General features: G+C 51.2%; 1 protein-coding gene across 1 annotated transcript; it reads right to left on the reverse strand.

Annotated features, from left to right (window-relative positions):
- Window positions 1–16,107: 16,107 nt before the first annotated feature.
- On the reverse strand, window positions 16,108–98,770 carry THBS1 (thrombospondin 1). The gene is made up of 22 exons (XM_069638398.1): window positions 98,497–98,770; window positions 85,719–85,804; window positions 83,170–83,747; window positions 74,294–74,369; window positions 73,245–73,441; window positions 72,243–72,368; window positions 71,415–71,508; window positions 64,338–64,511; window positions 62,685–62,861; window positions 59,039–59,212; window positions 57,182–57,309; window positions 55,351–55,503; window positions 54,833–55,051; window positions 54,098–54,205; window positions 49,672–49,831; window positions 48,405–48,523; window positions 27,811–28,045; window positions 27,256–27,483; window positions 23,647–23,918; window positions 22,866–22,963; window positions 21,900–22,039; window positions 16,108–17,159 (listed from the first exon to the last, which is right to left on the reverse strand). Exons 2-22 carry the CDS (start codon window positions 85,783–85,785, stop codon window positions 17,152–17,154), a joined length of 3,531 nt encoding a protein of 1,176 aa, XP_069494499.1. The 5' UTR covers window positions 85,786–85,804; window positions 98,497–98,770; the 3' UTR covers window positions 16,108–17,151.
- Window positions 98,771–144,179: the final 45,409 nt, after the last annotated feature.

A 144,179-nucleotide genomic window follows, 5' to 3' on the forward strand; every position in this document is an offset into this window, starting at 1 on the left:
CGGTAAAGTAATTAGTCGCAATAGTTCAAGGATACTTGGCTTCAGCACAAAGGGAGCAATGGGTCATAAAATGTCACTAGGGGCCTTCAGAGAAGGACCATGGGGACAGGACCACACTGTACCTTGTGTTTGTAGAAGTTCTTGGTGTTCGACAGGGTCGAGTCAGTTTCAGGGTGCGTTGCAGCTTCTGCAATGGAGTTCAAGACAGGAGACAGCTGCGGGTATCAGCAGCAGGCATTTCAGCGAGCGAGGCTGGACGGACGGCTGCAGACTGTTCTACACATCGGCTCAGGGTCAGGTATCATTGTCTCGGTGCAGGTTGGTGGGGCTGAAGCACTGGTCGAGGTATCTCGGATGACGTTAGCGACTGCGGCATGACAACAGCCAGGTGTCCAGTCCATTGCAGCTCGAGGGGCTCAACTGGCTTGAAAATGTCCTTTAAGGTGGACGCTGGTTGATGCTTGTCGATTCACTCCTCCTAAAATCTTCACTGGGCTTGTGTCATCCTTTAAGGCGGACCTCCCAAAGCTGAGGAGAGTGTTGCAGGCACCGGCCTTGGTATGGTTCAGAGACTTTCTGGTACTTTCCATCTAGCAAGCTTGCTTGCAGAGCCTAGCAGGGCACACTGTGTGCTGGCTGGGTACCAGTTCTGGAGCTGTTTGAAGGGTCTTCTAGGTTTTGTATTTCCCTCTGTTCCTTGTGAGATGCTTAGGGGAGGGATGTTGGTTCCATGTTGGAAATCCTGGCTTTCCTTCACTGGCGAAAGCTGTAAGGCATCCGCGATGTGTCTTACAGCCCCAAACTTATGTTGAATTAGCATTAGACAGTGAACACAAGCACTACGGGACTCACAGTCATAAGGTACACCACAATCCTGTTTTCCTTTGAATCTTTTCCTATTTGCATTAAGTACTTAGTGGGTCTTATTACTAATAAATGTGCCTCATATGTTTTTCTCCCCCCCTTTTTTCTTTGCAAACACCTGAATGTCCCGCCCATATGTTTATGGTACGTATTGGAATTATTTGCACTATGTATTGTGTTGTGTATAAACTGTACGTAAATGATTGTGTCAAACTTTGGCCAATATTTGTCACCTATTGAATATATCAATTGTTAAGGCCCTGAAGAAGGAATTATATTCCGAAATGCGTAGGCCAATACTGCTGACTGTGTTAGGTTCCAGGAAATTCTTCCGAGTATAACTATGCAGGAGATTGTTATACTTAAGGTTACCTATTAAAGAAAATGTTCTATGGCAAACAGAACTCAGTTCTAATTTCTTAATGTGAAGTATAAAACCTAACTATATAGAATTTTAAAAGAATTTGCATAAATCTACAGCTCAGTTTTGAGCATACATGAGAGCACCAGACTTAGCTGGGTTAGGTTATCCAGCTTCTACTTGGAGGTTTGCAGCATGGAGGTCCTGTGTCATAGGACCATCACACAGCCTGGTAGCTCCATTAAAGACTGGCCATACTGTTTTACTTATTAACATTTGAACCTAAAAACTAGGGAAGTGCCCACCTCTTTTTGTAAGTTCAGTCTGTTTTTCATTCGACACCACTGAGGTGTAGGCACTCCTACTCGAGAGAATACATAAGAAACCAGGAATTTAGCTTTAAAATCCACCATTAGATTTGCTCTAATAATTGTTTTGAAGATATCGAAGCACTTACCACAAAGAGAGCTGAAACATTAGGTTTTTCCACAGAGGAAGCTAACACAATCCTGGGATTAATTAGTGACAGTGGATTCAATAAGGACACTACAGGAAGTCAAGATCCAGCCAAAAAAATTAAACAACTGGAGTACCTCATCAGAAAGGAGATACATCGTAAACTCCACACCAAAACACTAGGGAGGTATTATAAAAACCAAAGAATTCCTAGAGGCCTCAGGATCTAACTTCGACCAACACTTTGCAAAGAAAGCAAAGAATTTGTCATTAAATGGGAAGCAATTCTAAATATTTCTCACTTGATCTGATACTACTGACCATTCAGGAACTGACCGCTAACCTACAACAAATTGATACAGAAATCAAGGAGATCCAGAAAGAATTGGCAACAACACACAAATTTAAGAAAGAAGAGATAGAGGAAATACTCACAGATATCAACACTAAGTTAGCAGACTACAAATCAGAGTTGGAAAACAAAGGAATTTGAAAATTAAATTTAAAAGGGATTCCTACGATTACATTAATGACGAAGTTTACACTTGGATGGAGAAATATGGTCCACCACTGAGGAAACCTATATATACCAATTCAAGCAAGACATCAATTTCTAAATTGGAAGCTACAGGTGAATCGACAACCGTCAAAGAACCACAACCAGTAGGATCATCTAAACCCATACCTGCCAGAGCTGGCACATCAGGAGTCTCTTTTTCAGAACGAGGGCTATAATCCACCATTCAAGCCAATTGTGGCCAGGATCAATAGCGTACTGCCACAAATAGGAAAATATATGGACAACTTTTTACAACCTCTGATCCAACAAACACCTATGTACATCAAGGACACAACTCACTTCCTACAAAGTTTAAGTACAACAACATACTCCCCAACTTATATACTGTTTACCATCAATGTCAAAAATGTATATACATCTATTCCGCACGATTTGGGAATTCAGGCTGTTGAATGGCGGTTATTGAATACTGGTGAGATCAAAGCAAAGAATTTATAATCATACTACTACATTTCATATCAAAGAACTCATATTTTCAGTACAATAAACAATTCTACCTGCAAATCACTGAAACATCCATAGGGGCCATTATGGCACCAGTTTATGCAAATACATTCATGTGCAAATTCGAAACGGATCATATTCTCAACAACTCCCACATGGCAACCACATCTGGCCATATGGATACGTTACATTGATGGCATTTTCGGTATATGGACAAGCACAAAAGAAAAATTGGAGGAATTTTTTAGATACCTCAATACCATCGACCAGAGGATTCAATTTACATATGAATATTCTACAACTAACATACATTTTCTTGTTGTAAATATCCAATCGACAGGAAATGGTTACAAAACTAATATTACATAGATTGTTTTCAGCAGCTTAGTCTGATACGTAATTTACCTTACAGCCAGATGCTTAGAGTGAAATGCATCATTAGTGACCCTACAGATTATACCACTGAACTTACAAAAATGAGAGAGAAATTCAGTAAAAGGGGATACAAAGAAAAAGAGATAATGGCAGCGAAGGCTAAAGTAGATCTCCAGGATCGAGAAGAGTTAATGATAGCACCAAGGAAATTGAAACCTGAGCCCCCACTGGTGTTTGTATCTAGATATTCTGCACAAAGTAATTGTATTACAACCACAATCAAAAAATATTGGCAGGTGTTGACATGTGACCCCAAGATTGAACATTTGTTTAGAGATCTACCCACCTTTGCTTATGAACGCAGCAGAAACTTAAGAGACTGCTTGGTACAGACACACCCAAAGAACAAAAGAGTGGAAACAAAACGTATAGGAACATTCCCCTGGTTGCAATGTAGCAATTGCAGCTACGTGCAAAAAGGACACAGTATCACCCATCCTCACACAGATGAAAAAATAGCACTAAAGCATTTTGCAACATGCAAAACCTCAAACATAATATATGGTATAAAGTGTCCATGTGGACTATATTATGTAGGCCAATCGAGAAGAAAAGCTAAAGTCCGTTGGAATGAGCACCGGTCATGTATACGCAATAAGAATACCAACTCTGCAGTAGCCAGACATTGGACAAGTGAGAGACATAATCTGGCTCAGATCCGGTTTTTCATATTGGAAGTGGTTTATAAGAATGAACCCCATGAGAATTTACAAAAACGCATGGATAGAAGAGAATGCTTTTGGATTCAGCGGTTAGGAACCCTTTGTTACGTCTCCTACACCTAACAACCCCTCCGCGGTTGCCACGCCCCCATCCTCGGCCTCTTGCCGTCCCACTCGCTCACATACACACCCGATTGCACGCATATTCAGGCGCCCGTTCAGTCATCATACCCGGGGGTTTTCCCATACACCTGGCACTTACCTTCCCTCCCGCTCCTGGCAGCTACACTGGAGGCTTCTATGTCACCAGGGTGCCCTGAATGGACCTCGGAGGATCCGCGCGTCGCGCGTCACGTGACTCTCCATTTCCATTGCAGCAATACTTCCGTATCACGTGATCTCTGTCACCCCATCACGTGATACGCCTCCCTTGGATAAAAGTGTCCGGAAGTCAATGAGCGTTGCTTCACAGCTGTTTCCACCTGGTTTCCGTGACGCTCGTTTCATTGTTGACTCTACGGATTTTTCTCGACCACGTTTTCTGTACCACGGATTGCCTTTGCCTTGCCCAAGTATTGACTTTGGATCACCAGTTGCCGGACTACCTTACTACATTGGATTCCTAGTGCCTTTGCCCCTTGTTACCTCATTTTGGAACTGTTGGTTTTCTCGCTGCCTGACCCTTGGACTGTCCCTGGTTTGCCTCACGGATTTGTTTCTTGTCCTGGATTCTTGGCCTCTGGCCTTCACGCTGGGCGCTTGCCTGTCTGCATACCCACCATCTGCCCTCAATTACTTGGGGAATTCCCAACGCCTCCCTGCTGTTATTGGACATCTTTACCAACACATTAGGTAAGCCATTTAGGATCATTACCCTGGGGTTCTACTCTTGCCAACTGCTTTGTGCTTATCCTATAACCTATTGCCTTACAGCGTTCGAGGGGTCCTTTTCCGGCGGTTCCCGAGTCCAGGCCTACGAACCACTTCACCTGTGGCCTCAAAGACCACACAGGCAGTATTTCTGGTGTTCTCTGTGCGGTACTTGGGGACGGAGGTATCCTTACTCTGCACGACCATCAAGTCTGTAACACCCTTACCCCCAAAGGTCTTAACGAAGAAATTGATTGGTCATGTTACTTATGAAGATGAGTGTATATCTCCTTTTTTGAACATTAATCATGTCATTAGTAAGCAATACTTACTGTTTGAACAATTAGGTACTCTAACTTCCAAGGGACCACATATGTAAATCAACTGCACCATTTATATGTTAAATACGATTGTTTACCTTCATTCCGATTGGAACCCAGTCTTTGTATGCATTACGTGATTTTGTAGGTTTACATTTTCCATTCAGTCCCATTATCTTCTGTAGACAACATTTTTTTTCAGACAACATACAGGTCAATACACCTTATCCCTATAGTTGGGCACTATGAATCCCTATAACATCTCTTTTACACTATATCTGCTCTTCCGTATATTCAGACCATTTATTCCAAACCACAACATGTGATGACCACCTCCTTCTTTTACTTTTATCTTTCCTGTTTCTTGGGTTGCTTTGTTGTTATTGCATATTTTTGTGCATTAACTCTCACTAATAAAGTTTTTACTTTTTTCTTCAATTCTCAGTACGACACGGGTGTATACATACCCGTTTGGTTACTCATCGCGTTTGGGTCCATTTTTAATATTGTGCCACGCACAATGTTTCCTTTATTTACTATCTTTAAACACATTTAAATTGACATGCACATGGCGCTTTCCTTATACAAACGCCACACACACGCATTTTTACTATACGTGCCAAACATGCTCCCTTTGAACAATACCTTCAGTTCTTTTAGTGGCAGTATATTTACAACATTGCTTAGCGTGCATTTTTACATGTTCATGTGGATCCGCTTCTCCCATATCCCCGTCTCCATGGGGATGCGGGACACGAGGCGCTGGAGCGTGGGCATGTACGCTGACGCTCTGTGAAGCCTCGCGGGATCTCCCAAGCAACCATCCAAACATTGGCTTTCCACACAGCCGCGTCTTCAGCCGCGGCTCGCAGCACTTCTTTTTTTTTTTATTTGTTTTTATTAGATTTTAACACATAACAATTCTCTCAATGAGAAAGAAGAAAAGGTTACATATACGTCCATACTCGTTACACAGTTGAAAAATGCTTTTTCAAATAGCTTAATAACATCAGTGTATATTACTTAAGTCCGTTTCTGTACACACACCAGTATAACAATAAAATTCACTAACATACTTCTCTCGTTCTCTTTATTCGTTTTCACCTTCCCCCCTCCCCCCACCCTCCAAGGACTAGGGAATCGTGTTACCAAGGAGCTGTGGTTTCATGGTCATGCGCTCATTGTCACGGGCTGAAACATTTCGATATGGCATCTCCGGGGACTCGCCTTACGGAGGGCGTTTCGCATGACTCTACTGGTGCCTGAGAGGTATTGTGGAAGCGGCCTCAGAACAGACAGAGGGGGATTAGGTCACAAGAGGAGAAGGACCTAGTCGGGCCCTATACACAATGGACATTACTACCATTTGGGGTTTGATGTCTATTTGATGTGTGTTTGCTTAGGAAATCTGACCACAAGACTTCACACTGTGTTGCCCTGCCGTGGAGTGATGCAGTAATTTTCTCCATGGTACATATGTTAATTGCAACATTGATCCATTCATTCTCGGTCGGGGTCGTGATTGATTTCCATTTGGTGGCCAGTAGAGCCTGAGCAGCGAGCAACAGATGGGGGGCTAAGCCTTGGGCTCTCTTCCACTCATCCTCTATTTTCTCGAGACCGAACAGGGGAGATGGGGGTCCGCCGTTCTTTGAATCCCATCCAGTTGCCTAATCCACCCCAAGACTTCATCCCAATAAACCTTAATTCGAGGACATCCCCACCACATATGGCAATAGGCTGCGACTTGTCCACATTCACGCCAACAGAAAGGGGAAGATGATTGGTACATTTTTGATAATTTACAGGGGTCGTACTGCCAGCGGTGCAAGAGTTTAATGGAATGGAGTTTGTATTGGCATGATATAGAGGTGCGTGTTGCCATACGACACATTTTATCCCACGTGTCTTCATCGATTTCCGTCCCCATGTCATTCCCCCATCGTGCTCTGAGGTTATGTGTGTTCCCTCTACCCGCCTCTACTAGTATTTTGTGCATGGCGGAAATCAGGCCCTTCCTGTCGGTCCTAAGAGTCTAACAGTTTTTCAAAGGGGTTGAGCTCCCTACTCAGTTTTTCTCTCCATGCTGCTTTCGTCAAGACTCCTTTGATCTGTAAATAGTGGAAAGTGGACAGAAGGCCTATATTTAGGGCCTCTGTTAGCTCTGGGAGTGTGATAAAGGAATTGCTTCGGAGAAGCTGGCTCACCCTTTCTAGCCCTGCTTCATACCACGCCTGAAATCTTTCAACATTGGGGATGTGGTTATTTATGCCCAGGGACCATAGATGGCTCAGTGAAGACGGCCATGTTGTGATTTCTCTCATCTCTGGACCCTCCCTCCATATTTCCCATATGGCAGCAAAGAGCAGATGCTCCTTTGTCTTCCTCAATATTCTCTGTCGTGGGGCCCAAAGCCACTCCGAGAGTGTTGCTGGGTCTAAGTAGTGATTATCCATTGCTATCCACTGTGGTTCTTTTTGATTGCGCATTTGAGGGACGAGTACCCGTAATTGGGCAGCAGTATAGTACTTCTTGAGGTCTGGGAGACCTACCTTTCCTTTATCTTTGGGCAACGTCAATGTGTTGTAGGCGATCCTGGCTTCTTTCCCGCGCCACAGGAATTTTAGGGTCGCTTTTTTAACTTCTTTGAAGTATTGCTCCGGTATTTTAATGGGAAGCATCTGAAAGGGATACAGAAACCTCGAGAGACAGGTCATTTTTATGGCGTTAAGCCGGCCAAGCCACAAGATTGTCAATTTGTCCCACCTGGCCAGGTCCGCGTGGAATTTGGCAAGGAGTTTTGGAAAGTTTGCTTCATATAGAGTGTCTATTTGTTTTGTAATTCGTATCCCTAAGTATTGCATGGTGTCATGCTCAAGCGTCAGTCCAAGGAACAAATATTTTGTTTCATTTGCCTCTGCTGCTCCCTGAAGGGGAAACAATATGGATTTGGACCGATTGACCTTAAATCCTGATAACTGACCATATTCTTCAAGGAGGGATATGGCTCGGGAATGGATCTTTCGGGATTGACCACATGTAGGAGTATGTCGTCGGCATACAATGCTAACTTGTACTCTTTGTATCCTAGGTGCATTCCCTCTATTCCAGTGTCCGTTCTTATATTGTGTGCTAATGGTTCGAGAGATAAAGCAAACAAGATGGCCGATAGGGGGCATCCCTGTCTGGTACCCCGCTTCAATTGAAACCACCTAGAATATTCCCCGTTTACAAATACCGAGGCTGTGGGCGTCGTGTAGACTGCCTGGATTCCCTTTCTAAGCTTGGGGCCCATTCCAATTTTGCGAAGAACTCCCATTAGAAAGTCCCAATTTACCCTATCAAATGCCTTTTCTGCATCGATGGAGAATAGTGAGGGGTCAGTGTTCAGGTTGTGGGAGGCGTGTACCAAATGCAGGGTCTTGCGCATGGTGACGGCCCAGTATAAAGCCCACTTGGTCAGGATGGATGAGGCGGGGCATAAATGATTCAATTCTCGCTGCCAAGACCCTTGTGTACATTTTTGCGTCTATGTTGAGCAGTGAGATGGGACGATATGATCCACATCTTTTGGTATCTCTCCCCTCTTTTGGGATGACCGTTATGAGTGCTCTGACAAAAGAATCTGGAGCTTTCCCTGTCTCTAGGATCTCATTAAATAGTTCCGCTAGAAAGGGTGTGAGCTGTGTGGCAAATGTCTTGTAAAAACCTGCAGTATACCCATCTTCACCTGGGGATTTACGTAGAGTGAGTCGTTTTATGGCCTCCTGAATCTCCTCCTCAGTTATGGGAGCGTCCAGGTTCCCTGACTCTATACATGTCAATTTGGGCATATTGATGTCGGCTACATAGGATTGAATGCTAGACGGGTCTGGGTCCGTCTCTGCGGTGTACAAGGCTTCATAGAAGTCTGCAAAGGCTTCGGGGATGGTGGTCCTACTTATTTCTGTGTTGGGTCCTCCATCAACTATTTCCTGCACTCTGCGCTCTGCTTGCTGTGCTCGTAGCATCCGCTTTATCTCCTTTCTCATAAAATTTTTGTTTTAGGAGGAGAAGTTTGCAAACTATTTGGTCATGTTCTAGAAGGTGGAGAACCTCCCTCTTTTTTCATTATCTAGTTGGGTGATTTCTCTGCGGAGCTTGTTTTCAATCAGAGTTCTCTCTCTTTTTTTATTGGCTCCCTCCCTCATAAGGATTCCCCTCCAGGTCGCTTTGCCCGCATCCCAGACCCCCTGTTTAGAGACCTCCCCGGTATCGTTCAATCGAAAGTAATCAATAATCTCAGTTTCCATCTCTGACTTAAAAATAGGGTCTTTCCATAGGGTCTCATTGCACCTCCACTGTCCACCTCTAACTGGTAGCGATTCCCATAGTATGTCGGCGGTCACCATGTCATGATCAGACCATGTGACCGGTGTGATTTCTGTGTGTGAGGCTGCATCGCATAGGTCTCCGGAGAAATAGAGGTGGTCAATGCGAGTGAGTGTATTGTGTGGGGCTGAAAAAAAGGTGTAAGCTTTCTCCATAGGATGCATTCGTCTCCACATATCAGTCAGTCCATACAGTTCCATCATTACCCTGAATTGGGCGTGATCTCCTCCGAGTTTGTCACCTGTTTCTGGATTACCAGGTTTCCAATCTAACGTGGGATCAGCCCACATATTAAAATCTCTTCCAAGGATGACATGACCTGTTGACTCTAACATGATTTTGGGGATTGTTTTGGAGTAGAATCTGACTTGCCCTACGTTGGGGGAGTAAATCGTGGCAATCGTAGTGGACACATTCCCAATGGTCCCCGAAACAAGTAAGGCTCGGCCTTCTTCATCTGGCCAAGTCTTTGTAGTTTTGAAGTCTATCCCTTTTCTAATGAGTATTCCCACTCCCTCCCTCCTCAATGGTCCTGAACCCCAGAACTCCAACCCGGATCGCCTCCCCAGGACCACCCACTCATCACCCTTCATATATTTAGTTTCCTGCAATAAAAGAATATCAATTTTTGATCTCCGGAATTCTCTAAACACAAGTGACCTCTTAGTCTGTGAATTAAAACCTTTGACGTTCAGCATTCCCACCCTTATGGCACCCCTGCTATATGCTTCAACGGCCATCATAACAACGGAATCTGAGGCCATACATATTCTCTTACCATTTCAACCCGCTTCTTCGGTGCAGAGTCAACCACGCAACCATATAAATTTTCGTAGATCCTAAATTTACCCTTGACTTGACACGTGCCCCTGTCCCTCCTTCCCACCCCCCTCCCTCCCCCCTCCCTGAGTTCGGTGGTGTCAGATCGAGCCTAGTTAAACACACTAGCCCGGAATCGAACCACCAGTGGAGACCGTTACCTCACGGTCCCCTTGGAAAATAATCATCAACATAACTAATGAGCCTCCGGTAACCTCCCCCCCGGAGTTAGCACATTTCTGCAAAATAAGTGGAGGTCTCAGTCACGTTTCCACCATAAACACCCGGGTCTTCCCCTTATCAAATGTCAATTCAAGCAGGCAAGCAAGCAAGATGTACCATACTTGTCGAGGGTCAACTACCCCCCTCCGGAGAGCCATTTCCTCTGTGATATTTTCTCGAGCCTCTCACCTTCTTCCTCTTCGGGCCCTGTGTCTGCCATTCCCTCCCATCTTTGGGGGCATCATCTCGGGATTCCTCCCGATCCTGCGGGCCTAGTAGATTGGATATGCATGCTTTGATTTGTTGCTCAGAGCTCAACCTGATCTTCGTGCCTTCATGTTCGAAAGAAAGAGAAAAGGGGTATCCCCATCTATAGCGCGTGTCACGGGTTTTGAGCCATGTCGTAAGTGGTTTACACATTTTCCTCAGGGCTAAGGTCAGGGAGGAGAGGTCCTGATATATCGTTATTTGGGATCCACTTAGGGTGATGGTGCCTCCACTCCTCGCCTTTTCCAACACTCTCATCCTATCCTGATATTGGTGAAATCGTGCCAGAACTGATCTCGGGCCTCCAGGTGGGCCTCCCACTCTGTGAATGCGCTCTGTTTTGGGTTCATCAATGTTGTCGTCGGCGACTAGGAGCTTGATGATGTCATGGAGTGTCGTTTTTAGGTCCTCTTCTGTTTCCCCTTCTTTCTCAGGGATCCCAAAAAAGCGTAAATTGTTTCTCCTTTCCCGGTTTGCCAAATCATCCATCTTGAGTTTGAACTCTTGCTCTCTCTGTTCTAGTTCAGTTATTCTATGGGCCAGCTGTGTTTCCAAGACGTCAATTGAGGCCTGATTGTTCTCGACACCTTCGACCCTATCCTCTATGTTGTCAAGGCGCTGTGCGAGTCTGTCAATTTTCCCTCCTATATTGGCTCCCATATTCCTTATTTCCGCCAGTAAATCCGCTATGTCTCCTTTTGTGGCAGCGGTTTCTGTATCTGTGGTTGGCGATGGGGCCATCTAGGGGCCGACGTCGTGTCTGGGTGTCGGGCCGTATGCGTAGATGGCAAGTTTATGTTGGTCGTTCATGCGGCTAATACCTTACTTTCAACGTGTCGGACAGTGCAGATTCCGGAATGCCTGTTACCACAGAGGAGGCACACGCCCCTTTTTCCCCTTATTTCCTCCTTTTACTTTCCATCTGAGACAGACCGTTATAGATTTATCTCCGGGGGCCTTTCCCTCTGTGAGGCAGGTGTGTCTGTAATTACAGTCCGGATAGGGTCCTCAACCCGTGTAAAAGGTTGTGGATGGGGTTGTTGGTAACTCTGCAGTGTCTTGTGTTCACCTCCCTGTGGGGGTCCGCGGTTCAGGTGCGTCTGTGGTGGGCAGGTTGGCGTGAGGTTATGACTCTCGAAGGGTGGCCTACTTTGGGTAGTGCGCAAACCCCTCTCCTACCCTCTGTCGCCACCAGCGGGGCAACAAAGCTCTGTATTCTGTGGGGTTGATATCACAAGGCATGTGCAGCTAAGCAGGTATCGTCATCCATATGCCTCACCTTCGCCGTAATGTGTCCTTCCCTCTTGAGGGATCCTACCCCTTCCTAAATGGGGATGGCACAGGAAATTATGTTGTGTCCCTTATTTATTTCCCTGTAGGATGCATCCAAGGGCTGTGGTCAGGGATGTACAGGAGAATTAGCCCACGGCTGTGCCGTTCGTGCGCACTACAGAGTGTCCCTCATGATACGCGACTGGGTGTGAGTCAGCGTATTGCCGTTGTTCTGGCCATACGGTTTGCAGGGTCCTGCTCCGGGGCTTAAGGTGTGGGCAAGGCCGTGACTGGCGCTACTGTGGTCTCGAGGTGAGGCAGTTGTATGGTGCGGGTGAACGGGGGGAGATCATCGGTGGTCACTTACTTCTTGTGCTCCGCAGGGAGCACCAGCGCCTCGTCGCGTGCGTCCCAGGCCGCTACTCGGTCCAGCGGAGTCACCGCTTCGTTTGATCTGTCAGGGGGAGGCGATTTGGGCCCGCAGCGAAAGTTTTGTTTCAGCGGAAAAGGAAGCACGGGGCCCGTATCTCCATTTTCATCCTGGGGTGCTCAGCGTCACAGCGCTTCCGAAGTTCTCACCGCTCCTTTCTCTGCTATTGTGGTTCACCGCCTGTTCCGCTGGATCTTCGGATCTGAGAGTAGCGTTGGGTGGACATGGGTGCACAGCCTCCAGCGCGCGTTCCACTGAGTGTTGGCGCAGCGGTCGCTCCCGACAGTCTACGAGTTCAGACCAGAGTCGGGCTGATTCTAGTTTCATTTTTGCCTCACAGTTCCACGACGATATATGCAGGAAGCCGGTGCTGATTTCACCCGAATTTTCTTCCATACGTGGCGACAACCTTCACACACCTCTGTCTCGAGTTTCTACCCCGGGGGGTCTAAAAACGGGGGCTCATTCCGTTTTTCGCGACCTCAGGACGGGAGCTCACGCAGGAGAGGATCTCATCCACGCGCCCCCTGGTGGCCACCCTTCGCAGCACCTCTAATGCTATATTTATTGCCACACACTTCTTAATGTGTTCACATACCATAAGGCACGAGTTCCGTTCAAACATTTTTTAACGCATCCACGATGTGTCTTACAGCCCTGAACTTATGTTGAATTAGCATTAGACAGTGAACACAAGCACTAGGGGACTCACAGTTATAAGGTACACCACAATCCTGTTTTCCTTTGAATCTTTTCATATTTGCATTATGTACTTAGTGGGTCATATTACTAACAAATGTGCCTCATATGTTTTTCTCCCCCATCCCCTTTTCTCTTTGCAAACACCTGAATGTCCCGCCCATACGTTTATGTCCTACTTTGGCCACTATTTATGTCACTTATTCAATATATCAATTGTTAAGGCCCTGAAGAAGGAATTATATTCCGAAATGCATAGGCTAATACTGCTGACTGTGTTATGTTCCAGGAAATGCTTCCGAGTATAACTATGCAGGAGATTGTTATACTTAAGGTCACCTATTAAAGAAAATGTACTATGGCAAACAAAACTCAGTTCTAATTTCTTACTGTGAAGTATAAAACCTAACTATATAGAGTTTTAAAAGAATTTGCATAAATCTACAGCTCAGTTTTGAGCATACATGAGAGCGCCAGACTTAGCTGGGTAAGGTTATCCAGATTCTACTTGGAGGTTGAAAGCTGTAAGGCAGACTGTACCTTCAGCCAGGTTCCAAATGAGTTATTTGTCTTACTCCTTGCAAAGTCTTCAGAAGATCTGCCAAAAGAGGGGTTCAACCCTCTTTTAAAGCCCGATGGGCCCCAGTAGTTGGTGGAGGCTAAGCCTACCTTAATGAACCAATCATGGGTCCCCGCGAACAATCTTCTGTTATGCGTGAGGTCATAACCAGAGTGCTTTGCAACAGGAAACGTAAAGGGGTGTAAATATGTACTACTAAGTCCAGTGGAGTAACTTTGCTGAAAATGTTGGGGGGGGGACATGACATCTGAACAAAAGGTGCCCCAGCCAAATGAATGGGGACAAAATGGTGTGCCATGAAAGTTGGGGGGGGACAAACACCCCTGTCCCACCCCTAAAATTACACCCATGACTAAGTCCCACCCATCTTCCTGTCTGTTGTGGATCAAAGGGTCTATCTGGTTAATTGTGCTCTCTGTGGTTCCTGATTAAAGGCAGGTCTTCCTTGAAATTGTGTTGAAAACAGACTTTTTGTTTCCATCAAATCACATACTCATACCCTCTGAATTGGTTCCCCCTGCAAGGTTGCTTACTGTTAACACATGTACCAAACATGACAGCTCACTGTCATTGATACTACGAGGTGGGAGCTGGGTTCAAGTTGATACAGTGCATATCAAAAGGGTTGGGGTTTCCTGTCTTTTGTTAGCCCCGCAACCAGGCCTCTCGTGAGCCTGCTTAAATTGGCTCTCATTAGTATGCGTCACTGCCACCAGCAGGGCCAACAAAGGATAGGGCGGATCGTGGAGCCTTTGTTATTTAATTAGATTGCCCATGGCAGGAGGAAGGTTTTGCCCTCCCCCTTTTGAGATGCCTTGATGTACTCTTGGGTGTCACGTTTCAACTGTGACAGGGAGCACTACACCTGTAAACTGTGTCCACCCAGAGTACACAGGTCTATGTGTTTGTTGTGCGGTGAGCATAGGAAAATGTGTGCAGATTAGCCCCACAGATTTTCCGAAGGTTGAACTACCATCATTCAATTTCATTTAAAATGTCAAAACAGCCCAGGTGAGTACACCCCCACTGTGCGGATGGTGGAATTCCTCACAATGACCCTACACATGGCGCCTTCAGCTGGTTCTGGAACTCAGAACCCCCTGGGTACACAGCTGCAGGAGTAATGTTCGTTACTATTGTCAAGTTCACAAAGGAATTACTTTAAAAACCAGAGACCACATAAAATGTCCATCTTGGTTTATTGTTGATTTTTGTACTTAATCTTCACTGTACAATTTACATCACTGTAAAAAATGAAATGGTTAAAATTGTATGCATAGAAAAAAGGCACATTTCTCTTGTTTTCTCATAGAAAAGTTTATGCTAACAAAAATGGGGCAAAAGTCAAAATAACTTTTGGTGTGCAAACATTTTATACAAACAGAAATGCTCTCTATGGCAGCATCTCCGGATAAATTATTTAAATAGTGACATTTACTCCAGTCTGAGCGGACCTAAGGCAGGAAGGAGAAAGAAAAACACAAACATTTATGCAAAATAAAAAATAATTGTGTTTATAGGATGACCAAGAAAGAAAGTATGGAAACATCTTTGTATGCAGCAAGGCTTCTTTCCAGAGCTGCGTCTTTGCTACGAGTCGAGTCGCGACTCCGGTTACGTACAGTGCCACGCCACGACAGTCGCTTTCGGAGATCTCGTTTCTACGCTTTCTTTTGTTCTCAGTCACACCAAAATGAGGTAATATTTGTACATTAAAGTCTCACCTTTGTCCTGCTCTCTTCTCTCTCTTGGTAGGGGGATGGGCACAGGCTGCGCAGGAAGGAAGGACGCTACCCATTGGGCTGCCACCATTTTACAGAAGGAGCACAGGTGGGCTCTGTCTACTCACCCTCACCACTTCCTGTACACAACCGATTGAGTGACCTCTGACCCACTGGCCATTAGCATTATAATCGTGTGGCCACATTGACTGACTTTAGCATCTAAATGGTGTATTTGCAGAAGGTCAGAGGACTAGGCTCCCATTTGCCAGACCGAAGCCTTACTTGAGAAGCCCACACACAGAGGTGCTCGGGGCTTTCCGCTTGATGTCATGTGCACAGACTGGTTGCTTCACTGTCGCGTTGTCCTGCTATGTCTGGTACACAGTTGTCGCTCCAGCTTTTGCCACCTACCCTGCACCGTACCATTCGTTTTAGTCTCCCCTCCCTTCATCCTCTGGTCCAAATCACCCACAACTTCCTGTATGCAGAGTCTACCAACCGTCTTCCTGTCCCTGCCTCTGCTCTGGCAGACTGTGCCATAACGCCCCCCCCCCCTTCCGCTTCCTGCCTGACCACGTGGCCTCCAATGCATAGACAGAGCCCACCTGACATTGGACCCGCCACCTCCTCCCTACACAGCAAGGCCCGCCACTCAAACATAACCATCTCAACCAGTTGACCGAAGAAAAGAAAAATGCTACTTTTTACGAAATCTCGTTTCCAGATAAAAGCAAGTTAATAAATAATGGTTTATTTACAATCTTCCAAAGTCCTGGATCAGAATCAAGTTCCCTCTGTATGACATGTATTGGGGGACTCTACTGGAGTCGGGCTGCCTGCAGGGGCATGGGCGACGTCACTGCCTGCTAGTACTCCGATTCCAGTTGCATGGTTCTAGAGCAGGCGGCCGGACGCGAGCAGTATGGCCAGATTAAAATGCTTTCTTTCAAGCTTTCATCATTCGTAGCAAAGCAATTGGTTGACAAGTGCTACATGAGAAGGCGTGGCGCGCACCCCCTCTCCTTCCTGCTGCGTCGTGGAGAGCGCAAACCTTGGACCTCATTCGGGTGTAGCTGTACCTAGACACAGGTTCTAGGTACCCCTACAGCCAGAGCCATGTAAACATCTGTACTCATGCATTCAAAACGGAAACAATGGTCCCGGCGCAACCACATGGAAAGGACGTACAGTGTGACACACTTTAAAAAGGAAATAAATCTTAATCGTCGTCTGGCTATCAAGAAACACCAGCGTACACAGCATTACATCAAGCAACGAGAAGGAACTGCCAGGAGCTAGGCCTTGGGACCGGGGAGGAGGGTCCTCCAGGCTTCTCTCAAACGTCTGATTCTCACTTCCATTCAGATCTCCCACTTTGTATAAGTTCATGTGTCAGTGGGGTCTCTGGGAGTCCATGTTCCAGCACAAGCTTTTCTCAAAAGGCGGAGCTCTGCAGGACAGCCGTGTGGAGGCAGACGCCAGTGCCGCCATCTTCTTTCCTGCCGCTGCAAGGCATTCTGGGCTTCCCCCATTCCAGGAGCTCCCGTGCATAAACATAGAATAGAAAAAGGACACCTGTTTCAGCTGAGGTACAAAGACTGCTTAAGCTTCATCCCATCCATTCAAAGCATTCCCTTGAGGCGGATCCTCTTGAATAAGCTCTGCCGACGGAAGAGAAGAGGGAAAGAACGGTCCCAAGTTGGTAAAAAACAAGAAAACATTTCCAAAGGTGCAAAATCAGCTTGACAACCAGTTCTGCATCACCAGCTCTCAGATTATGTATCTGTTAAAAAAAAGGAAGAGCTTTGTTAGAGAAGACTGGATTGTTTGCACACTGTTATTCAGTACTGCTCGCCTACCCCATCAAAGCTTCACCACCCCCCCAAGCTGATGCTAAAATACCTATTTCATCACAGCCTCACTTTCCCCCTCTAGCTGGTGTATGAACTACTACACCATCACAGCCTCATTTCCCCCCTCTAGCTGGTGTATGAACTACTACACCATCACAGCCTCATTTCCCCCCTCTAGCTGGTGTATGAACTACTACACCATCGCAGCCTCACTTTCCCCCTCTAGCTGGTACTACTACACCATCACAGCCTCATTTCCCCCCTCTAGCTGGTGTATGAACTACTACACCATCGCAGCCTCACTTTCCCCCTCTAGCTGGTACTACTACACCATCGCAGCCTCATTTCCCCCCTCTAGCTGGTGTATGAACTACTACACCATAACAGCCTCATTTCCCCCCTCTAGCTGGTACTACTACACCATCGCAGCCTCACTTTCCCCCTCTAGCTGGTGTATGAACTACTACACCATAACAGCCTCACTTTCCCCCTCTAGCTGGTACTACTACACCATCGCAGCCTCACTTTCCCCCTCTAGCTGGTACTACTACACCATTGCAGCCTCACTTTCCCCCTCTAGCTGGTACTACTACACCATCACAGCCTCATTTCCCCCCTCTAGCTGGTGTATGAACTACTACACCATCGCAGCCTCACTTTCCCCCTCTAGCTGGTGTGTGAACTACTACACCATCGCAGCCTCACTTTCCCCCTCTAGCTGGTACTACTACACCATCACAGCCTCATTTCCCCCTCTAGCTGGTACTACTACACCATCACAGCCTCACTTTCCCCGTCTAGCTGGTGTATGAACTACTACACCATCGCAGCCTCACTTTCCCCCTCTAGCTGGTGTGTGAACTACTACACCATCGCAGCCTCACTTTCCCCCTCTAGCTGGTACTACTACACCATCGCAGCCTCACTTTCCCCCTCTAGCTGGTGTATGAACTACTAAACCATTGCAGCCTCATTTCCCCCCTCTAGCTGGTGTATGAGCTACTAAACCATTGCAGCCTCACTTTCCCCCTTTAGCTGGTACTACTACACCATCGCAGCCTCACTTTCCCCCTCTAGCTGGTACTACTACACCATCACAGCCTCACTTTCCCCGTCTAGCTGGTGTATGAACTACTACACCATCGCAGCCTCACTTTCCCCCTCTAGCTGGTGTGTGAACTACTACACCATCGCAGCCTCACTTTCCCCCTCTAGATGGTACTACTACACCATCGCAGCCTCACTTTCCCCCTCTAGCTGGTGTATGAACTACTACACCATCACAGCCTCATTTCCCCCCTCTAGCTGGTGTATGAACTACTACACCATCACAGCCTCATTTCCCCCCTCTAGCTGGTGTATGAACTACTACACCATCGCAGCCTCACTTTCCCCCTCTAGCTGGTACTACTACACCATCACAGCCTCACTTTCCCCGTCTAGCTGGTGTATGAACTACTACACCATTGCAGCCTCACTTTCCCCCTCTAGCTGGTACTACTACACCATCGCAGCCTCACTTTCCCCCTCTAGCTGGTACTACTACACCATCACAGCCTCACTTTCCCCGTCTAGCTGGTGTATGAACTACTACACCATCGCAGCCTCACTTTCCCCCTCTAGCTGGTACTACTACACCATCACAGCCTCACTTTCCCCGTCTAGCTGGTGTATGAACTACTACACCATTGCAGCCTCACTTTCCCCCTCTAGCTGGTACTACTACACCATCACAGCCACACTTTCCCCCTCTAGCTCGTGTATAAACTACTACACCATTGCAGCCTCACTTTCCCCCTTTAGCTGGTACTACTACACCATCACAGCCTCATTTCCCCCCTCTATCTGGTGTATGAACTACTACACCATTGCAGCCTCACTTTCCCCCTTTAGCTGGTACTACTACACCATCACAGCCTCACTTTCCCCCTCTAGCTGGTGTATGAACTACTACACCATTGCAGCCTCACTTTCCCCCTCTAGCTGGTGTATGAACTACTACACCATCACAGCCTCATTTCCCCCCTCTAGCTGGTGTATGAACTACTACACCATCGCAGCCTCACTTTCCCCCTCTAGCTGGTACTACTACACCATCACAGCCTCACTTTCCCCGTCTAGCTGGTGTATGAACTACTACACCATCGCAGCCTCACTTTCCCCCTCTAGCTGGTGTATGAACTACTACACCATCGCAGCCTCACTTTCCCCCTCTACCTGGTGTATGAACTACTACACCATTGCAGCTTCACTTTCCCCTCTAGCTGGTGTATAAACTGCTACACCATCACAGCCACACTTTCCTCCTCTAGTTGAAGGAAAAACACCTACTCCAATACACCCTCAATTCCCTCTCAAGCTCATGTACAAGCAACTACTCCATCACACCCTCACTTTCCTCCTCTAGTTGTTGTATACAAAAAATACTCCTTTAACAGTCTGACTTTTCTCCCCAAGTGGATGGAAAAACACCTACTCCATCACAGCTTCACTCTTCCCCTGAAGCTGATGTGTAAAGAAATACTCCATTACAGCCTCACTTTCCTCCTCAAGCTAATGGAAAATGAACGACACCACCCAAGCCTCATCCAGTATCTGCTGTATATATCACTACTCCATCGAAGCCCCACTCTCTGAATGAGGTAATTACAAGTACTGCATCGGTGTCATCCTCCACCTCCCTGCTCCATAACAGTCCCTCTCTTTCCTTCCTACCTGGTATGTCCATACTCTATTGCAAACTCGCTCCTACTCTGCCCGATGTAGACATCCTTACACCTTCATCACCTTTCTTGCCCCATGCCTGATATGTAGTCCAGTTCTTCAATGAAGTCTCACTCTTAGCCTCTACCTGCTATATAACTTATGTCTTCACTGCAGCCTCACTCTCACCCGCTGCCTGATATAGAGCCCACTTCTTCATTGCAGCCTAACTCTCTGTCTGATATAGAGACCACTTCTTTATTGCAGCCTGACTTTCACTCTCTGCCAGATACAAAGCCCACTTTTTCATTGCAGCCTGACTATCACTCTCTGCTTGATATAAAGCCCACTTCTTCATTGCAGCCTGACTCTCACCCTCTGCCTGATATAGAGCCCACTTCTTCATTGCAGCTGACTCTCACCCTCTGCCTGATACAGAGCCCACTTCTTCATTGCAGCCTGACTCTCGCCCTCTGCCTGATATAGAGCCCAATTCTTCATTGCAGCCTGACTCTCGCTCTCTCCCTGATATAAAGCCCACTTCTTCATTGCAGCCTGACTCTCACCCTCTGCCTGATATAGAGCCCACTTCTTCATTGCAGCCTAACTCTCTGCCTGATATAGAGCCCACTTCTTCATTGCAGCCTGACTCTCACCCTCTGCCTGATATAGAGCCCACTTCTTCATTGCAGCCTAACTCTCTGCCTGATATAGAGCCCACTTCTTCATTGCAGCCTGACTCTCGCCCTCTGCCTGATATAGAGCCCAATTCTTCATTGCAGCCTGACTCTCGCTCTCTCCCTGATATAAAGCCCACTTCTTCATTGCAGCCTGACTCTCACCCTCTGCCTGATATAGAGCCCACTTCTTCATTGCAGCCTAACTCTCTGCCTGATATAGAGCCCACTTCTTCATTGCAGCCTGACTCTCACCCTCTGCCTGATATAGAGCCCACTTCTTCATTGCAGCCTAACTCTCTGCCTGATATAGAGCCCACTTCTTCATTGCAGCCTGACTCTCGCCCTCTGCCTGATATAGAGCCCACTTCTTCATTGCAGCCTGTCTCTCACCCTCTGCCTGATATAGAGCCCACTTCTTCACTGCAGTCTGACTCACTCTCTGCCTGATATATAGAGACCACTTTTTCATTGCAGCCTGACTCACTCTCTGCCTGATATATAGAGCCCACTTCTTCATTGCAGCCTGACTCATGCTCTGCCTGATATATAGAGCCCACCTCTTCATTGCAGCCTGACTCTCGACCTCTTCCTGATATAGAGCCCACTTCTTCATTGCAGCCTAACTCTCTGCCTGATATAGAGCCCACTTCTTCATTGCAGCCTGACTCTCGCCCTCTTCCTGATATAGAGCCCACTTATTCATTGCAGCCTGACTCTCACCCTCTGCCTGATATAGAGCCCACTTCTTCATTGCAGCCTGACTCACTCTCTGCCTGATATATAGAGCCCACTTCTTCATTGCAGCCTGACTCACTCTCTGCCTGATACATAGAGCCCACTTCTTCACTGCAGTCTGATTCACTCTCTGCCTGATATATAGAGCCCACTTCTTCACTGCAGCCTGACTCACTCTGTGCCTGATATATAGAGCCCACTTCTTCATTGCAGCCTGACTGCCTCTCTGCCTGATATAGAGAGCCCACTTCTTCATTGCAGCCTGACTGCCTCTCTGCCTGATATATAGAGCCCACCTCTTCATTGCAGCCTGACTGCCTCTCTGCCTGATATATAGAGCCCACTTCTTCATTGCAGCCTGACTGCCTCTCTGCCTGATATATAGAGCTCACCTCTTCATTGCAGCCTTGCTTTCGCCTGCTGATTGATATATACTGCAGCCTGAGCCATGGCCTGACGCGCCTCTCACTGCGCCCCCGGCTGGGGCATGTATAGGCTTCACCATCATTGCCACCCTTGTAGGAGTCAGATGTCAGCCATGTGTGCTCTTACCTCTGCACTCATATTTGAGATCCGAGAAGAAGACCATCTCCTGTGAGAAGACGAAGAGCCCCAGGCGGCCTCCCGCGTAGGTTTTATCGTATACGGGTCCAGAGTCTGCCATGATCTTCTTGCCCTCGTGCATCACAACCCTGAAGTGAAGAGCAGCAGAAGTGGTCAGTGCACCTATGGAACACTCCACTGCACAGAAGGCATAGCTCGGATATCCTTCCTGTGAAGAGCTGGCACCCTATGGCACATGCAGCCGGTCGGGGGCGACGAGGAAGAAACCTACAGGGTGTGCGCGCAGTCCCCAAGCTGCGGAACCAGAGGGAGAACTTAGCCCAACCAGGCCGGTGATTCAGAGCATGCACTCAAGGATCAGGCAAGCCTGGAACTGGAGACAAGAGTTTCTGAAAGAATTCTTTACAGCCAATAAACAAGGGCAGTGTGTGGAGCGAGACCTCGGCATCCCCGTCATGGGATATCCGGGCGCTGCTTGGACAATGGGGTGGACATTGACAGTCCGCCATGGTCCATGTCCTTTCTGATGGAATCCTCGTCTAAGATGTGATCTGGAAACCCAGGGTGCCTGGCCCCGGAGCCTGCTGCGATGGAAGCGCTTTGGCTGTCCTCAAGCGTTCAGGGAGAGTTCCGTTTGGGAAACAGTGGCCACTTCTTAAGGCAGACATGCTAAAAGTGGCAAGATCAGTCTTCGCTACTGTGGATAACAACTGCTCGCATATATCACCCATATCCAGGATTTACCTGCGGCCCTGTGATTCCCCGCGCCTGGCTGGTCGCTGGACAGACAATGCACCAAGAAAAGGGGCAGTCTTGGCCACGTTCTGGACTATTGGCTGGATCGCCCCCGTGTGATTTCCCCGCCGCCCACCCCCTGACATGGGTCCCTAGGACTTCCCGAGCAGCTCGAGGCCCCTACCCCCAGGCGAGTTCTCTGTACGTCCCAGTACTTACCGGATGAAGCCGGTCTTTGGCCGGTGGGTGAGGTGCCATCTGTAGGCTGTGAAGTCCTTCCAGCCTGTGTGACGTGGATCGTGCCATAAGGTGCGAACCTGGCAAGGAACACAAGTGTACATGTCAGTCCCTGACAGCTCTGCCTTGCACCCCAGGCCAGGGGTCTTTGCATGGATACATTTGATGTCTGTGTGGACCCACAACCCCTTGGCTCCAGACTGAGGTCTCCTGCAGAGGAAGCGCGTGCACAATGTGTTTGGCCCTTGGCACCTCTACCACGAGTAGCTCATCCCATTTTAGAGAGCAGTTCCATCCCCAGAAGCGCCCTCCAGACTGAGCTCTAAAGGGGGGGTCTGCAGGGCTCTTGTGGATGTGGGAGTGTGCATCTGTGGGATTTCCTTTATAATGGCAGTGTGACCCTCAGGAAGCCTCACGCAGGAGCACACAGGACGCTACACTTGCAGCATAATACTCTCGTGCTTCAGGGTGAGATGAGAACATGAGATGCCAACAGGGGCGCTGGAACGTCTAGACTTCCCCGCTTGGTGCCTCTACTGGGCACAGGCGCCAGAACCCCCAATGCATCACATGCTGGGGAGTCACCGTGTCATGAGGCTTCCCCTGACTGCCCCCCAACTCATCTTCATCCGAGTCTTCCGAGCTCCCGCCAAAACACACCCCTTCATTAGGACCACCCACACCACTCCCCAAAACGACCCGAACCACATCGCCAGATCCACGCCTAGCCACAAAAGACCCAGTAACCCCCACAGATCTTTACCTGGTTGGCGGTATTGCCAGTGTGCCACAGGGCATTGCGCAGGTGCTCGCCGGGGCCCGTGGTGGAGTTCACGACTTTGATGGAGAGCCCCGAGTAGCCCTGAGCCTTTGTTGGAGTGGTGTCCCAGTAGGTCTGTGTGATCTGTTTCCACATGACCACGTAGAACCTGCTGCTGGACTGGTAGCCAAACACGAAGCCGGCGTAGTCATCGTCCCTCTCGGTGTTGATGAAGAAAGTTCCACTGAAGTCGACAGCATTGAACTCATCGAACCCTGAGAATGAAGATCACACAGGTGAGATCTACTCTGCGCATGGAACCCTGAGGATGAAGATCACACGGGTGAGATCTACTCTGCGCATGGAACCCTGAGGATGAAGATCACACGGGTGAGATCTACTCTGCGCATGGAACCCTGAGGATGAAGATGATACGGGTGAGATCTACTTTCCGCATGGAACCCTGAGGATGAAGATGACACGGGTGAGATCTACTCTGCGCATGGAACCCTGAGGATGAAGATGACACGGGTGAGATCTACTCTGCGCATGGAACCCTGAGGATGAAGATGACACGGGTGAGATCTACTCTGCGCATGGAACCCTGAGGATGAAGATGACACGGGTGAGATCTACTCTGCGCATGGAACCCTGAGGATGAAGATGACACGGGTGAGATCTACTCTGCGCATGGAACCCTGAGGATGAAGATGACACGGGTGAGATCTACTCTGCGCATGGAACCCTGAGGATGAAGATGACACGGGTGAGATCTACTCTGCGCATGGAACCCTGAGGATGAAGATGACACGGGTGAGATCTACTCTGCGCATGGAACCCTGAGGATGAAGATGACACGGGTGAGATCTACTCTGCGCATGGAACCCTGAGGATGAAGATGACACGGGTGAGACCTACTCTGCGCATGGAACCCTGAGGATGAAGATGACACGGGTGAGATCTACTCTGCGCATGGAACCCTGAGGATGAAGATGACACGGGTGAGATCTACTCTGCGCATGGAACCCTGAGGATGAAGATGACACGGGTGAGATCTACTCTGCGCATGGAACCCTGAGGATGAAGATGACACGGGTGAGATCTACTCTACGCATGGAACCCTGAGGATGAAGATGACACGGGTGAGATCTACTCTGCGCATGGAACCCTGAGGATGAAGATGACACGGGTGAGATCTACTCTGCGCATGGAACCCTGAGGATGAAGATGACACGGGTGAGATCTACTCTGCGCATGGAACCCTGAGGATGAAGATGACACGGGTGAGATCTACTCTGCGCATGGAACCCTGAGGATGAAGATGACACGGGTGAGATCTACTCTGCGCATGGAACCCTGAGGATGAAGATGACACGGGTGAGATCTACTCTGCGCATGGAACCCTGAGGATGAAGATGACACGGGTGAGATCTACTCTGCGCATGGAACCCTGAGGATGAAGATGACACGGGTGAGATCTACTCTGCGCATGGAACCCTGAGGATGAAGATGACACGGGTGAGATCTACTCTGCGCATGGAACCCTGAGGATGAAGATGACACGGGTGAGATCTACTCTGCGCATGGAACCCTGAGGATGAAGATGACACGGGTGAGATCTACTCTGCGCATGGAATCCTGAGGATGAAGATGACACGGGTGAGATCTACTCTGCGCATGGAACCCTGAGGATGAAGATGACACGGGTGAGATCTACTCTGCGCATGGAACCCTGAGGATGAAGATGACACGGGTGAGATCTAATCTGCGCATGGAACCCTGAGGATGAAGATGACACGGGTGAGATCTACTCTGCGCATGGAACCCTGAGGATGAAGATGACACGGGTGAGATCTACTCTGCGCATGGAACCCTGAGGATGAAGATGACACGGGTGAGACCTACTCTGCGCATGGAACCCTGAGGATGAAGATGACACGGGTGAGACCTACTCTGCGCATGGAACCCTGAGGATGAAGATGACACGGGTGAGATCTACTCTGCGCATGGAACCCTGAGGATGAAGGGAACCCTGAGGATGAAGATGACACGGGTGAGATCTACTCTGCGCATGGAACCCTGAGGATGAAGATGACACGGGTGAGATCTACTCTGCGCATGGAACCCTGAGGATGAAGATCACACGGGTGAGATCTACTCTGCGCATGGAACCCTGAGGATGAAGATCACACGGGTGAGATCTACTCTGCGCATGGAACCCTGAGGATGAAGATGACACGGGTGAGATCTACTCTGCGCATGGAACCCTGAGGATGAAGATGACACGGGTGAGATCTACTCTGCGCATGGAACCCTGAGGATGAAGATGACACGGGTGAGATCTACTCTGCGCATGGAACCCTGAGGATGAAGATGACACGGGTGAGATCTACTCTGCGCATGGAACCCTGAGGATGAAGATGACACGGGTGAGATCTACTCTGCGCATGGAACCCTGAGGATGAAGATGACACGGGTGAGATCTACTCTGCGCATGGAACCCTGAGGATGAAGATCACACAGGTGAGATCTACTCTGCGCATGGAACCCTGAGGATGAAGATCACACGGGTGAGATCTACTCTGCGCATGGAACCCTGAGGATGAAGATGACACGGGTGAGATCTACTCTGCGCATGGAACCCTGAGGATGAAGATCACACGGGTGAGATCTACTCTGCTCATCATTAGCGCGAGGAGATTCACATAACATTTGTTTTTTTTGCTGAAACTAGAATTAAAATGAAACCCAATGAATAATTAGTGCCCACATTCCAAAACTAGGAAAGATGAGTAACCTAAATGGATCTCATTGAAAACAAGGTCTTACACTCCTGAGTGCTTACTGTTAATGATGTTGTCCCCCTTTGACCTCTGCCTCACTCCCCCCCACCCCCACAGCAGCCCTATTGGCCCTGCTGTATGGCTGCAGTTTGGAGTCTACGTTGTAGACACTCACAGGAAGTCTTAATAATCTTTATGGGTGCTCAGAAGCTTGGGACTCTGGACTGGATCCACTGGCTGGAACCAGTTACCTGCCTGCATGTGTTGCATGTCTCCCTGTGCTCTGGGCCAGTGCCGCGCAGTCAGAAGTCCCATCCAGGCCTCATAATATGCAACGCTGCATGACTACATGTACTCTGCACTCTGGCTGCTGCTTCCAGATTGGTGGCTTCTGTAGAGGAACACCCCACGGACAGGACCGTTCCCAACTGGAAGGAAGGAGGTTTTCAGAGCTGAGCAATTCACAGCTGCGCCCTTTCGCATTTCTGGCTGAAAGAGAGCACCTCCCCTTGGCAGTCTCTTAATCTGCTGCCAAGGCCATTTGTGAAACCTATCTCTTCGTTTTGGAGGAGACCAGATTATAGTTTACCAGGGATCTTTTCTTTTTGCCCTGTGCTTGTGTCACATAACTTTACTGAGTTCTTATGCCTTTTAATTCCTTCTGTACATGAAATGATGAATTGATCTTTTATTACACACTTAATGCCAGAGACCAGTCTCTAAGCGCGGGACCTGGATCCAAAGCTATGTTGCTTTGCCCCTGAGCTGTCCTCCCGGGACGCAAGAACTCCCGACATGCCTCTTTCTAAATAGCGGCCCCAATACTCACCAACAGCAATGCCGGGGTCGCAGTTGACAGTTTGCACCAGCTCCTTGCCCTGATGCCGCACCACCCAGTTGGGGTCAATCTGCGATGTCCCTTTTGGATCAAGTGGTACCATCTGGAACTTGCGGAAGTCGGTCTGACTGATTTCATAATTCTCAGGGCACACGTCATCGATATCCAGCACATTATCCTTGTCAAAGTCGTCCTGGCAAATATCACCTCGGCCGTCACCTGAGAAAGAAGAAAGCCAAGAGTGAAGACGTGCGCCCTTGCCCCTGCGACACCCCCACGCGTGAGGGTTAGGTGGTTCTTTCTAAGACCGAAGAGAAATTCTCAACGTAATATTGCCCCGTGCACCCTCTCAGGAGAAAGCCTAGACCTCCTATGGGCCCAAAGCATCGATGAACGGCCCAAGGCCCCTGGCAAAGGGGACACCATAAGAAACCATGTTGGTACTATTAGTAAGGAGTGGAATTCTTCGGACCCCCAGGCTCAGCTTTTGTTTCTCTTCTCGTCATCGGATCCCAGCTCGGCCCCGGCGTGCACCCTGGTTCTCACCGTTGGTGTCCTTCTGATCGGGGTTGAAGACCAGTCGGCAGTTGTCCTTCTCGTCCGGAACGCCATCGTTATCGTCGTCGTGGTCACAGGCGTCACCCTTGCCATCCTTGTCGTGATCTGCCTGGTTGGCGTTGGGCACGTAGGGGCAGTTATCCAGATTATTCTGGTGGCCGTCTTCGTCGATGTCCTCGTTGCTGTCGCATTTATCGCCAATGAGGTCCGAATCTGAATCCGTCTGGGGGTAAAGTATATAAATAAGGGCAATTAAAATTGGAAGCTGATTTTTGCAGGGATAAATTGGGCAAAGGCCAAAGCACACATTCTTTTGAATCGATGGAAAATGGTGATTAGATTGGAGAAGATCCGACTCCCACAGAGGAACGATGACGCTCGTGGGCGGGTCCTTACAGACTATCATTTTCCCTAATCTGAGACCCTGACTCCTGTGTATTGTGGTGACCCATTTTCTCTGGCTTGGTCGGGACCCGGGGTCTGCTATCATGATTGTAAATGTTATGTTATGTTGATTTATACCACGTAGCACTGCCACGCAGGGGCGGTCTCCAGGCGCTCACGTGCCTCTGCCAGAAAGACGACAGGGCTGGTTAGGTTAGTGAGCGTAGGGGGATAGGATACGGCCAGAACCAGGAGAAACTGGCACCTGTGTGTGTTGGGGTGATTGCGTGCACTGGCTTGTTGTAGCCGTAAGGGTGAGGCCCAAGGCCCAAAAGGCTGCAAACCTTCTTCTATGGTCCATTTGTAAAGGTACCCATTGCCATGCCCAGGGCCATTCTAAGCACTTTTGGGGGCCTGGGCACAGACATCTTTGGGGCTCACCTCCACCAAACCAAAGGAATTAAGGGATCAAGAATACTTGTTGCACCCCCACCTGTTGCGCTCACAACCTATATGTTGATATGCTGTCTCACAGAATAATAAGCACGTTTACTCCCTTTCAGTCCCCTTGCCCTCTTCATTCTTGCTCTAATCAGAATGATAAACAAGTAGCATTGAAGACCAACATTAGCAGTCAACGAAGAGGTTCTAGCATAGATACAGGAGACTTTTTATCAATAACAACCAGGAAGCTATGCAGCCTGTAGTATTAATGCAGGACAGTATGTAAACGGTACATGTAAGCCATAATAGACAGAGAACTCACATTAACTGCCTCACAGAATGCAAACGTACTCATGCATGGATAGAGACCCCCAACTGGAAGGAAGGAGAACGCTACACATTCCGTAGCATGGATAGTGGAGGCAGATTAGAAGCTACCAGGAAGGTCTCTTTATCCAGACGGACTGAGATTAGAAGTGGGATATGGTTTTCAAATAGTGTTGCCATTAGATATCAAAGGAACAAATGCCTGTGGTGTGCGGTATAAATATGCTCACTATTAACACAGTGAAACCATGAAAAAGGCTTTTATGAAGATCATACCATGAGAAGGCAATCACTCGCAAGGGCTGACAATTTAAAAAGTTTTAGGGACTGGCAATATTGAGAGGTGTGGCAATACAAGATCAAATGAGGTGCCCAGGATTACACATTGGTTGAGGGGTGAAGGGGTGAAGCTGTGATTTGTTCCAACTCTGCAATTTCTGCATTTGAACGCTTTTTTTCCCCAGTTCTTACCATGAACTAAAATAATCTAATTTTATAAGAACGAACTTGGAAAGTACACAAATCACATTACCAAACATGACCATTTTTAAAAAAAATATTATAGAAGGGTGTTATGCAAAATGGAAATGATTCTAGCTTAATTCTCTCCATCATCAAGGGAAGTATATAAGAGCCAGCATACCAATCGATATGATTAAACACATTTAATCTAGAGTTGTCTTTTGTATTTCAAAGCTTTAAATACTTCCAAAACAATGGCTTGTGACATTTTCATTTATAAACGTGCATAAAAACTTTTGACTTTTACCAAAAAGCAAACTGCTTTTTACATTAAACAAGCAGACCTTGAAATATGCTTGTCTGAGGCCTGCAAAATATGGGCCGCTCTCTTCTGTCTACCAACCCTTCCACCCAAATGGCCTACATAAGAAGAAAGATCAAGTAATGGGCTAAATGATACCAGCAGCATGCAAGAAGGCAAACCTCACAGAAGACAGCACAGTCATGTACGATATATTAGATGATTTGACCAGGATCACTGTATCGCCTGCTGGCAAAGCCAGGATACAAACATGAACGCTGTCATTCCATAGTCTTGAATTTGGATACATATTCAACTCTTGGACTAACAGTTTATGCCATCGTTGGAGGCAATTGCCTAGGGTTTACAACACCCCACCTGAACAAACCAATTTCTAGACCTTCACCATACAGATATATTAGTTTTTATAGCAACCCCTATCTGGTGCAGGCACATTGCTGATAATAGCAGATGTTGTTCTACAAAACCAAGTTTATAAACTTCACACATAGGAAAGGCTCTGCCAGCATTACTGTAATGTGATATTCTAGTTTTGCATATGAACACATATCTCTGCAATGGGTCCTTCACACACTGAGCTAACTTCTGACCCATTGTGGCACACAAGTTATCAATATGCATTTCACCATTGCCTATTGCACATGATCAACATAATTCCAACAGGAAGGAGAGAATACTACAGAGTGTACCATAAGGAGACACAAACTATGTACACCACAGTGAACACAGAAAGCAATACATGATGTGATCAAGGCAGAATGCACTTGCCAAAACAGACAGGCAATGGGCTTAGATCCTCAGCAGCACCCCATAAAATATCCCAATGTGTGCTATTTAAGACAGGTGAACAATGGAATCTTACTTCTTCAGATCAGTGAGCCTTGAGGGGCCCCCCTCCAAGGTGGGGGCCGTGGGCAAGTGCCCCTTTTACCCTCCCATAAAAACGTCTCTGGCTATGCCAAGCTACCCCCAGGACACTGCGATTAGGAGACCCCGGCATGCAAAGCCCTCGGGGCTCACACTCAGAAATGAATAGGTCTGTGCAGTGATTTCATGTTATGTTATTATGCTTTTGCACTGCGCCGAGTCGCCGCTATAGCCGCTTCAAAGCACTGTGCCGAGGGAAAGTGGGAGCTCTTCTACAGCAAGTCATAGCATTGGTTTCTATAGAAACAGTTACATTGAATAGTTTAATAGTAACATGATATCATTGTGACCCAGCTGCATCCCTGTGTACTACTCTCCCTCCCTGTGTATCGCTCTCCCTCCCTGTGTATCGCTCTCCCTCCCTGTGTATCGCTCTCCCTCCCGTTATACCACCCTCCTTCCCTGTGTACCACTCTCCCTCCCTGTGTATCGCTCTCCCTCCCTGTGTATCGCTCTCCCTCCCTGTGTATCGCTCTCCCTCCCGTTATACCGCCCTCTTTCCCTGTGTACCGCTCTCTCTCCTTGTACCGCTCTCTTTTCCGGCTATTCGTCCGCTAAATGCAGTCTCTATTTTTTTCCGAAATTCCATTTTTTCTTATTTATTCTGTTTTGTTTTATTTGAGTTTTTGAATTTCTAGATGTACCAATACATTTTTTTAAACATTTCATCTTTTTAATTGCACATTTTGAGCAATTAAACTGTTAAGAATTTGGCAGAAGGTTTATCTAGATGGGCCCCTCCGATATAAATTCTGTGATCTGGGGGGGGGGCGAGGGGAGGCTCTCTGCAAACGGGCAAACCTTCACCCATTTCAAAGCAAACAAAAAGTCATTGACTCTGCACTTTTAAGGTCGTCTTTGTCTATTTATAAAAAAAGTGAACTTCCCCTTCTCTCAAAATAAATGTTATCTGCTGATCAGTCTGGAGCTTCCAGCTTTCCAGACAAGAGTAGCAGATTGAGCAGCTACCCTCCCCCGCGTCTGGCTAGCCCGATCCCAGACAAGAGTAGCGGAGCCACCAGTTACCCTCCCCCGCCAGCCCGCTGTCTGTACTTCCTGATGGGAACCATCTCCTGCACCAGTTCCCGCCCTGCAGTACTTGCTGCTTTGCTTTCCCTCCCTCCCCGCAGCACCACAGGTCCCAGTCACACCACTAGTTCTGCATCACCTCCTGTCCCTGCCTCACCACCAGTCCTGCCACACCTCCTATCATGCTTCACCTCATATCATGCCCAGCATTTGCCCCCGACAGGGCAGCAGCCCTCCTCCGCCAGCTAAGATCCACGGCAGGGATCCGCATCCACGGCGCCACGAGGCGCACAGGAGCAGCCTGCATCGCTCTGCATTGAGGAGCTCGGCAGGATCCGCCGCACAGAGCTCCTCTCCATTTCAGGCAGCTTCCTACTGCAGCTCTACCGTGCCCCTGGCCCCCGCTGCACAGGCACCCCACCAGAGGATCGTCGAAGCCGCATCCGCGACACGGATGCAAGCCAAAATGGCCGCCGGCCATATTTGTTGATTATGGTTGCCTAGCAACGGCCCCCAACTTCTCTCAGAAGGCTGCCGCCAGGCGGAAGCCGGCCCGCAACAGGAAGGCCCAAGAGAGAAAGGCCCTTTCCTGTTTGCCCCTGTTCGTCTCTGGAGTCATTGAGCCAACACTCTTCCACCAAGGCTCCCCTGGACTCTAGGCCCACGTGAGTAGAACACTCCATCTAAGACTGCCCCGCATTGTCCCCAGAAACTGAATAGTGTTTGACGTTATACAATCATATTTTGTATCCTACGTTATGTACCATTACCTTAGGCCTACGACCTATGCACATTTCACAATGCAATGCCTCTGTATCATATTCATCACTGGAAACGCCTCATTATGCACTTGTAGAAAGTGAATGTTTTATGCATATTTCTATCACCTGCTATCCCACAGGCAGCTAGCGCCACCACCAGAACCACCACTGTTCCATCCCGCTTCCCTGTTTACTCACACCAAGTACTCCAGTATGTCATCAGGGATGCACTACGAAATGAACACACTACTACTCATAGGCACACTCTTCGCCACAGCACTATACGGATGACAGTATATACCATCCTGCCTTCTAAACACCAGCATCATGATGCCGTCTAACTCCAACTCCAAACCTACTCACTCCAGTCCCGACATCACGAATCTTCACACTTATGTACCTAACAGCTGCGTCAGACGGTCCAGGCTGAGGACGCGCACTCTACCCAGAATCCTCTCCTCTCACCACATTCCTACATCACACAGAAACCTCAGACTGGGCTCCCGCACAGCCGTTTCTCACAACTCTACGCCCAGCAATCCTCATGACCTCATCCCGTCTACCAGCATTATGCCCACTCCCAAATCATCCATGCCATCCAACTCCAGGCATAAAAAACAAACAAAACAGCAGCTTCTTAACAGAGTCCAGGCAGCACCACTACTCAAATGCGTAATACTTAACACCCGCTCGCTCAATGCCCATTCCCTAGAAATAAACAAGCTTATCTCCTGTCTCGACTTAGATCTGCTAGCCATCACGGAGACCTGGCTACATGAAGCATCAGGCCCCGCCATCACTTTAGCTCTACCAGAAGGTTACTCCATCCTTAGGCAAGACAGACCAACAAAAATAGGAGGGGGGTTTGCCTTAATGTATAAAGAGATCCATCCTGTCAGACCCACGCCCCACATTTGGGAAGGGAATGCAGACATACTGTCACCCAAACTACCACTCTCTCACAACACCACCATCAACATCCACGTCATCTACCGGCCCCCAGGGCCCCCAGCCGATTTTCAAGGGCAAATCAATCACATTCTCAGCAAAAACTTTAAAAAATCCACCAAAACCATACTCCTAGCTGATCTTAATCTAGGCTATAACGATCCCAAGGACAAAACAGCAATCTCCTTCCTTAAGGACCTCTCCAACCTAGACTTCACACAAAAAATGGTATCGCCCACCCACACTAAAGGCAGAACTCTTGACTGGCTGGCCGACCATAACTGCAGCTCCTCTATCACCTCCAACACATTCCTCCCGTGGACAGATCACAGCTGCATACAATTCTCTATCCCCACGACACCCACCAAAAAAACATTAGTACATAAATCTGCCACCACAGACAGAAGCTCCAAAAAATTAACTGCAGACAACTTACCCCCCCTTCTTAACACTCCATGCCTCGCCCCACCCTTCTCACAAGATCCTAACATTCTAGCAGACATTCTCAAGGATACGCTCACTAATGCAATAACCTCCATTGCTCCTCTAGAAGAAAAAAAGAAAAAAAGTCCTTCCATTCAAACGCATGGTTCACAGAGGACCTCCAAGCATTGCGTACCAACAAGCGCCAGGCGCTCAAAGATTGGCAGGCAAACCCGTGCAATATCACCAAAAACGTATTCAAAGTCATTGCAAAAAAATACAAAGCTGCCATCTTCAATGCCAAATCTGAGTCATACAACCGTCGAATATCAGACTCTAAGTCCCATTCAAGAGAACTCTTTTCCATCTTTAAAGAGCTCACAGTGCCTCCCACTTCCACTGACGAGATCGCTAAGGACGAAGCTTGGTGCAACAGTATCCAAGCTGCCATGCTCAACAAAATAGACCTCCTACAAAACAAAATCTGTGACCACTACAATACCCTACCGAAACAGAGTCTGCACTCACAGTCTCAAACCTCTAGCAAAACCACTAACATCCCTAAATGTGCCTTCAATGAAGTCTCAGAACTAGAAGTCCTGGACATCCTGAAACATCTGAAGCCATCGACCTGCAAAGGCGATACATGCCCTCCTAAGTTAATCAAGGACTGCGCTGAACCACTTGCCCCACTCATTACCGCATTCATTAATGCTTCTTTCAAAACTTGCTCCGTCCCAGACAGCCTCAAAGAAGCTTGGGTGCGCCCACTTCTAAAAAAGCCCACTCTCAACCCCACGCTGCCCAACAACTACAGACCTATAACGACAGTCCCTTTCCTTCTCAAAATTCTAGATAAAGTGGCACACAGCCAAATTCAACTATACCTTGAATCAAACTCCATCCTCGGTACTAGACAGTCAGGCTTCCGTAAAGGCCACGGAACAGAGACTGCTCTGCTGGACCTTAAAAACCAAATAACTAAGATACTGGACACAGGCAAACCCGCCCTTCTCCTTGACCTCTCAGCGGCGTTCGACCTAGTGGACCACAGGACCCTCACCTCACACCTCTCCCACTGTGCACATTTCTCAGACCAAGCCACCTCATGGATAACATCCTTTTTAGAAGGGAGGGCCATGAAAGTCGTTTCAAACACATCCAACGCAACACCATCCATAATTCACTGCAGTGTCCCACAAGGCTCTTGTACAGCACCTACGCTGTACAACCTCTTCACAAAGCCTCTCTTCGATAAACTTGATGCACTTGGGATTGCCTACACCAACTACGCAGACGACACCCAAGTGCTCCTCCCCCTAACTGGCTCATACCACACAGACGCCCTGGCCCTAAAACACATATACGCAACTATTCAAGCCTGGATGGCCACTAACGGCCTATGTCTTAACGGGGATAAGACTGAAATCCTGATCCTTGGCCAAAAGTCTACACTTGCCAGGCTAGATAGCCTCTATGTCAATTTTAACATTGACAACTGCACTATCCCAGTCCTATCTTCTGTGAAAACACTACGGGTCTACATTGATGCAACCTTGTCTATGGACAAACAAGTCAAAGCCATTGTCTCTGCATCCACACTAAGCACCAAATTCATAAACGCCATCAAACCATTCCTCTCCAAAGAAAACTGTCTATCAATAGCAAGAGCTACCATAGGCGCGAAACTTGACTATTGTAACGCACTCCTAGCTAGCACCTCTGAAAAAAACCTAAACTAAACTTCAGGTCACTCAAAATAACGCTCTAAGAGCAGCCTTAAGCATCTCCAAAAGGGACCACATATCACATGCAAGACAATCCGCTCATTGCCTCCCTGTCAAAGAACGGATCACCTTCAAGGTTCTGACCATTACTCACAAATGCATCCATCACACTGCACCATCATGGCTCTCAGACACTATTCACAGACCGGCCTCATCCCGACCTACAAGACTTTGCTACACCAACCAACTCACGGTACCACGCATCAATAAGACTACAGCAGGAGGGCAGGGTTTCCCCTACATAGCTCCCAGACTCTGGAACAATCTCCCCCATGCTCTAAGAGCAGAATGCTCCCTTACAGCTTTTAGAAAAAAAACTCAAAACATCTATCTTCAACTAAACTTCCTCTACCTACAGCCAAACATACCCACATTGCTAATGTTTTTCTGTTGTCGAAACCTGCATGCATACCTGTAACAAATACGAATAAATAAATAAATAAAGAAATAAATCCCACTGCTTCACCAGCTGATAAGCATCTCATCCTATCCTGCTTCACCTCATATCTTCCTGCTACACCTGCATCGCATCCCCTCCTGCTTCACCCCATACCCTCTTGCTACACCTGCTATGCATCACCTCCCATCCTGCTTCACCTCATATCCTTCTGCTTCACCTGGTGATATGCATCACCTCCCATCCTGCTTCACCTCATATCCCTCTGCTTCACCTGTATCACATCCCATCCTGCTTCACCTCATATCTCTCTGCTTCACCTACATCACCTCCCATCCTGCTTCACCTCATATCTTCCTGCTACACCTGCTGATATGCATCACATCCCATCCTGCTTCACCTCATATCTTCCTGCTACACCTGCTGATATGCATCACATCCCATCCTGCTTCACCTCATATCTTCCTGCTACACCTGCTGATATGCATCACATCCCATCCTGCTTCACCTCATATCTTCCTGCTACACCTGCTGATATGCATCCGATCCCATCCTGCTTCACCTCATATCTCTCTGCTTCACCTGCATCACATCTCATCCTGCTTCACCTCATATCCTTCTGCTTCACTGGTGATATCCATCACCTCCTATCCTGCTTCACCTCATAGCCCTCTGCTTCACCTGGTGATATGCATCACATCCCATCCTGCTTCACCTCATAACTCTCTGCTTCACCTGCATCACATCCCCTCCTGCTTCACCCCATACCCTCTTGCTACACCTGCTATGTATCACATCCAATCCTGCTTCACCTTATATCCCTCTGCTTTATCTGCATCACCTCCCATCCTGCTGCACCTCCTATCCTTCTCCTTCACCTGGTGATATGCATCACCTCCCAGCCTGCTTCACCTCATATCCCTCTTCTTCACCTGCATCACATCCCATCCTGCTTCACCTCATATCCTTCTGCTTCACCTGGTGATATGCATCACATCTCATCCTGCTTCACCTCCTATCCTTCTGCTTCACCTGGTGATATCCATCAACTCCTATCCTGCTTCACCTCATAGCCCTCTGCTTCACCTGGTGATATGCATCACCTCCCAGCCTGCTTCACCTCATATCCCTCTGCTTCACCTGCATCACATCCCATCCTGCTTCACCTCATATCCTTCTGCTTCACCTGGTGATATGCATCACCTCCCATCCTGCTTCACCTCATATCATTCTGCTTCACCTGGTGATATCCATCACCTCCTATCCTGCTTCACCTCATAGCCCTCTGCTTCACCTGGTGATATGCATCACATATAATCCTGCTTCACCTCATATCTCTCTGCTTCACCTGCATCACCTCCCATCCTTCTTCACCTCATATCTTCTTGCTACGCCTGCTGATATGGATCACATGCCATCCTGCTTCACCTGCTGATATGCATCCCATCACATCCTGCTTCACCTCATATCTCTCTGCTTCACCTGCATCACCTCCCATCCTTCTTCACCTCATATCTTCTTGCTACGCCTGCTGATATGGATCACATGCCATCCTGCTTCACCTGCTGATATGGATCACATCCCATCCTGCTTCACCTCATATCCCTCTGCTTTACCTGCTGATATGGATCCCGTCCCATCCTGCTTCACCTCATATCCCTCTGCTTTACCTGCTGATATGCATCACATCATATCCTGCTTCACCTCATATCCCTCTCCTTTACCTGCTGATATGGATCCCATCCCATCCTGCTTCACCTCATATCCCTCTGCTTTATCTGTATCACCTCCCATCCTGCTTCACCTCATATCCTTCTCCTTCACCTGGTGATATGCATCACCTCCCAGCCTGCTTCACCTCATATCCCTCTGCTTCACCTGCATCACATACCATCCTGCATCACCTCATATCCTTCTGCTTCACCTGGTGATATGCATCACATCTCATCCTGCTTCGCCTCATATCCTTCTGCTTCACCTGGTGATATCCATCACTTCCTATCCTGCTTCACCTCATAGCCCTCTGCTTCACCTGGTGATATGCATCACATCTCATCCTGCTTCACCTCATATCTCTCTGCTTCAACTGCATCACATCCCCTTCTGCTTCACCCCATACCCTCTTGCTACACCTGCTATGTATCACATCCAATCCTGCTTCACCTTATATCCCTCTGCTTTATCTGCATCACCCCATCCTGCTTCACCTCATATCCTTCTCCTTCACCTGGTTATATGCATCACCTCCCAGCCTGCTTCACCTCATATCCCTCTGCTTCACCTGCATCACATCCCATCCTGCTTCACCTCATATCCTTCTCCTTCACCTGGTGATATGCATCACCTCCCAGCCTGCTTCACCTCATATCCCTCTGCTTCACCTGCATCCCACCCATCCTGCTTCACCTCATATCCTTCTGCTTCACCTGGCGATATGCATCACATATCATCCTGCTTCACCTCATATCTCTCTGCTTCACCTGCATCACCTCCCATCCTGCTTCACCTCATATCCTCTTGCTACGCCTGCTGATATGGATCACATCCAATCCTGCTTCACCTCATATCCCTCTGCTTTACCTGCTGATATGCATCCCATCACATCCTGCTTCACCCCATATCTCTCTGCTTCACCTGGTGATATGCATCACATATCATCCTGCTTCACCTCATATCTCTCTGCTTCAAATGCATCACCTCCCATCCTGCTTCACCTCATATCCTCTTGCTACGCCTGCTGATATGGATCACATCCAATCCTGCTTCACCTCATATCCCTCTGCTTTACCTGCTGATATGCATCCCATCACATCCTGCTTCACCCCATATCTCTCTGCTTCACCTGGTGATATGCATCACATATCATCCTGCTTCACCTCATATCTCTCTGCTTCAAATGCATCACCTCCCATCCTGCTTCACCTCATATCCTCTTGCTACGCCTGCTGATATGGATCACATCCAATCCTGCTTCACCTCATATCCCTCTGCTTTACCTGCTGATATGCATCCCATCACATCCTGCTTCACCCCATATCCCTCTGCTTCACCTGGTGATATGCATCACATATCATCCTGCTTCACCTCATATCTCTCTGCTTCAAATGCATCACCTCCCATCCTGCTTCACCTCATATCCCTCTGCTTTACCTGCTGATATGCATCACATCATATCCTGCTTCACCTCATATCCCTCTGCTTTACCTGCTGATATGGATCCCATCCCATCCTGCTTCACCTCATATCCCTCTGCTTTACCTGCTGATATGCATCCCATCACATCCTGCTTCACCCCATATCCCTCTGCTTCACCTGGTGATATGCATCACATATCATCCTGCTTCACCTCATATCTCTCTGCTTCAAATGCATCACCTCCCATCCTGCTTCACCTCATATCCCTCTGCTTTACCTGCTGATATGCATCACATCATATCCTGCTTCACCCCATATCCCTCTGCTTCACCTGGTGATATGCATCACATATCATCCTGCTTCACCCCTTATCCCTCTGCTTCACCTGGTGATATGCATCACATATCATCCTGCTTCACCCCATATCCCTCTGCTTCACCTGGTGATATGCATCACCTCCCATCCTTCTTCACCTCATATCTTCTTGCTACGCCTGCTGAAATGGATCACATCCCATCCTGCTTCACCTCATATCCCTCTGCTTTACCTGCTAATATGCATTCCATCACATCCTGCTTCACCCCATATCCCTCTGCTTCACCTGGTGATATGCATCACATATCATCCTGATTCACCTCATATCTCTCTGCTTCAAATGCATCACCTCCCATCCTGCTTCACCTCATATCCTCTTGCTACGCCTGCTGATATGGATCACATCCCATCCTGCTTCACCTCATATCCCTCGGCTTTACCTGCTGATATGCATCACATCATATCCTGCTTCCACTCATAGCCCTCTGCTTTACCTGCTGATATGGATCCCGTCCCATCCTGCTTCACCTCATATCCCTCTGCTTTACCTGCTGATATGCATCACATCATATCCTGCTTCACCTCATATCCCTCTGCTTTACCTGCTGATATGGATCCCATCCCATCCTGCTTCACCTCATATCCCTCTGCTTTATCTGCATCACCTCCCATCCTGCTTCACCTCATATCCTTCTCCTTCACCTGGTGATATGCATCACCTCCCAGCCTGCTTCACCTCATATCCCTCTGCTTCACCTGCATCACATCCCATCCTGCTTCACCTCATATCCTTCTGCTTCACCTGGTGATATGCATCACATCTCATCCTGCTTCACCTCATATCCTTCTGCTTCACCTGGTGATATCCATCACTTCCTATCCTGCTTCACCTCATAGCCCTCTGCTTCACCTGGTGATATGCATCACATCTCATCCTGCTTCACCTCATTTCTCTCTGCTTCAAATGCATCACCTCCCATCCTGCTTCACCTCATATCCTCTTGCTACGCCTGCTGATATGGATCACATCCCATCCTGCTTCACCTCATATCCCTCGGCTTTACCTGCTGATATGCATCACATCATATCCTGCTTCACCTCATATCCCTCTGCTTTACCTGCTGATATGGATCCCATCCCATCCTGCTTCACCTCATATCCCTCTGCTTTATCTGCATCACCTCCCATCCTGCTTCACCTCATATCCTTCTCCTTCACCTGGTGATATGCATCACCTCCCAGCCTGCTTCACCTCATATCCCTCTGCTTCACCTGCATCACATCCCATCCTGCTTCACCTCATATCCTTCTGCTTCACCTGGTGATATGCATCACCTCCCATCCTGCTTCACCTCATATCCTTCTCCTTCACCTGGTGATATGCATCACCTCCCAGCCTGCTTCATCTCATATCCCTCTGCTTCACCTGCATCCCACCCATCCTGCTTCACCTCATATCCTTCTGCTTCACCTGGCGATATGCATCACATATCATCCTGCTTCACCTCATATCTCTCTGCTTCACCTGCATCACCTGCCATCCTGCTTCACCTCATATCCTCTTGCTACGCCTGCTGATATGGATCACATCCAATCCTGCTTCACCTCATATCCCTCTGCTTTACCTGCTGATATGCATCCCATCACATCCTGCTTCACCCCATATCCCTCTGCTTCACCTGGTGATATGCATCACATATCATCCTGCTTCACCTCATATCTCTCTGCTTCAAATGCATCACCTCCCATCCTGCTTCACCTCATATCCCTCTGCTTCACCTGGTGATATGCATCACATATCATCCTGCTTCACCTCATATCTCTCTGCTTCAAATGCATCACCTCCCATCCTGTTTCACCTCATATCCCTCTGCTTTACCTGCTGAAATGCATCACACCCCATCCTGCTTCACCCCATATCCCTCTGCTACATATGCTGAGTGGTGGACCATGTGGTGGCTTGTAGGGATGTGCCCTGCAATGGCTCGTAGGCCTATCCAGAGGACTGGGCTCTGTGGTGGCTGGCAGGCCTGTCCTGGGTGGGGGACACTGTGGTGGCTCGCAGGTTTGTCCTGAGGACTGGACCCTGTGGTGGCTGGCAGACCTGTCCTGACTGGTGGACCCTCTGGTGGTTCGCAGGCCTGTCCTGAGGACTGGACCCTATGGTGGCTGGCAGGCCTGTCCTGGGTGGTGGACCCTGTGGTGGCTGGCAGGCCTGTCCTGGGTGGTGGACCCTGTGGTGGCTTGTAGGCCTGTCCTGAGGACTGGACCCTGTGGTGGCTGGCAGGCCTGTCCTGGGTGGTGGACCCTGTGGTGGCTCGCAGGTTTGTCCTGAGGACTGGACCCTGTGGTGGCTGGCAGACCTGTCCTGACTGGTGGACCCTCTGGTGGTTCGCAGGCCTGTCCTGAGGACTGGATCCTGTGGTGGCTGGCAGGCCTGTCCTGGGTGGTGGACCCTGGGGTGGCTCGCAGGCCTGTCCTGAGGACTAGACCCTGTGGTGGCTGGCAGGCCTGTCCTGGGTGGTGGACCCTGTGGTGGCTGGCAGACCTGTCCTGAGGACTGGACCCTGTGGTGGCTGGCAGGCCTGTTCTGGGTGGTGGACCCTGTGGTGGCTGGCAGACCTGTCCTGAGGACTGGACCCTGTGGTGGCTGGCAGGCCTGTCCTGGGTGGTGGACCCTGTGGTGGCTGGCAGGCCTGTCCTGAGGACTGGACCCTGTGGTGGCTGGCAGGCCTGTCCTGGGTGGTGGACCCTGTGGTGGCTCGTAGGCCTGTCCTGAGGACTGGACCCTGTGGTGGCTGGCAGGCTTGTCCTGGGTGGTGGACACTGTGGTGGCTGGCAGGCCTGTCCTGAGGACTGGACCCTGTGGTGGCTGGCAGGCCTGTCCTGGGTGGTGGACCCTGTGGTGGCTGGCAGGCCTGTCCTCAGGACTGGACCCTGTGGTGGCTGGCAGGCCTGTCCGGGTCGGTGGAGCCTTTGACCGGTTGCTCCCTGTCTGTATATTGGAGGGAAGGTGGGAGGTGATGGAATGAAAGTGAGCTGCTCTGCTGCTATCGTGTAACAGCCCCACCGCAGGGGGGGACAGCAGGTGCGTGTGACTCCCTGTCACACAAGAACATTGAGCATTTATTTATTTATAGGGCGCCATCTGTGTAACGCAACCACTTCGTGGCGCCAGCAGAAGGTAGGGAGGTTAGTGACCTGCACACAACCTGGAAGGGTGGGGGTGGGACATCCAGGTGCAGGGGCGCCACATTCTTCTGTTAATGGGTCGGGTGGGGGGCGCACTGATGCTCCCCCCCCCCCCCCCGCAGGCAGTAAGCCAGCACAGGCCTCCCTCCAGCGCCCCCGAACCGGCGAGGGGCACAGCTGGTGGCGCCTCGGGACGCATGTACCTTTCTTTTGTGTAACGTTTGGAAAGTAGGGCTGAAAAAGAACTCTGAGCCTGGGGGTTTCTCTCAAGGCAGATGTGCGTGCAAAGGAGAGCCCGGTCCTGATTCACAAAGGTGTGCACTGGAGCAGCTGCAGGCGAGGGCCTGATTGGAGCTCACCTGGGTACACCTGAAGAGGCTCATGGACGCAGAGTGGAGAGCCTACATGGGCAGGGGGCAGAGCCTACAGGGCAGGGGGCAGAGCGTACACGGGCAGGGGGCAGAGCGCACACGGGCAGGGGGTAGAGCCTACAGGGCAGGGGGCAGAGCGTACACGGGCAGGGGGCAGAGCGGGCAGAGCGCACACGGGCAGGGGGTAGAGCGCACACGGGCAGGGGGCAGAGCGCACACGGGCAGGGGGTAGAGCCTACATGGGCAGGGGGTAGAGCCTACATGGGCAGGGGATAGAGCCTACATGGGCAGGGGGTAGAGCCTACATGGGCAGGGGGCAGAGCGTACACGGGCAGGGGGTAGAGCCTACATGGGCAGGGGGTAGAGCCTACATGGGCAGGGGGTAGAGCCTACATGGGCACGGGGTAGAGCCTACATGGGTAGGGGGCAGAGCGTACACGGGCAGGGGGTAGAGCCTACATGGGCAGGGGGTAGAGCCTACATGGGTAGGGGCAGAGCGTACACGGGCAGGGGGTAGAGCCTACATGGGCAGGGGGTAGAGCCTACATGGGCAGGGGGCAGAGCGTACACGGGCAGGTGGTAGAACCTACATGGGCAGGGGGCAGAGCCTACAAGGCAGGGGGCAGAGCGTACACGGGCAGGGTGCAGAGCGTACACGGGCAGGGGGTAGAACCTACATGGGCAGGGGTAGAGCCTACATGGGCAGGGGATAGAGCCTACATGGGCAGAAGGCTCCAGATTTACTCAATTTCTGGCCCTTGGGAATTCAGTATAAAATGGTGGGGGCAAATCAGAGATACTCGCAGGATTCTCCCCCTTTGCTCCAGTGCAAGACCCCTCCGCCTTCCCCCCCAATCAGAGCAAAAGGAGAAAAGGCGGGTGTTACACATAACGTCTGCCTTTACACGTCTGCCAGTACAATAGGTGCAGGCCTGTGATATCACAGGCCAGTGGGTGCCAAGGCCAGTGCTGGGAGTGAAAAGAAATGAGTAAAATTGCACAAAAGGGACCTTTTGCTCAGAAATGCAAATGTAGGCGGTTCTCTCTCTGAAATATTGTCTTCAGATTAAAATGTCCCCCAGTCTTTTAGATGTGTGACAGAGCACCCATTAATCCCTAGAAATGGGGCAAAGTGTGGCCAGACATGACTGCATGACACAGAGCACTGCAGAGTGAGGGAGAATGAGGGAAGGGCTGCCCCGATGGATGATTCTATAGGTAGGTGCACAAGGGCATAAAGCAGGAAGCCAGAACACCCTGATTCTATGGGTAAGTGCACAAGGGCACAAAGCAGGAAGCCAGAACACCCTGATTCTATGGGTAAGGGCACAAGGGCACAAAGCAGGAAGCCAGAACACCCTGATTCTATGGGTAAGGGCACAAGGGCACACAACGGGAAGCCAGAACACCCTGATTCTATGGGTAAGGGCACAAGGGCACAAAGCAGGAAGCCAGAACACCCTGATTCTATGGGTAAGGGCACAAGGGCACAAAGCAGGAAGCCAGAACACCCTGATTCTATGGGTAAGGGCACAAGGGCACACAACGGGAAGCCAGAACACCCTGATTCTATGGGTAAGGGCACAAGGGCACAAAGCAGGAAGCCAGAACACCCTGATTCTATGGGTAAGGGCACAAGGGCACACAACGGGAAGCCAGAACACCCTGATTCTATGGGTAAGGGCACAAGGGCACAAAGCAGGAAGCCAGAACACCCTGATTCTATGGGTAAGGGCACAAGAGCACAAAACAGGAAGCCAGAACACCCTGATTCTATGGGTAAGGGCACAAGGGCACACAACGGGAAGCCAGAACACCCTGATTCTATGGGTAAGGGCACAAAGCAGGAAGCCAGAACACCCTGATTCTATGGGTAAGGGCACAAGAGCACAAAACAGGAAGCCAGAACACCCTGATTCTATGGGTAAGTGCACAAGGGCACAAAGCAGGAAGCCAGAACACCCTGATTCTATGGGTAAGGGCACAAGGGCACAAAGCAGGAAGCCAGAGCACCCTGATTCTATGGGTAAGTGCACAAGGGCACAAAGCAGGAAGCCAGAACACCCTGATTCTATGGGTAAGGGCACAAGGGCACAAAGCAGGAAGCCAGAACACCCTGATTCTATGGGTAAGTGCACAAGGGCACAAAGCAGGAAGCCAGAACACCCTGATTCTATGGGTAAGGGCACAAAGGCACAAAGCAGGAAGCCAGAACACCCTGATTCTATGGGTAAGGGCACAAGGGCACAAAGCAGGAAGCCAGAACACCCTGATTCTATGGGTAAGGGCACAAGGGCACAAAGCAGGAAGCCAGAGCACCCTGATTCTATGGGTAAGTGCACAAGGGCACAAAGCAGGAAGCCAGAACACCCTGATTCTATGGGTAAGGGCACAAGAGCACAAAACAGGAAGCCAGAACACCCTGATTCTATGGGTAAGGGCACAAGGGCACACAACGGGAAGCCAGAACACCCTGATTCTATGGGTAAGGGCACAAAGCAGGAAGCCAGAACACCCTGATTCTATGGGTAAGGGCACAAGAGCACAAAACAGGAAGCCAGAACACCCTGATTCTATGGGTAAGGGCACAAGGGCACAAAGCAGGAAGCCAGAACACCCTGATTCTATGGGTAAGGGCACAAGGGCACAAAGCAGGAAGCCAGAGCACCCTGATTCTATGGGTAAGTGCACAAGGGCACAAAGCAGGAAGCCAGAACACCCTGATTCTATGGGTAAGGGCACAAGGGCACAAAGCAGGAAGCCAGAACACCCTGATTCTATGGGTAAGTGCACAAGGGCACACAGCAGGAAGCCAGAACACCCTGATTCTATGGGTAAGGGCACAAAGGCACAAAGCAGGAAGCCAGAACACCCTGATTCTATGGGTAAGTGCACAAGGGCACAAAGCAGGAAGCCAGAACACCCTGATTCTATGGGTAAGGGCACAAGGGCACAAAGCAGGAAGCCAGAGCACCCTGATTCTATGGGTAAGTGCACAAGGGCACAAAGCAGGAAGCCAGAACACCCTGATTCTATGGGTAAGGGCACAAGGGCACAAAGCAGGAAGCCAGAACACCCTGATTCTATGGGTAAGTGCACAAGGGCACAAAGCGGGAAGCCAGAACACCCTGATTCTATGGGTAAGGGCACAAGGGCACAAAGCGGGAAGCCAGAACACCCTAATTCTATGGGTAAGGGCACAAGGGCACAAAGCAGGAAGCCAGAACACCCTGATTCTATGGGTAAGGGCACAAGGGCACAAAGCAGGAAGCCAGAACACCCTGATTCTATGGGTAAGGGCACAAGGGCACAAAGCAGGAAGCCAGAACAACCTGATTCTATGGGTAAGGGCACAAGGGCACACAACGGGAAGCCAGAACACCCTGATTCTATGGGTAAGTGCACAAGGGCACAAAGCAGGAAGCCAGAACACCCTGATTCTATGGGTAAGGGCACAAGGGCACAAAGCAGGAAGCCAGAACACCCTGATTCTATGGGTAAGTGCACAAGGGCACAAAGCAGGAAGCCAGAACACCCTGATTCTATGGGTAAGGGCACAAGGGCACAAAGCAGGAAGCCAGAACACCCTGATTCTATGGGTAAGGGCACAAGGGCACACAACGGGAAGCCACAACACCCTGATTCTATGGGTAAGGGCACAAGGGCACAAAGCAGGAAGCCAGAACACCCTGATTCTATGGGTAAGGGCACAAGGGCCCACAACGGGAAGCCAGAACACCCTGATTCTATGGGTAAGGGCACAAGGGCACAAAGCAGGAAGCCAGAACACCCTGATTCTATGGGTAAGGGCACAAGAGCACAAAACAGGAAGCCAGAACACCCTGATTCTATGGGTAAGGGCACAAGGGCACACAACGGGAAGCCAGAACACCCTGATTCTATGGGTAAGGGCACAAAGCAGGAAGCCTGAACACCCTGATTCTATGGGTAAGGGCACAAGAGCACAAAACAGGAAGCCAGAACACCCTGATTCTATGGGTAGGTGCACAAGGGCACTACACGGGAAGCCAGAACACCCTTATTCTATGGGTAAGGGCACAAGGGCACAAAGCAGGAAGCCAGAACACCCTGATTCTATGGGTAAGGGCACAAGGGCACAAAGCAGGAAGCCAGAACACCCTGATTCTATGGGTAAGTGCACAAGGGCACAAAGCAGGAAGCCAGAACACCCTGATTCTATGGGTAAGGGCACAAGGGCACAAAGCAGGAAGCCAGAACACCCTGATTCTATGGGTAAGGGCACAAGGGCACACAACGGGAAGCCAGAACACCATGATTCTATGGGTAAGGGCACAAGGGCACAAAGCAGGAAGCCAGAACACCCTGATTCTATGGGTAAGGGCACAAGGGCACAAAGCAGGAAGCCAGAACACCCTGATTCTATGGGTAAGGGCACAAGGGCACACAACGGAAAGCCAGAACACCCTGATTCTATGGGTAAGGGCACAAGGGCACAAAGCAGGAAGCCAGAACACCCTGATTCTATGGGTAAGGGCACAAGGGCCCACAACGGGAAGCCAGAACACCCTGATTCTATGGGTAAGGGCACAAGGGCACAAAGCAGGAAGCCAGAACACCCTGATTCTATGGGTAAGGGCACAAGAGCACAAAACAGGAAGCCAGAACACCCTGATTCTATGGGTAAGGGCACAAGGGCACACAACGGGAAGCCAGAACACCCTGATTCTATGGGTAAGGGCACAAAGCAGGAAGCCAGAACACCCTGATTCTATGGGTAAGGGCACAAGAGCACAAAACAGGAAGCCAGAACACCCTGATTCTATGGGTAGGTGCACAAGGGCACTACACGGGAAGCCAGAACACCCTGATTCTATGGGTAAGTGCACAAGGGCACTACACGGGAAGCCAGAACACCCTGATTCTATGGGTAGGTGCACAAGGGCAGAAAACAGGAAGCCAGAACACCCTGATTCTATGGGTAAGGGCACAAGGGCACCAAACAGGAAGCCAGAACCCCCTGATTCGATGGTTAAGTGCACAAGGGCACTACACGGGAAGCCAGAACACCCTGATTCTATGTGTAAGGGCACAAGGGCACACTCAAACCTGCTTCTTCCTAAAAGCAGACTCTGGATCTCACTATAGATCAGTCCAAGAAGTAATCCACCCTGTCCCTGCTTTACAAGACCCTTCCCCAGATCAGATCTCCCCATTAGTGCTGCAAGGAATGAAGTGGAGAATTTGAGAATTTGAGAATGCACTGGCAAGCAGTGGAAGCTAGTACATGCATGTGGCATGCCGGTGTGTGCAGAGACAGCCACCTGCCTTGCTTTGTATTTCAACCATAAGAACAGCTGAAGGTGGCGGGAGACTCACCTGCTCAGGGTTGTGCTCCAGGGGGCAGTTGTCACATTGGTCCCCGACCCCATCCCGATCCGTGTCCTTCTGGTCCACGTTGTACACGTAGTCGCAGTTGTCCCTCTCGTTCAGAATACCTGGGAATGAAAGCCGGGTTGAGACCTTTGCTGCATGTTAGGTAACAGGGCTATGCACAACCACTCAGGATGGACCTCCCTGGTGGCAAGACAAAGGATGATTTACCAACAAGCCCTCCCCCGCCTCTCTAAATTCCCCCCCCCATCAAGGCAGATAGTGACACAGTGCAAATGCAATTCATACAGAGCACCACACAGGCAATCGGGTGCAGCTGCACGCAGGCACATCGGAACGCCACATATAACTACTACATGTCTCTAGCACTCACTCCCATCTCCTGACTCCTCTCAGCACCCATCCACATGCCTGACCTCATGGGGTGCTCTCTCCCGGAGCCTGGCCAGCCTCACCAAATGCACACAAGCACCCTAATCCTACTCCGTGGCCTCCAACACTCTGGACTTCGGTGCCTGAGGGCGTTCACACCACCAGCGCATTGAGACAATAATAATGGTAAAAGGTGCTGTATAAATGACATGTGCAATACAATACATGGTTCCTGTGCAGCTGCACACAGGCACATGGGGAAGCTGCACACAGGCACATGGGGAAGCTGCACACAGGCACATAACTACTACACGGTCACAATGCAGCTGTACACAGAGCTACCACACAGGCAGTTAGGTGCAGTTGCACACAGGGAAGCTGCACACAGGCACATAACTACTACATGGTCACAATGTAGTTGCACACAGGTAGTCAGGTGCAGTTGCACACAGGCACACGGGGAAGCTGGACACAGGCACATAACTACTACACGGTCACAATGCAGCTGCACACAGAACAGCCGCACAGGCACATGGGGAAGCTGCACACAGGCACATGGGGAAGCTGCACAAAGGCATATAACGACTACACAGTCACAATGCAGCTGCACACAGAACCGCCACACAGGCAGTCAGGTGCAGCTGTACACAGAAACACGGGCACAAAACTACTTCTACACGCTCAAAGGGAAGCTGCCCTTAACGGTCACACATTGAGAGGGAAGCTGCACGCAGGGATGTACACACCACACCTAGTTCACCTGTGCACAGGTACAACGCTACCAACAGGCATGTGTAAGAACTCGTCACCAGTGCCCCAGTGCGAGGAAGGAGGCATTTGCCCCCCCACCCCCCTGAAGCGAATCGGAGGAGTGACCTACCGTCGCCGTCAATGTCCACCGCACAGGCGTCTCCTTCTCCGTTGTTGTCGGTGTCCATCTGGTCGGGATTGTGGTTGTAGGGGCAGTTGTCGCAGCGGTCACCCACGTCGTCCCGGTCGTAGTCGTACTGCTCCGGGTTGTAGATGAACGGACAGTTATCCTGCAATGGAAAGCAGACACTTGTACCACTCATGGGAGAGTGTGAACACTCAAGACAACCACTTATGCCGCCAATCAGCTGAGAAATACCAGGGGCTTCTGGGCCATACAGATACCATGTGCTTATGTCAGCCACACACAGACTGGCACTGCCTGGCAACATAGGGGCCACAGGGGCTTCTGCTCAACACCTGCATGGCATGGCATGTCAGTGGTGAATGCACATGTGCCCTGCCTTCCAGGACATGCCGTGGGCTATAGTTCTGTACATAGCACAGAACGCGGCCTCTTGGCACTAAGCCCTAAAGCAAATGCCCCTCGCCCCGATAGAAGCCGCTCACTGGTGGGTTTCCATTGGCACTGGATGAGGCCTGTACATCTTTTCATCGGAAGCTGATGGTAGGAATAAATCACGCGTGGCAAATGCGTGGCACTGCCAGCTTTAGACCATCGTCCTAACGAGTCATTCTAATTCCATGGCCAAGGAGAACCTTTGCAAATAACAGGAAGCAATTGCACGCCCGGCCGCTTGGGGGCAGGATCATCCATGCAGGTGAGTTGCCCGGCCTTCCGCCATGTGGGGGGGAGCATCTGTGAATCATGGTCCTGAAGAGGTGGAGGGAGGTGCCAGAGGGGGGCATCCGCTGCTGAGAAGGACCCACCTCCAGCCCTAGTCTTGCATGTAGGGAGGTGGGGACCCTATGAACCATGCCCAGTACATTCAAGTATCGACACTAACTGCACAGGTGCACACGACCAACATGCAGTGATCATGAACACAGACACACATATACAAACTATGTGCATGCAAACAACATGCTTACAGTACTCTGTACACAAAAGCAACATACATGGTTAGCGTGTGCAGAGCCAGCATGTGCATATCCATGCAACCAGAATATGTACACACAGTCTGTATGCACACAACGAAAGTGTGTACTCACACACACACACAAAATCAGCATATACACACTCACACATACATGAAGACAACCATACATACAATAAACATGGGTACACAGAAAGGCAGCGTGTCAACAGGTGCGCACCCATATACTGCCAGTGTGTGCACACAGCCAGCGCGCATGCAGTCAGCATGTGAAACGGCAACATGCACATAGTACATGTATGCACAGGCAGTCAGCATGTACACACACACACACACACACACACACACACACACCACCCACCCCCCGCGGAACCTATGCAGCAGCGCGGCCAGTAGAGCAGGCAGGGGCCACACCGGAGGCAGGGGGTCTCCCGTGCTGCAGAGCCCCGCCACCTAAGTGCCGGAATGCGCCCTCGGCGCTAAGGAAGCCGGCGCTTGCCTGCTTAAGTCATCACCCGCCTGCAATGTGTCTGGGGCTGTTTGCCTGCTCGAGTCATCACCACACCGCGAAGGCCTCTGCACGCTCAGGCCAGAAATGGGCAAACCAGAGGGGGGCTGCGAACAAAGCCCCGCCATAATTACACTCCCCTCGAAGCCATTTCACGGGTCTGCGCTACTCCCTCTAGAGACGCACCCCCGTGCACTCACTGTGCTCTATAAGCCCCACCGGGGCGTGTGCATGTGGAGGTCAACGAGGGGCTGTGTGTGCATGTGTTTGGGGGAGTGGGGGGGGGGTGGTTCTAGGTCCTCAGCTCAAGAAGAGAGTACATTGGGGGTCGCAGACACGATACTGCAGGAGACATCCCTGGGAAGGAGTGTGGGCATGTCTCTGTACAGAGTGCAGTGAAGTGCAGAGCCCTAAAGTGCCGATGTGATGTTCTCAGAAAGTAGAGCCCGAGCCCGAGAGTCGCAAATGAAAGCGTACTCACTCACGGCTGCGTAACGACTGAGGCCCATCACAGATCACACACTGCCCAGACTAGAGGCGAGGACCACTGACACGAGGGCCCTCACTGATTAAACTGAAGACTTCCTGGGGATGTCCCTCATTGGGTGTCCAGGCTAGAGGCCTAGCACTGATTGGTCAGAGTAAAACTGAAGACTTCCTGGGATGTCCCTCATTGGGTGTCCAGGCTAGAAGCCCAGCACTGATTGGTCAGAGTAAAACTGAAGACTTCCTGGGGGATGTCCCTCATTGGGTGTCCAGGCTAGAGGCCCAGCACTGATTGGTCAGAGTAAAACTGAAGACTTCCTGGGGGATGTCCCTCATTGGGTGTCCAGGGTAGGGGCCCATCACTGATTGGTCAGAGTAAAACTGAAGACTTCCTGGGGGATGTCCCTCATTGGGTGGCCAGGCTAGAGGCCCATCACTGATTGGTCAGAGTAAAACTGAAGACTTCCTGGGGGATGTCCCTCATTGGGTGTCCAGGCTAGAGGCCCGGCTAGAGGCCCATCACTGATTGGTCAGAGTAAAACTGAAGACTTCCTGGGGGATGTCCCTCATTGGGTGTCCAGGCTAGAGGCCCATCCACTGAGGTTCACCTTCAGGCTGAGGATCTGGGGACACGAAGGCTCAGGAAGTCAGAGACCAGATTCCCTTCAGACAGTGGCAGGTGAAACCTTCCGCACCACAGAGAGCAGGAGTGTACCGGTGGTGCAGGGTGCAAAGGTGGAGCTCAAGTCAAGGATCAGGGCTTTAGAAACAAACTGTGGGCACCGGTCCCCCGGGGAAGCAGACCAGGAGCAGAGGTTGTCTCCTGGGACAACGGTCAGGGTAAAAGACTGTGGGGCCATGGCCCTCTTACACCACGGGCAGAGGGTAAGGGTAACCGCCATCATGGTAGGATGAGCTGGTGAGGATGTTGGAGTTTGGGAGCTATGGTCCTCTCTACGGAGTGCAGTCTGGGAGCTGCAGTATCAACTGCTCGGAAGAGGCTTGGGCAGCGCTCCTGATTGATCCGGACTGCTGGGATGAGGTTGAGGGGCTGTAGACCTCAAGGCTGGGAAGAGTTTGGGGAGCTGTAGGCCTCAAGGCTGGGAAGAGGTTGAGGAGCTGTAGACCTCAAGGCTGTGATGAGGTTGAGGAGCTGTCGACCTCAAGGCTGGGATGAGGTTGAGCTGTAGACCTCAATACTGTGATGAGGTTGAGGAGCTGTAGACCTCAAGGCTGGAATGAGGTTGAGGAGCTGTAGACCTCAAGGCTGGGAAGAGGGTGGGGAGCTGTAGGCCTCAAGGCTGGGAAGAGGGTGGGGAGCTGTAGGCCTCAAGGCTGGGAAGAGGGTGGGGAGCTGTAGGCCTCAAGGCTGGGAAGAGGTTGAGGAGCTGTAGACCTCAAGGCTGGGACGAGGTTAAGGAGCTGTAGATCTCAAGGCTGGGAAGAGGTTGGGGAGCTGTAGGCCTCAAGGCTGGGAAGAGATTGAGGAGCTGTAGGCCTCAAGGCTGGGAAGAGGTTGTGCATTTGTGGTCCTGTCTGCTATGATGCTGGGGAGCTTTGGAGCACACTGATGGGATGAGGTTGAGGTCTTTTAATTTTGCTGCTGGGATGAGGTTGGGGACCTTTGGTTCTCACTTTTGGGATGATGTTGGAGAGGGGCTATGGCCCTAACAGCTAGGAGAAGGTTAATGAACTCTGGTCCACACTGCTGGGGTGAGGCTGAGGAGCTTTGGTCCTCACTGCTGGGGTGAGGCTGAGGAGCTTTGGTCCTCACTGCTGGGGTGAGGTTGAGGAGCGTTGGTCCTGACTGTTGGGTGAGGTTGAGGAGCTTTGGTCTTGACTGCTGGGGCGAGGTTGAGGACTTGTGGTCCTCACTGCTGGGGTGAGGTTGAGGATCTTTGGTCTTGACTGCTGGAGTGAGGTTGAGGACTTGTGGTCCTGACTGCTGGGATAAGGCTGAGGAGCTTTGGTCCTCACTGCTGGGGTGAGGTTGAGGACTTCTGGTCCTCACTGCTGGGGTGAGGCTGAGGAGCTTTGGTCCTCACTGCTGGGGTGAGGCTGAGGAGCTGTGGTCCTGACTGCTGGGGTGAGGTTGAGGACTTGTGGTCCTGGCTGCTGGGTTGAGGTTGAGCACTTCTGATCCTCACTGCTGGGGTGAGGCTGAGGAGCTTTGGTCCTCACTGCTGGGGTGAGGTTGAGGAGCTTTGGTCCTGACTGCTGGGGTGAGGTTGAAGAGATGCTGTCTTCACCGGTATGATTTGGTTGGAGGGTTTTAGTTCTCAATGCTGGAATGGGGCCGGGGAGATCTGGTCCTAAATGCTTGGAAGTAGCCGGAGCAATGCTCCATAAAACAAGGTCCCTGCTGGTGTCTCCAAGTTCTCATGAAGGCGCTCTTAAGGAATGGGTGAGGTGAGAGGTCAAGGATATGCCCCTGTTTCACTTACCCTATCATCGAGAATTCGATCATTGTCATCATCATTGTCACAGGCGTCCCCAATTCCATCCTTGTCGTAATCTTCCTGTCCAGAGTTCGGGAGGTTGGGGCAATTATCCTGGAAAGAGATTAAAGATGCGTTTTTACTGCTACCAGTTTAATCCCATGAGCGAAACGGCCGCGCAGAGAAAGGAAAATGAACATAAAACTAGGCATGATGATTGCTGATCTTATGGAAGTCAAGCAGACCCTCCAGTAAGGACCTCTCGTGTTGGGCATATGGTAGATCCATCTACCCGCTAAGGATCTTCATTAATTAACTCATCTTTTATAACACACTTAATACCAGAGACCAGTCTCTAAGTGCGGGACCGGGATTTCGAACATGTGCTGCTCTGCATTGCCACCTGAAAACACTTGTGTCCAGGCGTTTTATAAATTATTTATCATATCATATTATAACCTTGTCCTGCTTCCAAGACAAATACGTTGCCCCTGAGCTATCCCCCCGGCCTCCCAGACCTTCTATTGGATGATCTCACTCAAACCAGTTAATTCCCTGGCTAAGCTCTCTCTGCTGCCGCCCCATAGATCTTGGCCTGTTTTCATCCCCGACAGAATTGCAAGCACTCCACCAGCCTCGCTCGTACCCTCAGCCCAAGCTTTGACTCTTTAAGCGGCTTGGGTCGCGCTCCCATCGATTGCACAGCAGTCCATAGATTGCCGAACAGAAAGCTGCACTTACCTTCTTGCAGTGGTAGGTGGCGTTGGCAACGCAGACGAGGTCCTCATTAGGCCATCCATCCAAATCTGTGTCTTCTCCACAAATGATGCCGTTTCCGGCGTATCCAGGTCTGCACTCACACCGGTACGTGGGCTCCGTGTAAGGGCCCAGGTAGTTGCAGCGGGCGTTCTTGTTGCAGTCGTGAGTTCCGTCTGTGCAGGGATTGCGAGGTTTACACACCTATAGATAGAACACAATGCAGTCACTAAATGCCAAACCACAATGACCAGGGAACCAAAACCCTGCAGACCAGAAGCTCTTTGTATTCCCAGTGAGTGTGAAATCAGTCTGTCTCCCATATAACACGTGCTCATTCCCCTCTGATGGGTAAGGGGTCTGGCACATGAAATGCAGGCACTTGGTGAACTCAGATTCTGGGATATTCCTTCATGCCAAGATCCCAAACCAGCCCCTTCTCTGTGAATGCCTCCACGTGCAATGTTGTGTTGCGTGGATCTAGTGAGCAAAGGGTGCTGTACCTGCTTCTTTTCTGTGGCCTCCTCAACACCTTGCCCGAAAGGCTGAGTTCCGGTGAAGCGTGGTGGGCAGGGAAGGCAGTTGTACCCAGGCTCCGTGTTCTCACACCGGTGCACTCCATTGAAGACGAAGCAGGCATCAGGGACGTCTGTGCACTGGAGGCGGGAAAGAAAAGGTCTTGAAGATCCGGGGCTTATGGAACAGTGCAAGCTCTGCTGGGGCCTGGCACATGAGCCACCGAACACACAAACCAGACCACTAATCATGAACAGAGGCCTACACCAGGAGAGTGTACATACAAAGACTGACTTCCCCCGAACGCTCCAGAACACGCCGCCAAGGTAGCAGCTACAACCAAAAGACCACAGGCCACCAGGGCTTCCAGAGGACGGAGACCAAGATAGCCTTCATACCCAAAGAACAGTTCCAACGAAGGCATCCAGGAAGCAGACAGACACCCTGCCTGCATGTGATGTGACGCAGAACCTAACTGGGCTTTGCGGTGGTGTCTGCTCTGGGCACGCAGGTACAGGTCCACACATATTGCAGACGGTGCATACCTCTCACTCGTTGCCTTGGGCGATCATCTCTGTGAGGCATTTGTGTGACCCGCTCATGTCTTAGGCTGTCGTCTGTCTCACAACATCCCGCAACACTCTTGCTCAAGGCTCTGACTAACGCTTGTCACAGGATATACATTATGCGAGAGTAACTCAGTGTCTGTGAGTAGCAGTCACACCCCTGGCCCTTGGTTGCTGTATCAATGATGGCACTGAGGGACTGTCTCAGTGATGGCCTCAGGGGCTGTCTTAATGATGGCCTTGGGTGGTTGTCTCCGTGACTACCTCAGGCCTTGTGTCTATCATGGCTTCATAGGAGGGTCTTACTGAAAGCTTGGACAGACACTCTGTGATAGGCTATGTTGGAAGCCTTACACACAGCCGTTCTAGAAGACATGCCGAGTGATAGGTTTTGACCTACTGTCCCATTTGTGGGCTTGGGCGGCGGTCTTGGTGATTGGTTTAGGCAGCAGTCTCAGTGATTGGTTGCGGCGGCAGTCTCCGTGATTGGTTTGGATCACAGTCTTTATGATTGGTTTGGGTGACAGTCTCTGTGATTGGTTTAGGTGACAGTCTCAGTGATTGGTTTAGGTGACAGTCTCAGTGATTGGTTTGGGTGGCTGTCTCAGTGATTGGTTTGGGCGACAGTCCCTGTGATTGGTTTGGGTGGCTGTCTCAGTAATTGGTTTGATTGACAGTCTCTGTGATTGGTTTGGGCGACAGTCTCAGTGATTGGTTTGGGCGATAGTCTCTGTGATTGGTTTGGGTGGCTGTCTCAGTGATTGGTTTGGGCGACAGTCCCTGTGATTGGTTTGGGTGGCTGTCTCAGTGATTGGTTTAGGTGACAGTCTCAGTGATTGGTTTGGGTGGCTGTCTCAGTGATTGGTTTGGGCGACAGTCCCTGTGATTGGTTTGGGTGGCTGTCTCAGTAATTGGTTTGATTGACAGTCTCTGTGATTGGTTTGGGCGACAGTCTCAGTGATTGGTTTGGGCGATAGTCTCTGTGATTGGTTTGGGTGGCTGTCTCAGTGATTGGTTTGGGCGACAGTCCCTGTGATTGGTTTGGGTGGCTGTCTCAGTGATTGGTTTGGGCGACAGTCTCTGTGATTGGTCTGGGTGACTGTCTCAGGGATTGGTTTGAGCGACAGTCTCAGTGATTGGTTTGGGCGATAGTCTCAGGTACTGGTTTAATTGACAGTCTCTGTGATTGGTTTGGGCGACAGTCATGGTGACTGGTTTGGAATGGCTGTCTCAAGAGGTTGGGTTTTCTTACCTCGTCAATATCTGCGCACTGGATGCCATTTCCACGGTAGCCGGGAGGGCAGGCGCCACACTTCCAGGAGCCATCAGGAAAGCTTGTGCACTTGGTCCCCGCAAAGCAAGGGTTGGAGAGACACCCATCTGTGGGAGACAGTAGCCAGGGAAAGGTTGTCTTCTGTTTTTGTGTGTGCGATATAGTCCACTAAGGAACTTTTCACTAACATTCTTAAAAACATCTTACATACAACCAATAAACATCATCACAACAAAAAAGTTCATTTAATTTCATTACAGAATACATTTCTCTGAAGAAAAAGACCCAATTGTGACAACTGCATCATGACACATTGAAACAGCATTACCCAAATTGATCGGAAAAATTTGAACGAATGGTAGATTTGACCAAATTCGGTCACTACCATTAGTTTGAATTTTTGCGATCAATTTGAAGCTGAAAATACTGAACATGAAGAGCGGGGGTTGCGGGGTTGTCCCCCAATGTCTATGTTCGGTATCTTCGGCCTCGGGGGTTTTCAGGGGTATTCCCCACATCCTGAACATTGGCGGTGGGGGACAAAAATTGCTTGGGCCCCTGTTTTTAATGAACGCTCAACTCGGGTGCTCGAGCAGTTACACTGCGGGCAGTCCACCCGCGAACGAAACAACGCGGGCAGACAACGCAGATCCATTAAAACACCAGGAAGACTCATACTCATAGTAGGAAGACTCATACTCATAGTAGGAAGACTCATATTCATAGTAGGAAGACTCATACTCATAGTAGGAAGACTCATACTCATAGTAGGAAGACTCATATTCATAGTAGGAAGACTCATACTCATAGTAGCAACACTCTGTTCACTTATTCATTCGTGTTAGTTTGTACCCCATTCCTCAACTGAGACAACCTCTCGTAAACGAACAGCAGTCAGACTCCATTTAAAAGATTTGTCTGTAAGAATAAAGGGCCAAATACGACCTGCATGTACGAGGCTAGAATCTTCTGCTAAGTGTGCAAAGTAGTGCTGGGAAGCAAGCACAGAACATTCCATCAGCAAGTGGGAGATGGCCTCCACTGAACCGTCCTTGTCACAGAGTCCCCGCTCAACGCCTCCCCTAACCCCTAAAATCTCCTGTGTTGGTTCATGGGAAGACGCAGACATCACGCACCCCAAAACTCCCCCGGGCACGTGCACAGATATTGAGGGACTGTACCATATGGTCTTACAACCACCAATAAACCAGAAGAAAGGGGATCTCCTCGCGCCAGTTCTATCAGTCTCTTTCCCACAATCTACACTTCTCTTAACAGGTGAGGGATTAAGAAGTCCATGGATGCACGATTGTGGCTCAGGTCGGTGAACCCCTCTTCCTACCACCTCACAAAGTGGGGGGACAGTTTGTTTAGCATTGCATGTTTCTGCAACCATCAAATGAGGAGGGCACTTCAGCGGATGGCACTGTTCTCAGGAAGTGAAAATGTTTCCATGTTGCTATTCTTTCCAGCAATGCTAACCCCAGTTTGTATCTTACAGCGGAGGGAGGGGCACTTTGAGGGAGCTTCAGAATTCAACTCCCAAAAACTCCCCCTACTTTCAGCCACTGTCCGGTTACGCTAAACAAGGCGGTCTCTGTTCCGTAGGTCGTTACTGGTGCTGCCTTCCTGCAGTAAAACCCCCTAACTGGGGCCAGAGAAAAGTAACCAATGGTATTAGCTCTATGCCCTGCCTGCGCGGCTAATGACGTCATCTGTTGCTACTTAAAGGAAAACAGTTTATTCATATTTTCTTATTTAAACAAGGAAAACCCCAATTACACAAAAGTATCCCCCGGTGGGGGAGTTATTAGCTGTCGGGAGGGTGGCACTCACCGATCGGGCAGTCCTCCTTGTTGCAGAGCTGGCCCTCCGACGCGTCCCCCTGGCATTCCTTGCCTCCATACTGGGGTGCAGGGTTGTTGCAGAGACGGCCTCGCTTCTGGACGCCACCCCCGCAGGTGACAGTGCAAGCGTCCCACAGTGACCAGGGCCCCCAGTGACCATTTACTGTGAAAAGAAAACAGAGCAATCCTTAATATCCCGGAAACCACTCAGAGGCCAGGGCATTCCTTGAGTAGCTGTGTGAGTGTCGACCGTGAGTGTCTGCTTCTTGTCTATACGTGAACAATACACTTGAGCGACTCAGCAGTGATCATTGTATGGGATGGTTCAGAGGGATATCACCCCTCCAGGTCTTACTCCTAATTCAGTCCTCAAATGTGAGGTCTTTCAGCACACACCACCCTAGTCCATGTGAAACTAGGCCAGCTGCTGAAATCAGTGTATGTGAGACTCATCAGAATGCTGGGATCAGTGAGTGTGTGACTCACCCCAGGGCTGGGATCAGTGCATGTGGGGCTCATTGGCATGCCGTTATTAGTGAGTGTGTGACTCACCCCAAGGCTGGGATCAGTGTATGTGGGGTGCATTTATATGCCAGGATTGGTGAGTGTGTGACTCACCCCAAGGCTGGGATCGGTGTATGCGGGGCTCATTGACATGCCGGGATTGGTGAGTGTGTGACTCACCCCAAGGCTGGGATCGGTGTATGCGGGGCATATTGACATGCCGTGATTGGTGAGTGTGTGACTCACCCCAAGGCTGGGATCGGTGTATGCGGGGCTCATTGGCATGCCGTTATTAGTGAGTGTGTGACTCACCCCAAGGCTGGGATCGGTGTATGCAGGGCTCATTGACATGCCGGGATTGGTGAGTGTGTGACTCACCCCAGGGCTGGGATCGGTGTAAGCGGGGCTCTTTGACATGCCGGGATTGGTGAGTGTGTGACTTACCCCATGGCTGGAATTAGTGTATGCGGGGCTCATTGACATGCCGGGATTGGTGATTGTGTGACTCACCCCAGGGCTGGGATCGGTGTATGCAGGGCTCATTGACATGCCGGGATTGGTGAGTGTGTGACTCACCCCAGGGCTGGGATCGGTGTATGTGGGACTCATTGGCATGCCGGGATTGATGAGTGTGTGACTCACCCCAGGGCTGGGATCAGTGTATGTGGGGTGCATTTATATGCCAGGATTGGTGAGTGTGTGACTCACCCCAAGGCTGGGATCGGTGTATGCGGAGCTCATTGACATGCCGGGATTGGTGAGTGTGTGACTCACCCCAGGGCTGGGATCGGTGTATGTGGGGTGCATTTATATGCCAGGATTGGTGAGTGTGTGACTCACCTCAAGGCTGGGATCGGTGTATGTGGGGTGCATTTATATTCCAGGATTGGTGAGTGTGTGACTCACCCCAAGGCTGGGAACAGTGTATGTGGGGCTCATTGGTATGCCGGGATTGGTGAGTGTGTGACTCACCCCAAGGCTGGGATCGGTGTATGTGGGGTGCATTTATATGCCAGGATTGGTGAGTGTGTGACTCACCCCAAGGCTGGGATCAGTGTATGTGGGGTGCATTTATATGCCAGGATTGGTGAGTGTGTGACTCACCCCAAGGCTCGGATCAGTGTATGTGCGGTGCATTTATATGCCAGGATTGGTGAGTGTGTGACTCACCCCAAGGCTGGGATCGGTGTATGTGGGACTCATTGGCATGCCGGGATTGGTGAGTGTGTGACTCACCCCAGGGCTGGGATCAGTGTATGTGGGGTGCATGTATATGCCAGGATTGGTGAGTGTGTGACTCACCTCAAGGCTGGGATCGGTGTATGCGGAGCTCATTGACATGCCGGGATTGGTGAGTGTGTGACTCACCCCAAGGCTGGGATCAGTGTATGCGGGGCTCATTGACATGCTGGGATTGGTGAGTGTGTGACTCACCCCAGGGCTGGGATCGGTGTATGCGGGGCTCATTGACATGCCGGGATTGGTGAGTGTGTGACTCACCCCAGGGCTGGGATCGGTGTATGCGGGGCTCATTGACATGCCGGGATTGGTGAGTGTGTGACTCACCCCAGGGCTGGGATCGGTGTATGCGGGGCTCATTGACATGCCGGGATTGGTGAGTGTGTGGCTCACCCCAAGGCTGGGATCGGTGTATGCGGGGCTCATTGACATGCCGGGATTGGTGAGTGTGTGACTCACCCCAGGGCTGGGATCAGTGTATGCGGGGCTCATTGACATGCCAGGATTGGTGAGTGTGTGACTCACCCCAGGGCTGGGATCGGTGTATGCGGGACTCATTGACAGGCCGGGATTGATGAGTGTGTGACTCACCCCAGGGCTGGGATCAGTGTATGTGGGGTGCATTTATATGCCAGGATTGGTGAGTGTGTGACTCACCCCAAGGCTGGGATCGGTGTATGCGGGCTCATTGACATGCCGGGATTGGTGAGTGTGTGACTCACCCCAAGGCTGGGATCGGTGTATGCGGGGCTCATTGACATGCCGGGATTGGTGAGTGTGTGACTCACCCCGGGGCTGGGATCAGTGTATGCGGGGCTCATTGACATGCCAGGATTGGTGAGTGTGTGACTCACCCCAGGGCTGGGATCAGTGTATGCGGGGCTCATTGACATGCCGGGATTGATGAGTGTGTGACTCACCCCAGGGCTGGGATCAGTGTATGTGGGGTGCATTTATAAGCCAGGATTGGTGAGTGTGTGACTCACCCCAAGGCTGGGATCGGTGTATGCGAAGCTCATTGACATGCCGGGATTGGTGAGTGTGTGACTCACCCCAAGGCTGGGATCGGTGTATGCGGGGCTCATTGACATGCCGGGATTGGTGAGTGTGTGACTCACCCCAGGGCTGGGATCGGTGTATGCGGGGCTCATTGACATGCCGGGATTGGTGAGTGTGTGACTCACCCCAAGGCTGGGATCGTAGTGTGCGGGGCTCATTGACATGCCGGGATTGGTGAGTGTGTGACTCACCCCAAGGCTGGGATCGGTGTATGCGGGGCTCATTGACATGCCGGGATTGGTGAGTGTGTGACTCACCCCAGGGCTGGGATCGGTGTATGCGGGGCTCATTGACATGCCGGGATTGGTGAGTGTGTGACTCACCCCAGGGCTGGGATCGGTGTATGCGGGGCTCATTGACATGCCGGGATTGGTGAGTGTGTGACTCACCCCAGGGCTGGGATCGGTGTATGCGGGGCTCATTGACATGCCGGGATTGGTGAGTGTGTGACTCACCCCAAGGCTGGGATCGGTGTATGCGGGGCTCATTGACATGCCGGGATTGGTGAGTGTGTGACTCACCCCAGGGCTGGGATCGGTGTATGCGGGGCTCATTGACATGCCGGGATTGGTGAGTGTGTGACTCACCCCAGGGCTGGGATCGGTGTATGCGGGGCTCATTGACATGCCGGGATTGGTGAGTGTGTGACTCACCCAAGGGTGACCGTGAGGCTGAGACTTGGATGGCAGTGAGTGGACGCCATGGTGACTGGTTTCAGTGGTCTCCCTACCTGATGCTGGTGTTTGAGGGCACCACCTTTAGCTGGCAGCCAGGACCTGAGCAGTTCTGGGGAGCCTTGTGGTTTGGGCAGTGTGTTTCGAGATGATACTTACTCGGGCACGGATCCTTCTGGCAAGGCTTGTTCTCGCGGGCCTCACCCTCGCACGGCCTCCCGTTCATCTGAGGAGTGGGGGAATTGCAGAGCCGGATCCTGGTAACGTGACCACTGCCACAGGTGACGGAGCACGTGGACCAGGGTGACCAGTGACTCCAGCCGCCATCTTGCTTAACTGTGAGAGAGGGGGACAGGCAACATTAGCATGAGTGGTCGCTCTGTGGTCTAGGGCCTCATCCTGCAGGGCCTTCTACCCAGAGGGGATACTCAGGGACAGACCAGCTTAGTGTGGGGTCTGCTCCAGCTTCTGGAGGCCTTCCTCGCCATTCCAGGCAACAGTGGGAACCTCTGTATGCAGGGAGCCATTATTGAAGTCATCTGATAGGCTGCGCTTCCATTTGCAGGACAGAATGAGCATGTGTGAGCCCATCACCCGGGTCATGAACGAGCTCCCCTACCTCCTCACAGGACCAGAGAAGTGTGAGCCCATCACCCGGGTCATGACCGAGCTCCCCTACCTCCTCACAGGACCAGAGAAGTGTAAGCCCATCACCCGGGTCATGACAGAGCTGCCCTACCTTCTCACAGGACCAGAGAAGTGTGAGCCCATCACCCGGGTCATGACAGCACTGCCCTACCTCCTCACAGGACCAGAGAAGTGTGAGTACATCCCACAGGCCATAAATAAGCTCCTCCACCTCATCAGAGGACCAGAGAAGTGTGAGACCATCACCCGGGTCATGACAGAGCTGCCCTACCTCCTCACAGGACCAGAGAAGTGTGAGCACATCCCACAGGCCATGAAAGAGCTCCCCTACCTCCTCACAGGACCGGAGAAGTGTGAGCACATCACCCGAGTGATGAGCGAGCTCCCCTGGTTTCCTCACCAGGCCCACCCCATCTTCAGGACGGCCTCCATCCCATCCTACTTGGCAGAGGACAGCACGAGGTGCCATGCCGTCGCCATGTGAGAACTTAAGAAATGTAAGAAGGGGAACATTAGCATCGAGTTTTCTCCCGCTAGCACCTCAAGCCTGCGGAAGAGCAGAGGCGCACACCTCAGACTTGCCTCTTCACTCATCCACTCAAGCTTAAGATGTAGACTTCCCTCCAGTCATTGATAAGTGGAACCTCCCTCCAATTCCCCCTGGCCCCTGCCACCTTCCTGTGGAGAGCCCCACTGCTTCCAAGCCAGGGCCCGCTTGATGCCGCAATCCCATAACATAAGATGGAGCTTGTGTGGGCGGCTGTCTCAATGGGGGTCTAACCCTTTTAGGGCGTTAGTGGGGCAAGCCTGCTACGATCCTACGCCAGGTGACGTTCTGGTGCCCTTGCAGTGGTGCACACAGAGATGGCACCACCCAGGACTCGCCCAGGACATCCCTTCCCACATAAACCATGAATCCAGAATCCACCTGGAAATAGGGGCCTCTGTATTCTCGCCCCCTGCTCATATTCCAGGTTTCCAGAATCCCCCCCCCCACACACACACATTTCTGTGGAGATGAAGGCCAGACAGACGAGCCTAGGGTTGGCTGGCATGACTCTCCATGCCACATCCATAGCCCAGCCTAGAAAGGTATGCAGTGATTATATCGAATAGAAAACAAGGAATGAAGAAGCAGCCGATAGGAGGCCTTGGGCTACTTACACCTCTTGTCGCAGTCCTGGATGTGGCAGGTCCGGGTCTGCACCGAGGATCCGTCGCAGCGGTTGTTGAGGCTGTCACAGCTGCGCCCTCTCTGCTGGAGGCCGTTCCCACAGGTGGCAGAGCAAGCCGTCCACTCGGACCAGGGGGACCAGCCATCTTCCGGGGAGTCGCTGGCTGCAGAAGCAAGACGATTCTCTTTAAAGCACACAGAAGACTGCTGAGCTGGGCAATGGCCCCCTCCATGGAGGCCAGGAGCAGGAGGCACGCCCTTCCCCCCAGATGCAACTTAGATCAGAATAGTCGGCATCTGTGCTCAGCACCTAGGGGCCACATCGGGTTTCCTTTGCCCTTCGGCCCCTTTTCAGCCCTCTCACTTCTGAAGCTCAATATGAAGCTCAATATAACATGTTTTAATAAAATAATACATATCCTCATTAGTTACAGGCCAACATCCTTGCTGGGCAGCTCCTTTGATCTGTTTGGCAGTGCCATCCTTGCCAGACTGCCAGGTCGTGTTGAGCAGAACAATTGCACTTGTGTCATGTGAATTGGGCACTCAAGAGGGGCACGTGTCCTCCCGCCAGAGTTTAAACCTATATCTTATTGCAGCCAAGTCATCATTTAGCAAGAAAGAAGTGCAGCGCCTGGCCTGTATGGACTCAGGAATAGCTTCCATCCTCCATATAATGTGCCTTGATCTTCTGAGAGTTATCATGGATGTGCAAACAAGTAGTTCCCTGGTGGTGCTGGAGCACAGAAGGATAGGGCTGGTGACTTCACCCAAGGGCTGGTGACTTCACCCATTAATGGGGGACGTGGTGCTGGGGCACAGAAGGAAAGGGCTGGTGACTTCACCCATTAATGGGGGACGTGGTGCTGGGGCACAGAAGGAAAGAGCTGGTGACTTCACCCATGATTGGGGGACATGGTGGTGGGCCACAGAAGGAAAGGGCTGGTGACTTCACCCAAGGGCTGGTGACTTCACCCATTAATGGGGGACGTGGTGCTGGGGCACAGAAGGAAAGGGCTGGTGACTTCACCCATTAATGGGGGACGTGGTGCTGGGGCACAGAAGGAAAGAGCTGGTGACTTCACCCATGATTGGGGGACATGGTGGTGGGCCACAGAAGGAAAGGGCTGGTGACTTCACCCAAGGGCTGGTGACTTCACCCATTAATGGGGGACGTGGTGCTGGGGCACAGAAGGAAAGGGCTGGTGACTTCACCCATTAATGGGGGACATGGTGCTGGGGCACAGAAGGAAAGGGCTGGTGACTTCACCCAAGGGCTGGTGACTTCACCCATTAATGGGGGACGTGATGGTGGGGCACAGAAGGAAAGGCTGGTGACTTCACCCAAGGGCTGGTGACTTCACCCATTAATGGGGGACGTGATGGTGGGGCACAGAAGGAAAGGGCTGGTGACTTCACCCAAGGGCTGGTGACTTCACCCATTAATGGGGGACGTGGTGCTGGGGCACAGAAGGAAAGGGCTGGTGACTTCACCCATGATTGGGGGACATGGTGGTGGGCCACAGAAGGAAAGGGCTGGTGACTTCACCCAAGGGCTGGTGACTTCACCCATGATTGGGGGACGTGGTGGTGGGGCAAGAAGGATACATTATTGGGGACATGGTGGTGGGGCATAGAAGGATAGGGCTGGTGACTTCACCCATGATTGGGGGACATGGTGTTGGGGTATAGAAGGATACATTATTGGGGACATGGTGTTGGGGTATAGAAGGATACATTATTGGGGTCATGGTGGTGGTGCACAGAAGGATACATTATTGGGGACATGGTGGTGGGGTATAGAAGGATAGGGCTGGGGACTTCACCCATGATTGGGGGACGTGGTGGTGGGGCATAGAAGGATACATTATTGGGGACATGGTGGTGGGGCATAGAAGGATAGGGCTGGTGACTTCACCCGTGATTGGGGGACATGGTGTTGGGGTGTAGAAGGATACATTATTGGGGACATGGTGTTGGGGTATAGAAGGATACATTATTGGGGACATGGTGGTGGGGCACAGAAGGATACATTATTGGGGACATGGTGGTGGGGTATAGAAGGATAGGGCTGGTGACTTCACCCATGATTGGGGGACATGGAGTGCCATGGGCATGCACACTTGCACCTCTGACTGTTTGCATGCATTTCATTGAGACCTAAATGTCTGCACCGATGACAGTGCATTCGTGTCAGGAGCTGAATGTGTGAGAACCCTGGAACCAGCTGCAATGGTGCCCTCCACTAAGTGCAGGCGTCTCTTCCTCAATGGCAAACTAGCCAGGAGTTGCTTGGATTGGAGGAGCCCTGCGGGTATCTGGGCACGAGATGTGTTTCTACTTTAAGAAGCCAAACACATAATGCAAAAGCCTCAGGAATGGCGCAAGCCGCTGGGGGGTTGGGGGGGAGTGTGGAATGTGCTAAGCGAGTTAAATGTATGCTGGGAGGTTTATGTACAATGAGTCGCTCGCATAAATGGGGCATAAGGAATGGAGGATAACGCAAAAGACTCAAGACAGTGGGCCTCATCACGAGTTGGGCTGTATTCCCGGCTGTAATACCGCCGACTGTAATAGCCCTAGCACCGACCGGTCTGGTGGTATTAGGGGTTGGGCCTTAACGGTACATCCCCATTCCTGATTGGGTTCGTTGGATCCAATGGGGAATTTTCGGTGCTAATACTGCGGGCCAATAAAGCCGGCTGTAATACCGCCAAAAACAGGGATTTTTACCTACAGAAAAAATCTGGCAGTAAAACAGCTGATTTAGTGCCCAACTCGTGATAGGGTGAGCCCTTAAATGTGGCGGTAATACCATTATCACCGCATTTAAGGGCTACAGCCCAACTCATGATGAGGCCCAGTCCCTGGAAAAATAATGGGGTCTTTCCCCATCATTGGCCTCCCTCTGAAAAGGAGCACTGTGGCCCACCTCCTACATGTCTGCAGTAATGGCAACGCTGTGCTAACGCGCAGAATTATAGCCGACATCTGGCAAAGTGATCGAGCGTTGGCAGTGCCCTGCTCAAATACCCAAACACAAACTTGCCAAGATAAATGCCTCCAATTATCTCAAAGAGCCTCAGTCGCTTATTGAAGTGCTGACTTCCAAAATCGAAATGGCGCCCCTGGCACAGACTGAATTTGAGAAACCGCTGAGTAGGGTGTTGGAGGCCTGGCGACACCGGGCGTCCTAGTCTGCAATCAGCTTCTGGATTCTCTTTGGGCAGAAGCTGACTTTACATGCTGTAAAAAGCTTTTTTCAACTTTTTTTGTTCTGGGCACATATAGCGCCAACAACCATAAGAAACACTGAGAGCAATATATGCCCAGAACAAAATATACGCTGGTTTCCGTTCCAGCAGCGACAGTTTGTCACCGGCCACTTGACAGTACTTTATTGCCTTATGGCTCTTGGCGCTATACACACTGATGTTAATGCTTGTATCAAATGTATATCAGATTACTGTTATCGCGTAATTATATTTTTCTTAGTGTACTGAGGGAAAATGCAATGTGATGCCACTTCCTGTTTTGTCAAGGGCTGAAAGGACATGTGCCACCACTTCCAGTGATGTCCCTTGGGGCAGGGATCAAATGACATCACTTCCTGTGTTGTCATCGTGTGATGTCACTTTTGCTACCCCTGGCATTTTGGTGAAATGACGTCCCTGGGTCCTATATGAAGTCTTCCTGGTTGCCTGATGTCACAGGCTGTGCACTCACAATGCACACACCTCTTCCCAGCACGCCCTGGGCCGCACACCCACCGCCCAGGTAATTAGCCTGGGATATCCCTGAACCCCTGGAAAGGGTCCCACCAGGCAACTATAGCTTGTGTCCAATGCTGGTCAAGGGTCTCGGTGCCCCTCGGCCAGTCTCACGCAGTGACAGACCTGGCCTTGATAGGCGCTATAGTGCTTTAGTAGTGAACAGTGGGAGGTGCTTGGACTGAGCAGAGTTCTCGTGGCAGCAGTGTGATGTGTTGTTATGGATTGGACGTGTTAGAGCCCTTATGGGTGGCATAGGGAGGCGGTGTCGGGGTGTGCAGTGAGGAGTAGCTCTCCCAGGGAGCAGTGTCATGGACTTCCATTGGCTGGAAGCCTGAGGAGTGCTTCTGGAGAGCAGTGTGATAGACTTCCATTGGCTGTAGGCCCGAGGAGTGCTTCTGGAGAGCAGTGTGATGGACTTTCATTGGCTGTAGGCCCGATGAGTGCTTCTGGGGAGCAGTGTGATGGACTTAGACTGGCTGTAGGCCCGAGGAGTGCTTCTGGGGAGCAGTGTGATGGACTTTCATTGGCTGTAGGCCTGAGGAGTGCTTCTTGGGAGCAGTGTGATGGATTTCCATTGGCTGGAAGCCTGGGGAGTGCTTCTGGGGAGCAGTGTGATGGACTTTCATTGACTGTAGGCCTGGGGAGTGCTTCTGGGGAGCAGTTTGATGGACTTCCATTGGCTGGAAGCCTGAGGAGTGCTTCTGGAGAGCAGTGTGATGGACTTCCATTGGCTGTAGGCCTGTGGGGTGCTTCTGGAGAGCAGTGTGATGGACTTACACTGACTGTAGGCCCGAGGTTGGGCGTCAGAGCCTTGAAGATGAGCAGTGTGAGAATGCTCGTGATTGGCAGTAAGAAGAGCTCTCACTGGTGCCCACGGGATGGGCATGCAGTGGTTGGCAGTGTGAGGAGCTATTTCTGCAGCCAGGCCCTTCAGGGCCCAGTCCCTTGCACAGGACCAGACCAGACGCCCTCTACACAGAGCACTTCCGGTGCAGAGGGCCTCGGTGGAGGCATTGCAGAGGTGCGGCGCCGGGGCCATTTAATCAACCTGGAGGGTGGCAAAGGAATGCAGAAGGTTTCTGCAGCATTTAATGCCTGTGCCCTCTTCACCCCAACTTCCAAGAATAGCAAGTAAACCATGCTTGTGTTATGCTGCAGCGGGGCCTGGCATGCTGCCCACAGGCACAGGGCGCAGGGCGACGCAGCCTGCTGCCTTTATTGGCATGGCAGGTTGGCGTGGGTACGGTTCCAGGCTACCTGCCCCCTCTAAGGCTCTGCAGAAGGCGCCCTAAACAGGATGACGGCCAGACTTGGCACCACTCTCTCCCAACTCTGAAGGATAAGACATCTCAGACCGCAACAATGCGGGCACCCTGGGGGCAAGCACTCGGCAGCAGCCATGGAGCGCACAGGAAGCCCGGGGAGGCAGGGTTCCATGTCAGTCAACCGGAGTCGTGGAATGATGGCTGAACCCTGGGAGGCAGGGTTCTGGGGCAGTCTTAAGGAGCCATGGAATGGTGAGTGAGCCCTGGGAGGCTGGGTTCCGGGGCAGTCTTAAGGAGCCATGGAATGGCGGGTGAACCCTGGGAGGCAGGGTTCCGGGGCAGTCTTAAGGAGTCATGGAATGGCGAGTGAGCCCTGGGAGGCAGGGTTCCGGGGCAGTCTTCAGGACCCATGGAATGTCGAGTGAGCCCTGGGAGGCAGGGTTCCTGGGCAGTCTTCAGGAGCCATGGAATGGCGAGTGAGCCCTGGGTGGTAGGGTTCCGGGGCAGTCTTCAGGAGCCATGGAATGTCGAGTGAGCCCTGGGAGGCAGGGTTCCTGGGCAGTCTTCAGGAGCCATGGAATGGCGAGTGAGCCCTGGGTGGCAGGGTTCCGGGGCAGTCTTCAGGAGCCATGGAATGGCGAGTGAGCCCTGGGTGGCAGGGTTCCGGGGCAGTCTTCAGGAGCCATGGAATGGAGAGTGAGCCCTGGAAGGCAGGGTTCCGGGTCAGTAAACTGGAGTCATGGAATGCAGAGTGAGCCCTGGGAGGCAGGGTTCCGGGTCAGTAAACTGGAGTCATGGAATGCAGAGTGAGCCCTGGGAGGCAGGGTTCCGGGTCAGTCAACCGGAGTCATGGAATGGAGAGTGAGCCTGGGAGGCAGGGATCCGGGGCAGTCTTAAGGAGCCATGGAATGGCGGGTGAGCCCTGGGAGGCAGGGTTCCGGGGCAGTCTTAAGGAGCCATGGAATGGCGGGTGAGCCCTGGGAGGCAGGGTTCCGGGGCAGTCTTCAGGACCCATGGAATGTCGAGTGAGCCCTGGGTGGCAGGGTTCCGGGGCAGTCTTCAGGAGCCATGGAATGTCGAGTGAGCCCTGGGAGGCAGGGTTCCTGGGCAGTCTTCAGGAGCCATGGAATGGCGAGTGAGCCCTGGGTGGCAGGGTTCCGGGGCAGTCTTCAGGAGCCATGGAATGTCGAGTGAGCCCTGGGAGGCAGGGTTCCTGGGCAGTCTTCAGGAGCCATGGAATGGCGAGTGAGCCCTGGGTGGCAGGGTTCCGGGGCAGTCTTCAGGAGCCATGGAATGGCGAGTGAGCCCTGGGTGGCAGGGTTCCGGGGCAGTCTTCAGGAGCCATGGAATGGCGAGTGAGCACTGGGAGGCAGGGTTCCGGGTCAGTCAACCGGAGTCATGGAATGGAGAGTGAGCCCTGGGAGGCAGGGTTCCGGGTCAGTAAACTGGAGTCATGGAATGCAGAGTGAGCCCTGGGAGGCAGGGTTCCGGGTCAGTAAACTGGAGTCATGGAATGCAGAGTGAGCCCTGGGAGGCAGGGTTCCGGGTCAGTCAACCGGAGTCATGGAATGGAGAGTGAGCCTGGGAGGCAGGGATCCGGGGCAGTCTTAAGGAGCCATGGAATGGCGGGTGAGCCCTGGGAGGCAGGGTTCCGGGGCAGTCTTAAGGAGCCATGGAATGGCGGGTGAGCCCTGGGAGGCAGGGTTCCGGGGCAGTCTTAAGGAGCCATGGTGGGCAGGGTTCCGGGGCAGTCTTAAAGAGCCATGGAATGGCGGGTGAGCCCTGGGAGGCAGGGTTCCGGGGCAGTCTTAAGGAGCCATGGATTGGAGAGTGAGCCCTGGGAGGCAGGGTTCCGGGCAGTCTTAAGGAGCCATGGAATGACGGGTGAGCCCTGGGAGGCAGGGTTCCGGGGCAGTCTTAAGGAGCCATGGGAGCAGGGTTCATTGCCACATGGTGAATGTGATACCCCCACCACCCGATCCTGATGCTGGGCACACCGTAGGAGTAGGCAAACAATAAAGATTCTTACGCCAACAGCGCGGGCAGCACTCTCCATCGGGCACGGTGGCATTGGTGCATGGCATCAAGGGGCAGGACACTTTCCGGCAAATAGTGGCAGAATTCTGTGGGGAAAGAGAAAATGAGTTTGGGCCTTTCTGGACATGTCACCCACTAGACAAAACCAAAAGCGAGCCCCGAGTCTCAGGACCATCCCACCCCCACACACTCCAAGAGGCCGCACAGCACACACACCTGAGCACCCACGGGAGTGTCCGCGACACACGTGGGCATCAGAACGTGTCCTCGTGTCATGCATCAGGGTGTAGAACACACGTGTCAGTCAGCATGTAACGTCCAATGGATGAGACTGCACCTGCAGAGACCGGCGCAGAGGGGTCTAGTGCTGCAGACCACTGCACCCCTATCACCCTCAGTGTGCACCCTATCAACCTCACTGTGCACCTCTTTCACCCACACAGTCCACCCTATCACCTTTACTGTGCACCCTATCACCCTCACTGTGCACCCATCACACTCACTGTGCACCCTATCACCCTCAGTGTGCACCCTATCACCCTCACTGTGCACCCTATCGCCCTCACTGTGCACCGTATCACCCTACTGCGCACCCATCACCCCCACTGTGCACCCATCACACTCACTGTGCACCCTATCACCCTCACTGTGCACCCATCACACTCACTGTGCACCCTATCACCCTCAGTGTGCACCCCTATCCCCCTCACTGTGCACCTATCAGCCAGACTCTACACCCCTATCATCGCCCTCGCCGTGCAGCACCGCTGTCTCCCTCCGCTCCGCGGCGCCCCGGGCCCTGCTCCCCTCGGGGGCTCACCTGGCAGGTGCACTCGGTGCAGCTGTCGATGGTCCACTCCTCGCGGTTCTTGTGCAGGAGGCCGTTGTGCATGCACAGCCCGGGGCTGATCTGCACCACTCTGGCAATCATCTCATTCTCTTCCGTCTGTGGAGGAAAGGGACAAATGGAGGGGTTTCAGCCCAGCATCTCCAGGTCTAGCCACCCACCCCCCTCTCCCTACACACAACCCCCCCCACCCCCTCGCATGCATCTCTGCTATGCAAGGCCAAGCCTCGTGTGTGCTGTGCCTTCCAGTGCTGCGAGACAGGGCGCGAAGGCATGGGAGGGTGGCGTGGCACTCCGGCAAGAGTCAGCAGCCTGGCAAGGGCAGGGCATAAGGGCAGTGACTGAGACATTGCAGAAGGGCAGGGGACAGGGAGTAGGATAACAGGGCACAATGGCATGGCATGAAGGTAAGGGATTAGAGCATGCCACCGGGTCGTGGGACCAGGGCATGTCATGAGGGCGTGGAACAAAAGAATGGGAAGGGGGCCTGCGATGAGGGCGTGGAACAAGGGCATGGGAAGAGGGTATTGGGAAGAGGGAATGGAGGAGGACATGGAGGAGGACATGGAAGAGGGCATGGGACGAAGTCATGGGATGAGGGCGTGGGGTGAGGGCTTGGCAGGAGGGCGTGGAAGAGTGCGTAGAAGAGGGCGTGGGGGCGAGGGCTTGGCAGGAGGGCGTGGGAAAATGGCATGGGAAGAAGGCATGGGGCGAAGTCATGGGATGAGGGCGTGGGGCGAGGGCTTGGCAGGAGGGCGTGGCAGGAGTGCATGGGAAGATGGCATGCCATGAGGACGTGGAACAGGGCATGGCATGAGGGCATGGGATAAGGGCATGGAAGAGGGCATGGGACAAGGGCATGGGATGAAGACAAGGGACGAGGGCATGGCATGTGGGACGAGGGCATGGGAGAAGGCATGGCATGAGGGCATTGGAAGAGTGTCAGGCGGCATCTTGTAGGCAGATTATGCTCACCACTTTGCGGACATTGTCCTGCAGTGCGCGGACCATGGTACGGAGTCCCTGCATCTCCATGAACATGTTGGTGAGTTCGTCGCAGGAGAAGCCGCACACCGCCTGCAGGTCCTTGGTCTTGTGCCCAATGAAGTTAGTCCTGATGGCCGGGCTCGAGCCGTTCACTGGGTTGTCCAAGGTGATGATGGCACTTGCGGCTACAAGGGAAGAGCAGACGTGAACCCAGAGTGCTCGAAAGAGGGTGAAGAATAATCACAAGACAGACGTAGGGCTCGATTCATGGAATTATTGCGTGTTAAATAGGGTGCCTGCGCGCAAATCTGCGTTTGTCGATTCATGAAATCGAATGCGCTGTACTTTTCCTGGACTTGTGTGGAGTTCACGCAGGCCTGACACGTCTCTGCGAGACGCTGAGGGCCTTGCGCGAGACTCCATGCAAAGCATTGGCATGGCTTGCACAGAGGGCTCGGAATTGGGCGGAACACAAAAAATGGGAAAGAACTTGCTAAAAAAGTGGGCATTCCAAAGGAACAGTCTGCAGGCAGCTCCTCGCACACCCACAATTGCGTAGCACAAGACCTATTCATGGATTCGATCGTGCAACCTATCGGCCGCGCAAGTCCTTAATACTATCCGCCACCCAAAGGTAGGCGTAAGTACTCTTGACATGGGACTTGCATCAAATGGGTGGGTTTGCATGTAGGGGTGCATGTATTCGTGCCCGGGTGAGCACGCAAAGGTAGCTGTTCTGGCTGTTTTTGCTTTGCATGGGGGCATGCCAAGGGCATTTTGGGCGTGACTTGAGAATACGGTTAATTTGCGCCATAATTTCCATGAATATGCAAGGCGCACATGTTTTAATCTGCATGCAGGCTAGCGCAGTGTCCTTCTGGGCGCGCGCGGCCCCTGCGTGATTTCTGCGCTCATTTCCATGAATCTGGTGCTTAAAGTTGAGCCCTGCCTATCACAGATAAGAAGGCAGAGAATGGCACCACAATATGGACCCTCGAATACCCCCTCCCGCCACTGAGCGAGCGTGAGACACTTACTGCTGGAGCAGCCCTTGTTCCTCAAGATGGCGTCCAAGGTGGTGCCGAAGACGAAGCGCAGGTTCTGGAGCACCCCCTGTGAAGACAGGACACGTTACACCTCAGCACACATGCAACAGGCTTCCAGCGACACGCAGGGGCCCCTTCGACATGTAAGGGCAGGAATACCTCCGGTCAGGCCACTTCCTAAATAAACAGCATTCAGGATCCCACGTGGGCACAAGGCCTCCAGTGTACGGGAGGAAAATGCAGCCATTCACCCCTTCCCCTGTCTGCCTGGAGACTGCTTCTCATGAAAGGTTTGACGTGGCCCCCTCCTCGCGGGCCTCAGTGTGCCACCTCACAGACATTGCATTCATGGCACAGGAGGATGGACCAGACGGCAGAAGATGGGGCTTTCACCCCGAGCTCCTCTTTCGCATTGCTCCTCCGCCGGTCTCACCACCCCACTAGTTCTCTCCATCCTGCTCTTGCAGGTCAGGCGCCCTACGAGTTCGCTCCCTCCTTCTCTTGCAGGACAGGTGCCACACTAGTTCTCTCGAGTTCTCTCCATCCTTCTCTTGCAGGACAGGTGCCCCACTAGTTCTCTCCCTCCTTCTCTTGCAGGTCAGGCGCCCCACTAGTTCTCTCCATCCTGCTCTTGCAGGTCAGGTGCCCACGAGTTCTCTCCATCCTGCTCTTGCAGGTCAGGCGCCCTACGAGTTCGCTCCCTCCTTCTCTTGCAGGACAGGTGCCACACTAGTTCTCTCGAGTTCTCTCCATCCTTCTCTTGCAGGACAGGTGCCCCACTAGTTCTCTCCCTCCTTCTCTTGCAGGTCAGACGCCCTACGAGTTCTCTCCCTCCTGCTCTTGCAGGTCAGGCGCCCCACTAGTTCTCTCCCTCCTGCTCTTGCAGGTCAGGCGCCCCACTAGTTCTCTCCATCCTGCTCTTGCAGGTCAGGCGCCCCACTAGTTCTCTCCATCCTGCTCTTGCAGGTCAGGCGCCCTACGAGTTCTCTCCCTCCTTCTCTTGCAGGTCAGGCGCCCTACGAGTTCTCTCCCCCTTCTCTTGCAGGACAGGTGCCCCACTAGATCTCTCCGTCCTGCTCTTGCAGGTCAGGCGCCCTACGAGTTCTCTCCCTCCTTCTCTTGCAGGTCAGGCGCCCTACGAGTTCTCTCCCTCCTTCTCTTGCAGGTCAGATCCCCACTAGTTCTCTTCCTCCTGCTCCTGCAGGTCAGACACCCCACTAGTTCTCTCCCTCCTTCTCTTGCAGGTCAGATCCCCACTAGTTCTCTTCCTCCTGCTCCTGCAGGTCAGACACCCCACTAGTTCTCTCCCTCCTTCTCTTGCAGGTCAGATCCCCACTAGTTCTCTTCCTCCTGCTCCTGCAGGTCAGACACCCCACTAGTTCTCTTCCTCCTGCTCCTGCAGGTCAGACACCCCACTAGTTCTCTCCCTCCTTCTCTTGCAGGTCAGATCCCCACTAGTTCTCTTCCTCCTGCTCCTGCAGGTCAGACACCCCACTAGTTCTCTCCCTCCTTCTCTTGCAGGTCAGATCCCCACTAGTTCTCTTCCTCCTGCTCCTGCAGGTCAGACACCCCACTAGTTCTCTCCCTCCTTCTCTTGCAGGTCAGGCGCCCTACGAGTTCTCTCCCTCCTTCTCTTGCAGGACAGGTGCCCCACTAGTTCTCTTCCTCCTGCTCCTGCAGGTCAGACACCCCACTAGTTCTCCCCCTCCTGCTCCTGCAGGTCAGACACCCCACTAGTTCTCTTCCTCCTGCTGGAAATAATGCTGAATTGCTTCCATCTCTTTTATCAAGCCACTTTTTCTCCCCCTCCCTGGGCATTTAATTTCGGGGCGCTAGACGTGTTACCCACTTATTCACCCAGGAGGACATGTTCATGTTCCAGGTGAAGCCGATTGGAAAAAATTGCGGTAAATGTGTTTCCCGAAATGTTTTCCAATCCGTCCTATTTTGTTGCATTTGTGCCACGGAGTGAGGAGAGGTGGGAGGGGAGGGACAGGATGTGTTCTTTCCCCTTCATGTCCTGCTCCGCCATAGAGATGCGGGCGCACTTCCACCAGCATGCGTGTTCACGCCGGGGTTCATGCACTGTATTCCTATGGAGAGCAGGCGGATTCCACAGGAATCCATTGGGAATTCGGCTGGAAATGAATTCTTTGCAGGCGGCATTTACACGTTTCTACTAACGTGCTGGAAAAGCGAAGAGTAATGGAGATTTCGCCTGTGTTTTACTCCTCATTTTTCCACCGTGTAGACGGTCTCCTCTGTGCAATTTACGTGGGGGGGGGGGGGGGGGGCATGATATCCCTGCATCCCCCAAAGCATCTCAACCATAGACTGATGCGATGGGTTCCTTCCTTCTTGTCATTTTTTCAAGATCTCTAGACTCTTTGCCCCGGGCTTTCCACTGGCACTGAAAATTGGAACAATTTGGCACTGGCACAGTGTTCTGGACTGGGTTATGCCCAGCTCTCCCTGTCATCTGGAACTGAGTGTACTGGACTGGGGTATGCCCAGCTCTTCCCATCACCTGGCACTGAGTGTACTGGATGGGGTTATGCCCAGTTCTCTCCATCCTGGCATTGAGTGTACTGGACTGGGTTAGGCCCAGCTGTCCCTCTTCACCTGGCACTGAGTGTACTGGACTGGGTTATACCCAGCTCTCCCCATCACCTGACACTGAGTGTACTGGACTGGGTTATGCCCAGCTCTCCCCATCACCTGGCACTGACTGTAATGGACAGGGTTAGTGCCAGCTCTCCCCATCACCTGACACTGAGGGTACTGGACTGGGTATGCCCAGCTCTTCCCATCACCTGGCACTGAGTGTACTGGACTTGGTTATGCCCAGCTCTCCCCATCACCTGGCACTGAGTGTACTGGACTGGGTTATGCCCAGCTCTCCCCATCACCCGGCACTGAGTGTACTGGACGGGGTTAAGCCCAGCTCTCCCCATCGCCTGGCACTGAGTGTACTGGACTGGGTTATGCCCAGCTCTCCCCATCACCCGGCACTGAGTGTACTGGAATGGGTTAGGCCCAGCTGTCCCTCTTCACCTGGCACTGAGTGTACTAGACTGGGTTATGCCCAGCTCTCCCCATTACATGTCACTGAGTGTTCTGGATGGGGTTATGCCCAGCTCTCCCCATCACCCGGCACTGAGTGTACTGGACTGGGTTAGGCCCAGCTCTCTCCATTCTGGCACTGAATGTTCTGGACGGGGTAATGCCCAGCTCTCTCCATTCTGGCACTGAGTGTACTCGACTGGGTTATGCCCAGCAATCCCCATCACCTGGCACTGACTGTAATGGACGGGGTTAGGCCCAGCTCTCCCCATTACATGTCACTGAGTGTTCTGGACTGGGTTAGGCCCAGCTGTCCCTCTTCACCTGGCACTGAGTGTACTAGACTGGGTTAGGCCCATCTCTTGCCATCACCTGGCACTGAGTGTACTGGACTGGGTTAGGCCCAGCTGTTCCTCTTCACCTGGCACTGAGTGTACTGGACTGGGTTATGCCCAGCTCTCTCCATTCTTGCTCTGAGTGTACTGGACGGGGTTATGCCCAGCTCTCCCCATCACCTGGCACTGACTGTAATGGACGGGGTTAGGCCCAGCTCTCCCCATCACCTGGCAGTGAGTGTACTGGACGGGGTTATGCCCAGTTCTCTCCATCCTGGCATTGAGTGTACTGGACTGGGATATGCTCAACTCTTCCCATCACCTGGCACTGAGTGTACTGGACTGGGTTAGGCCCAGCTCTCTCCATTATGGCACTGAGTGTACTGGACTGGGTTATGCCCAGCTCTCTCCATCACCTGGCACTGACTGGAATGGACGAGGTTAGGCCCAGCTCTCCCCATCACCTGGCACTGAGTGTTCTGGACTGGGTTATGCCCAGCTCGCCCCATCACCTGGCACTGAGGGCACTGGACTGGATTATGCCCAACTCTCCCCATCACCTGGGACTGAGCGTACTGGACGGGGTTATGCCCAGCTGTCACCATCACCTGGCACTGAGTGTACTGGACTGGGTTATGCCCAGCTCTCCCCATTTCCTGGCACTGAGTGTTCTGGACTGGATTATGCCCAGCCCTCCCCATCACATGGCACTGAAAGGACTGGACTGGGTTATGCCGAGCCCTCCCCATCACCTGGCACTGAAAGGACTGGACTGGGTTATGCCCAGCTCTCCCCATCACCTGGCACTGAGTGTACTGGACTGGGTTAGGCCCAGCTGTCCCTCTTCACCTGGCACTGAGTGTACTGGACTGGGTTATGCCCAGCTCTCCCCATCACCTGGCACTGAGTGCACTGAACTGGGTTATGCCTAGCTCTCCCCATTACATGTCACTGAGTGTACTGGACTGGGTTAGGCCCAGCTCTCCCCATCACCCGGCACTGAGTGTACTGGACTTGGTTATGCCCAGCTCTCTCCATCACCTGCCACTGACTGTAATGGAGGGGGTTAGGCCCAGTTCTCCCCATCACCTGGCACTGAGTGTACTGGACTGGGTTATGCCCAGTTCTCCCCATCACCTGGCACTGAGTGTACTGGACTGGTTTATGCCTGGCTCTCCCCATCACCTGGCACTGACTGTAATGGACGGGGTTAGGCCCAGCTCTCCCCATCACCTGGCACTGATTGTACTGGACGGGGTTAGGCCCATCTCTTGCCATCACCTGGCACTGAGTGTACTGGACTGGGTTAGGCCCAGCTGTCCCTCTTCACCTGGCACTGAGTGTACTGGACGGGGTAATGCCCAGCTCCCCCCATCACCTGGCACTGACTGTAATGGACGGGGTTAGGCCCAGCTCTCCCCATCACCTGGCAGTGAGTGTACTGGACGGGGTTATGCCCAGCTCTCCCCATCACCTGGGACTGAGTGTTCTGGACTGGGTTATGCCCAGCTCTCCCCATCACCTGGTATTGAGGGTACTGTACTGGGTTATGTCAGCTCTCCCCATCGCCTGGCACTGAGTGTACTGGACTGGGTTATACCCAGCTCTCCCCATCACCTGGCACTGAGGGTACTGGACTGGGTTATGTCAGCTCTCCCCATCACCTGGCAATGAGTGTACTGGACAGGGTTATGCCCAGATCTCCCCATCGCCTGGCACTGAGTGTACTGGACCGGGTTATGCCCAGCTCTCCCCATCGCCTGGCACTGAGTGTACTGGAGGAGGTTATGCCCAGCTCTCCCCATCGCCTGACACTGAGTGTACTGGACGGGGTTATGCCCAGCTCTCCCCATCGCCTGGCACCGAGTGTACTGGACTGGGTTATGCCCAGCTGTCCCCATCACCTGGCACTGAGGGCACTGGACTGGGTTATGCCCAGCTCTCCCCATCGCCTGGCACCGAGTGTACTGGACTGGGTTATGCCCAGCTCTCCCCATCGCCTGGCACCGAGTCTACTGGACTGGGTTATGCCCAGCTCTCCCCATCGCCTGGCACTGAGTGTACTGGCTGGGGTTATGCCCAGCTCTCCCCATCGCCTGGCACTTAGCTGGGCCACTCCCGTATAGATGAAAGCCTCACCCATCCCATTGCTCTTGGTACTGTGCCAGAGGTGGCCACCCCCTCCACCCCCCGCCCCTTTCTACACCCGCGTTGCATAAAAGTTGCAATGGTGTCGAGTTTTCGCGCATTTGGTCCGTTTTGGGGGAGATGTTGCCTCCTCCTTTAATGTTATTTGCTTATTTATGTTCCCTTGTTTCTTTGGGGGGTTTCTTTAGTTAACTCAGCCCTCTGTCTCTTTTGTCTGCCCCCTTTCCTTGATGGGCAGGGCCACAACCCCTTCTTGCCCTTTGGGACCCGGAACGGTCTCCTGCTCCTCACCAGCTGCACCCACAATGCATCTGGGCTCTTCCGTGTGGGCTCTCGTGAGACCCCGATCTGACGGCCCGGATTCCCAGGCTCCTGCCCTGGAAGGAGACTAGGGTTCCTCCGCAGTGCCCCCCTCCCCGCCCTCCCCGCGGCCCACTGCCCCCCCTCTCACCTGTTGTCTTTCATACCTCACTGGGCCACCCTTCCTTGCAGCCCCCCTCACCCGGAAGTTGTCCCTCATACCTCCCTTGGCCACCCTTCCTTGCAGCCCCCCCCTCACCTGGAAGTTGTCCCTCGCGCCTCCCTTGGCCACCCTTCCTTGCAGCCCCCCCTCACCTGGAAGTTGTCCCTCGCGCCTCCCTTGGCCACCCTTCCTTGCAGCCCCCCTCACCCGGAAGTTGTCCCTCATACCTCCCTTGGCCACCCTTCCTTGCAGCCCCCCTCACCTGGAAGTTGTCCCTCATACCTCCCTTGGCCACCCCTCCTTGTTGCCCCCCTCACCTGGAAGTTGTCCCTCATACCTCCCTTGGCCACCCTTCCTTGCAGCCCCCCCTCACCTGGAAGTTGTCCCTCATACCTCCCTTGGCCACCCTTCCTTGCAGCCCCCCTCACCTGGAAGTTGTCCCTCATGCCTCCCTTGGCCACCCTTCCTTGCAGCCCCCCCTCACCTGGAAGTTGTCCTTCACGCCTCCCTTGGCCACCCTTCCTTGCAGCCCCCCCTCACCTGGAAGTTGTCCTTCACGCCTCCCTTGGCCACCCTTCCTTGCAGCCCCCCCTCACCTGGAAGTTGTCCCTCGCGCCTCCCTTGGCCACCCTTCCTTGCAGCCCCCCTCACCTGGAAGTTGTATCTCGCGCCTCCCTTGGCCACCCTTCCTTGCAGCCCCCCTCACCTGGAAGTTGTCCCTCGCGCCTCCCTTGGCCACCCTTCCTTGCAGCCCCCCTCACCTGGAAGTTGTCCCTCGCGCCTCCCTTGGCCACTCTTCCTTGCAGCCCCCCCCTCAACTGGAAGTTGTCCTTCACGCCTCCCTTAGCCACCCTTCCTTGCAGCTCCCCCCTCACCTGGAAGTTGTCCTTCACGCCTCCCTTGGCCACCCCTCCTTGCAGCCCCCCTCACCTGGAAGTTGTCCCTCATACCTCCCTTGGCCACCCTTCCTTGCAGCCCCCCACCCCCCTCACCTGGAAGTTGTCCTTCACGCCTCCCTTGTCCACCCTTCCTTGCAGCTCCCCCCCCCTCACCTGGAAGTTGTCCTTCACGCCTCCCTTGTCCACCCTTCCTTGCAGCTCCCCCCCCTCACCTGGAAGTTGTCCTTCACGCCTCCCTTGTCCACCCTTCCTTGCAGCTCCCCCCCCTCACCTGGAAGTTGTCCTTCACGCCTCCCTTGTCCACCCTTCCTTGCAGCTCCCCCCCCCTCACCTGGAAGTTGTCCTTCACGCCTCCCTTGGCCACCCTTCCTTGCAGCTCCCCCCCCTCACCTGGAAGCTGTCCTTCACGCCTCCCTTGGCCACCCTTCCTTGCAGCCCCCCCCCCCTCACCTGGAAGTTGTCCTTCACGCCTCCCTTGGCCACCCTTCCTTGCAGCCCCCCCTCACCTGGAAGTTGTCCGTCCCTCATACCTCCCTTGGCCACCAGCCCCCCTCACCTGGAAGTTGTCCTTCACGCCTCCCTTGGCCACCCTTCCTTGCAGCCCCCCCTCACCTGGAAGTTGTCCGTCCCTCATACCTCCCTTGGCCACCCTTCCTTGCAGCCCCCCACCCCTCTCACCTGGAAGTTGTCCTTCACGCCTCCCTTGTCCACCCTTCCTTGCAGCTCCCCCCCTCACCTGGAAGTTGTCCTTCACGCCTCCCTTGTCCACCCTTCCTTGCAGCTCCCCCCCTCACCTGGAAGTTGTCCTTCACGCCTCCCTTGTCCACCCTTCCTTGCAGCTCTCCCCCCCTCACCTGGAAGTTGTCCTTCACGCCTCCCTTGTCCACCCTTCCTTGCAGCTCCCCCCCCCTCACCTGGAAGTTGTCCCTCATGCCTCCCTTGGCCACCCTTCCTTGCAGCTCCCCCCCCTCACCTGGAAGTTGTCCTTCACGCCTCCCTTGGCCACCCTTCCTTGCAGCCCCCCCCCCCTCACCTGGAAGTTGTCCTTCACGCCTCCCTTGGCCACCCTTCCTTGCAGCCCCCCCTCACCTTGAAGTTGTCCGTCCCTCATACCTCCCTTGGCCACCCTTCCTTGCAGCCCCCCACCCCTCTCACCTGGAAGTTGTCCTTCACGCCTCCCTTGTCCACCCTTCCTTGCAGCTCCCCCCCCCCCTCACCTGGAAGTTGTCCTTCACGCCTCCCTTGTCCACCCTTCCTTGCAGCTCCCCCCCCTCACCTGGAAGTTGTCCTTCACGCCTCCCTTGGCCACCCTTCCTTGCAGCTCCCCCCCTCACCTGGAAGTTGTCCTTCACGCCTCCCTTGGCCACCCTTCCTCGCAGCCCCCCCCCTCACCTGGAAGTTGTCCTTCACGCCTCCCTTGTCCACCCTTCCTTGCAGCTCCCCCCCCCCTCACCTGGAAGTTGTCCTTCACGCCTCCCTTGGCCACCCTTCCTTGCAGCTCCCCCCCCTCACCTGGAAGTTGTCCTTCACGCCTCCCTTGGCCACCCTTCCTTGCAGCCCCCCCCTCACCTGGAAGTTGTCCTTCATGCCTCCCTTGGCCACCCTTCCTTGCAGCCCCCCCTCACCTGGAAGTTGTCCCTCATACCTCCCTTGGCCACCCTTCCTTGCAGCCCCCCCTCACCTGGAAGTTGTCCCCCATACCTCCCTTGGCCACCCTTCCTTGCAGCCCCCCTCACCTGGAAGTTGTCCCTCATGCCTCCCTTGGCCACCCTTCCTTGCAGCCCCCCCTCACCTGGAAGTTGTCCTTCACGCCTCCCTTGGCCACCCTTCCTTGCAGCCCCCCCTCACCTGGAAGTTGTCCTTCACGCCTCCCTTGGCCACCCTTCCTTGCAGCCCCCCCTCACCTGGAAGTTGTCCCTCGCGCCTCCCTTGGCCACCCTTCCTTGCAGCCCCCCTCACCTGGAAGTTGTCCTTCACGCCTCCCTTGGCCACCCGCAGCTGGGCAGTGGCGGCCAGGTCCCTGTTGAAGAGGTTCTGGATGGGGATGTCCAGTTCCGCGTTCTCCATCTTGTCGCAGCCCACGTAGAGCTGCGCCCGGTCCTCCTGCACGAAGAGGGTGATGTTTTTCCAGTGGCCGGTGGCCAGCAGGGCGTCCTCCATGGACACGACCTGTTGCTTGCCCTCGGCACTCAGGCTGAGGTCCAGGGTGCCGGCCCGGCCATTGGACACCAGGCTGAAGACGTGTCCGGAGCCATCCTTGCGCTCCACGGCCAGCAGGGCCCCGCGGCTCTTCTTGCTCTGGCGCAGGGTGGCCAGAAGGATGAAGCCTCGCTCGGTGCTGATGGCGTCCAGCAGGTCCTGGAACTGCTCCTCGGGCAGTGGGGGGATCCGGTCCGCATCCTCGATCCGGTACGCCGGGCTGGAGGGGTCTGGGCCCTTCACCAGGTGCACTGCGCCAGAGCGCCGGGACGCGCCCTTCCGCGAGAAGCCAGTCAGCTCAAAGAGGTCAAAGACGCTGTCATCATCTGAGCCGGACTCTAAGGGAGAAGGGGGGGTGGGGGGGGCACGAGAAAAGAAAGAGGAGGTTAGGCCGAGAAGGAACGAACGGCGCAGAACCGGGAGGAAACAGGCTGAGGAGAGCGAGGAGAAGAAACTAGGCCATAGAGGAGAAGAGAAAACAGACTGAGGAGAAGGAAGTAGGGGATGGAGTAGAAGATAAAACAGACTGATGGAGTGAGGAGAAGAAACTAAGGGATAGAGGAAAAGAGAAAACAGACTGAGGAGAAGAAACTAGGGGGCGGAGGAGAAGAGAAAAATAACTGAGGAGAGTCAGGAGAAGACACTAGGGGATAGAGGAGAAGAGAAAACAGACTGAGGAGAAGAAAGTAGGGGATGGAGTAGAAGATAAAACAGACTGAGGAGAGTGAGAAGAGAGAGAAGAAACTAAGGGATAGCAGAGAAGAGAAAACAGACTGAGGAGAGTGAGGAGAAGAAACTAGGGGATAGCAGAGAAGAGAAAACAGACTGACGAGAGTGAGGAGAAGAAACTAGGCCATAGAGGAGAAGAGAAAACAGACTGAGGAGAGGAAAGTAGGGGATGGAGTAGAAGATAAAACAGACTGATGGAGTGAGGAGAAGAAACTAGGGGATAGCAGAGAAGAGAAAACAGACTGAGGAGAGTGAGGAGAAGAAACTAGGGGATAGAGGAAAAGAGAAAACAGACTGAGGAGAAGAAACTAGGGGGCGGAGGAGAAGAGAAAAATAACTGAGGAGAGTCAGGAGAAGACACTAGGGGATAGAGGAGAAGAGAAAACAGACTGAGGAGAGTGAGAAGAGAGAGAAGAAACTAAGGGATAGCAGAGAAGAGAAAACAGACTGAGGAGAGTGAGGAGAAGAAACTAGGGGATAGCAGAGAAGAGAAAACAGACTGACGAGAGTGAGGAGAAGAAACTAGGGGATAGAGGAGAAGAGAAAACAGGCTGAGGAGAAGAAACCAGGGGATGGAGGAGAAGAGAAAACAGACTGAGGAGAGTGAGGAGAAGAAACTAGGGGATAGAGAAGAGAAAACAGAGTGAGGAGAAGAGAGAGAAGAAACTATTGGACAGCGGAGAAGAGAAAACAGACTGAGGAGAGCCAGGAGAAGAAACTAGGGGTTAGAGGAGTACAGAAAACAGACTGGGGGAGCGGGGAGAAGAAACTAGGGGATAGCAGAGAAGAGAAAACAGGAGAGTGGGGGAGGGGAAACAGACAGAGGAGAGTGAGAACAAGAGAGAGAGAAGAAACTAGGGGATAGAGGAGAAAAGAAAGATTGTGGAGAGAGAGAAGAAACTAGGGGATGGAGGAGAAAAGAAACACTGAGGAGAGAGAAAAGAAGAGAGGTGGAAGGGGGCACCTTGAAAAGAAAATGTGCAGAACACAAGACAAAACAAGGAGAGTGGGGGAGAGGGAACAGACTGAGGAGAGTGAGAACAGAGAGAGAGAGAAATTGGACATTTTAGGAGCAAGAGGTGGAAAGATACAAGAGGATGAAGGGATGACAGAAAGAACAGTGGGGAGTGATCTAAATAGAGGGGTAAGAGACACATGCACACATATATATATATATATATATATATATATATATATATATATATATATATATATATATATATATACACACACATACATATATGTATATATGTATTTAATTTAAATTGTGTGGTTTGTTCTGAGAAACTATTTCATGTATTTGTTAATGATAAATGACATTTCATGAGCACAGGAACAGTGTCATTTCATGATATAGTTCACATAAGACTGGCGTGAAGTAGTCTCTCTAGAGCACATGCTGTGTGCGCGGATTCTGGCGTGATGTATGTAGTATGTGTGTGAGGGTTCTTGGCTTGGATATTGCTTTGGGTTTCAGAACTATGACATTTGGGGGGGGGGGGTGATTTGTCGGATATCCCAAACTCCCCAGAATCCTCACGACGCTCGGCTGCTCGTCCCTGGGGGGTTCCGGTTCTCACCTGAAATGTGCTTGGTGCCGCAGAGCGTCAGCATGAGGAGCAGAAAGAGCCCCCCAAACAAGGCCATGGCCTCGGTCTGTGCAGCCCTGCAAGACACGAAAGGAAGCATGAGGGAGGGGCGGTGCAACGTGGCGCTCCGAAGCCACACTCTATCCGCTTATCACACTCTGCGAGCCGCCCCCAAGCGAGAACATATATACATGAATGTAGACGAGGCAAAAACATACCCAGTGCCCAGTGCCCAGGCAACCACGCCAGCACCATAACAGCAGCACTCTCCATCACCACCCTCCCACCAGTGCCCACTGCCCAGGCAGCCACGCCAGCACCATAACAGCAGCACTCTCCATCACCACCCTTCCACCAGTGCCCAGGCAACCACGCCAGCACCATAACAGCAGCACTCTCCATCACCACCCTCCCACCAGTGCCCAGTGCCCAGGCAACCACGCCAGCACCATAACAGCAGCACTCTCCATCACCACCCTCCCACCAGTGCCCACTGCCCAGGCAACCACGCCAGCACCATAACAGCAGCACTCTCCATCACCACCCTCCCACCAGTGCCCAGTGCCCTGGCAGCCACGCCAGCACCATAACAGCAGCACTCTCCATCACCACCCTCCCACCAGTGCCCACTGCCCAGGCAGCCACGCCAGCACCATAACAGCAGCACTCTCCATCACCACCCTCCCACCAGTGCCCAGGCAACCACACCAGCACCATAACAGCAGCACTCTCCATCACCACCCTCCCACCAGTGCCCACTGCCCAGGCAGCCACGCCAGCGCCATAACAGCAGAACTCTCCATCACCACCCTCCCACCAGTGCCCACTGCCCAGGCAACCACGCCAGCACCATAACAGCAGCACTCTCCATCACCACCCTCCCACCAGTGCCCACTGCCCAGGCAACCACGCCAGCACCATAACAGCAGCACTCTCCATCACCACCCTCCCACCAGTGCCCACTGCCCAGGCAGCCACGCCAGCACCATAACAGCAGCACTCTCCATCACCACCCTCCCACCAGTGCCCAGTGCCCTAGCAGCCACGCCAGCACCATAACAGCAGCACTCTCCATCACCACCCTCCCACCAGTGCCCACTGCCCAGGCAGCCACGCCAGCACCATAACAGCAGCACTCTCCATCACCACCCTCCCACCAGTGCCCACTGCCCAGGCAGCCACGCCAGCACCATAACAGCAGCAGTCTCCATCACCACCCTCCCACCAGTGCCCACTGCCCAGGCAGCCACGCCAGCACCATAACAGCAGCAGTCTCCATCACCACCCTCCCACCAGTGCCCAGGCAACCACGCCAGCATCATAACAGCAGCACTCTCCATCACCACCCTCCCACCAGTGCCCACTGCCCAGGCAGCCACGCCAGCACCATAACAGCAGCACTCTCCATCACCACCCTCCCACCAGTGCCCAGTGCCCTAGCAGCCACGCCAGCACCATAACAGCAGCACTCTCCATCACCACCCTCCCACCAGTGCCCACTGCCCAGGCAGCCACGCCAGCACCATAACAGCAGCACTCTCCATCACCACCCTCCCACCAGTGCCCACTGCCCAGGCAGCCACGCCAGCACCATAACAGCAGCAGTCTCCATCACCACCCTCCCACCAGTGCCCACTGCCCAGGCTGCCACGCCAGCACCATAACAGCAGCAGTCTCCATCACCACCCTCCCACCAGTGCCCAGGCAACCACGCCAGCATCATAACAGCAGCACTCTCCATCACCACCCTCCCACCAGTGCCCACTGCCCAGGCAACCACGCCAGCACCATAACAGCAGCACTCTCCATCACCACCCTCCCAAAAGTGCCCACTGCCCAGGCAGCCACGCCAGCACCATAACAGCAGCAGTCTCCATCACCACCTTCCCACCAGTGCCCAGTGCCCTGGCAGCCACGCCAGCACCATAACAGCAGCACTCTCCATCACCACCCTCCCACCAGTGCCCACTGCCCAGGCAGCCACGCCAGCACCATAACAGCAGCACTCTCCATCACCACCCTCCCACCAGTGCCCACTGCCCAGGCAGCCACGCCAGCACCATAACAGCAGCACTCTCCATCACCACCCTCCCACCAGTGCCCACTGCCCAGGCAGCCACGCCAGCACCATAACAGCAGCAGTCTCCATCACCACCCTCCCACCAGTGCCCACTGCCCAGGCAGCCACGCCAGCACCATAACAGCAGCAGTCTCCATCACCACCCTCCCACCAGTGCCCAGTGCCCAGGCAACCACGCCAGCACCATAACAGCAGCACTCTCCATCACCACCCTCCCACCAGTGCCCACTGCCCAGGCAACCACGCCAGCACCATAACAGCAGCACTCTCCATCACCACCCTCCCACCAGTGCCCACTGCCCAGGCAACCACGCCAGCACCATAACAGCAGCACTCTCCATCACCACCCTCCCACCAGTGCCCACTGCCCAGGCAACCACGCCAGCACCATAACAGCAGCACTCTCCATCACCACCCTCCCACCAGTGCCCACTGCCCAGGCAACCACGCCAGCACCATAACAGCAGCACTCTCCATCACCACCCTCCCACCAGTGCCCACTGCCCAGGCAGCCACGCCAGCACCATAACAGCAGCACTCTCCATCACCACCCTCCCACCAGTGCCCAGTGCCCTAGCAGCCACGCCAGCACCATAACAGCAGCACTCTCCATCACCACCCTCCCACCAGTGCCCACTGCCCAAGCAGCCACGCCAGCACCATAACAGCAGCACTCTCCATCACCACCCTCCCACCAGTGCCCACTGCCCAGGCAGCCACGCCAGCACCATAACAGCAGCAGTCTCCATCACCACCCTCCCACCAGTGCCCACTGCCCAGGCAGCCACGCCAGCACCATAACAGCAGCAGTCTCCATCACCACCCTCCCACCAGTGCCCAGGCAACCACGCCAGCATCATAACAGCAGCACTCTCCATCACCACCCTCCCACCAGTGCCCACTGCCCAGGCAGCCACGCCAGCACCATAACAGCAGCACTCTCCATCACCACCCTCCCACCAGTGCCCAGTGCCCTAGCAGCCACGCCAGCACCATAACAGCAGCACTCTCCATCACCACCCTCCCACCAGTGCCCACTGCCCAGGCAGCCACGCCAGCACCATAACAGCAGCACTCTCCATCACCACCCTCCCACCAGTGCCCACTGCCCAGGCAGCCACGCCAGCACCATAACAGCAGCAGTCTCCATCACCACCCTCCCACCAGTGCCCACTGCCCAGGCAGCCACGCCAGCACCATAACAGCAGCAGTCTCCATCACCACCCTCCCACCAGTGCCCAGGCAACCACGCCAGCATCATAACAGCAGCACTCTCCATCACCACCCTCCCACCAGTGCCCACTGCCCAGGCAACCACGCCAGCACCATAACAGCAGCACTCTCCATCACCACCCTCCCAAAAGTGCCCACTGCCCAGGCAGCCACGCCAGCACCATAACAGCAGCAGTCTCCATCACCACCCTCCCACCAGTGCTCAGTGCCCTGGCAGCCACGCCAGCACCATAACAGCAGCACTCTCCATCACCACCCTCCCACCAGTGCCCACTGCCCAGGCAGCCACGCCAGCACCATAACAGCAGCACTCTCCATCACCACCCTCCCACCAGTGCCCAGTGCCCAGGCAACCACGCCAGCATCATAACAGCAGCACTCTCCATCACCACCCTCCCACCAGTGCCCACTGCCCAGGCAACCACGCCAGCACCATAACAGCAGCACTCTCCATCACCACCCTCCCAAAAGTGCCCACTGCCCAGGCAGCCACGCCAGCACCATAACAGCAGCACTCTCCATCACCACCCTCCCACCAGTGCCCAGTGCCTGCACTCTCCATCACCACCATCCCAGCAGTGCCCAGTGCCCAGGCAGCCACGCCAGCACCATAACAGCAGCACTCTCCATCACCACCCTCCCACCAGTGTCCACTGCCCAGGCAGCCACGCCAGCACCATAACAGCAGCACTCTCCATCACCACCCTCCCACCAGTGCCTAGTGCCTGCACTCTCCATCACCACCCTCCCAGCAGTGCCCAGTGCCCTGGCAGCTACGCCAGCACCATAACAGCAGCACTCTCCATCACCACCCTCCCACCAGTGCCCACTGCCCAGGCAGCCACGCCAGCACCATAACAGCAGCACTCTCCATCACCACCCTCCCACCAGTGCCCACTGCCCAGGCAACCACGCCAGCACCATAACAGCAGCACTCTCCATCACCACCCTCCCACCAGTGCCCACTGCCCAGGCAGCCACGCCAGCACCATAACAGCAGCACTCTCCATCACCACCCTCCCACCAGTGCCTAGTGCCTGCACTCTCCATCACCACCCTCCCAGCAGTGCCCAGTGCCCTGGCAGCTACGCCAGCACCATAACAGCAGCACTCTCCATCACCACCCTCCCACCAGTGCCCACTGCCCAGGCAGCCACGCCAGCACCATAACAGCAGCACTCTCCATCACCACCCTCCCACCAGTGCCCAGTGCCCTGGCAGCCACGCCAGCACCATAACAGCAGCACTCTCCATCACCACCCTCCCACCAGTGCCCACTGCCCAGGCAGCCACGCCAGCACCATAACAGCAGCACTCTCCATCACCACCCTCCCACCAGTGCCCACTGCCCAGGCAGCCACGCCAGCACCATAACAGCAGCACTCTCCATCACCACCCTCCCACCAGTGCCCAGGCAACCACACCAGCACCATAACAGCAGCACTCTCCATCGCCACTCTCCCACCAGTGCCCACTGCCCAGGCAACCACACCAGCACCATAACAGCAGCACTCTCCATCACCACCCTCCCACCAGTGCCCACTGCCCAGGCAGCCACGCCAGCACCATAACAGCAGCACTCTCCATCACCACCCTCCCACCAGTGCCCAGTGCCCTGGCAGCCACGCCAGCACCATAACAGCAGCACTCTCCATGTCCACCCTCCCACCAGTGCCCAGTGCCCTGGCAGCCACGCCAGCACCATAACAGCAGCACTCTCCATCACCACCCTCCCACCAGTGCCCACTGCCCAGGCAGCCACGCCAGCACCATAACAGCAGCACTCTCCATCACCACCCTCCCACCAGTGCCCACTGCCCAGGCAGCCACGCCAGCACCATAACAGCAGCACTCTCCATCACCACCCTCCCACCAGTGCCCAGTGCCCAGGCAACCACGCCAGCATCATAACAGCAGCACTCTCCATCACCACCCTCCCACCAGTGCCCACTGCCCAGGCAACCACGCCAGCACCATAACAGCAGCACTCTCCATCACCACCCTCCCAAAAGTGCCCACTGCCCAGGCAGCCACGCCAGCACCATAACAGCAGCACTCTCCATCACCACCCTCCCACCAGTGCCCAGTGCCTGCACTCTCCATCACCACCCTCCCAGCAGTGCCCAGTGCCCAGGCAGCCACGCCAGCACCATAACAGCAGCACTCTCCATCACCACCCTCCCACCAGTGTCCACTGCCCAGGCAGCCACGCCAGCACCATAACAGCAGCACTCTCCATCACCACCCTCCCACCAGTGCCTAGTGCCTGCACTCTCCATCACCACCCTCCCAGCAGTGCCCAGTGCCCTGGCAGCTACGCCAGCACCATAACAGCAGCACTCTCCATCACCACCCTCCCACCAGTGCCCACTGCCCAGGCAGCCACGCCAGCACCATAACAGCAGCACTCTCCATCACCACCCTCCCACCAGTGCCCACTGCCCAGGCAACCACGCCAGCACCATAACAGCAGCACTCTCCATCACCACCCTCCCACCAGTGCCCACTGCCCAGGCAGCCACGCCAGCACCATAACAGCAGCACTCTCCATCACCACCCTCCCACCAGTGCCTAGTGCCTGCACTCTCCATCACCACCCTCCCAGCAGTGCCCAGTGCCCTGGCAGCTACGCCAGCACCATAACAGCAGCACTCTCCATCACCACCCTCCCACCAGTGCCCACTGCCCAGGCAGCCACGCCAGCACCATAACAGCAGCACTCTCCATCACCACCCTCCCACCAGTGCCCAGTGCCCTGGCAGCCACGCCAGCACCATAACAGCAGCACTCTCCATGTCCACCCTCCCACCAGTGCCCAGTGCCCTGGCAGCCACGCCAGCACCATAACAGCAGCACTCTCCATCACCACCCTCCCACCAGTGCCCACTGCCCAGGCAGCCACGCCAGCACCATAACAGCAGCACTCTCCATCACCACCCTCCCACCAGTGCCCACTGCCCAGGCAGCCACGCCAGCACCATAACAGCAGCACTCTCCATCACCACCCTCCCACCAGTGCCCAGGCAACCACACCAGCACCATAACAGCAGCACTCTCCATCGCCACCCTCCCACCAGTGCCCACTGCCCAGGCAACCACACCAGCACCATAACAGCAGCACTCTCCATCACCACCCTCCCACCAGTGCCCACTGCCCAGGCAGCCACGCCAGCACCATAACAGCAGCACTCTCCATCACCACCCTCCCACCAGTGCCCAGTGCCCTGGCAGCCACGCCAGCACCATAACAGCAGCACTCTCCATGTCCACCCTCCCACCAGTGCCCAGTGCCCTAGCAGCCACGCCAGCACCATAACAGCAGCACTCTCCATCACCACCCTCCCACCAGTGCCCACTGCCCAGGCAGCCACGCCAGCACCATAACAGCAGCAGTCTCCATCACCACCCTCCCACCAGTGCCCACTGCCCAGGCAGCCACGCCAGCACCATAACAGCAGCAGTCTCCATCACCACCCTCCCACCAGTGCCCAGTGCCCAGGCAACCACGCCAGCACCATAACAGCAGCACTCTCCATCACCACCCTCCCACCAGTGCCCACTGCCCAGGCAACCACGCCAGCACCATAACAGCAGCACTCTCCATCACCACCCTCCCACCAGTGCCCACTGCCCAGGCAGCCACGCCAGCACCATAACAGCAGCACTCTCCATCACCACCCTCCCACCAGTGCCCACTGCCCAGGCAGCCACGCCAGCACCATAACAGCAGCACTCTCCATCACCACCCTCCCACCAGTGCCCAGGCAACCACACCAGCACCATAACAGCAGCACTCTCCATCGCCACCCTCCCACCAGTGCCCACTGCCCAGGCAACCACACCAGCACCATAACAGCAGCACTCTCCATCACCACCCTCCCACCAGTGCCCACTGCCCAGGCAGCCACGCCAGCACCATAACAGCAGCACTCTCCATCACCACCCTCCCACCAGTGCCCAGTGCCCTGGCAGCCACGCCAGCACCATAACAGCAGCACTCTCCATGTCCACCCTCCCACCAGTGCCCAGTGCCCTAGCAGCCACGCCAGCACCATAACAGCAGCACTCTCCATCACCACCCTCCCACCAGTGGCGAATGCCAGCCAAGCCTGCCAGGAGTATAACAGCATTCGCCACCACCGTAAAGGCGCCACCCACTGTCAAGGCAAATACGCAGTCACTGCCAACCTACAACCAGTGCCCACTGCCAGGCCATCACGCCGGGACCTCAGCAGCATTAACTAACACCGTGTATAGAGCACCCACTGGCTGGGCACGCAGCCCATGATCCAGTAACTCACCCCCCCTGCCCAGGGAGGACCCCTGGACTGAATGTCGGGAGGCAGCATACATCACACAGCAGGATATACCCCCGAGCACTGAGGACAGCCGTTCCCCCAAAATGCCAGCCTCAAGCCCCCAGACCTCCAACTGAAGCAATCCCTTGCCCCCCAGAACCCGACATTAACACACCTGATATTATGGATGCATGAGCCCATAGGAACCCCATTAATACCAACTTCCAGCCCACGGATACCACTCCAATACCAACACGAGACACAGACATCCCAGTGAAACGTACACTGGGACCAAAGGTACCCCCGCATTGCCAATATAGAGCCGACACGTACCCCAAGATTGCCAGCACCTATTCCACCAAGTACCCCACTAATACCGAATGTGACTTCACAGATACCCCACTGATCTAAACACAATAGGATAGCTCTGCGAGTTCGGCGCTCGTCGGTAAAATCAGCGTGCAAATGCTGGCAGCAGTTTCTCCTTCCTAACTTGCTAAACTAAGCATCACAGAACTTGGGGGCACGGGGACGGCTGCATTATGCCGAAGAACGCCACGCGCTAATACCAACATGAGCCCACGGGTACTCCAGCAATACCCTCCTTGACCCCGCGGGTACTCCAGCAATACCCTCCGTGACCCCGCGGGTACTCCAGCAATACCCTCCTTGACCCCGCGGGTACTCCAGCAATACCCTCCGTGACCCCGCGGGTACTCCAGCAACACCCTCCGTGACCCCGCGGGTACTCCAGTAACACCCTCCTTGACCCCGCGGGTACTCCAGTTGCACCCTCCTTGATCCCGCGGGTACTCCAGCAATACCCTCCTTGACCCCACGGGTACTCCAGTAGCACCCTCCTTGATCCCGCGGGTACTCCAGCAATATCCTCCTTGACCCCACGGGTACTCCAGCAATACCCTCCTTGACTCCATGGGTACTCCAGGATTACCCTCCTTGACCTCGAACACCACCTGAAAAGCTGTTAATAGTAACAAGGATCCCACAGGTACTCCATCAACAGTGCAGGTACTCCTAACAAGCCGCCAGGTACTCCGCCTGTACTAACAAGGAGCGCACTCGGACCCACTAATACCAATACCGAGGTAAGAGGTGCCCCACCAGTACCAGCTCAGAACGAATAGTTACCCTGCTAATAGGACCTATGCCAATAACACTCCCCAAACCTTCAGGCGCCCCACCAGTATAAACCGCGAGCCCAGAGGACCCACAGGCACGTCACTAAAAACAACACTCACCCGAATAATACCTACATGTACTCTCCAGGAATACGAACACCGTGCTCAGGAGTACCCAAAGAATGAAATGGTACTCTGCCAGTAACGCCGAGTCCCGTCGTACCCCACCGATGCCAAGACTGACCACAGAGTAACCCCAATGTATGCGGCTTCTGCCCCCCTCCGCGTACTTCCTCCTGCCACACTTAGCTGACAGGTAAACTTGCCACAAGTACTAAAGGTATCCCAATAACAGAAGCACAAGTACCCCAGTATCCAGGAACTGATCCCAAAGTACCCCCATGAAAACTCCAGCAATGCCGACAGAGAACCACATGCACCCCACTAATACGGGTTACTGAGGCCATGTGTACCCAGGGAATACCCGACGGGTATCACCAGAACGTCCATAGTGTACCCACAGGCCTCACAAAATCACCAATCTCTACCCCTAGTATTACAATAGTGAAGGCACGGATACTCCGCCAACAATGTTATGCTGCCCGCGCGAGTAATACCAACGCCAAGTCCATGGCACCCCACTAATACACCAATGCCACCATAGACACGGCGAATGTCCACACAGAACCACTGCAATAGCAACAATGAGCTCATAGTACCGCTGTAATGGCAACAATGAGCTCATAGTACCGCAGTAATAGTAACAAGGTGCTCACAGAACCACTGCAATAGCAACAATGAGCTCATAGTACCGCTGTAATGGCAACAATGTGGCCACAGTACCGCAGTAATAGCAACAATGTGCTCATAGTACTGCAGTAATAGCAACAATGTGCTCATAGTACCGCTGTAATGGCAACAATGTGCTCACAGTACTGCACTAATAGCAACAATGTGCTCATAGTACTGCAGTAATAGCAACAATGAGCTCATAGTACCGCTGTAATGGCAACAATGTGCTCACAGTACTGCAGTAATAGCAACAATGCGCCCACAGAACCACTGCAATAGCAACAATGAGCTCATAGTACCGCTGTAATGGCAACAATGTGGCCACAGTACCACAGTAATAGCAACAATGTGCTCATAGTACTGCAGTAATAGCAACAATGTGCTCATAGTACCGCTGTAATGGCAACAATGTGCTCACAGTACTGCACTAATAGCAACAATGCGCCCACAGAACCACTGCAATAGCAACAATGTGCTCATAGTACCACAGTAATAGCAACAAGGTGCTCACAGTCCCACAGTAATAGCAACAATGAGCTCATAGTACCGCAGTAATAGCAACAATGTGCTCATAGTACCGCAGTAATAGCAACAATGTGCTCATAGTACTGCAGTAATAGCAACAAGGTGCTCATAGTACCGCAGTAATAGCAACAAGGTGCTCATAGTGCCACAGTAATAGCAACAAGGTGCTCAAGACCCACAGTAATAGCAACAATGTGCTCATAGTACCACTGCAATAGCAACAATGAGCTCATAGTACCGCTGTAATGGCAACAATGTGCTCACAGTACTGCAGTAATAGCAACAATGCGCCCACAGAACCACTGCAATAGCAACAATGAGCTCATAGTACCGCTGTAATAGCAACAATGTGCTCATAGTACCGCAGTAATAGCAACACTGTGCACATAGTACCACAGTAATAGCAACACTGTGCTCACAGTCCCACAGTAATAGCAACAATGTGCTCATAGTACCGCAGTAATAGCAACAATGTGCTCATAGTACTGCAGTAATAGCAACAATGTGCCCACAGTCCCACAGTAATAGCAACAATGTGCTCATACCACAGTAATAGCAACAATACGTCCACACTAATAGCAACAATCTGCTCATAGTACCACAGTAATAGCAACAATACACCCACAGTAACGTGCCCGCAGTACCACTACAATAGCAACAATGTGCTCATAGTACTGCAGTAATAGCAACAATGAGCTCATAGTACCGCTGTAATGGCAACAATGTGGCCACAGTACCGCAATAATAGCAACAATGTGCTCATAGTACTGCAGTAATAGCAACAATGTGCCCACAGTCCCACAGTAATAGCAACAATGTGCTCATAGTACCACAGTAATAGCAACAATACGTCCACAGTAATAGCAACTATGTGCTCATAGTACCACAGTAATAGCAACAATACGTCCACAGTAATAGCAACAATGTGCTCATAGTACCACAGTAATAGCAACAATACACCCACAGTAACGTGCCCGCAGTACCACTACAATAACAACAATGTGCTCATAGTACTGCAGTAATAGCAACAATGAGCTCATAGTACTGCAGTAATAGCAACAATGTGCTCATAGTACCACAGTAATAGCAACAATGCACCCACAGTAATGTACTCAAAATACCACAGTAATGGAAACAACGTGCCCACAGTACCACAGTAATAGCAACATTGTGCCCACAGTAATGTGCTCGTAGTACTGCAGAAATAGCAACAATGTGCCCACAGTAATGTGCTCATGGTACCACAGTAATAGCAACAATGCGCCCACAGTACCACTACAATACCAACAATGCGCTCAAAGTATCGCAGTAATAGCAACAATGCGCCCACAGTAACGTGCCTGCAGTACCAGTACAATAGCAACAATGTGCTCATAGTACCACAGTAGTAGCAACATTGTGCCCACAGTACCACAGTAATAGCAACATTGTGACCACAGTAATGGCCACAATGTGCACACAGTACCACAGTAATAGCAAAAATGCACCCACAGTAATGTGCTCATAGTACTGCAGAAATAGCAACAATGTGCCCACAGTAATGTGCTCATAGTACTGCAGAAATAGCAACAATGTGCCCACAGTAATGTGCTCATAGTACTGCAGAAATAGCAACAATGTGCCCACAGTCCCACAGTAATAGCAACACTGTGCCCACAGTACCACAGTAATAGCAACACTGTGCCCACAGTACCGCAGTAATAGCAACAATGTGCACACAGTCCCACAGTAATAGCAACAATGTGTTCATAGTACCGCAGTAATAGCAACAATGTGTGCACAGTCCCACAGTAATAGCAACAATGTGCACACAGTCCCACAGTAATAGCAACAATGTGCTCATAGTACCGCAGTAATAGCAACAATGTGCACACAGTACCACAGTAATAGCAACAATGTGCACACAGTACCACAGTAATAGCAACAATGTGCTCATAGTACCGCAGTAATAGCAACAATGTGCACACAGTACCACAGTAATAGCAACAATGTGCTCATAGTACCGCAGTAATAGCAACAATGTGCTCACAGTACCACAGTAATAGCAACAATGTGCTCATAGTACCGCAGTAATAGCAACAATGTGCTCATAGTACCGCAGTAATAGCAACAATTTGCACACAGTACCACAGTAATAGCAACAAGGTGCTCATAGTACCACAGTAATAGCAACATTTTGCCCACAATACCACAGTAATAGCAACAATGCGGCCACAGTAATGTGCACACAGTACCACAGTAATAGCAACAAGGTGCCCGCAGTTCGACTGCAAGTGCCACCATGTGCCCAGAGTGCCAGCTTAATAACAGAACCGAGCCACATAACCACAGCCAACTCCAGAATAAGACCAGTGGCACAGCACTAATACAAGCACTGTGCCACCTGCCCCACTAACAAGAGCCTCGCGCCCACGGGTCGGGTACCCGAGTAGCGCCAATGCTACCCCCCTAATGCCAACAATGAGACCTCGGGCACCCCAGTGATAGCAGGGCGAGTGCCCACCGATGCCCCTCTGTGCCATAGAAACATGATGCCAGAGGAGCCCCCTCAATACTAGCCCCGTGTTCCCGGCACCGACCCGGCGGGTGCCCCAGTGATGGCGACACTGCCTCCACAGGTGGCTTATGGCATGTGCCCTCGGGCGCCACCTAGCCTCATCCCCGTGCCCACATGCAGGGGAGGCGGGGGGGGGGCGCAGTACCTTCAGCGGCACCCCGAGTCCAAGAAGCAAGTGTGTGCCCGAGATGCGGCCGCTCCTGTGCAGGGCTCTCGGGTGCGGACTCCTCCGGACTCTAAGCGCTGGCTGAGTGCGTCCCTTCCTCGCTCGGGTCTGGGTCCGGTCCGGCCCCCCGCAGGTTCTTGGCGGATCTTCCTCTGCGTGCTCCCCCCTTTTGCGAAATCTGTGTGTAATCCGGCGCCAGGCTCAGGGTGCTGGGCTGGGATCCGCGGACTCGCTCCTGTCCCGGGCTGTCTTCTGCCCTTCGCTGCCCCGGGGCCGCCTCTTTAAAGAGCCCCTCACATTCCTGGGTCCGCTCTCAGCCAATCACAGGCTCCCTGGCAGGAAACCGGGCTCCTGTTTATGCAGCGACTGCACACCATGCCAGAAACACAACTTTCCAAAAAAAGAGCGCGGAGGTGATGACACCCCCCCCTCACCCCCCACCCTGAACCAAACATCATTGACGCATTTCAGTGGAATTCAGGAATCGGCCCCAAATACTCAGGGTATGACTGCCTTCATCCGACCCCCCCTCCTCCGCCTCCCTCCCTCCCTCCCTCGCCACCGACAAAACAACGTGCCAGACATGCAAAGTGAGTGCGTGCGTGTGTGTACTGCCCAGAGTTAATACAAGACGACCCCCCGCCCCCCCCCCCCCGAGTGGCAGGTGTGAGAGCCCCCGCAGTGGAGTAACTTTGCTGAAAATGTTGGGGGGGGGGCATGACATCTAAATGAAATGGGCCCCTGCCAAATGAGTGTGGCACCAAAGTTGGGGGGAGGGGGACAAACGCCTTTGCCCCCCCCCCTAAAATTACGCCCCCATGACTGCACGCCATGTAAGGGCATATTACATGTTAAAAACAGCTCGTATGTGACACACATGTACTATGCGCCGTTATTAAGGAAAGGGATCGCCAGAGCCTCTGGGGTTAAGTGCCCCCCGACCCCCCACGGCCCTACATGGCGCAAAGGGCCTGTAAGTGTGTAGACCTTGCGTGTGGTGTGGGACACACAGCGCCCCACAGACCCGGGCATTCTGCAGGCCTGCCATGAACATGGTAATGTCACGGCGCTCCATGTATGTACAATCACCTAGCACTGCGTGCACGGTTGCTCGTCCAGCTGCATGTATGTTACATGCAGCGCCCCTCCAGATGTTGCCAGCCTTTGTCGTAAGCCCCCTTGCCCCCACTCGTGGCCGCCCCAGAGATGTCCATGGCCACTCGTCCGGCTGCTGAGAGCCCAGTGGCGCCCCCTCTGTTGCCCGGCAGCGAGCTGACCTGCAGGCACTGGCCAGCCAAGATCTGAGCCTGAAGCTGCCTGCAGTTGCGGCCCGTCTCCAGCAGGGGGCGGCGCAGAGCTGCGATGAGCTACTGGAATGCCGCCCTCCCCAGGGAGCCCCCGCATTCCACAGCGCATGCATACTGCAGGCAGGAGCTGCCTCCCCGACATTCGACCGCACAACCATTGGGAAATAGCAGCGGCGGCGCCCCGTGCTCCCCTTAACGGCCGAATAACCCGAACCCCGGACGCCACAGCCACAGAGTTCAAAGGCCGCGATCTACAGACACAACACAATAGACACCCTGGGATTGACATCCGGGCCTGCGTTCCCTGCCACGATGCCACCTGAACTGTACTGTCCAGGGCCTGCACAGTGTGCAGTGCCCAGGACCTGCACAGTGTGCACTGCTCAGGACCTGCACAGTGTGCACGGCCTAGGACCTGTACAGTGTGCAGTGCCCAGGACCTGCACAGTGTGCACTGCTCAGGACCTGCACAGTGTGCACTGGTCAGGACCTGCACAGTGTACACTGCCTAGGACCTGCACAGTGTACACTGCCCAGGACCTGCACCGTGTACATTGCCCAGGACCTGTACAGTGCACACTGCCTAGCACCTGCACAGTGTGTAGTGCCCAGAACCTGCACAGTGTGCACTTCTCAGGACCTGCACAGTGTGCACGGCCTAGGACCTGTACAGTGTGCAGTGCCCAGGACCTGCACAGTGTGCACTGCTCAGGACCTGCACAGTGTGCACTGGTCAGGACCTGCACAGTGTACACTGCCTAGGACCTGCACAGTGTACACTGCCCAGGACCTGCACCGTGTACATTGCCCAGGACCTGTACAGTGCACACTGCCTAGCACCTGCACAGTGTGTAGTGCCCAGAACCTGCACAGTGCACACTGTCCAGGACCTGCACAGTGTACACTGTCTAGCACCTGCACAGTGTGCAGTTGCCAGGACATGTGCAGTGTACACTGACAGGACCTGCACAGTGTGCAGTGCCCAGGGCCTGCACAGTGCACACTGACTAGGATCTTCACAGTGTACACTGTTCAGGACCTGAACAGTGTACACTGCCCAGGACCTGTACAGTGCACACTGCCTAGCACCTGCACAGTGTGGAGTGCCCAGGACCTGCACAGTGCACATTGCCCAGGACCTGCAGAGTGTACACTGACCAGTACCTCCACAGTGTGCAGTTGCCAGGACATGTGCAGTGTACACTGACAGGATCTGCACAGTGTGCAGTGCCCAGGGCCTGCACAGTGTACACTGACTAGGATCTTCACAGTGTGCAGTGCCCGGGACCTGCACATTCTGCAGTGACCAGGACCTGCGCTGTGTGCGGCACCCAGGACCTGCGCAGTGTACACTGACCAGGACCTGCACAGTGTGCAGTGCCTAGGACCTGCGCAGTGTACACTAACCAGGACCTGCACAGTGTGCAGTGCCCAGGACCTGGACAGACTGCTGTGCTACAGACCCGTGCAGCGTGGAGTGCTGAAGATCTTCACAGTGTGCAGTGCCCAGGACCTGCGCAGTGTACACTAACCAGGACCTGCACAGTGTGCAGTGCCCAGGACCTGGACAGACTGCTGTGCTACAGACCCGTGCAGCGTGGAGTGCTGAAGATCTTCACAGTGTACACTGCCCAGGACCTGTACAGTGCACACTGCCTAGCACCTGCACAGTGTGGAGTGCCCAGGACCTGCACAGTGCACATTGCCCAGGACCTGCAGAGTGTACACTGACCAGTACCTCCACAGTGTGCAGTTGCCAGGACATGTGCAGTGTACACTGACAGGATCTGCACAGTGTGCAGTGCCCAGGGCCTGCACAGTGTACACTGACTAGGATCTTCACAGTGTGCAGTGCCCGGGACCTGCACATTCTGCAGTGACCAGGACCTGCGCTGTGTGCGGCACCCAGGATCTGCGCAGTGTACACTGACCAGGACCTGCACAGTGTGCAGTGCCTAGGACCTACGCAGTGTACACTAACCAGGACCTGCACAGTGTGCAGTGCCCAGGACCTGGACAGACTGCTGTGCTACAGACCCGTGCAGCGTGGAGTGCTGAAGATCTTCACAGTGTGCAGTGCCTAGGACCTGCGCAGTGTACACTAACCAGGACCTGCACAGTGTGCAGTGCCCAGGACCTGGACAGACTGCTGTGCTACAGACCCGTGCAGCGTGGAGTGCTGAAGATCTTCACAGTGTACACTGCCCAGGACCTGTACAGTGCACACTGCCTAGCACCTGCACAGTGTGGAGTGCCCAGGACCTGCACAGTGCACATTGCCCAGGACCTGCAGAGTGTACACTGACCAGTACTTCCACAGTGTGCAGTTGCCAGGACATGTGCAGTGTACACTGACAGGATCTGCACAGTGTGCAGTGCCCAGGGCCTGCACAGTGTAACTGACTAGGATCTTCACAGTGTGCAGTGCCCAGGACCTGGACAGACTGCTGTGCTACAGACCCGTGCAGCGTGGAGTGCTGAAGATCTTCACAGTGTGCAGTGCCCAGGACCTGCGCAGTGTACACTAACCAGGACCTGCACAGTGTGCAGTGCCCAGGACCTGGACAGACTGCTGTGCTACAGACCCGTGCAGCGTGGAGTGCTGAAGATCTTCACAGTGTACACTGCCCAGGACCTGTACAGTGCACACTGCCTAGCACCTGCACAGTGTGGAGTGCCCAGGACCTGCACAGTGCACATTGCCCAGGACCTGCAGAGTGTACACTGACCAGTACCTCCACAGTGTGCAGTTGCCAGGACATGTGCAGTGTACACTGACAGGATCTGCACAGTGTGCAGTGCCCAGGGCCTGCACAGTGTACACTGACTAGGATCTTCACAGTGTGCAGTGCCCGGGACCTGCACATTCTGCAGTGACCAGGACCTGCGCTGTGTGCGGCACCCAGGATCTGCGCAGTGTACACTGACCAGGACCTGCACAGTGTGCAGTGCCTAGGACCTACGCAGTGTACACTAACCAGGACCTGCACAGTGTGCAGTGCCCAGGACCTGGACAGACTGCTGTGCTACAGACCCGTGCAGCGTGGAGTGCTGAAGATCTTCACAGTGTGCAGTGCCTAGGACCTGCGCAGTGTACACTAACCAGGACCTGCACAGTGTGCAGTGCCCAGGACCTGGACAGACTGCTGTGCTACAGACCCGTGCAGCGTGGAGTGCTGAAGATCTTCACAGTGTACACTGCCCAGGACCTGTACAGTGCACACTGCCTAGCACCTGCACAGTGTGGAGTGCCCAGGACCTGCACAGTGCACATTGCCCAGGACCTGCAGAGTGTACACTGACCAGTACTTCCACAGTGTGCAGTTGCCAGGACATGTGCAGTGTACACTGACAGGATCTGCACAGTGTGCAGTGCCCAGGGCCTGCACAGTGTAACTGACTAGGATCTTCACAGTGTGCAGTGCCCGGGACCTGCACATTCTGCAGTGACCAGGACCTGCGCTGTGTGCGGCACCCAGGACCTGTGCAGTGTACACTGACCAGGACCTGCACAGTGTGCAGTGCCTAGGACCTGCGCAGTGTACACTAACCAGGACCTGCACAGTGTGCAGTGCCCAGGACCTGGACAGACTGCTGTGCGACAGACCCGTGCAGCGTGGAGTGCTGAGGATCTTCACAGTGTGCAGTGTCCGGGACCTGCACATTCTGCAGTGACCAGGACCTGCGCTGTGTGCGGCACCCAGGACCTGCGCAGTGTACACTGACCAGGACCTGCACAGTGTGCAGTGCCTAGGACCTGCGCAGTGTACACTGACCAGGATCTGCACAGTGTGCAGTGCCCAGGACCTGGACAGACTGCTGTGCTACAGACCCGTGCAGCGTGGAGTGCTGAGGATCTTCACAGTGTGCAGTGCCCGGGACCTGCACATTCTGCAGTGACCAGGACCTGCGCTGTGTGCGGCACCCAGGACCCGCGCAGTGTACACTGACCAGGACCTGCACAGTGTGCAGTGCCCAGGACCTGGACAGTCTGCTGTGCTACAGACCCAGTGTGCAGTGCCTAGGACCTGCGCAGTGTACACTAACCAGGACCTGCACAGTGTGCAGTGCCCAGGACCTGGACAGACTGCTGTGCTACAGACCCGTGCAGCGTGGAGTGCTGAAGATCTTCACAGTGTACGCTGCCCAGGACCTGTACAGTGCACACTGCCTAGCACCTGCACAGTGTGGAGTGCCCAGGACCTGCACAGTGCACATTGCCCAGGACCTGCAGAGTGTACACTGACCAGGACCTCCACAGTGTGCAGTTGCCAGGACATGTGCAGTGTACACTGACAGGATCTGCACAGTGTGCAGTGCCCAGGGCCTGCACAGTGTAACTGACTAGGATCTTCACAGTGTGCAGTGCCCGGGACCTGCACATTCTGCAGTGACCAGGACCTGCGCTGTGTGCGGCACCCAGGACCTGCGCAGTGTACACTGACCAGGACCTGCACAGTGTGCAGTGCCTAGGACCTGCGCAGTGTACACTAACCAGGACCTGCACAGTGTGCAGTGCCCAGGACCTGGACAGACTGCTGTGCTACAGACCCGTGCAGCGTGGAGTGCTGAGGATCTGCACAGTGTGCAGTGCCCAGGGCCTGCACAGTGTAACTGACTAGGATCTTCACAGTGTGCAGTGCCCGGGACCTGCACATTCTGCAGTGACCAGGACCTGCGCTGTGTGCGGCACCCAGGACCTGCGCAGTGTACACTGACCAGGACCTGCACAGTGTGCAGTGCCTAGGACTTGCGCAGTGTACACTAACCAGGACCTGCACAGTGTGCAGTGCCCAGGACCTGGACAGACTGCTGTGCTACAGACCCGTGCAGCGTGGAGTGCTGAAGATCTTCACAGTGTACGCTGCCCAGGACCTGTACAGTGCACACTGCCTAGCACCTGCACAGTGTGGAGTGCCCAGGACCTGCACAGTGCACATTGCCCAGGACCTGCAGAGTGTACACTGACCAGGACCTCCACAGTGCGCAGTTGCCAGGACATGTGCAGTGTACACTGACAGGATCTGCACAGTGTGCAGTGCCCAGGGCCTGCACAGTGTAACTGACTAGGATCTTCACAGTGTGCAGTGCCCGGGACCTGCACATTCTGCAGTGACCAGGACCTGCGCTGTGTGCGGCACCCAGGACCTGCGCAGTGTACACTGACCAGGACCTGCACAGTGTGCAGTGCCTAGGACCTGCGCAGTGTACACTAACCAGGACCTGCACAGTGTGCAGTGCCCAGGACCTGGACAGACTGCTGTGCTACAGACCCGTGCAGCGTGGAGTGCTGAGGATCTGCACAGTGTGCAGTGCCCAGGGCCTGCACAGTGTAACTGACTAGGATCTTCACAGTGTGCAGTGCCCGGGACCTGCACATTCTGCAGTGACCAGGACCTGCGCTGTGTGCGGCACCCAGGACCTGCGCAGTGTACACTGATCAGGACCTGCACAGTGTGCAGTGCCCAGGACCTGGACAGACTGCTGTGCTACAGACCCGTGCAGCGTGGAGTGCTGAGGATCTGCACAGTGTGCAGTGCCCAGGGCCTGCACAGTGTAACTGACTAGGATCTTCACAGTGTGCAGTGCCCGGGACCTGCACATTCTGCAGTGACCAGGACCTGCGCTGTGTGCGGCACCCAGGACCTGCGCAGTGTACACTGACCAGGACCTGCACAGTGTGCAGTGCCTAGGACTTGCGCAGTGTACACTAACCAGGACCTGCACAGTGTGCAGTGCCCGGGACCTGGACAGACTGCTGTGCTACAGACCCGTGCAGCGTGGAGTGCTCCTTATCAACACATTACTTACATAGTTACATAATATTTACATTGTATAAAATGGATACTTTTGTAACAAGTACCTCTTTCAAAATTTAAAATTATGTTGGCTTTCTAATCATTCGCGTGAACAGGTGTCGTTCCTATTGTGAATCAGATGATAGTAATCAAAGAAAGGGAAAGGAAACTTGAAAAGGCCTGGATGTGTGTGAACAGCTAATGAGTCCTGTCCAGCGCAGTCTCGCCTGCATCCTTCACACGAGGGGGCTCTTGCATTCACTATTACGTCCAAAATGTCCCCTGTGCAACAGATTCCTGGCTAACTGGTTCTGATCTATACAGTCTTTAATTCTAATATTAACTCACCTCACTTCGAGTTGACTGTGTTCCAACTGGCAGTGAGTGACTTATAAGGTTCTGTAAAACTAGACAGCACTCCTGTTCTAAAAGTAAATAGACAGAGGTTTTAGACATGTTGTTAAGATGGTACATTCTTTGAGGCCCTGAATGATGTTAGGAGTATAACAGTTCTCCACTCACTTCACTGTGAGATCAAATTAAAAGATTAAAAAATATCGAGGCTTAAACCACATAATGGAAATAAGCCAGTCACAAGGTCAAAGTATAATGTACATTTCTTAACAGGCAGCTGTCTGGTGTCCCGATTGGGGCGTTCTCGCCCCCCTTCCTCCCCGCTCTCCTCACCTGACGAGATGATCTCTAGGTTCTCCGGGACAAAGTTCCTCCGGGTGCGGTAATCTCTCTCCTTCTTTAGCGGTAAAGACCTGCCGCGAAGGGAAGCCACAGTGACCGCTAGATGTACATAGCAGTCCTGGGACCCCGCTTCCGCAGACAGGTGGTTAAGAAAGGGAAAAAGCCGGAAGGCGTAAAAAACCCTTTCGTCTGGATCGAAGACTCCTAGAGGATGTTGTGGAGGTTCCGAGGGCAGGTGTGGTCCGGAGAAGAAAACTTCCGACAGCCAGGCGGGCGGAGATTCCGAGAGGGAGGATGATGGAAGTCAATGCAGGAGATTCCACAAAGAGAAAGGGGCGAGGAAAGGTAGGAATATGCTGGAGCAGGATCCCGTCCAGAGAGAGAGAGAGAGAAGAGACTACTCGGAAACGGTAGGCAACGAAGGAAAAAGTACGAGAGAAAGAGCGAGGGAGCCAACCCAGCAGGGCGAGAAAAGAGTAGAGGCAGGGAGCGGCACAGACAAAAGGCAGAAGAGGAAAAAAACGTAGCGTCTTACCCAAAGGAAAGCAAGGCAATCTAAGGGGGTTGCAACGCAACGGCACGCCGGAAGTACACGGCATATATACTTCCGGGTAGCCGTTGGAAGCAACAACTAGACCTGTAAGCGGAGCTAAAGCCGCATCCTACCATGGCGCAGACGCCAATGCGGAAGTAAGCCCCATCCGACGCGGTGGATGACAGTATGTCCCCCTCCAGTGCGAAGGCAACCAGGTTTACCAGGGTGAAGCCTATGAAACCGACTCACCAAGCGGGGTGCATGGACATGAAACGCAGGTTCCCAAGAGTCCTCCGACTCGGAGTACCCCTTCCATGAAACCAAATACTCCAAACGTCCCCGGTAATACTGAGAATCTCGGATGTGTGAAACCTCATATTCGTCCTGTCTGCGAGTCTGAGTAGGGAATTGATTGGGAATCCTCCTTCGAAGGTCATCAGGGACATAAGGCTTGAGAAGAGAAGAGTGGAAGACCGGGTGAATGCGTTGGAGGTAAGGAGGAAGGTCAAGCCTGTAAGCAACAGGATTGATCTTAGAGCGAATGGTAAAAGGACCCAAGAAACGAGGTGACAGTTTAGAAGGATGAACCCATCTGGGCAGATATTTGGTAGAAAGCCACACTTTATCGCCTCGCCCCCAAATAGGACAGTCCTTGCGGTGCCTGTCTGCTTGGTTCTTGTTTTGTCTTCTACTTTCCTCCAGGCATATTCTAGCAGAACGATGAGTCTCGCAAAGAGATTGAAGAATAGCTTCGGCTGTGGGAGAATTGGTAGGCCCAGGAAGAGAAGGAAGAAAAGATCTGGGGTGAAACCCGTAGGTACAAAAGAATGGAGAGTAACCTGTGGCAGAGTGCCTAGAATTGTTATAAGTGAATTCGGCAGTAGGTAGTAACGAGACCCAGTTGTCTTGGTATTTGTTGCTGTAGCATCGTAGATACTGTTCTAAAGTGGCGTTTAGCCGTTCAGTCTGGCCGTTTGACTGAGGGTGAAACCCAGAGGATAGTGCTCTTTCGATACCTAACCGAAGACAAAGGGCTTTCCAAAATTTAGAGATGTAATGACTTCCTCTATCCGAGATGATCTTCTCAGGAAGACCGTGGAGTCGAAATATATCCTTGGCAAAGGTCTCAGCCATCTCGGTAGCAGTGGGAAGTCCGGGTAACGGGGAGAAATGAGCCATCTTGGTGAAAGTATCGACTGTAACCATGATACAGGTGCAACCATTGGACACCAGTAAATCGACTATAAAGTCCGTCAATATGAGGCTCCATGGACGAGTGGGTATCTCACTTTGGGTGAGTGGTCCTAATGGTTTACCTGAGGGGTATTTGGCAGTGGCACAAATTGGACAGGGTTTGAGATACTCCTTGACATCTTTTCTGAGACCAGGCCAAAAGAATGATCTAGAAACAAGATCAGTAGTGTTCTGTTCTCCTCTGTGTCCTGCAGTTGGCAGATCGTGACACCAACTGATAACCCTACTCCGCCATACTCCGGAGGGAATGTACAATCGAGCTCCGTGAAAAAACAGACCCTCCTTCTCGGTGTAGGCACCGTCTTGTTGCCGTAATAATCAAGGTCTTTCGATAGCGAGAGCAGTCCTTATTTCCTGAAAAAAGGTTGCAGTAACCCCCAATATCCTGTTTCTTTGAAATATAGGGTCCCGATGGGAAGTCTCTTCTTCTTTAACCGTCATCTTTCTGGACAAAGCATCGGCAACTTTATTGTTAGCACCAGGGAGGTAGGTAATGAGAAAGTTGTATTGAGCGAAGAAGTACGCCCATCGTGCTTGTCTTGAGTTAACACACTCCATATTTTGATCAGTGCGTATGAGAAACTGGTGGCGGGCACCCAGAAGCAGATGTCTCCAGTCTTCGCATGCCTGTTTGATGGCAAGTAACTCCTTTTCTAACACTGAATAATTAAGTTGACTGGGTGACAGTGTTTTGGAAAGGTAAGCTACAGGATGTTCCAAACCATCGTTTTCTTGAAGCAGAACAGCTCCTATGGCTGAGGCAGATGCATCAGTCTCAACTATAAACTGTAGCTCCTGATCAGGATGTCGACGAATGGGAGCCGAACAAAACATCTGTTTGAGCAAATTGAAGCTGCATTCTGCCTCCGGTGACCAACAAAAGGCTCCTGCACTCTACTTTAGAAGACTTGTGATGGGTAATACAATCTCCGAGAAATTATGAATGAATCTCCTGTAGTAATTTGCTAATCCCAGGACCCTTTGAACCTCCTTTATGTTTGTGGGTGAGGCCCATTCTATGATTGCTGATACCTTGCTTGGATCCATGGAGATACCATCATTGGAGAGGATGTAACCCAAATAGGGTACTGAAGACACAGCAAACCTGCATTTTTCAGGTTTGACAAGGAGCTGGTAGTGACGTAGACGTTCCAGGACTTGCTGAACATGGTGGGTGTGGTCCGCTATGTCAGATGAGAACACCAAAATGTCATCAAGGTTTACGATAACGGAAACTGAAAGCAGATCCGAAAAAACCCGGTCCATGAACCGCTGAAAAACCGCTGGAGCGTTGACTAGCCCAAAGGGCATGACTCGATACTCGTACAACCCGAATGGGGTACGGAAAGCTGTCTTCCATTCATCGCCCTTGGCGATGCGTAGCAAGTGATAGGCGTTCCGGAGATCGAGCTTGGTGAACACCTGGGCGCCTTGCACCACTTTGATAATTTCAGTAATCAAAGGCATGGGATAGCGGTCACGTATGGTGACCTTATGAGGCCCCTATAGTCGATGCAGGGCCGTAGTTCGTTGGAATCCCTTTTTTTGATGAAAAATAAGGATGCACCTGCCGGAGATCTCGAAGGTCTGATGAGACCGTTATGTATGTTCCTTTCCAAGTAGTCCTTAAGAACCTGCTTCTCTGCTTGCGTTAATGAAAACATGCGCCCAAAGGGAACCAAAGCGTTTGGCTCTAAATCAATAGTGCAGTCTTCAGGCCTATGAGGAGACAAAGTAGCAGAAATCTTCTCCAGGAACACTTCTTGATAGGGAGCGCAGAACTGCGGCAAGGCATGTATGCCTACAAGATCGCTGGGGATAGTCTCAATACTAAGGTTGTCTTCTTTAGCTGTGGCTGGGAAACAATGCAGTCTGCAGTAGGGAGAGCTGAAACTGAGCTGATTGCTCGTCCAGTCTATCTGAGGATTATGTCTTCTAAGCCAGGTGACTCCAAGGATGATGGGGAAATGTGCAGCTCGGATTATGTCGAACTTGATGGACTCTGAATGTTGGAAAATGGTGATCGTGAGTACTTCAGTAGTATGTGTGATAAGTCCCGACGAGAGGGGGGAGCCGTCCACTTCTTCCACCTTTTGATTTTGATTGCGGGCCATTCGGTGAAGACCTATCTCCTCTACCCACAAAGTGTCCACAAAGTTTCCTGCTGCACCACAGTCCAGGAGGGCTAAGGATTCTATGGATCTAGCGGGTAGCTTGATGAGCGCCGGAAAAACCATCAATCTGGAGTCTTCTTTTGTGTTAGGAGCTGTAACTGAGAGTGAAACATAGGGACTGAGTGAGTCACAAGGTGTACCCCGGTATCAAGTCCCTACTGGTACCGAGGATGACCGTTTCCCTGCCGCTTAGTTGGGACTTCCTGACAGTCCTTGATGAGATGCTGCTCCGATCCACAGTATGCGCACAGTCCCTTCTCCCTCCTTCGTCTCCTCTCAGCTGCCGACAATGGACCTCTGACGGAACCGATTTGCATTGGTTCATCGTTGGAGTGGGAGGAAGAGGGTGTTGACGTAGGTGCAGCCCTGGACTCGGGAACATTGGTAACGATACGGTGTCTGCGACGTTCCATACGCCGCTCTTGTAACCGGTATTCTATTTGTAGAACTGAGGAAAGCAAATCAGGGAAAGTGGGAGGTCTCGCAGATCTGGCAAGCTCGTCTTTAATCTCTTCCTGCAGACCTCTTCTGAATATGGCATATTGGGCCTGCTCTGGCCAGCCAGCGCCTGCAGCCAAAGTCTTGAAGTGTGTTATGTATGATAGAACATCAGCAGCCTCTTGCCGTACATCCAGTAGATCTTCACAGGCGGTAAACGTTAATTCTGGCCGCTCAAACGTTTGTTTCAACAATGTCTGAAACCCCGTGAAGTCAAGCAGGATTGGATTAGCATTGGTGACCAGAGGTGTAGCCCATGACAGCGCGTTACCTGTCATATTAGAGATCAAAAACCCCACCTTGGATTGGTCCGTGGCAAACGACCGGGGTCTAAAGGTAAAGTACACAATGCACGCTTCCAAAAACTCCTTAACTTTTTTGGGTGAACCATCGAATTTCCCAGAGGGAAGAGGCATAGCCGGTAATTCCGCCGGATGACCCTCTCGTGCAGTAGCCATCTGTTTAAGGATGGCGTTTTCGGCTTTGACAGTCTGTATTTCTTGTGATAGGCCTTGCACAGCCTTCCACAATTCTTGAATCTGTTCTTCTGCAGACATCTTGTATGGGCGTTGCAATCTGTCCCGATTGGGGCGTTCTCGCCCCCCTTCCTCCCCGCTCTCCTCACCTGACGAGATGATCTCTAGGTCCTCCGGGACAAAGTTCCTCCGGGTGCGGTAATCTCTCTCCTTCTTTAGCGGTAAAGACCTGCCGCGAAGGGAAGCCACAGTGACCGCTAGATGTACATAGCAGTCCTGGGACCCCGCTTCCGCAGACAGGCGGTTAAGAAAGGGAAAAAGCCAGAAGGCGTAAAAAACCCTTTCGTCTGGATCGAAGCCTCGTAGAGGATGTTGTGGAGGTTCCGAGGGCAGGTGTGGTCCGGAGAAGAAAACTTCCGACAGCCAGGCGGGCGGAGATTCCGAGAGGGAGGATGATGGAAGTCAATGCAGGAGATTCCACAAAGAGAAAGGGGCGAGGAAAGGTAGGAATATGCTGGAGCAGGATCCCGGCCAGAGAGAGAGAAGAGACTACTCGGAAACGGTAGGCAGCGAAGGAAAAAGTACGAGAGAAAGGGCGAGGGAGCCAACCCAGCAGGGCGAGAATAGAGTAGAGGCAGGGAGCGGCACAGACAAAAGGCCGAAGAGGAAAAAACGTAGCGTCTTACCCAAAGGAAAGCAAGGCAATCTAAGGGGGTTGCAACGCAACGGCACGCCGGAAGTACACGGCATATATGCTTCCGGATAGCCGTTGGAAGTAACAACTAGACCTGTAAGCGGAGCTAAAGCCGCATCCTACCATGGCGCAGACGCCAATGCGGAAGTAAGCCCCATCCGACGCGGCGGATGACATCTGGTCTCTCAACACCCTGCAATGTGTGCAAGCAGACACCGTGAGATGAGAGAGTGCCACATTTCAAAAACACAAGTATTTATACAAGTTTTCCACAATCCTGGACACATCTTCCAGCCCCTCTTCGTGCAATACATTTACCTAGGGTTCTTGGCCTATCCACATAACTAAGTCATGCTTAAACATCTTTGAATAGTTTGTTGTTTTCCTTTAAACATTTCACATGATTTTCAAATTTTAAGTCACAAAGGTAACAAGCCTTATTTTGCTCGCTTATATTTGTATATCATTTGTTCTTGAGTTTAAAGTCAGTTTAGTTTCAAGGAGTGAAAACAACGATTTCTGCAGAAGAGCACGTTCAACTATTCATCATTCTACTTTGCTGTTTGAACAGGAATGCACTGTTGGAACAGATGGTATCTAAATTACTGATTAGTAGGGCTTTTGTTTAACTCCAAGGTTTCTCAGTGTAGGACACACAATCCACTTTAGCAGCTTCAACATTCTTATCTAAGTTGACATCATGGAAACAGTACAAAGTTCATTTGGCTCTGCTGGAGCCAAAAACACAATTCTAAACATGGGACAGAAAGCAAGAGGTGATCAAAATGGCAGATAACTCAAAATGGTGGCATAGTCAGCCTGTTTGAGGTTCATTCAATGCAATTTATAGTGCAATGCGAATATGCTTAGGCTAATCGTTTACTATCAGACGGTATTCATGCAAAATATACTTTTACAAACCCTCCTTTTGGCCTAAGCCAAGAGCATTACTCAAACATTAGCATCACCCGAAAACCACGTATCATCATCAGAGCATCCTGAATTGCTATCTTCAAAAACATTGATCACCATTAATTCCTTTATGGCAATGTCCTGCATTACTAAGGCATTAGCAATTTTTCTGGGCCTATGTGTCTTAGGTTCTAGTTTACCAACTGCTTGTGCACAGCTTCCCCCTACCATGGAACAGATGACAGGAAGACATTGGGCCTCATTACGAGGTATGCCGGTAGCCATGCCGCTATTGGCGGCATGGCTGCCAGCAAAACCGCATCCGTGTCCGTGTCCTCAGAATGAGGACTTACCGGACCATTCCGAGTTCGGATGGCCCGGTAATTCCTCACTCGAGGACACGGACACGGTTCATCCCCATTCCCATTTCAGCCCCCATAGGGCTGAATGGGAATGGGAGAGGGAGTAAACAACGGGCCATTACGAGATGGCCCGTTCTTTGCTCCCTCTTCCCCTCGCAGGACCCGGTATGCACACCTGGTTTTCCTCGTATTGTGGCGGAACGGGTTGAACGGCGCCGCAGCCTTTTATGGCGCCGTTTAACCCGTTCCGCCAGGGTCGTAATGAGGCCCACTGTATGCAACAACAGCAAAACAGTACAATGCCAAGGATCACCATTAGGACTGCGAAGATTTTCCAGCCCCAAGTTCGTAACAAGTCCCAGAACCATGTGCCAATATCACAGTTTCCCTCTGGAACGTGTACTTCAGTACTCAAGGTGTGCAATTTCTTAATTGCCTTAAATATGGTGGGGGAGGAATCAGGTACAAAAACGCAACACACAGATTCCACCATTTTGCACACCCCACCACGCTCAGCTAGAATGATGTCTAGCAACATCCTATTTTGGAGAGCCACTGATCTAATAGCCTTTTACTCTAATGTCATGTTATATAGGATATCAGTGGTTTCATTGATGGTTTTCTCTAAAACCCTCACCAATTTTCTAATATCTTGGGAGTTTATTATCTGTCCCCAAAATGGTACAAAGGATTTAGCAACATCACCCAGAATCTGTGATGGAGTGTCACTGTCCTCATCCCACCTGGGACGAGTTCTAGAGACTTCAGCAGTGGTGGCAACATATACTCCTGGTAAAAGTAACCCTAAATAACAAGTATCCACCCAGTCTCTTGGCAACCATGGATACGCTTCATTACCGCAAACAAAGTAAACAGGATCTGCTACATACAGAGGTCTATCCTCACTGGTTGGTACACAAGTATTCATACATCCCTCAAATGTACCCATTGTCTGGGAACCCTCTCTCTGTATACAAAATGGAACGGTGTGCGGACTATGATTGATGGTATAGGAAGGAGGCATGGCATCCCTATTACCTACGGGAGCCATTTTAAAGGTAATCATAGATTGGAAAGGTCTGGAGAGTCTATCAGAAGGCCTAATAGAAGCAACATTCATTTTGCTCCTATTTGCAAACAGAGAACATCCTAAAGGTGCTAAAACTCGTTTTTCAAACTCATTAAGATTAGTGCCATCAAAATTGCCAGTGACACTATCGTTCCATCGGCCAAAGAATAATGCCCTAAGCGAAGTATAACAAGCAGTAGTTAGAGGGAGTGGATGTATATACCACTCCTTCACAGCCTGTACCTTTGCTTCGAAGGGTTGTTTCTTACCTCGACCATTCACGTGGCCTAGGTAAGTCACGGGACCCTGCCTTGATAGTCAGACCTGCATTCTGCAGCGCTTGAAGCCCTCGTTTCGGGTGCAATAAGTGATCTTCCCACTTGGGGCTGAACACAGCAATATCATCTAGATAGGCGACGCTGAAGTTTTCCAGACCAAACAAAGCCTGGATAGTCATCTGCTGAAAAGTGGCAGGGGCATTCATCAATCAGAAGGGTATCACAGTGAACCAATAATATCCTTCCGGGGTTGGGAACGCTGACCTCTCTCTCACTCCATCTGTCAAGCCGACCTGCCAATAACCAACCGTGAGGTCAAAGGTTCTCATGTACTTGGCAGTGCCGAAATTGCCAATGAGCTCATCTGCCCGAGGAATGGGGTGAGCATCTGTCTTTGTGACAAAATTGAGCCCCCTGTAGTCCACACAAAAGCGGACTTCAGTCTTCCCACCACTGGTCTTTTTAGGGACCAGTACCACTGGGCTAGCCCAGTGGCTGGGGGACGGCTCTATAATTCCTAGGGACATCTTGGAAAATTCCTCCTTGATGGTGTCCCTGACCTTATCGGACATCCAGTGAATCTTAGTCTTCACCGGCTTATTGTCTCCATTGTCCACATCATGGGTGCGCCATTCTGCACGACCTGGAGTCAGTAAAAACAGAACGACAAACTGTTTCAGGAAACAGCGACAGTCTGTCAGTTGCTGTTCTGACAGGTCTGTTGCATGGTTGACACCTTCAACTGACCCTTCTGTGGCATCTGTGTGCAGGAGGGCTGGGAAGGGGATCAGTCTCCTCAGTCTCTCCATCAGTAACTAACGCCATGACCAAGTCATCCCGGCTATAATGGGGTTTTGATTTGACGGTTTACGTGAAAGACCCTGCACATCTCTTTAGGTCCTTTCACGTCAATGATATGACATGATATGATGAGTCATTTATAACGCACCTGTAGACAAGTGTTTCTAGGCGCAACAAGACAAGGTAGGGAGACAGAGGGAGGACAAACAAATGATCAGACTAGGCCTTATGTCATTCAGATGGTGCAAGTGCAGAGGGGGGAGTGCCGGGGGAGGCAAAGGGGGGAAGTGCGGTCAGGACACAATGCTCTGTGTAAGTGCAGTATTGGGCCGGCTTAAGAGTAGTGCAAGGAGGCAGAGGACAATAGGGTTACAAGTACAGCCCCTCAGTGCATGGGGCCCAAAGGCAGTGCAGGTGCTTGCAGGTTGAGGAGGAGCCTGGTGCCTGTGAGGTTCAAAGGGTAGCCAGGCAACCAGTCAGCTCAGCAGACAGGTTGGTCAACAGGGGAGATAAAGAGAGAAAGCAGAAGCAAAAAGGAAGCATTTGAGCTGCTTCCGGAACCTGAGGTGGTCCTGCTCAAGTTTGAGAGGGGCAAGGTGGTCATTCTAGAGGGAGGCCCCTGCGGAGGAGAGAGATCTACCTCCCACTCTCTGGGCCTCATTACGACCCAGGCGGTAAGTTACCGCCTGGGCCGTGACTTTACCACCATGGCGTAAACTACGTTTACGCCATGGTGGTTGGCGGACTTACCGCCCCATTCCGACCTTGGCGGGGCGGTAAGTCCCCAATCCCCATTTACCCTTCCTCATTCCCATTTTTGCCCCATAGGGCATAATGGGAGTGGGGAAGGCGTTAATTACGCCACCGTAAATTACGGTGGTGTAATTAACTCCATGGTCCCTTAGCGCCATGGATTTTAACACCCGCTAAAAGCGGGTGTTAAAAGCTCCATGGCGCTAAGGGACCTCGTAATTGGCGGTAAGGGGTCGGCGCAGCTAACGCTGGCGTAAACCCCTTACCGCCAGGGTCGTAATGAGGCCCTCTGCCTGGAGAAGCGTCTGACCGTTAGAGAGTTGGAGGTAGCTGGTAGCTGCGCAAATGGGTTGAGACGGAAGCTGTTTAGGTGGAGAGAGTTGGATGTAGTGCAGGCCCCGGTCCCAGAAATCCTTGCAGACAATGCAAAGAGTCTTGAACTTGATCCTTGCTGTCACTGGGAGCCAGTGGAGAGATTTTAGGTCTGAGAGATACGATCCCTGGGCTTGAGGCCAAGGATATGTATCACAGTTCTGTTCTGGATTAGTGCCAGAGGGCGGAGAGTAGAAGAAGGCAGGTTGAGAAAGAGGCTGTTGAAGTAGTCCAGCCTAGAGAGAATCAGGGCTCTGGAGACAGTGAGCATCTGGGGGAAAGTGAGAAAGGGTGGAGTACCTCTGAGGAGGTGCAGCTGGTAGTGCGACTTCTTAGAGAGGGCCATGATGTGAGGAAAGATGGAGAGGGTGGAGTCGAAGATGACCAGAAGGTTTTTTGCATCACAGGAAGGTGCGGGAAGAGGGCCCAGAGTGGGCGGCCAGAGAGAGAGGGGGAAAGCGCGATCAATGAGATAATTCACCTCACTGACTTTTTCCAGCACACAGTAAGGACCAGTCCACTTGTCCTGAAGGGCACTGCGGTTGACAGGTCCATAATCCACACCCACTGGCCTGGAGAATAGACTGTCACTGTGGCCTTTTAGTCGTGCCAGTGCTTAATCAGCTCCTGACTGGCCTTTAGGGGTTTTGTTGACTGTTGCATGTGCTTTGCCATTCTAGACCGTAGGCCAAGTACATAGACCACCACATCTCATGCAGGGGATAAGGGTTTGCTCTCCCATCCTTCTTTTACTAGACTGAGGGGACCTCATACAGGGTGTCCAAACAGAAGCTCAAAGGGACTAAACCCTGCTCCGTTCTGTGGCACCTCCCTGTAGGCGAACAGAAGGCATGTCAGGAAAATATCCCATTTCCTTCTCAGGTGCTCTTCCAAGCCACCTATCATGCCTTTCAGGGTCTTGTTGAACCGCTCAATAAGCCCGTTTGTTTGTGGATGGAAGGAGGTAGAGAACTGGTAGGTGACTCCACACTCTTACCACACAGCCTTCATATATGCTGATATGAAGTTTGATCCCCTGACAGAAACGACTTCCTTGGGAAATCCAACATGGGACAATGTCCAAATCAGAGCCTATGCAATCATGGGGGCTTTAATGCTCCTCAGAGGGACAGCCTCAGGGCACCTTGTGGCATGGTCCACCACCACCAAGATGTATCTGATCCCTGAGCTGGTTTGAGGATCCAAAGGACCCACAATGTCCATGCCTATTCTCTCGGAATGCTGCCCAACCACGGGTAGTGAAATTAAGAAGGCCTTTGTGGCACCACCTGACTTGCCAGATGCTTGACAAGTTGGGCAGGACCTGACAAATTCCTTAACCTTTACGCCAAACTGTGGCCGGTAAAAGGGCCCAGACAACCGGTCTGATGTCTTAGTCACTCCCAAGTGACCCGGTAAAGGAAATTGGTGAGCCAAATCCAAAAAGGAATAAGGAATTTTCTGTGGCACTGGGAAATCACCAATCTTCTGGTGCCCCCACCCTCAGAGTGTTTTGGCTCACTGTACAGGAGTCCACCCTCCCAGTACACTTTGAACAGTCCAGGGGCCCACTTTTCTTTCTGAGCTCTATGAAGCTCTTGAGATACTTTTCTGGAGTTTTACAGAACTTCCTGAGGCGGGCCGCCTTCATTCTCTCATAAAAGGGCCTTTGCTCAGGAGTTAACTGAAGAAATGCAGCAGTTCCTGGTGTCGGTAAGAGACTCATCAGGGCTGCACCTCACAGTACCCCGTCAAACTCCTGTAGCTAAAAAGCAAGCCTGAGCACTTTAAACCAGTCAAAAATATCCTTCCCCACCTCGTAATCCTGCACTAAGTCTTTGGGGATGTGGGCAGGGGTTTATCTTGGGCATCCTAGTTTGAGCTTTTGAGCTGCTACATCGCTAACAACCGGGACAATTACTTGGCCACTTAGAGACTGTGCCAAGGCCTGGAACCTACAGGGATGCCGAACTGGCCCTTGAACTCCATGTCACTCTAGAGTGTTGAGAAACCACACTTGACGCCCAGCAGGATGGTTGGCGAGAAACACTGCTCATGCTGTCTTGCTCGTCATCTTCGGAATAGGACTAAATTACTGAGGTGGAAAAGTCCGACCACCAAAAGTCTGACCCCCATTTATTCGCATATGTATATGTGTGGGGGGGATAAAGTTAATACAAATGTATAGGTGTAAGGTTTGGGGGACTGTGGGGGTCTTCCCCTACACATATATATGCGGAAAAAAAAGGAAAAAAAAAGAAACAGACTTTTGGTGGTCAGACTTTTCAACTCAGTCATTTCACAGAGATCCGCCATCTTCCACGTCCCTCTCTGGAAGGTCTCAATCGGGTATACAGTGTCCAACCCGTCCTCTGGGGTCTTTTCCCAAACCGCCCTCACGCTTGTAGGCTGGTTAGCAACTCAAGTTTCTTAACCGTAGTGATGTGGGGAAGTCCCTTCTCTTGGCATTGGCTATGCAGGACATCTTTGGTCATGCCTTTTGCAGTCTCCATGTCAGGATCTGTGATTATTGCAAATACCTAGCAGTATCTAAACATTGCCTGCAAGAGTACTTTTATCATTGGGTGATTAAGCTTTTGTGCAAGGCCCCAACTAGATCCAAGCTCCTGCCACCAATGTGACAAATCAACTTCCGGGGCACCAGTGGTCCAGGGATGAATATTGGTTTCTAAACCATCAATCAGCCCCACACATCTAGTAGACCAGAAGGGATCCAAACAGATTGGAAACACAAGGCAATTATAAACCTCCTTGTCCAATTTGGGTAACGTGGACAGAATGACAGGCTTATCTCCAAAAGGTTGTGGATAGTTGGTCAGTTGCAACACAGCGAAAATAAAATTATTACCCAATGATAAAAGGGACTGTCCAGTCAAGGTTGTATGCAAATATCTACTTTATTATTATCACAACAGACAGTTCTAGCACACTACAAAATACAACCGACCCTGTAAAGGAATGCAGAGGACAGACAGTTTCAAAGAAGAAAAAGGGATGCACTCTGGATACTGACAGGAGGGTAGTTGGTAAAGTAATTAATCACAATAGTTCAAGGATACTTGGTTTCAGCACAAAGAAGGCAATGAGTAATAAGCTGCCTTCTCCTTTGTTTTGGGTTCAGAGACTCTCTGGCACCCACCTAGAAAACCTGCTGCAGAGCCTAGCAGGGCATGCTGTGTGCTTGCTGGGTACTGGGCCTGGAGCTGCTGGAAGGTCCTCTGGATTCTGTGTCTCCCTCTGTTTCCCTGGAGATGCGTAGGGGGGGGATCTTGCTTCCCTCTTTGGAAATCCTGGCCTTCCATCACTGGCGGAAGCTGTAAGGCAGACTGTACCTCCAGCCAGGATCCAAATGAGTTCTTGTTACTCCATGCAAAGTCTTCAGATGATCTGCCAAAAGAGGGGCTCAGCTCTCTTTTAATGCCAAATGGGCCACATGGATTGTTGTAGACTAAGCCTGCCTTAAGGCACCAATCCTGGGTCCCCATCAACAAACTCCAGTATACATGAGGCCATAACCACAGTGCTTTGCAACAGAAAAGGTAAAGGAGTGAAAATATGTAATACCCAGTACCACCCATCTTCCTGTTTGTTGTAGATCAAAGGGTCTCTCTAGTTAATGAAGATCTCTGTGGTTCTTGATTAAAGCGGCAAGTCTCCCTTGAAGCTGCAGCAAGAACAGACTTTCTGTTTCTGTCGAATCACATACTTGTACCTTCTGAATGGGATTCCCCTGCGGGGATGACTACTGTAACACGCAGTCCCAGGCATAACATTTTATTGTCCATTGATACTCAGGATAGGAGCTGGCTTCAGGTTGACACATTGCATATCAAATGTTGTTGGGTTTCCTGACTCCTTTGAATTAAACTCTGATTAGTATGTAAAGCTGCCACCAGCAGCAGAGCTAACACAAGGACATGAAATATCCATGGGGCCTTTGTTAGTTAATTAGGCTGGCCATAACATGGCAAATCCTTTGCCCTCCCCCTTCTGAGAGGACATGATGTAATCCTGGCTGTCATATCCCAAATAAATATGACAGGGGAGGCAGCACCTGTAGGATGTGTCCACACAGAGTACACAGGACTATGTGTATGTTGTGCGGTGAGCACAGGAAAATGTGTGTGGATTACCCCCACACATTTTCTGAAGGTTGATCTACCATCATTTGATTTCATATAAAATTTCAAAAAAGCCCAGGTGAGCGCACACCTACTGCGTGGTTGGTCATATTGCTCCCACCTAGCACCCCTCTACCCTGCACCACCTACCTAGCACCACCCTACCTAGTACCACTTTCCTAGCAGCTTTCTACTGTTGGGAAGGAGAGACGATCTTCCCGCACCCCCAAGTGGTTTAGAATAAGGCAAAGACCGCCAGATATAATATAGGAGACCAGAGGGGAGAGCGGGCCTTTTAGAGCTTTCTACATGATCACATTATTGCATGCGATATAGATGTAGTGCACATGTGGGAACAACCGCCATCTTAGATATTAGCAGCCATATCGAAACGTAAGGCCTAAATGCAGCACAGCAGGCAGAATTTCAGGCATAGGCTGCGAGCATCAGGAGAGGAATAGTTTGTATCCCGGGCTCAGATGAGAAAGGCCACAGCTACAGAGATCCATAAACCCTTCATTGTCCTAAAACGTTGCCAACCTTCATGCTCTGTAAAGAATCTGCCCTGTAAGGCCACGGAAACAGGGCTGAGCGTCTTTGTACGATATGATCACACAAGAAGGAGGGTTTGGGCCTCCAATCCCCACTGGGTCCAATTCTTTGTTATAGCACCAAAATGCCATATCTTTAGGACCTCTGAATTCTAGGCTACCAGCCAGCCCCAGACCACTGATCATAAACCTGTTAGACCCCCGATCGATCAAAAGATCAGAAAGCAATGCTTTCCTGCCCTCACTTCTAGGTCATGTGACTTGTGCTGCGAGGTGCAGGGAGGGATGAAATTATAGTCCAGAACAAGGGTGGAAGACCTTTGAGAGGTGTGGCCTATCTGGGAGCAACTGAAGTGTGTGAGTTAGTTGGACCTCGGCTTTCCCCCTCGGCCCCTGTCTGCTCATGCCAGCTGAACTGCTACATAGATAGAGATGTGTTGTTTAGTTTGCAAATAGTGACCAATTACGCAGCTTGTGACCGATGATGAGTGCAGCATCACCCACGTGGAAGAAGATGGACGGACGGGGCTGGGACCAATGGCCTGGCATCCCCTATGGAGCAGGCGGCCTATGTATATGGTCTCACCAACCAGCCGCGTCGGTTTCTACTGTATGTGATGATGCCACTGATGACGCTTTGTACCTTCATAATGTGCTGATCATGCAGATTTTGCCAGAATCTTCAGTGGCAGCCATTAGTGTGCAGAAATAAATCTTGTTATTCTTGCAACTGGTGTATTGGGTCTTATTCCCTAGTGGGTTGTATTTTTTCTGGTGTGAGTGCTTAGGGGCTTTCCTATATTTGGTGTCTGAGATATGATCCCAGAAACCCCCACGACTACAGAGGCTTCCAGGCCTTTTGTCTGGAGGGGTAGCGCCAACCTGCAGCGATCACTCCCAAGCATGCAAACTGCAGAGGTGTGCAGGAGCCGTTTTTACTGAATTCCTGTCTGCTCTTTGGAGCCGGCGTGGCTCCTGGGAGAGTGCAGGCTGTTATTGGGACCGTGTGACAGAGGGGCTCGTGTGAACATGCAGGCGTGAGTACACCTTTTGCAAGGGATAACAATGTGGGGCATGGTGTGTGTGGGATTGTTGTCTGTATGAGTGATGGAGGAGTGTGTTAAGGCCACATGGCAAGATTTATTTTTATTATTATTTTTGGAAATAAAAGCAGATTTTACAGAGATAAAACAGGAGTGTAGGGAGCCTTTCCAAGTGAGGGAAAAATTAGGAGCTTTGTACAATTAGTGGGCTCGGTGGAAGTAGTGGTTGTTTTAGTTTGTTATTTTGACTTGTTTTAGTGTATTGCGATTTCTTTTGCAAGATGCCTAGGCCAGAGGTGGGCCAGTGTTGATAATTTGGTTTGAGAGCAGGTAGTGTGACAGTGGGTGTGTGGAAAGGGGGGAGCGGAAGTGCTTACAGGCGATGACGGGGAGGTGGGGCTGGGGACTGGGAGCGACTTTGTGATAAAAGTGTGCGCGGCGCATATTTGTAAAGGTTTGGTCTTTTTGAGCGTGCAAATTGCAAGGATGGGTGGGGGACACCATTGGAGCACATGTATAGTGCATTACCATTGTACAGGGGTAAATACAGAAGTATCACAAACAGTGGGTGGTGTAGACACAAGGGGGGGGTGCCCCCCTGCTGGTCAGAGCAGGGCACCCACAATAGAGGGGTACTAGGCCACATGAGCATGTCTTTAGCTACTACATATAAAGATAAACAACTTCAATAGAGAAATGAGATATTGGATTTATGGAAGATGATGAAGGATGTGGAGGACTTTGATGGGGGTGGGAATGGGAGTGTACCCCCACACAAAGGGCTTTACCCACTCACCACTCGCCCAGCCACTGGATATACAAACCCGACACAAGTGTCCACCCCGGCTACTGCCCCACCTCCTTACACACCAACACAGTCTGCTATCCCGCCCCAGATAGTAAGGTACAGAAGGAGCTAGAAGAAGCATTGGTGGCTATGCAGGTAGAAGGGAGGGGGACAAAAGGGAAGTGCTTTTGATGAATGGAGAGCAGGAGACCTTTTGTTTCGGTTAGATTGCCCTGCCGTACAGGATGTGCACATTGAGAAAGAGGGAGGTGGTGATGGGCAAGCGGGAAGTATGGGGTACGGGATGGTGAGGTCCAAAAGGGTTTCAGACAGAGAGCTGAGGGAAGACGAATGGGACACAGTGGATATGCAGCAGGCACCAGAGGTTACACCGCAATTGGAATGTTTGTGGGGACCATGATTTCAGAATCGGTGTGGTTGGGTGCAGTGGCAAGGAAAAATGGAAGTGCTGGACAAAAAGCAGGGAGGAGTACAGGTTCCCAGATGCCACTGTTGCTTGAAGGCCTAGGTTGGACGCACTATGTCCCCTCGGTGCAAATGGATACGAATGATTTGATTAAGCTGCTCCCGCCCCTTACTGCGGGAGCTGGTAAGTGGATCTATGCCTTTGAAAAACAGACAGCATGGATTCCCTTGGCTGTGGGGGATATGAAAATCATACTTGTCGCAATTGTGGGGTATCAGGCTGGGGACATGTGGGTCAAAGCAGGATACCCAGGAGTAAAGTTGGACGATGACGCACATGATGGCATGCATTTTAACAATATTAGGGACAGGTTGAGACAAAGTTTAGAGGAGGCAGATAAATCAAGGTGATTGCAACAGGGGGAGGCTACATTAGATTTGAGCGAAGAGACAAGATTTGGTTTTCATTTTAAATGAGTTGAATGAAGGCTCAGTCCTGATATTAGGCAGAAGCGTGTTCCAAAGCGTAGAGGCCAAAACAGGCAAACCTACGCCCCTGGCTTTTTGAAGTTTGAATCTGGGTAAAGATAGGCTGTGTATCTGGGCAGTTCTTTGGGGTTGGGAGGAAGTGTGCAAGGAGAGGCGATTGGAAAGGTAAAGGGGGGCCTTGTTAGTCACGCATTTGTGGGTAAGGGCAAGTGTTTTCAGCGCAAATCTTTGTTTGACAGGGAGCCAATGCAGGTTAGTCCTGTTATCGGATATGTGTTGGTTTTTGGAATATTTAACGCCGCTCTAATGGCGTTATTCTGGGTAATTTGCAGTTTGTTGAGGTTGGACTGGCTGGTCCCCAGATAGAGGGCACTGCAGTAGTCGATCTTGGACATGATAAGCGTTCTAGCTAGAGTGATGCTATTGGGGGTGGTCAGCAAATGTTTGCAGGCTGCAGTAAGGTTGCAAGTATATGCTGACACTGATCTGACGGCATTAGTTTGTCTTGTCAAGGACAGGGTGGAGTCAAGATAGATGCCCAAGGTTTTGGTATCCTTGGACACTTTAATGACATTGCCATCAATGATGAAGAACTGGTACGAATGATCTAGTTTATTAAGCCTTTGGGAGGAGCCCAAGATGAGGAGCTCCGTCTTGTCATCATCGAGACAAAGTTTGTGTTGGGCCATCCAAGCCTGGATTACCAAATAGACTTTGTTCAATGCCTTGGTATCTGCAATGTGATCACCTGTGATGGGGATGAGTATCTGGGTGTCATCTGCGTAATTTGTGTAGGAGACACCCAGATAGTCAAGAACATCGAAGAGTGGTTTGGTAAACACATTGTAGAGTGTTGGTGACACACATGAGCCTTGTGGGACCCCACATTGGATAGGTGCTGGGTCAGCGGCAGCTGACGGGGAGAAAGCCCTCATGTGTCTGTTGCTGAGAAAGGAGCTGATCCACGCAGTGGCAGAATCAGAGAAGTGGGCGGCAGATCGGAGGTGCTGGTACAAGATTTTGTGATTGACCAGATCGAAGGCCGCAGACAGGTCTAGAAGTAGTAACAAGGCTAATTTCCCATTATCTTCGATTTGAGTTTTCAGATCTACTGGAGCCATTTCAGTCCCATGCCGGGGATGGAAGCCAGATTGTCTTAGTCCAAGGAGGTTGTTAAATTCCAAGTAGTCTTGAATCTGCAGGTAGGCCGCACGATCAAGTATTTTGAGCATGAACGGGACAGTAGTAATAGGCCTGTAATTAGTTGGTATACTCGGGTCTAAAGAATGTTTGTTTTGCAATGGGATCACCCAGGCATCCTTGAGAGTGTCAGGGACAATACCTGTTTTGAAGGAGGAGTTAATAAAGGCTGTTAAGAAAGGCAAAAGGTCATGGGCTGATTCCTTGATGATGGAAGCAGGGCAGGAGTCACCTTGTCAGTTTGACGGTTTGATTTTATTGATGATGTCTTCCACTTCGGCAATGGTGAGTGGAGAAAAGGCAAACGGTTTGATCTTAGGTGGTACCATGGGAGGAGTTGTTGAGGAGGTGGGCTGACGATTCTCCAGTTTTAGTCCATTTTTTTTGTCTATAATTTTAGATTGGAGGGGAGCGATTTTATTCCGTAGGGCTGTCTGGATAGTAGCGCACCACTTACTGTCTTTATTGCAAGTGTCAGGCGGTGTGGCCGGAGATTCCAGTTCCTTTAAGATCTTGAATAGTTCTCTGGTGTTCGAGTCTGCTTGCATGATGCGAGTATTAAAGGACTCTTTTTTGGCATGGTAGATAGCTTCTTTATAGTTAAGGGTGGCTAGGATAAGGCCGTCCTTGTGAGCATCTGGCTGATGGCTTCTCCAGACGTTTTCAGCGCAACGTTTAGTTTTGCACAGCATTCTTAGCTGTGTTGTAAACCAGGAGTTAAGGTGCGCGTGCTGTTTAGGCTTTCTCAGTTTAAAAGGGGCAATAGAGTTTAGAGGTGAGAGCATTGCTTGATTGTACGTGTCAGCAAGGATGGTAGGATCAGAGCAGAAATGTATGACCTTGTTAAGGGAGGGTAGTAAAAGAGGGATTAGTTTCTCTCTAGTTATGCCCTTTTTGTTTGTCGTAGAATCCGAGATCGGTTAGAGTGTTAGCAAGGTCAGTGGCGATAGGGTCATTGAGGTCACGGAATCCCAAATTGAGGTTTCAGAGAAGAATGATTTGCGAATTAGTTTTGGATTTATCAAGTAATAAGGTAGAAATTTCATCCGCAAAGGATGAAGCTGGGCCAGGTGGTCTGTAGATAAGGTGTACGGTGGCAGTTTGGTTGGCCGTTGAAGGTAGTTTGACTGAGATTAGCTCCGCAGACTACAAGTTGACATTGGGTACAGCTCTTAAACCAAGTGAGTTTTTGTGGATGAAGGCAACTCCACCCCCTCTAGATTGTGCAGTGTTACGATCGCAGCGCGTAATGCTGTAATCTGGTGGTATGGCAAGAGATAATGTAGGTCCAGAAGCTGCGTGTAACCAAGTCTCGGATATGGCAATAAAGTCAAGCTCTTGGGTAGTGATAAGGTCAGCAATGTCTAGTGCGTGGGCTGTGATTGATCTAGCATTAATAAGTGCGCCTTTGATCTGAGTAGCTTTGGCTGCAGGGGCTGCAATTGTAGGGTTATTACTAGAGAAGGGCGAGCATGGTGCCAGGGGGCTATGACTAGGTAAGAGGTGTTTAGGCAAGGTGTGGGCAAAGGAGTTGAATCGCTTAGTCATGTGGGACAACCTGGATCCTAGTCTCTTATTTCTCAAGTGGGTGGTACAGGGTTGATTCGGTGTGGGTTTCTTTGCAAAGTGTTGTAACCAAAGAGCAGGGGCATTAAGATACTGGTTAGTGGCGGCATCGCTATGATTGTGCTCATTGGTCACTGGCAAGAGACAACCCATAGTGTGGCAGGGTGGGCGCACTAGCAGATAGTGAGCGTGGTATGTGAGTGCGGTGGTGGGTGAAAGAAGGCAAGAGAGGTGGGTAGATGGTGTAAGGGTGAGCAGCCTTATCGCGGTGGACAGGAGTGAGAGCAGTAGGTGGAGACAGGTTAATAACATACGAGAGCACATGATAGAATGTGATATTGTATGTGCAATTGGAGAACCAAAGGACAGAGCATACATCAAGGTCAGTGAAAGGCAAGATGGATACAATCTAGGCTAGATACAGAATCCATATTAAATGTGAAAACAAGCGAATAAAGGCTAACACCAAGTCAGGTGCGGTTTGCAGTTTCAAGGGAGCTAGGGCAACATACTATGTCAGGTGTTAGGAGCAGTAACATGGCACCAAGGCTAGAAGCAAAGTCTAGTACTAGCAGCAATGACAGGCATAGCGGATACAATTACAGGCTAGATGCAGTGACTAATAGTAGCAACAGTGTCAAGCATAGAGAATATGATATCAGGCTGGATGCAGTGTCTAGTTCTAACAGCAGTACCAGGCATAGCGGATACAATTACAGGCTAGATGCAGTGACTAATACTAGCAACAGTGTCAAGCATAGAGGATGCAATATCAGGCTAGGTGCAGTGTCCATGCACAATACAAAGGCTACAGTACGCCGGGTACTGGCGTGGTGGGGAGCAATCGTTTCACGTTCCTTGGCACCAACACATACCCTGACTAGGACAGCCCACAGAGAACACTTGCATGCCCCGTCCTGTGCACGGCCGTCCACCCTGACGAGGAACCCTTGGTGGGCGCTGAGACAGGTAATAAGCAATTCATCTTCATGGTTGACACAGGTGCCACTAAATCATGCATTAGTGAGGGAAACTTTTCATTATCAGGTGAAACTTTAGACATGCAGGTCTTCTCTGTTGCTGTCGCCACACAAAATAACTTATCATAAAAACAGGAGGAAACAAGGTGCATGAACATCTGTTGTATTCTGAGAGCTCCCCTATACATTTGTAGGGGAGAGACCTGTTAAGCAAATTGAATGTGACCATTTCCTTCACAGACCAAGGATTAGCGTGTACCACCCCAGGCACGTGTGCCATAAGAGCAATGATAATGATACATGCAAGTTGGGGGAAGGCAGTGGTCTGCAGTATTCCTGTCAACCCTGATTTGTTTGTTTACGACATAACAGTGCTTCTTGAGGAAGTGCCCCAAATTGGCAAGGCTTGTTTGTGAGTGCCACCTGACTTCATTTTCCAGCCTGTGGTAACCCCTGAATTAGTGGCAGGGACAAGACTATCCCTGGACCTACAGGATCTGGCAGTGTCACCTAAAGGTATTGTTATGATTGGGACTGATTCAGAGGGGTGTAAGTGGGGCACAGTATTGTGTATTGACCCTAGAATGACCCTCAGGGAAGTGACTGATACACACTTGTTTATTGTTGATTTGGATTTTAATTGTAATATTATATAGTTATGTTCTTTTTTTGCAGTATGTTTACATCTTCCTCCTGATGAAGATGTTGTTTAAATTAACACTCCACGTCGAAACCGGTTGAGAAAAACCCAAAGGGATGCGATCTACGTATTTCCTTGCTGTGATCCACCTTTACAATAGATTTTGGTTTAATGATTTCTATTGTTCTTTGTATAAACTATAAAATAATTATTGTTCTTTGGGGAGAAATCATGAACTGTCCCCCTGATATGTGTATAAATCTTTTTTCAGTTTTTTAACAATTTGTCTGAATGTCACTGAATGCTGAGGTGTGTTTGATTGTTGCATTATGAATGGAAAGTGTGTGTGAGTTTTACTAGCCTTCATTAGGCAAAATAATGTTGCTGCCCTGCTGTGTTTTCTAAAATGATGTAGTGCCTAATAATTTGTGATTGATTCACTCTTTATAATTTTTGTATCAATTAAAAATAAATTTTGATATACTTTAGAAAATATTTTTCTCTGGACCATTTTTCTGGTTCTGCTGGTACATTAATACTCTGGTCCAGAGGTTACAGGTTTCCTGTGTTTTCATTATTGCAGCCCTTGGCTGTGCAGGTTATCCTGCTATTTAAGTACTTGGCACCATCGGTGCCTTGTGATTTAGGGCCTCATCACGAGTTTGGCGGTAACCCTTAAATCCGGCGGTCGCGCTATTACCGCCGGATTTAAGGGTCCGCCAAATCAGGGCTTCGGTGGATTTCTCCCCAGCTCTGAGCTGAGGGGAAAGCCGCCGAATATTCACGCTATTACCATCGGCGGGAAATCCGCTGGCGGTAAGAGCGCGAAAATTCCACATTGAGCCCAATGGGGAATGGGGCATTCCCGAATGGGCTCAGTGGGGAATGGGGAATTTCATTACCACCAAACCCATGACTCGGCGCTAATAGCGCCGGGGGGTTTGGCGGTAGGGATAATACTGCCGGCAGTAATACCACCAGCGTTACCGCCCAACTTGTGATGAGTCTTTTAGTCTTTTTAATTTGTTTTCCTGGTGTTGTTTTACCAGAGCGTGATCCGTGACTTGTAGAGTGCAGTCAGCCGGCTCCATCATGGCTGAGTCTGATACCATTTCTTTCACAGAAGCGCAAATAGCCGAGTTGATAGAGGGACCCTGATTCTTTGAAAATTGGCAAATTCCTAATCAAGAGAATAATACCTCTGGTGATGCTGTCCTTAGGTTAGAAAAGAAGCAATTTTGTACTGAAATGCATGGCCATGTCCTAAAAGAATATTTAAAATCAAGCATCATTCCACAAGGCCTACAGGTGAAAATTATTCTGTGTCTATTCTTGGATGATACTGAATACAAGGTGGCCTTCAGTCAGGTGGCAACCAAGTGTAGTGGTGATTTGCTAGTTCTTACGATTACCACAGCCCAAAGAGTTAGCCAGAAAATTATGGAAACAGTGTTAGAACAAGAAAAAGTGTTTCTGTCTAATCCTCTTATATCTGAAGCCAAACAGAAACTTGAACAAGTTGAGAAATCCTTTCAGGAATTTAAAAACATTTCTATAGAAAAAAATTTAAGACATCTCCATGTTCAAGAAAGAAGTTGTCTACCCGTATTTGGCAGACGACTTCAACCTTCAAACATTTTGGAAACAACATGGCAATCAGAATATTGGAATGAGTAGAAGACACGGGGTCACCTTTTCTGATACATCTTCCAGCACCTCAGGCAATGAAGACCTGATCAATCTGAACCCAGGGAATCATCCTTTTCGAGGAAGGGGCGGCCACAGAGGCCGCAGGAATTTCCAGCAGAGCAGAGGCCCCCATGGGCAACCTTACATGCAGGGACAGAATGCCCCCACAAGGTCAAGGACACCGAGATTTTCAAACACGCAACCGGTCATACCGGTGGTAAACGAGGAGTTACCAATTTTCAACTTATCTCCCCGGGCACGTACCAAATCTGAAGTGGCCATTCTTAAGCAAGGTCTTTCATTTGTCCCTACTCAGACTCTTAGTTCTATGCATCTTACTGGTGAGGTCCAACAATTCCTGAGAAAGATTAGGTTGCAAGTCATTTTCTCAGGTAAAGAAAATACATCTGAACCGAATAAGTCAGGGCTGGCAAAATCTTCTTCTTTTACTCCAAATTCAGCGGAACTCCCATTAAAAGTTCTTGTCTTTGAAAAAATAGTGCTCAAAGAATTAGCAAAATGCATTGAACACTCAAGAAATACCAGGAGACCTAATCTCAAATTAGCTAAATTCCATGTAATTGAATCCCTTTCACAAGATCCTTCAATTGTGATCAAGACAGCCGATAAAGGCGGGGGAATAGTGGTATGGGATTCTAAGCTCTACGATCAGGAGGTCATTAGACTTCTTAGCATCCCTGGCCACTATCGGGAGATCAACTGCGATCCTACAACTTTTATCAAGAAGAAAATCCTTACACTTACTGAGATTGCACTTGAAGATGGGGTCTTGTCCAGTAAGGAATTTGAGTACATCAACTCTTCAGAAGAAAGAGTTCCTCTTTTTTATATTATTCCTAAGATCCATAAAGACACATTAAATCCATCGGGTCACCCAATTGTCTCGGGCTGCGGCTCCATTCTGGATCCATTGTCTAAATATATAGATGTGTTTATCAAACCTTTGGCAATGGCTACCTCCACATTCCTGCTAGACTCCAGGGATGTGATTAATCTTGTTGAAGGCCTCCCTTGTGATGCGACAAAGCAAATTTTGGTGTCCTTGGAAATAGAGGCCCTATACACTAACATCCCACAAGATCAGGCGATTTTGAGTTTACGGGTCATTTTGGATAGACGCCCTTTGCCACATATGGTTCCAACTGAATTCTTGACAACATGCTCTAATTTGGTCTTGTCTAATAGTTTTTTCAAATTCAAAGACACTTTCTATTTACAAACTAAAGGAACAGCAATGGGCTGTTCCTTTGCTCTGAATTTGGCGATTCTCTTTATGTCCTTATTTGAAGAAAATGTTGTGCTGAATGATGCTAATCCTTTCATCAATAACATCAAGTTATACCGTTGTCACATTGACAACATCTTTCTACTTTGGCAAGGTGACTCAGACACTTTGGTACGCTTTATAGGTTGGCTTAATCTGGTTGATGCCAACATTAAGTTTACCTTTGAATATTCGACCTCTCGGTTTGCTTTCATCGATCTATCCATCTATAATGAAGACGGATTTCTGCAGACAGACCTCTACAGAAAACCGACGGAAATGAACACTACCTTGCAGTTCGAAAGCCAACACCCCAAAAGCCTTCTGCGTAATCTTCCCTATGGAATGTTTTTACGGCTATGCCGGAACTGTCCCAGTATCACGCAATTTGATACACATGCAGATGTGTTACAGGCCAGGCTATTAAATCGAGGCGATCCCCGTAAATTGATTAAATATTCTAGAAAAAGGGTATGATATATTAACCGGGATGCCTTACTTATTGTTAAACCTAAAAGCGCAGAGAAAGAACAACTTGTTTGCGTATCCACTTTTTGTCAATATAGTGAGAGGACCAAAGGTATTATTCTCAAGAATTTTAGGATTCTCAATTCCACGGACCTTAAGTTACAGAAACCATTATTTGCTTTTTAAAAAAGCAGAAATTTGGGGCAGAAACTTACACGTGCTAGCAGATTGCCTCTACGAGTTAATCAGGTTAGAGACACTTACCTCACTCAAGTCAAAGGCCATTACCCATGCACTTGATGTACAGCTTGCAAATTCTCTAAAAAATCTATGAACTTCTGCAATGATGGTAGGACCTGGGAATTACTCACATTCGCTACTTGTAAAAGTAAGAATGTAGTGTACGCCATTCAATGCCCACGGCAACTGTTTTATGTAGGAAAAACCTCAAGAGAGGGACATTTTCGAATCAACGAACACCGCTCAAAAATCAGAACGCGCAATCTTTCGGCTACTTTAGTCACTCATTTTGTCGAAATGGGACATGATGCAGAATCACTCACATGGTTTTGCATTGAATAAATCTTTGCTAATGGACCAGTTCAAACTGCAAATAAATTGGCTTATAAGGAACAAATGTGGATCTTTAATTTAAAAACACTCCACAAAGGCTTGAACACTTTGGAATCATGGGAATTCAATGTGAGTTAGTTCCTTAAAAATAAATTTAAAAATACTCTTTCTGGCAATTGAGCCTTAGGGTGTTTGTTTGTGCACTGAGGTACCTCTCTTACGGGCCCCATTTAATACAGGCATAAGACCGATTATATTCATATTCCTTTGTATGATAATGGCACTGGTTTATGGCTGGTGCCTATTTGAATATATTTGTAGTGCCTAATAATTTGTAATTGATTCACTCTTTCTAATTTTTGTATCAATTAAAAATAAATGTTGATATACTTTTGTAAATATTTTTCTCTGGACAATTTTTCTGGTTCTGCTTATTTGAAGACAGACCAGATGATGTTGAAATTGTACTAGCGATTTCTATTCCTTGTGAAATGATGGTGCAGCATCAAAAGGTGCAATGTCCTCTGATGGCTCTCGTAGCACTGCCCCCTTTCAATGACGCAGACTTAGAGCGGGTCCCTGAGGGGTTCTGGACGACAAATGCCCACGACGTTGGGCTCTTACAAGGAGTAACCCGAGTTCGAATAACACTCAAGGCAGGTGCTGTGTTACCCCGGGTTAGGCAGTATCCTTTATCAAGGGAGGCAGAGGAGGTTATACAGGACACTATCATTGCCCTATTGAGTCAAGGGATAATTGTACCATCCACCTCCCCGTGTAACACAGCGATATACCTGCTAAAAAAAGGTTAAAGGGAGAAGTTGGAGAATGATTCAGGATTTGCACCCTCTTAATGGTATTGCACAGGCAGAATGTCCAGTGGTCCCAAACCCTGCAATACTACTTAGTAACATCCCCAAAGAAACAACCCACTTTACCGTAGTGGATCTAAAAAGTGCCTTCTTTTCTGTCCCTTTGCACCTTGACTCACAATACCTCACTTTGTTAACACATGGAGGGATGCGCTTCAAACACACAAGACTGCCTCAAGGGTACTCTGAATTGCCCAGCATCTTCAACAGGATATACGTGCTGACTTAGGCAACATTCAGGTGCCTAGCACAATTATTCAATATGCGATGATTTACTAGTGTGCAGTGTCAGCGAGCACCAGTGCAGGAAAAACTCCATAGCACTCCTACAGCTCTTGGCCTGCAAAAGATACAAGGTTGATAAGGCTAAATTACAGTAATGCCTCCAGGCGGTGCTGTACTTGGGTCATTTGATTTCGGTGAAAGGCAAAAGAATCATCCGTGATCATGCTGAATCTGTGCGCACCACCCCATTGCTCAAAACAGTGATGGAAATGCAAACATTCTTGGCACTCTGCAATTATTGCAGGGCATGGATACTTGACAATGCAGCATACACCAGGCCCCTTTTACAGGCCCTGAAGGAAGCACAAAAAGGGGACAACAAGATAGTATGGACTGAGGATATGCTCAGAAATGTCAATGACCTGAAGAAGGTCATATCCACTGCAAAAAGCTAGCGACACCAGACTACACACAAGAGTTCTATTTATTTTCCCACTTCAACGGGCAACTGATGATTACAGTGCTCACACAGAAGAGCACCATGGGCCATAAGCCGCTGGCCTATTACATTGGTGTACTAGATTCAGTAATGCAGGGCCAATTTGCATGTGAACAAGTACTTGTTGCTGCAGAATTTGCCATTGGTAAGAGTTCAACTATCGTTATGGGATGCCCCATAACACTGTACGTCGAGCATGCAGTTTTTGCAATTTTAGAATGCTTGACATCCACACTGACATCGTAGCATTCGTCTGCATACAAGATTATTTTATCAAGCCCAAACATTCACATTGTGCAATGCAAAACAGACAGTACTGCAACCTTTTTGACATAAATGTGCTCTGACGAAGATTTAGCAATCCCCAACTGTGTGTCTTTTGAAGGAGAGGAAGATGATATTCCAAAAGCACATGTTAGATGGCTCGAGAGGGGGTCCTCTTTGTTGATGGGTCAGCCAAAATTGACCAGGACACAGGCTTGCGGCACACTGGTGTGCCAGTGGTCCACCTGGTGGATGGAGAATACGAAATTCTAGAGCAGAAAAGATTACTGATGCATTTTTTGGGCCAAGTGGCAGAGCTCATAGCACTTATTGAAGTAGTACTAGCATCCCAGGTTGTCACGTGACCATTCATTCTGATTCAGCATATGTCGTCACCACAGTGCATGCAGGCCTCACACAGTGAAAGAGGAGTGGGTTCAGGAGAGCTGATGGATATCCCGTCCAACATGCTGCATTGTTGGATAAATTCATTTGCGCATTGTCCCAACCATCTGTACTGGCAGTTGTAAAGTGCACCGCTGACACTAATAACACAGAAAAGTTCTCACTCAGTAATGCTGCAGCGGATGTGGCTGCGAAAACGGCAGCATACCCTCCAGTGCCAAAGGGCTCAGAGTATCCTGTATTGACACACAACACTGAGTGGTTACCCACCTCGTACAATGCATTACCAATTGTACAGATAATTGAGTTAGAGGGACGAGTGCCACAAGAAGAACAAGAATTTTGGGTGAAAAGAGGGTGTAAACAGTCCTTGATTGATCTGTTATGGAGACAAGAGATATCTGTGAAAGTGGTTATGCCACATGAGTTATTACTGGTCGCATTCGACCAGTTACACCAGCCATTACAAGTTTCTAAACAGCACATTGCAGCAGACATACAAGAGGACTGGTTTGTCCCCAACCTACAGGAGAATTTGACTAACCTGGCCAGATGTTGCACCCCGTTTCAAAGTTACAATACAGGGCTTACATTAAGAACTATCAGAGGCACCTTGCCCCGCCCTACTGGGCCATTCTGGAAACTGCATATTGATTATGCGGACATGGGGGAAAGGTGCAATGGATCTCGTTACCTCATTGTAGTCATGTGCCCCTTGTCATGATGGGTGGAGGCGGGACCTTGTGCACATCCAGAGGGTAAGTGTGCTGCTAAATTTTTAGTGTGAGAGGTATTTCCTCGATGGGGTGTGTGTGATGTATTAAGGTCAGATAATGGCACGCATTTCGTCAATTAACTTTTCAAAGAAGTTTTGGCATTACTGGACATCAAGCATCAGATGTGCACGATTTACAACCCCTAGGCCAACAGAGAAGTGGAACGGATCAACGGCCTTTTGAAAAACAAGCTGTTGAAACTGTGCACCACATTAAAGAAAGATTGGGTGCACTGTTTGCCACTTGAATTATTCAGTATGCGCACCCGGCCTGCAAAGACCACCATTTATCATACCACAAGGTGATAACAGGGCACTGTATGCATACACCACTCTCTCCTGTTAGATGAGCGTCAGACGGGAGGAGTTTAGCAGCTATATGTCCTCCCTAATGAATGTCATAAAATGTGTCTCTTGACAGATTGCGCCACCCCGGACAGGGGGAGCAACCAGCACTACAACAGACACACCAGCAACGTCACCCCCTCTGCAGGTGACTGGATTTATATTAAAAACTTCATCCACCGGTGGTCAAAACCCAGATATAATGGTCCATTTCAAGTAATATATGCCACTCCCCTTGCGGTAAAGGTCAAGGAAGTACTTTGCTGGGCGCACCTCACTGATGTCCATAAAGCACAGCAGCGCAAGCATAAACCAAGCAAATAAAGCACCCACTTCCACAACACCCAAATGTCATCCTTCACTACGACCATATGCCACTTCTAAAACAATACCAGAATATTGCCCAGTATCCCTACCCAAACATCCCCACACAAATAATTTTACACAATGCTGCTAGACATGACATTTGCACAGGAAGTGCACTCTTGCAGTTTCCCAAACTCTCTTCTATTACTTTCCTTGTTCTCTCTCTCTCTGTCTCTTTTCTTCTTTGTCCCTGATTCTCTGCATCTCTCTCTCTCTTTATCTCCTTCTCTCCTTTTATTTAAATAATATTCCTTTTCAGGTGGTTCCTGTGATGGACTCAACTGGTTCTAATGATTCTGTTTACAATACGAAGAGTAATTTGTGCGTTAGTATGTCAAGGTTTTCCTACTCATATGTAGGTGCTATGCATTACATTGCTGCACTGTTTGCCATGTTTATGTCCGGATTAGGGATCTATTGGAGATTTACTTTTATATGCGGTGGACATATAAAAGGGGGGAGTATAACAACAGAAATAAAGGTTACTAGTAACAGGTCTATTAAGCATGTGAATACTAACAATTCTAAGTTATAGCACCCAAATGCCTTAGCTTTAGGACCTCTGAATTCCAGGCAACCAGTCAGCCCCAGACCACTGATCATAAACCTGTTAGACCCCTGATCGATCAAAAGATCAGAGCGTAGGGCCTTCCTGCGTTCACTTCTAGGTCACGTGATTTGTGCTGCAATGTGCAGGGAGGGATGAAATTATAGTCCAGAACGAGGGTGGAAGACCTTTGCGAGGTGCGGCCTGTGTTAGCGAGTGAAGTGTGTGAGTTAGTTTGACCGTGGCTTTCTCTCCGGGCCCCTGACTGCTTGTAAAAGGTGGAATGCTACATAGATAGAGATGTGTTGTTTAGTTTGCAAATAATGACCAATGACTCAGTTTGTGACCAATGACGAATGCAGCATCACCCACGTGGAAGAAGATGGACGGACGGGGCTTGGACCAATGGTCCAGCATCCCCTATGGAGCAGGCGGCCTATGAATGGGGTCTCACCAACCAGCCACGCAGGTTTCTACTTTATTTAATGATGTCACTGATGAAGTTATGTAACTTTATAATTTTCTGCTCATGCAGATTTTGACAGAACGTTCCACGGCATTTGGTTCTTAGTTGGAGCTTTCCATTTTTTGTGTGGAAATAAACCTTGTTATTCTTGCCAATGTGGTGTATTGGGCCTTTTTCCCTAGCGGGCTCGATTTTTTCTGGTGTGAGTGTCTAGGGGCTTTCCTACACTACCTGGCACCACTCGACCTAGCACTCCCTAACTAGCACCACCTACCTGCACCACCCTATCTAGCACCGCTCTACCTAGCACTGTGAAAACAAAGTTAAAATATCGAGGCTGAGTACCCCAAAAGGAAATACACCGAACACGGGTTACAAAGAAACATACAAAGAATATTATTTTATACTGAACAGTTTTCCAAGAAAAGTAACAGATAGCTATCGGCCCTCAGTACAACACAACGAACTCCAGCATGGTTCAGTGTGCTTAGTGAGAAACGCTGTACATTGGAATTCGTTGCTCTTTTATACCATTTGCGAACATGATGTCCAACCCTACTTCGGGTTAATATTCCTCTAATACATTACTGATCTAGGGTTCATGCCGAGTTCGCACCACTATGTGCAAAGGGATTGCCTTTAATACATTCACCAACAAGCCTACATGGTAACAGTGTATTTTAGGATTTCTCATAAAGGACTTCTCAAACATTAATACAATGTAGTTAAACAAGTGTTCTTAGTTCAGTATTTGGATACATTGTTCTTAACATATGCTTGCAGATTAGTTTCATTGGCGTGAGTAATCCTTTACACACAGGTCAGTGAAGGACAAGGTCTCAGTTCACGACCCCAACAAGTGGCCTGCAGGCAAGTTACATATTAATTACACACAGAGGTCAAGATGGCCATGTTGTATTTCGGAATGACATTGTCCACCATTTTAACTCACAGGGTGACTTTACAGAGAGAACCTAAAATGGAGGATTGACCTAAAATAGCAGCTTACATTGATTCTAAGGTCAGGACCTTGCAACATGGTTTTCTTCACAAGTGGCTTATAAGCAGCTTGGCGTAGGCCAATATACACATATTCATTGCAATAGGAGGTACGATATAATTTCCCATTTGACAAACCTTCCTTTTGGCCTATGCCAAGTGCTAAGCTACTTCTGATCTCCTTGCAAATAACTCCATGCATCATGATCCATGCACCCTGAATCACTGTCAGAAATACCTATTGCTCTCAGGTCATTAGCTAAAATTTCCTTTAACACGTATTTCTTGGAAATTTTATCTGGGGCATACACTTTATGTCCTATTGTACCTATTGCTTGTGTGCAACATCCCCCTAGCATCGAACATATACTAGGTAGACCTGGATACAACAACAAAGGAACAACAGAATTCCCAAAAGTATCAGTAAGACGGAAAGTACCTTCCAACGCCAAGATCGCAAGAAGTCCCAGAACCAAGTGCTAAGATCCCAATTTCCCTCGGGAACATGCACTTCTGAACTAAGGACGTGCAGATTATGTATTGCCTTGAAGATAGTTGGGGAGGAATCTGGCACGAAAACACAGCAAGCGGACCCCATTAATTTACACACTCCACCACGTTCAGCCAGAATGACACCTAATGCCATCTGGTTCTGAAGCGCTACTAGTCTTATCACTTTCTGTTCTAATGTCATATTATAGAGTATGTCCATGGTCCGGTTGATGGTTCTCTCCAGTACTCTCGCTAGTCTTCTGATGTCCTCGGAATTCGTTATCTGCCCCCGAAAATGACACAAATGGTTTTGCTACATCTCCCAAGACCTGTGCTGGAGTGTCACCATTTTCGTCACGCCGTGGATGAGCCTTTGAAACCTCTATTGTACTAGCTATAAACACCCCAGGTAACAGGATCCCTAAATAACAGGTTCCCTGCCAATCCCTGGGCAACCATGGAAATGCTACATTACCGCAAACAAAGTAGACAAGTTCGCCTACATACAAAGGTCTGTCTTCCCCAGTCAAATTTGCAACGTTGGCACAACCTCTAAAATCTCCCATTGATTGAGTACCATTCCTCTGTATGCAAAAAGAAACTGAATCGGGGCTATGGTTAACAGTGTAAGAAGGAGGCTTGGCATCCTTATTGCCTATCGGAGCCATCTTAAAGGAAATCAAAGATTGGAAAGGACGAGACAGTCTGTCAGAAGGCCTAATAGAAGCAACGTTGTGCTTACTACTATTTGTGAAAAGCGAGCATCCCGGGGGAGTCAGAACATGTTTCTCAAAGCTATTCAAATTAGTACCATCAAAGTTCCCCGAGATGCTATCGTTCCAACGGCCAAAGAACAGTGCTCTAAGAGAAGCATAAAAAGCAGTTGTCAAAGGTAACCGATGAATATACCAACCTAGCCCCTTATCCCAGTGTTGCGGTAAATGTGAGCAGACCCAACAGTTGGACTTATTAAAAATGGCATGCGTGGCATTCATGATAAGTAGCAGAGTATTATTGTGGTACCTTTGTCTATGCTGGAAGTCCCTGGGGGACAGAGTATGCAAATGTACGAAGGGAGTAGGAACAGTAGGTACATTTTTAGTCGGTAACAAGGACTCTAAAGGATGAGTTTCCTCGAGGTACCATAAGCCTAAGACAGTGACTATTATAAAACCAAATATTATTATAAGAACACAGCAATACGTTTTCAGGGCCCAAGTACTTTGTCCATTATCCCAGCTGGTCACACTATCATTTACAAGTCCCATACGAGCGGTAGCGGTGGCAGGCATTGTAGTCTTTAAACGGAAACCCCAAATGTTCGTTGCTGGCGACCTCCCGGCCGCGCGACTTCTTAGTCCTTCCACAACCCTAGCCAACAGAATCCCCTTTCTCAAATTTGGGCAAAAACAAGCTCTCGATGATCCTTTCCTTCTTCAAATGCACAGCCGAACCGTGCCGTAAGTCTATCAGATGCACAGCAAAACCGTGCCGTAAGTCTATTTTCTTGGACGCAGATTGTACCTTGCTTTTCCCGGTACTGATTGATCCGTAAACAATGTGTCATCACTTCCCATTGGAAGCAACGTATCAAGAGCAAGTGAAGATGCTGAATTCGAAACGACAGTTTCCGGAAGCAAAATATTTGGAGAGTGTGGAGACAAAATGGCAGGCTTCCCAATCCTCACGGGCTCAGAAAGATTCTCCGATACACTCTCAGCGCTATTTACTGCTTTGGGATCATTGGTTGCAGCATTAGTGAGGGGTTCTGTTTCTTCTGTATCGTGTGGCACTGGGTGAGGAAGTTTCTCGGCGTGCGATGCGTGGATCCAGTTCTTTCTGCCAGAAACCCGCACCGCCGTCTGTGTGACCAACAGGACCTGGAATGGGCCCCGCCAGCGAGGTGCAAGGCAGGAAGAGTGCTCAAATGCCTTGATGAGCACCTAGTTCCCAGGTCGTATGCTGTGACCCGGGCCTCGTATCGCACAGGTAAAGCCTCTCGCACCTGGTGATAAATCAAATACAGGTTTTTAGTCAACTGGCTGCAATAATCTGAAAGTACTACATTTTCAACATTTCTCAAAGATCTACATTTAGGAAGGTTCCAGATATTGGCCGGTCTCCCCATTACCACCTCAAATGGAGAGAGCCCAGTCTTAGTTTGAGGGGTTGTACGCATGGCTAATAACACAATCGGTAAGGCGTCTGGCCATTTTAATTTAGTGCCGGCACACGTCTTGGCGAGCTTGTTCTTGATGATACCATTGTGTCTTTCTACTAGTCCGGCGCTCTGAGCGTGTCTGGCCAAATGGAACCGTTTGTCGATCTGTAATGCCGCAAATATCTGCAGAACTACAGCAGCGACAAAATGTGGACCATTGTCCGACCAGATGACTCTTGGTAGCCCGAAACGTGGGAAGTATTCTTTTAACATGGTTTTCGCAGTAGTCATGGCTGTAGCATCTTTGACAGGGAAAGCCTCAACCCATTTACTAAAAGCACAGATGACCACTAATACCTACTTCATATTATTGCACTGTTCCATTTCAATAAAATTGAAGCGGATGACTTCAAAGGGGACAGAGGGTGGCCCAAAACTTCCCCTTGAAGTTGCTGTCGCCTTTCCCACATTATATTGTAGGCAAATCATGCAGTCCTGAACATAGCACTGGGCAATTTTCAAAATTTTGTCATTTGCCCAAACTTTCTCTAACATTTTTGTGACTTTCTGGGCACATATATGCATAGGACCATAGGCCATGATGACCATCATCATTACATAAGCCTCAGGGAGTAGCCATTTCCCTTCAACTATGTCCACCCAACACCCGTCATCATCAAGTTTGCCCAAGCCTTCAGCCCACCTCTTGGATTCTTCTATCGTGGCATCGGCTTGGATATCCCGTATAGACCAACACCCTCATCCATTGCATAGGCATTTACAGTCTCCCTTGAAACATACATCTCCGTAAAGAGATCGGTAGCAGTTTGTCTAGCTATCTGATCAGCGAAAGCATTCCCTTTTCCTGTGTCATCTGTAATCTTGCGATGTGCTGCACATTATATGACGGCTAACTGAGTAGGGAGCACAAGCGCTGAGAGCAGTTGTACTATTAGGGAGCCATGTTGGATTTTGGTGCCATGTGAAGTTAAGAACCCTCTCTCTGACCAAAGTCTCCCAAAGTTGTGAACCACCCCAAAGGCATACTGACTATCAGTATATATGTTTACTGTAAGCCCTTCGGAAAGTTCACAAGCTCGGGTCAATGCTATAATCTCTGCGGCCTGCGCAGAGTTATGCGTGATTCTCTTGGTTTCCATGATCATGCTCAATGTGGTGATTGCATAAGCAACTGTGGATGTACCATCCGGAAGTTTGAAGCAGGAGCCATCACAAAATAGCTCTCCTTGCGCTTGTCCTAAGGAGTGTCTTTCAAATCAATTCTACCTTTTGTCTCTTGTTCGGGACAGTCATGTGACTCTTCATCGCCGCAAGCAGTACCTTGCAGGAAAGGTAGGAGTTCAGCCGGCTTAAGAACACAACACCTCTTAATTTGGATGTGAGGAGCAAACAAGATCAATTCATATCTCGTCAACCGTGCGGAAGTGAGGTGTTGCGTTTGGGTTCTGTTCAGTAAAACATCTACAGAGTGAGGCACCATCAGGGTTAGATCATAGCCTAAGACCATTCCCTCACTCTGTTTTACAGACGCAGCAGCAGCAGCGACAGCTCGCAAACAACTTGGCAAAGCGCATGCTACAGGATCAAGGGCAGAAGAAAAGTAACCGCACGGCCTATTCTTCCCTCCATGTTCCTGCGTTAATATAGCCAAAGCACATCCATCACATTCATGCACCAACAACACAAAGGCCTTTTCATAGTTTGGTGTGCCCAAAATTGGTGCCAAGCATAATGCAGTCCTGAGCAAGTCAAACGATTGCTGGTGTTCCGCGTTCCACAGCAATGGCGAAGAAATGCCCTTCTTTGTCAAAGCCAACATCGGTTTGATCACTAGTGAAAAATTTGGGATCCACAACCTACAGTAAGAAGCCATACCTATCAAGGCTCTAACTTCCTTCTGTGTATTTGGGACAGACATGCCAGAAATGTGTTTTATTCTTTCAGTTGTCAATCTTCTTCCCTCTTTTTACAGGAGATAGCCTAAAAAGGCGACCTCCTGGCAACAATATTGAAACTTTTTAAGCGAAGCTTTGTGACCATGTTTAGCTAGAGGAATAAGCAACAACACAGTGCCCTCCTTACAGGCGCTCTCAGAGTCAGCAGCTAAAATCAGGTCATCAACATATTGAAGCAATGTACAAGTAGAGGGCAATTCAAGGGTATCAAGATGTTCTTTGAAAGCCGTACTGTAGATGCTAGGACTCTCTGTATAACCTTGAGTTGCACGAGTAAATGTGAACGAGCGTCCCCCTAAGGTGAACGCGAACAAGTATCTACTATCCTTGTGTATAGGAATACTAAAGAAAGCATTCTTTAGAACCACCACACTAAAGTAAGTAGCTGTAGCTGGAATCATGGTCAATATTGTCGTCACATCACACACAATTGGAAATTGCGGAGCAACGACTTTATTAATGGCACGTAAATCAATTATGAAACAGAATGGAATTGCATTATCGCCTTTCTTGTACACGGGTAAAATTGGACTATTGCACAAACTTCCTGAAATTTCCCAATCACACCACGATGCACAAAATCGGAAACAATGCATTTCAAAGCTCGCTCACCCTCAACTGAAATCTTATACTGTGGAATGCTTGGCAGCTTAATTCCATGTTTCAAGACTATCTTAACAGGCTCAATCTGTAAAACACTGACATCATTGTCGTCAGCAGCCCATAAGCACTCTGGTACATCACTGAATTCTGGCGGCAAAGGTCTGGTTAAGAATTGAGAGACAGAAAGTTGCTGTGGTGAAATCGTCAAGCGCACTCCATCAGAAGAACAATAAATCACTGCATTTAATTATTTTGATAGATTCAACCCCAGCAAATTCTCTCCACAATTTGAAGTCAAAAGGAATGGACAGTGATCCGTAAAGGGACCCAAAGAAATAGATACCGGAGAAGAAACCGTAAAAACAACTGGTGTGCCAGAACACCCTACAGAAACATTGGTTTGCCCTGACAGTGGAATGTTTGGAACCCGTGAATGATCAATGGAACACTTCTGTGCTCCAGTGTCTATCAAAAACTGATGTTTCCTATTTCCCACCACCATTTCAACGTAGGGACCCTTGTGATTGACGGGAATAGGTGTAGGTTCCAAACCCTGCTTCGGGCAGTCCTAACGAAACAGAATATCATCAAAAGGAAGCTCTTCAGATAGATATGCAGCAGAAGGATGATCAAATATGTTCCTAGTATCCACACTCAGAGTCTGATTATCCTGTGAGAAAGGTTGCTGAGGATCCTGTGCAAACTGACCTCTACCAGGGCCCCCTACACCCAGGCGACCTCTGGATCGTCTACCCATATTCCCAAATGTGTTATTCGACCTCTGTCGAAGGACGGGGCATTGTGCATGCCAATGACCCTCTTGTCGACAATAGGCACACTGGTTAATGT

This window comes from Ambystoma mexicanum, chromosome 14 (assembly GCF_040938575.1).
Source record: "Ambystoma mexicanum isolate Mex_15411 chromosome 14, UKY_AmexF1_1, whole genome shotgun sequence".
Lineage (NCBI taxonomy): Eukaryota > Metazoa > Chordata > Amphibia > Caudata > Ambystomatidae > Ambystoma > Ambystoma mexicanum.

Excerpts from the sequence above, each read along its gene's own strand:
- THBS1 (XM_069638398.1), bottom strand. The coding sequence starts at position 85,785 with ATGGCCTTGTTTGGGGGGCTCTTTCTGCTCCTCATGCTGACGCTCTGC. Across the intron at positions 59,213-62,684 it reads CCAGAAGGATCCGTGCCCGA|TAAATGGTCACTGGGGGCCC; the intron begins GTAAGTATCATC and ends TTCTTTTCACAG. Across the intron at positions 27,484-27,810 it reads CGATCAGAAGGACACCAACG|GTGACGGCCGAGGTGATATT; the intron begins GTGAGAACCAGG and ends CTTCTTTCTCAG.